Source organism: Desmodus rotundus, chromosome 12 (assembly GCF_022682495.2).
Source record: "Desmodus rotundus isolate HL8 chromosome 12, HLdesRot8A.1, whole genome shotgun sequence".
Classification (NCBI taxonomy): Eukaryota; Metazoa; Chordata; class Mammalia; order Chiroptera; family Phyllostomidae; genus Desmodus; species Desmodus rotundus.
Window position 1 is genome coordinate 86981979 of NC_071398.1, and position 144179 is coordinate 87126157.

Here is a 144179-nt window from a genome sequence, read left to right on the forward strand (position 1 = left end):
GGATGTAATTGTTTCTAAGAGGTGGGTAATAGGGAGGTTTTCCTAAGAAAGTGGCATTTGAACTGGGCTCTGAAGGAGCAGAATTTCAGTGAGAGGAAAGAGCAGAATTTCAGTGGGAGGCAAGGTGCTCACAGTATAAGGAGAGGTTTACATAACGTGGGAAATCTACTGAAGAACGACAGCATTAGAGATCCAATAATGTAACAATTCATTGTTTTGCTTCTGCCTTTAGAAGCTTCTTTCAAGTTGCATAAGGAAATAAAACAAGTGCACAGACACACACAAAACAGTAGTCTTCAGAAAAGGAGAGATCACATTGTTTTGGAGATTCTTCTGGCCACAAACTCCTCCTGTGGAATCCCAGCTAACACGTGTCCCGAATCACTCGTTCGAATTAGATCAATAGGGGTTCTTAGCGACAGCAGAGGGGGCGGGGTTCAAAAAAGGAAAAAAAAGAAAATGATCAATAAAAGGACAGGACTTAAGAGGTCCTGCATGTTCAATATCATGCAGGTTCAATATCATGCAGGTTCAATATCATGTAGGTTCAATATCAAATTACATAGCTTCTATGTGCCCTAGTTAACTTTTAAATAAAATAAGACTTACATGAAATAATCGTTAAGAATGACCCTGGATGAAGAATGCATGGCAAGCATAGCACCAAGTATCTATGCCCTAAATTATATATTTCATAAATAAGTGGAAATGTATGCGCAGTATTAAGTGTTTTCACCAGAGAGCACTCTCCCACTGGCTGCAGGCGCTAGACCACACCCTCCTAATCAGAGGCCCCGCAGCCCCAGTTTTTGCGGAAAAAGTGTTCAAAACTTCCTCCAATAAAAGCACACAGTCTCCGCCCCAGCCCCGCCCCCCCAACAACAACAAAAAATCATTGAAGTTGAGCGTGAGCACCTCGTGGTAAGTGCTTGATTTTTAATTTCATTTGAAATGACCAATCAAAGGCGGCAGCGCGAGTGCGCGGAAACGGATTGGCCCACCGTTGCTTATAGCAACCACCGTAGGTTTGGAAGCGGCGTTCGTGGAGAGCGGAAACCAGCGCGAGGAAAACGGGTGGGGGCCGTGGATAGTTTGAGTTAGTGAAGGGGCTCCAAGTCTCGGAGTCTGCACCGGAGTCCGACCGTTTGAGGGGTGTGTTTCGTTTTGGACTGGCAAGGTGAGCGTTCTGCGTGGGTCCCGCTGCCGCGGCGGGCGTTGGGGAGACGCTGGCTTTGTGCGGGAGGATACTGGCACGGGATGCCTGTGGGATTGCGCTCCTGGACCGCCCCCTCCCACCTGACCCGACTGTGGAATCCGGTCCCGGGAAAGCTGTGCTACAGCCTGTCCCGAGACCGTGCTCGCGCTAGTGTCCCGAGACCCTGCAGGGTCAGGAACTCGCACCTTGGGGGTCCGTTTCCAGGTTGGGAAGGTCAGAGAATTGGAGATCAGCAGCTATTTCCCTCACCAGGAACCAGTGGCTCCTATTGGATTTGTGGACTTGGGTCCTTCTGTCCTTGGAGGAGATGCCAGCTTGGGTTTTGGTCTGGGCGGCGGCGGGATGGTGTGCTTATTATTGTTAGTCACGAGAGCATTTCTCTGTTGCCTTTCCCTTTATTTCTTTGGGCGCACTTGTGCGCCTGTGTCTGCTCTATTAGGAGGACCGCAGGAATAGATGAGCCGAGTCCTATCCGTGAGTGTGTTCTAGAGGAGCGGGCAGTTTTCATTCTCAGGCTCAGCCTTGGCACTGTAGGCGGGAACTCGGGTTTCTTGGTGGAGATGGGGGATTCCGGTGGAGGGAAAGCGTGAAAACGGGCCTGCAGTGCCGGGGGGGTCAGACGAGTCACACGTCACACAAGAGCTTCCTCGGGCACTTGACGGGGTTGGGTGATTCAGGCGTGAAGAGTGTTCTCACTGTATCCGGGATAGAAAGAGCATTTAATGGAAAGGACGGAAGTCCTGTAATTCCTCTTTGCGGGAACCTTAACCTCCAGGGCTTTTCTTCACCACGCCCCCGTGCCCCGCCCCATCCTTTGTCCTTACATCTTACTTTTTAGGTTTATACATTTTTTAACTCTTTTTCCCCAGTGGCTCCATACAGATTCTTGATGCAATAATCAGTCGAAGTCTGCTGTAATCAAAATTAGCTTGGGTCTAGTAATTGCTTTAAACACTTCTTTATAGCTGTGTCCTTGATTTGAAATAGAAAAGCATCCTACTTGCCAGTCTTCCTTGCCAATTTCACAAGCTCATCTCTGCATCTGTCTAAATCGCTCCTTTTTATATTTCCTTGGCTAGAGCGTCTTGATGTAATAATTTCCGTGACTGGCAGAATTGTTGAGGTCAGTTCCAGTGTGTGCCTCTGGGGTGCACACGGTCATCCCGGAAGGAGCAAGCTGCGGGTAGATTGGCATAGACAGAGCAGTCTATTGGGACGGTGCAAATCGCCTCCTGTTGGAGGAGAGGCATGAGGCGCCCTTCAGGAGTTTTTGGGGGCAAATGGGAGTGGAGTTTAAGGTGTTGTGTTCAAAGAACTGCCATCTGGGAGCAAAAAAAATTAAACCAGAGAAAACGCAGCTTTCCAAAGCTTGATAAACAAATTGTTTTCCTAGACCTTTGTTTCTCTCTCTTAATAATTGAAAATCTTTTTTATTATTCTTAGTACTTTCATCTACTATTAGTTGTGCTGATAACAAATTTCACTGATAAAGTTGATTGAAACAAACCGCTAAAAGGTTGTGGACTTCATTCTCACCCCCACTGCCAAAATAACTGGAAAATGAGTGCTCTTTTTGCACTTAAGTGCTAAAGGCTAATGAATGAAGAACAGTTGCTTTGCTTTTTTTCCCAGCTGATAAACGACCTAAGATGTTGCTGAGGAGGAGGTACATCATTTACCTCTTGGTACCATAGGTTGAAATAGAGAAATGGAAAAGCGTTCTGATGCTTTAGGACACAGGTGGCAAATACAAGGCCCGAGGGCCAAATCTGGCCCTCCACCTTGTTTTATCCGGCCCGGCACCTTGTTGCTACCCAGCGCTGATCTCTTGCTTAACTGTTAAAGAGTAGTTACATGTACACAATCCTAAAATTACATTCGGTCCTTTGAAGGCAACTGCGAGGCTGATGTGGCCCCCGGCGAAAATGATTTTGACACCCCTGCTTTAGGAAGTTGCCGCCATAATTGTCCCCCATTGTGAAAATGAGGAAACCAAGGCACAGAGCAGTTGAATCGCAGGCCCAAGGTCCCAGATCCTGTAGGTCCCTGAGCTGGGGTTTCAATCACAGAGGACATGTGCCTGTTTCCTGGTCAAGGTCGGTGTGGAGAGGGACTTTACTGCATTTTGCAGTGATTTTAGTACTAATTATAGTAATAGCTTTCTTCACTCTGGAAATTAATTCAACAAATGAGAGCTACTGGAAGGTGAGGCAGCTCTTGTGTCACGAGAGACTGTGAGCAGGAGATATGACCAGCTTGTGGATGTCCCAGAGGAAGAGCAACAAAAAGGCAGTGGGAATTAAGGACGTGAAGGGGGGAAAGAAGAGGATTTACAAACTAGCTTCTGTATTTTATCTGTTTATAGGGTTTATTTCACCCAAAACCTCATGGCAAAATAGTCATATTTTGTATAATGGACACAAATTGATCAATAGCGAGCAGGTAGCCCCTCTAAAAATGGGGGAAGTAAGAAAAACAGAAAGCAAGAGCATATGATATATGTCACAGTCGGAGTTATTGGTAGTCACCGTTCAGAGGATGGGAAGACAGATGTTATGCATGCTTCGTTATGGTTTGAAATAGGGAGTTTTCAAACTTGATTTTAACAGCGGTTCTGTAGACTGAGACTTTTAAGCGTCCTTGCACTCCAGTAAGACTAACAATTTGGTTATTTTTTTCACTTTATTTACAAATGTTTGAATGACAAATAAAAGAGAGCAAAATGAGCTGGGTGGTGGAAGAATGGAAAGAAGGCCTGCCCACCAGAGCTCTTCAGAAAATTCAAGAGCTCGAAGGACAGCTGGAGAAGCTGAAGAAAGAACGGCAGCAAAGGCAGTTTCAACTGGAGACTCTGGAGGCCGTGCTGCAAAAGCAAAAACAGAAGGTAGCCCTGAAAAGCCGGGGTTCCCAACGGTCCACTCATTCTTTGTGTGAATCGTTTCTCCTTGGCCTGTTCGATTTTGGGAAAAATGGTTTTGCTATCCTTAGGTGGTAACAAGCTGTCTCCTTTTCTGATTCTTTTTTAAAAAGTAGATTTTATTTATTTATTTGTAGAGAGAAGGGAAGGGAGGAAGAAAGAGAGGGAGAAAAACATTGATGTGAGAGATAAACATAGATGGGTTGTCTCTTGTATGTGCCCTGACCAGGGACCGAACCCACAAGCCAGGCACGTACCCTGGCCAGGAATTGAACCTGTGACATTTTGCTTTGCAGGACAATGCCCAACCAACTGAGCCACACTGGTCAGGGTCTTTTTTGAGACATTTAATTTCATTTACCTTGTTTTTTCATCCCTGTCCTCCTTTCTGCTGACCTGCTAGTATTGAAGGGGGACAGTATAGAACACTTGGTGGCTGTCACTTTTTGAGAGTGGGCTTTTCACTTTGATATTCCCAGACCTCATCTCTTCAGCACTAGGAAAGGAAAACTTCAACAGTGCTTCTTTCTCACCTGTTCATGAGCCAGCACAGTAGTGATACAGTCACTGCTTCTGAAAGGTCCTTGCTAGTGGGAGGATTTTCCAGTTCCTTACCCTTACTGGCTCTAGCAGTCCAACTTGAAAATGAGCTGCTAAGGGAGATTTACAGGGCTTACTTTTAGTTTTATTTATTAATTCTTGAAAGCATATTGAAGCCTCTCTTTCTATGATGGGTACGTGTAAGCCTGAGCAAAGATAACAATATCTTTGTAGAATTTTCTCTCTAGAGACTTTAAAGTGAGGTCCTAGAAATATTTGCATTCACCAGGCATTGATATCTGGGTCATTACAGCCCTCTCTCAGAAAATCAGTTGTCCATGTTAAGCTCAGTTTTACAAATAATACCTGGTAAATTCACGAAGTAAGAGAACTCTTTCCTTTTGAACAACCCCCACAAGGCTGAAAATGAAAAAACGGAGGCCGCAAACCTAAAGAAAGAGAATCAAGGCTTGGTGGAAATATGTGAAAACCTGGAGAAGGCTAAGCAGAAGATTTCTCACGACCTTCAAGTCAAGGAGGCACAAGTGAATTTGCAAGAAGGACAACTGAGTTCAACCAGAAAACAAATAGAGAAACTGGAACAGGAACTTAAGAGGTAATTTTGTGAATGGTGTTTATATGGATATGTGGGTGTATATTCATGAGACACATTTATCTTTTCCTTGAATGATATAATTATTATATATTGTGGTATTTTTTTGCAGGGGAAAAAACAATGATCTAAGGAAATTTGCTTCTTATATACTTGAGTCCTATGATTCCTCAGTGCTATACGGATTCGTTGAATGGTTGCTCACTTCATTCATTCATTCTCTCTATGTTTATTAAGTGTCATGAGCCAGCTCTGTGCTACTGTGTGATACAATAGTAAATAATACCGAAACTGTCCTCCACCCAGTTGAGGTTGGAGACAAGGAAGAAAGTTCTAGTGGGACCCGTCTATGGGGCTGTATGATTTCTTTTTTCTTTTTTTCTTTAGCATTCGGGATGTAAACGCTGAAAAGGTAAACAGGAAGATTGATTTAGGATTGTTTTTGGCCAGGGTAATGGGACAGAAGACATGGAATGATTGAGGATATTGGGAAGGGAGTGATTAAAGTCCTGGGCGGTGGCATCTGAACTGAAAAGGGAAGGAGGGAAGCAAAGTCAAGAAGAGGGATTTCCATCTGAGAGGGAGCTTAAGCATTGCTTAGTTAATTTGTCATTTTAAGTGTTATATTTAAGGAATAAAAAAGTGCTTATTACTACTTTTCCATTTACAAAACCCGAGAGGCATTATCAAAATAAATTTATTGAGGCCTAAAGACTGCTAGTTTATGAAGGGTGTCTTCCTGTTCTAATAGTGGAATTTTGTCAAAATAACCAGAATGTTAGAAGTTAAAAGCAAGAAGTACTTTAGGAAATTGTTCCATTGTTGAGTCTGCAAGTGCACACCCATAAATTTGAAAAAGAATACTTTAAATAACAGTAGACTTACAGAAACATCTGTTAACATCTTATATAACCCAAGTACAATGACCAAAACAGAAATAAACATTGATTCAGTGCTGCTAACTACAGACTAGAGTAGGATTTGAATAGTTTTTCCAGTAATGTCTTTTTTCTGTTCCAGGATCTGACCCAGGATTCTACACTGCATTTAGTTGATGCTTTCTTAGGCTCAGAGATCTTTTTCTTACTTTGTTTCCTATCCGTGTAGGAAGGTGGCTATCTGTGAATTGAAAATTAGGAATCAACTTGTATCTCGTTGAGTTTTTTGTTTTCTTGTTAATTGTCTGCCCTGCCAAATTTCATGAGAACAGGGATCTTGTCTCTCTTGTTTGTCACTGAATCCTCAGCAGCTGGCAATTGTAGGTCCTCAAATATTTCTTGAATGAATGAATGAAAGATAAGTCATTCATTTTGAAAAATAGGTGGTAGGGAAGTAGGATGCTCACCTCAGTATACTGGAATATTCATTTCTTTGGAAAGCATGTTTATACACTTCAGAGTGTAACAACTATTAAGAGTATAGTTTTCTTAAGTATAAAAACTCTTAAAGAGTATAAAAACAAAACCACAAAAACTGTTGAGTATAGTTCTCAAATTATCGCTGATAACCTTCCAGTGCAGAGCACGAGCTTCTTTTCTCCATCAATAGCCACTGATTACGTTTCAGGAACATCTCAACCAAATTCAGTTGGACCATTTGAAAGGTTGATCAAAAACTGTTGATTTTGGCAACTTCATGTAGTTAAACCTAGTAGAAAACTGCTTCTTTTAGTCCTTCTTGGTTGTAGTGGTTTGTATCCTTGTCCCTAAGAGAAAGGAGAAACAAATGTTTATAAAAAAAATAATAGCAGTATATACTTTTATTTATCATTTGAAATAATAATAAGCTGTTTAATAATAATTTTAAAATAAAATAATAATTTTATTTTTTTAATGAAAAATAGAGAAAGTGGGGGGTAAGAGCTGAATTTTGAGATGGAAAAGAAACATTGATTATGCAAGACTCTTCAAAATTCATTTGCAAGACTTCTGGCCAAGATGGAGGCGTATGTAGATACACTTTTCCTCCTTGCACAAACAAAAGAAGGACAACAACAAATTTAAAAACAAAAACCAACCCAAACTGCAGAAAATAGAAGTCCAACAACCAAGGAGTTCAAGAAGAAACATTCATCCATACAGGTGGGAGGGACAGAGATGAGCAGCTGGCTGGAGAGGACACATGGCAAGATGGCAGCTAGAGGACGGGACTTGGGGGGTGATGCAGTGGCTGGCAGTCCCACATTTGCATCCAGATAAACTGGGAGGAACAACTGGGGAGCCAGACAACCCAGAGTTCCAGCACAGGAAAAGAAAGCCTCAAAACCTATAGATGTAAAAATCTGTAGAGGTTGTGCTGACAGGAGAAACTTCCAGCCTTACAGGAGAGTTGGGTGTAGAGGCCCTCAGGTTCCTAGAATGTACATAAACCCACCAACCCGGGAAGCAGCACCAGAAAGGCCCAATTTGATTGTGGGTAGCGGGGAAGTGACTGAAAACTGGCAGAGAGCGGAGCAAGCAGCGCTGTTCCCTCTCCGACCCCTCCCCTCCATACAGCATCACAACGCAGCAACAGGGGTTGCCTCACCCTGGGGAACACATAAGGCTCCACTTCTTAACGTAACAGGTGCTCTAAGACAAAAAAATAGGGCCCAGGTGAAAGAACAGATGAAAACTTCAGAAACAGAACTAAGTGATGAATAGATAGCCAACCTATCAGATGCAGAGTTCAAAACACCAGTAATGAGGATGCTCACAGAAATGGTGGAGTATGGTTGCAAAATAGAGGAAGAAGTGAAGGCTATGCAAAGTGAAATAAAGAAAAATATACTGGGAACCAACAGTGAAGGGAAAGAAACTGGGACTCAAATCAACTATTTGGAGCAGAAGGAAGAGATAAACATTCAACCAGAACAGAATGAAGAAACAAGAATTCAAAAAAATAAGGAGAGGCTTAGGAAACTCTGGGACAACTTTAACCATTCCAACATCTGAATCATAGGGGTGCCAGAGGAGAAGAGGAAGAGCAAGAAATTGAAAACTTATTTGAAAATATAATGAAGGAGAACTTCCCCAATCTGGCAAAAGAAATAGTCTTCTAGGAAGTCCAGGAAGCTCAGAGTCCCAAAGAAGTTGGACCCAAGGAAGCACACACCAAGGCACATCATAATTGTATTACCTAAGATTAAAGATAAGGAGAGAATCTTTTTTAAAAAAATATTTTATTTATTTATTTTTAGAGAGGGGGAGGGAGAAAAAGAGGGAGAGAAACATCAGTGTGTGGTTGCCTCTCATGTACCCGCTTCTGGTGGACCTGCCCTGCAACCCAGGCATGTGCCCAAGACTGGGAATTGAACCAGTAACCCTTTGGTTTACAGGCCAGCATTCAATCCACTGAGCTACACCAGCCAGTGAAGAAGAGAATCTTAAAAGCAGCAAGAGAAAAGGACACAGTTACCTACAAAGGAGTGCCTGTAAGACTGTCAGCTGATTTCTCAAAAGAAACATTACAGGAAAGAAGGAGCTGTAAAGAAGTATTCCAAGTCATGAAAGGCAAGGACCTACATCCAAGATTGCTCTATCCAGCAAAACTATCATTTTGAATGGAAGGGAAGATAAAGTGCTTCTCAGATAAGGTCAAGTTAAAGGAGCTTATCATCACCCAACCATTACCATATGGAATATTAAAGGGATTTATCTAAGAAAAAGAAGATCAAAAATACGAACAGTAAAATGACAACAAACTCACAACTATCAACAACTGAACCTAAAAAAGAACAAAAACAAAAATGAACTAAGCAAACAACTAGATCAGGAACAGAATCACAGAAATGGAGATCACATGGAGGGGTATCCATGGGAAGGGGGTGGGGGGAGAATAGGGCGAAAAGTACAGGGAATAAAAAGCGTAAATGGTAGATATGAAATAGACAGCAGGAGGTTAAGAATAGTATAGGAAACATAGAAGTCAAAGAACCTAGATGTATGGCCCATGGACGTGAACTAAGGTGGGGGGATGCAGGTGGGAAGGGGTGCAGGGCGGAGGGGAATAAAGGTGGGAAAAAATGGGACAACTGTTATAGCATAATCAATAAAATATGATTAAAAGAAAAACAAAATCAAATTCACCTGTAGAATGACAGTTTCAGCTGCTGCCCACAGGTGGCTGTTGCGCCCTTGAAATGTGGCCAGTGCAAACTGAGATGTGCACCAAATTCTGAAGAGTTAGTAAGGAGCAAATACAAAACGTTTTATTCATTACAAGTTGAAATGATGGTATTTTGATGACTTTGAATTAAATATTAAGGTGAAATTCACATGTCTCTTGTTACTTTTTTCATGTTAATAGAACATTTTTATTGGATAGTACTGTTATCTACTATGAGCTCGAATATGATGCTTTGGTTTGCTGAGTAGTCATTTTCAGCCCGTGCGTTGCTTCTTCTGAGATTGAATTTGGGGCTGGGGGAGCCGGGGCCCTCAGGCACTGTCTTCTCTCTCTCCTTTGAGGGCTGCGACCCTGCCAAAGAGAATGGTACTCATCAGCCATTCTATTAGGGTGTACTTTATATTTCTGTCCTAAGCTAAAGTCAGACATTAGAGACTTGCAAGAATTGAATCTTCCTCTAGGTTGTTTGACTCTGAAAGGTGTTCAGAACTTAAATGGGAGGGATATTCTATACATACATACAACATATAGCTTACTTCCCCCATTTCTTTGTAACTGTTTTCAGCCATATATTTATGCATTATGTTAACTTGATTTTTATATGTGTTTTTAAAATGTTACCTACACACACACACACACACACAAAATAAATAAATAAGTAAATAAATATCATAAATCACATGGTACAGAGATCAAGTCTGTGCTTTGTTCTGACCCCATAACGTAAGTATTGCCATCCGTTTTTGTGAGTTTTAGCTCATGCTTCAGAGATACCGGTTTTTCCCTATGTTTCTGAAGTTCTGGGTTCTTTTATGTTCCTGTCTCTCTCCTTGGCTTAGAATATAAAATTTAGTTGGAATATATCCCCAACCCCCCAACTCTTTCTTATCCTCTGTGTGGTTATTATAGATGTTTATTGTAGCCCTCAGGATGTTGTGATTAGTGGTTTATTTCTGTTTTCCTGACTAGTCTACGTCCCTTTAGAGACGGGTCACTGAGTTCATGTCTTCACGTGTGTTTGGGTAAAGGAAGTGGTGAGAATTCTGACATGGTGAGTTTTGTAAGCTTATGCCTGTCTGGGAACAGTATGGTGCTGCTCTTCTGTAGCTTTTGCTTTGATTTGGCATCCTCTCGTGTCCTTTTCTAACAGCTATAAATCTGAACTTGAAAGAAGCCAGAAAGCTGCACGGTCTGCAGATGTCTCTGGGAATGCATGTAACACACCACAAAAATTGTTTACAACTCCAATAACACCGAGTCAGTATTATGGCGGTAAGAAGTTTTCTCTTTCATATACATAGTTCTTCTAGTGAGATTTCAGTTCTGCCAAGGAAATGAGTTAATTCAGCTTTGAGCTCACTTTTTAATCGGGGCACTCAAAAAATGCAGCTACTTGCTGTGACATGTACAATGTACATCAGTTGAGCTCTATTGAGCAATCAGCTTAGTAAGACTGTAGTTTTCACTTAAATTTATTTCATTTTATTTTATTTATTTATTTTTAGAGACAGGGGAAGGGAGGGAGAAAGAGAGGGAGAGAAATATCAATGTGAGGTTGCCTCTCACATGCTCGCTGTTGGGGACCTGGCCCACAACCCAGGCATGTGCCCTGACCAGGAATCGAACCAGTGACCCTTTACTTTGCAGGCTGGCACTCAGTCCACTGAGCCACACCAGCCAGGGCTAAATTTCTTTTCTTTTCTTTTTTTTTTTTTTACTAACATTTAGAAATCTCACCTAGTTGTTAGCACCAGTTATAGTGAAGCTTTAAAAACTTAGCTCATGTCTTAGGAAAATGCGTCTCATCATGAAACTTTCTTGTAGCCATTTTCGGGGATCTTAATGACTTCAGTGTCTTTACACTTGCCAGCCTTTTCTGAATTTCTGCAGAAACACATTCAAATAAGCAGACTTATTGGCTGGCTTATCCTTTTCACTTTATCCTTCTGTGGTGTGTTTCAAAAATAATTCAATTTCAGAACATTCAAAACACCTGTGTTTCCATGGATTTTGATATTTGAAGAATTTGACCCATGTCTGTTGATCTAACTGAAATGTTCTTTCTGCTGTACTAAGATACTCATTTCTGAACTACCTTTGTAATGATTGATCTGTGAGTTCACAAAGTCAATGATCAATGTAAATCTGTATCTCCTTGTCTGTGTTTAGGTTCCAAATATGAAGATCTGAAAGAAAAATATAATAAAGAAGTGGAAGAACGGAAAAGATTAGAGGCAGAGGTGAAAGCCTTGCAGGCAAAAGTAAGTGAATTATGGGCCTTACAGCCGTGTGCGCTTGAGAAAGTGCTTTCGTACAGGCTCCAACAGCGGTAGAAGAAAATCTGCTTGACTTGGAGCGGGTGCATCTTTCTCACACTGAAAAAGTAAAGTTCCTCGTCCCTTGGTTATGATATTTCCTCCCTCCCTTCCTTCCTTCCTCCTCTCCTTCCTTCCTTCCCCCTTCCCACCCTCCCTCAGTCCCTCCATGGGCTGCTCGCCTATATACACCCTGATCGGGGATGGAACCTGCAGCCCAGGTATGTGCCCTGACTGGGAATTGAACCCACAGCCTTTTGGTGAATGGGACAACGCTCCAATCAACTGAGCCACTTAGCCAGGGCTGGTTATGATATTTCTTAATTTCCAAAACAGGTAAAGAGTGAATAAAATAGAGTGGGGAGATTCCTTTATCCCAATCATCTCCCCAATTCTCTTAAGTAAGTTGCCAACAAGGTTTTTAAACTCCATTTTGATGTGCATAAATGAGCAGAGAGAGGAGGATAAAGATATTTGCTTAATGTCAACAAAATAAACAAAATGCATGTTTTAGAAGCCCATCCCTCTTGTTTAGGGACTGACTCTGAAAATTCCTAGGATCTATAGAATTTTCCTTTCCATTTTTTTCTCCCATGATATTACTTGTTTAAAAAAATCCATTTGGGCTTTAATGGTGTACATCCACTAAACTAGAACTTGATAAGATAGCATAATTTCACAAAGAGTCAAAGGCCAAGTTTATAAGTAGATACCTTAGATATTGAGGCTCAGAAGCCTGTATTAGAGATTGAACAATTTTAATTCTTTTTGTGCCTTGAACCCTTGTTCTAGAGTCACCAGGGTTTTCATGGATGACAAAGGCATTGCTTATCAAGATGAATAAAAGTTAAACAATAACTTTCTAGTTCTTCCTAAAAATATCTTGTGCTTTGTTATCCAGTTCAGTCATTTGTAATAATTCTGCCCCTGGCCTTGGTTCCCAGAGTTATTTAGTGGAGGAACGTGAGTCCATAAACATTAAATCTCTCCCTGTGGCATGAAAAGCACTTAGGTAAAGAATGAAATGTAGCATCTCAAGCCATGTCTTGTCAGAATGCGGGTGGAAAAAAAAAGAGAAGAATTCAAGGCATTAGAAAATCCACAAATATCTATTATATAACATAAGATACCTTATAGGACATTTTGGCGGGACATGGTATGGTGGAAAGTGAGATTCTTGATAGAGTTCTTTAGGTTAATATTGAAAAAATTTTAAAAAAGATTTTATTCATTTACTTCTGGAGAGAGGATAAGGGGAAGGAGAAAGACAGGGGGAGAAACCTACATGTGTCAGACATCGAGTGATAGGTTGCCTCTCGCATGCCCGCAACCCAGGCATGTGCCCTGACTGGGAATCGAACCAGTGACCTTACGATTCCCAGGCCGGCACTCAAGCCACTGAGCCACACCAGCCAGGGCTGATATTGAATTTTGATTCTCTTTGTGCAAAGCTATGGAGGGTGGGGAGTTAGTGGTGACAAAGGGCGGGCAAAGGAAAATCAAATTTCATGATTCCAATTGGCACTTGCATGTTTAATGGAGTACTTGAGGGTTGTAGAATAAATACAAAACCTGAGCCCACATGGAACAGATTGGGCCTCAGCAGTACTGGCTTAACCCTTCAGTGCTGAGGTCTGACCATAAGAAAATCTCCCTGGGCCTTGGGACTTAACAGTTCCCTTGACTTGGAAGTTCTTTCCTGATAGCCAGTGGGAGTGCTCACCCGGTGACATGGCTTTATGTTCTGCTTGAAAAGAGTCTTGAATACTATGATTTCCAAAGGGCGCTAAAGAGTTTCTGTCTTTACAGAAAGCAAGCCAGGTTATTCCACAAAACACCATGAATCACCGGGACATCGCCAGACACCAGGCCTCGTCCTCTGTGTTCCCATGGCAACAAGAAAAGACGCCAAGTCGTCTGTCTTCCAATGCTCTACAAACTCCAATTAGGAGAGGTTTCTCTGCATCTCACTTTTTTGGGGAACAAGAAGCGACTCCGAGTAGTAGATCAACTTTGCAAGTAGGGCAAAGAGGTGCTGATAGCAGCTTCTGTAGTAATTCTAGCAGTTCTCAACTTTTGGATCAACTAAAAGCCCAGAATCAAGGTAATTTTTTGAGTGAAATCAGGTTTACATTTTCCTGAGATAATTTGAGGTCATTCCAGGCATTTTTAGTCCTAGAAAGTGCTTATGGGTTTTGTTAGCCACATCCGTGGTCAGCATCCCAGGCTGCTGATGTGGATATTCTGTCTTTTTGAGAATGAGAAAAGATACCACAATTTTGGAGGGTACCTTTATTTGTACTGATAAGCTGGGACCTTGAAGCTTTCAAAAGCAGGACGAATGCCTTTGACTTGTCCTTCCAGAAGCAGGGTGAGTAGGTTGGTTACAGTTGGCACTCCTCACACTTCTCTGGCTCCTTCTGTGTCCCATGAAACAAGCCTGTGTCCTGGCCACTTTTGGCCAGAGGTGTGGCATGTGTGCTCAGAACAGCTTTGCTCTCTGCAGCCAGCTTGTCCATATGGGAGCAAACCTGTGACCTTGGCCACTGTGCCACGCTGCAACTGACAGCCAAGGGTACCAGGTGGTGGTTTGCAATCCAGTCTGCAGACTAGGATCATTTCCAGTGCAATGATACATCCAAAATGACCATCGGTTTGCACTGGTGAGAACTGTCACACTGCCGGTGCCATGGTACCAATATTATGTCAGGGGGCGGGGGGCAACATTGAGAAAAAGTGTTGTGAACATTGGCAGTAGAGGAGGTTCACACTGCCTGAATCTTTGCTGGAGGTAAAGCTCCTGGAGGATGTGGGAGGGTGAAGTTTTCCCTGCTCATCACTTATTTCTTTGATGTCCCCAGAAAGCAAGTATCAGTCTGCCAGTGTGAGACCAAGCGCTGATTGAAATAAAGGTTTTATACGTGATGCACTTTTTGCAGCCTCAATCATATAATATTCACAATTTTAGAAAAGCATTTTCTTCCCCAAGTTTCTCTGTGATAACAAGAAAATTTGTTTCTCCTGCTTTCTACAAGACATTTGACTACAAATAACAATGGAGACTAAACATTGAAACTAAATCCAATTAAAGGAGCTTCTGTGTTGAATGTGAATTGACTTCTATTTGTGTGATCAAAGATTTCAGAGCAGAGTAACATAAATAATATATTCTGAATTTAGTTGTAAATTGTGATAAGTAGATGTTAATCGACGTGCGGGTTTTGTTTGTGATTTAAGAGCTAAGGAGCAAGATTGGCGAGTTGGAACTACAACTCCAAGGACACGAAAAAGAAATGAAAGTCCAAGTGAATCAGTCGCAAGAACTCCAGCTCCAACTGGAGAAAGCAAAAATGGAACTCAATGAAAAGGAGAAAGTTTTGCACAAAAGTAGGGCCGAACTGACAGCACAGTATGACCAGGCATCAACCAAGGTACTTGACTTTTCATGAGTTTTAGAAAAATGTCCACTTTTGTCTGTGCAATTTCTGGGAAAGCATACTTGACGCTTACATTTAGGAGATAAATGATGTACTGAACCTTATCCATATGTTCCAGGCAGTACTGGTGCCGTAGAAGCAGTAAGTTCTTTTAGAGTTGGGCAGATCAGAGGTCAGTCCTAGATGCACGTTTCCCAGCCAAGGGCCTTGAGCAGATCCTTCACCTGTGACATGTCAGAGGGTGAGATTAAAGGTCACGGATATGCAGCACCTGGCACATTTTCTGGCCCATAGAAGAGACTTCAAGTCATGGAGCTTTAATAGACGTTTAGGAATTATGATAGAATGTAATTGATCATCTCTTGAGATGCAGTCTCCATTTAGTCATAGAGCTCCAATGTAGGCCTATTATTGAGAAGTTAATTTAGGAGGGTTTGGGGGGGATGGTTGCTGCTTCAGCCCTGAACTATCTCTCTACTCTTCTGTTTTTCCTATTCATTTGTTCACGGACTCATTTGACAAACACGAGTAGACTGCCGACTGTGTCAGGCCCTCTTCTAGACCTAGGGATGGGGCACTGAGGGATCAGACAGCAGTCATTGCCCTTGTGGAACTTCATCCTACTGAGGGTAGGACATTGATGTGGAGGTCACAGACAGCATGGTGCATTGAGGACAAGGGCAGGGAAAAATGAATTATCTTCTCGGACCACCCGTACTTATTTGACGTCTCCTGGACCTAATCTCTCTCTGAGCCCAGGCTCCTTCTGCTCGGCACACTCACCTCCTGCAACGCCCTTGCCCTGCTTCTCTTCCTGTGAGTCCTTCCCTCTGCTCTTGATGCAGTGGGATCTTTGCTGCAGGCAGCCCTGTGTTTGTGTTCCAGCCCCGGGGTTCCCACACTGGGCTCATTGTCAGAATCACAGAGAACCGTGCAAATCTAATCCTGTTAGGCTTCAGGAATTGACCTCTAACAGACTCTAGGAATGTCTAAGACAGAAGGTAAAAACCAATGTGGTATCTACACCTACCTCTATGTCCAATTTATTTCTTATGGGCATATTTCCTCTGTCTTGTAAAAGAAATAATCTTTTAAATTTTAAGATAATTGAAGATTCATCCTTAGTTTTATGGAATAATGCCTTGTCGCTACTGCTTTTTAAATATTGGCATGAGCTTTGCGTCCTTGGAATAAGCCCTGCTTGCCATGGTGTACAATCTTTAGATACAGTTGTGAATTTTCTTTGCTAAGAATTTGTTCAGGATTTTTGTGTCTATATGGATGAGGGATATTGGTCAGCTATTTCCTTTTTCTTCTTTTTTTTTTTTGTCTTTGGTATTTGTATCAGAGATCATTACAATAACATTAACTCCATAAAATGAACTGGGAAGGATTTCTTCCTCTTCTCCCTTTTGATGAGTTTGTGTAGCATTTGTGTTATTTCTTTATAAATTTTGTAGAGGCCTCGAGATCTCTCTTTTGTGAGTTATAAAATTATGAATTTAACTTTAAAATAAAGACATTGCTATTAAAGTGACTTATTTCCTATTGAATGAGTTGGGATAGTTTCTGTTTCTAGAGGGAACTCATTCATTTCACCTAAAGTGTCAAATTCCCGTATGTGGAGATTTCTGCAGTATTTCCTAATTCTCTGATGCCTGTGTGTCAGGTGGTTCTCTGACATTTGTGTCTCCTCTTTTTTCTCATTGTCTATCTTCTTAGAGATTTGCCAGTGTCGTTGTTCTTTTATTGATTTTTCTAACAAACCAACTCTTTGGTTCATTGTTTCTCTTATTTTTCTGTTCTCAGTTTCATTGATTTTCCTTCGATCATTTTCATTTCCTGCTTTGGGTTAGTTTCTTCTTGTTTTCCTAGGTCGTTGAGGTGGGGAATTTAGATGATCAGTCTGAGGCATTTCTTCTTTTCTCAAGGACACATTTAATGCTATGTAGTTCCCTCTCAGTCCTGCTTTAACACTGTTCTACCAGTTTGGATATATTGCATTTTACATTTTATTCTATTCAATGCATTTCATGTTTTTTCCTTTGACCCATGTATTCTTTAGAAATAATTTGTTTAGCTTCCAAGTGTTTGGAGATTTTCCTCTTTCCGTTAATGGTTTCTCGTTTGACTCCATTATGTGCAGAGAACATAGTCTAGGATTGCCAATCTTTAAAACTTGTGCAGGTTTGTTTCATGGCCCAGGCTATGGTCGACCTTGATATGTGTTTCATGGGCACTTGGAAAAAAATGTATATTGTCATTGGGTCACGTGTTCTAAATGGATTATCTCCTGTTGTTTCATGGTATTGTGGAATTCTAAACCCTTGCTGATTTTCTGGCTAGGCCTAGCATTTGTTGAGAAGGGGCTGTTGAAAGCACCCCTTCATTGTTCCTTTGTTTATTGTCCCTTTCAGTGTTATCAGCTTTCCCTTCCCACATTCTGTAGCTCCATGGTGAGGTGCAGATACATTTAGGACTGCTGTGTCCTGTGGGTGGATTGGCCCCTGTAGAGCACCCCTTGTGTCTCCGGTCATTTCCTGCATTCTGAAACCTACCGTGTCTGACAGTCATAGAGCCACTTTGGCTTTCTGTTGGTTAACGTTGCTATGATATGTTTCCTTCTGCTTTTTACTATCAGCTTGTTTATATTATCATACTTGAAGTGCGTTTGATGTAGACAGCATACATTTGGTCTATTTTTTAATCCACTCTTTGGCTATCTTTTAATTAGTGAATTTAGACTATTTACACCTATAATCATTGATAGGCCAAGTCTGCCATCTTATTTTTTGTTTTCTATTTCTTTTCATTTTTTGTCTGTTTTCTTTCTTCCTGCTTTTCTGAGGGTTTGCTGCATGTATTTTGAAATTCCATCATTCTTTAGCTGTAGCGTTTTTGAATGTATTTTTTGGTAAAGCCTTTATAGTGCTTTTCTGGGCATTCTGTAATGAGTACACCCAGCTTATCACAGTCTGTTGGTGTTGTCATTCTATCAGCTGTAATAAATTATACAAAATTAACTTCTCTTCATTTGTTATCTTATTGTATTTCTAATGGGATATTAAGTATTTTCTCTACATATATGTGGAATTATATCCAACAGTATTTTCAATTTGACTGTCAAACACAGTTTAGAAAACTGAACAGGAGAAGGAAAGCCTATTATATTGATATATACTCCCTTCCTCTTCTTTCCCGGTTCCTTTCCAATTTCCTCCTTTCATTATTTCCTGTGTAGAGAACTTCCTTTAACTGCTCTGCCGGCCACAGATTGTCTTAGTTTTCCTTTCTCTGAGAATGTCTTGCTTTCCTGGTCATTCCTGGAAGGTATGGCCTCAGGGTGTTAATAGTACCCCTCAAGTTTTCCCCTTGGGCCCCAAGTCGGCAGTCAATCTGTCTCCTCTCCGTTCAGAGCTTTCCGATGCCTGTTTTGATACAATGTCCAGAATTTCTAGTTGTTCTTGATGGGAGGAATAGGGAAATGTACATCTATTTGTCTTTCTGAATGTGGTAGTCTGGGTTCATTTTGAGACGTTCTCCTAGTGCAGTGCTTTGCACAGAGAGATTCTTGAGAAGGTCCGATGAGATGGAGGAGGGTGCAGTGGAGTGTCAAAGGGACCCTGGCCAGCCTTGATCAGTATATGTATTGTCGTGTACAGTGTGAGTTGGTTTTTCTAGTTAGATAGACTTGGATTTGAGTTCTGGCTCGGCCACATCCCAGTTGTATTGCTTTTGGAGCGATTCACTTCTGAGCCTCAGTTGCCTAATCGATAAAATGCTGTTAATACAGCCTGTGTCATAGGATTGCTGTAGACATTGCAGTAATTTCCATGAAGGCCAAACACAGTGCTTGGAACCGGGGAACTTATATTGATGTTAGTAGTTATTGTGACACTGAACTCTTTGTCTATTCAGCTCATTTTCAGTTGCATTCCCGCCAGCTCAGTCCTTCCCCTGGCTAAGAACCATACTTACCCTCTCACATGCTGTGTTGTTGGTTGGATGTGACAGGAACACTCTCGGTCCTTGTTCTAGCTCACATACCTGCTGAAGTCTCTTCCTGCTGCGTCAGGAATCCTGATATCTGAGCAGGACAGTGCTGAGTGCTGAGAACACAGCTCTGTTCTCTTTCCCTTCGCTGTCCCTGCAGGGTCTTCAGACTTGTTCGCTCACAGCTTTATGGATTTCATTTGTCCCTGAGCTACGATCCATCTAACTGAACATTGGGTCTACCTGTCCCTGTCTTGCCTGCAAGGACACTATGGCCTTGCCAAATATGCTGCCGAAGTCAAGTTATGCACTGTTCACGCTCTTCCCTGAGCTACCCCCAGAATCACCTGTTAAGGGAAATGGAGCTCACTGAACCGAAGCCAATGCCGTGTTCCTCAGTGGACATCTGCTGTGTCCATACGCTTCTTTCCAAGCATTTACGAGCCACGCGGGACACAAAGCTGTTCGACTCACGTAGAAACAAAGTCATAGGGCTTGCAGCCAGCCTGGGGTTCAGCACCCGCAGTGTACAGGTGACAACCTCAGGCCCAGATGCTGAGTGCCAGGGTCCTGTGCTGCCTGTGGTCAGGGACTCGAGCCCTGGACACTCTTTCGGAATGTTATGGCACATCATGACTCCTCATGGTCAGCTCCTCTGTCGTGATTGTGCATCATCAATATCAGGATGTCATTTTTAAAATTGTAAATCAAGTGAAAATAAAACCTCCTGAAAGGTCATGTTTAACCCACTGTTGCTAGGAAGAAAAAAATGTTGATTCAGCCATCCTTTCATGGAATGAGTTGCAGTTGGAAGAGGGGCCAGCAGAGGGGGCCAAGGGCTCATTCATCTAGTACAGCATGTGTGGGTTTTTTCCCGACTTTTGCTGACATCCCAAATTCTGGTCCAGGGGGGCAGTGATTTCCATGTGAATTGTTTACTGCTGTATCCCCAGTACCTAGCACGTTGTTGGACATCTAGCAGCCATACAATCAATGTTTACTGTATTCATACCTATTATAAACAATTTCTTGTAGTACTTTTCCTTGGGGATTGAAAAATTGAAGAAAATGAAGGGTAATGACAAAGGTGTCTTAAAGTCCAAAGCAGTGGACATTAATTTGAACCCCTGGGTCAATATTTTCTGTTTTGAAATTGACATTTTTAAATTTCTGATATTTATAAAACCACATAGTCACTGACGACCAGCTTTGCTCTTTAAATCTTTGCTTAGTTAGTGATTGGTGTTTGACTGGCATTCTCGCAAGGTATTCCATAGTGTTTGCTTTTCCAATGAGTTTTCTGTGAAATTCCTAATATTTGTAATAGTTCTCACTGAGACTATGAGGAGTCTCGGGAGAATACATCAGTAGAGGCATTTGCCCAATTGGGGCGCTTTTCCTTCTGGGCCAGGCAGTTCTCTCCCACCCACAGGACCCGCTCTGACTCCTCCCTGGGTTTTCAGGGTTGTTTTGTGGGTGCAGTTTCAGGATGTGGGCACCACGGGGAAGAGAGAGGAGTGGGTTTCAGCACGTGAAGATTTCAGACCGTTTGGTTCCAATTAGCTTGAGAAGAGCATCCACAGTTTTGATGTAGTTCATGCTTAAAGGACAATTTTAAGGAAGCTTGGCTCTGTGAAAAGGCAAAAGAAGGTTTTTGGTGCCGCTCATGGCAGCTTGGTTAAAAACCCTGTGTGGTATTCTCTGGAGGACTGTGCACCTCCAGAAATTTAAAATGGCAAAGTGGGGGCATGGTGGAAAGAAGCCTTTTACTAATTACAGTTTGTCACAGAATGTATTATCCTCGACCCAGACTACCCCTTGAGAGTAATGGGGTACTACCCCTCTGATTATTTGACGGCCTGTAACGGCCACGACCATCACTGCATTTTAATGTGACCCATGTGGCGAAACGTTGGAAGAACCTGCCTTCAGACACACCAAGTTCTTTTATAGTGGAAATCAGGACGTATTTAAGTGATCTAAGCCTTTACATTGTTGCTCTTATCTCCCAAAGATAAATGCTCTGTGTACTAAAATAATTACTGTGTTTTTCCTGTATGGCTAATAGTTAAACCCAACTTTTTATGAAGTAAAAATGTCAAAACACAATAGTAAACTTGAACCAGAACTTGGGACGAATTTTCCTAATGTCGAAAATATGATTTCTTTCCTTGAACACTTTGTTTTGTATTGTGCCTTTTTATTTGTTGTTAGTGTACTGCATTGGAACAAAAACTGAAAAAATTGACTGAAGATTTGAGCTGTCAGCGACAGAATGCAGAAACTTCCAGATGTTCTCTGGAACAGAAACTCAAGGAAAAAGAAAAAGAATTTCAAGAGGTAAGGTGCAGAGGTCCATGCGGCGTTTGTCTGCGGTGTCCCAGTGTCCTCACGGGAGAGGAGGAGCTGTGGCAGGTCATCGTTTGGGAAGTTCTGCTAGGGCAATGCTGGGTGAGGAAAAGGTCCCTGTGTTTCCCTTCACACTCTGAGTCTTTCAGGTTTGGATTGGAGAAGCAACTAGCACTCAGAATGTTCCTTTTCATCCATGTCTTCTGATTTGTTTGAGATTGTTGTTCACAGTGGAAAGAGGTCCCATCTCTTCCTTTGAACCCTTTTGGTTGTGAAGGAAATTGCATGACATTCTCTGTCTGCTTTGAAAGCCTGAGGGTTGGCAAGTACGTTAGAACTGTAGTCAGTGAAGCAAGTGGGGAAAGACGATGGCAGACGGGTTATGGCTGAGGATGGTCCTCAGGAGGGACAGCTGCCGGTGCCAGGTGAGTTGGCCTGACAGTGTGTCTGGTGGGTGAGGGTCTGTGGACTTCCAGTGAGAGTGAGTGCAGACTGGAGCTCGTCTGGGTCCGACACAGCCTCACATAGGCACCGAGCTGTCCATTCCTCTATGGTGTTTCTCACAGAACGACTTCCACACAGTAGGCAACATGCAGAGAATTACCCAGAAGGAAGTCATTCTGCCTCCTGGAGGAACTATCACCAACTGTGCACTTCAATATGTTTGAATTTAATTAATGTTCTGCTTTCATTCTGGCTGACATTTAGTATTCTATTAGTTTCCGGTGGATAGCCTAGCAGTTAGAGACTTACATCACTTACAGACTGATCCCCTGGGAAAACAAGTATTGAAACATGGCAGCTATTATTTCTGGAACAAATGAGATACCATGCATTCTGCTAGTTCCTGGGTGAAAGAAGGGACTTATGACTGTGGGTTTTATAGTGGTTTTCAACCAGGGTGAATTTGTTTTAACCTCATCTGAGGACACACCCATTGATTTAGAGAGAGGGGAAGGGAGGGAGAGAGAAAGAGAGGAGAGAAACATCCATGTGAGAGAGAAACACAGATAGGTTGCTTCTTGCATGTGCCCTGATCAGGCACCGAAACCATAACCCGAGCACATGCCCCATCCGGGAATTGAACCTGTGACCCTGTAGTTCACAGGATGATGCTCCAACCAACTGAGTTACTCTACCCAGAGCAACTGGGGTAATTTTTTTTTCTTCCCAGAGGATATTTAGCAATATCTGGAGGCATTTTTTACTGTCACAATTGGGATAGGGGCGTGGGGGGCTACCAGCATTTAGTGGCTAGGGGCCAGGATGCTGGTAAACATCCTATAATACAGGACAGTCCTTTAGAGAAAGGCATTGTCCCCAGCCCAAAATATGATTAGTGCCAAGCTGCTAGTACCTGGTGTAGCACTAGGGTGATAGGAAAAAAAAAAAACAGACCCAAGACCCAGTAACAACCAAAAACACACAAGCACACTTACACGTCAAAGGAACAGTGACTGCAAATGTTACTCTGGTGTCCTTATGCGATTATCCAAGTTCGTTGGTGACACATACTTTGCATCATTGTCAATCTGAAGTGCTGTATGGAATTTGTTTTTACAGTCCAGTTTTGAGTGTGTTTGATTTCTCAGCTAAACTGTGACAGTTGCAGCTCAGCTGTACTCCCTTTGCCCCTGGATACTTCAAACAGAGGTGACTGATTTCAGAATGGTGGTGTGGTCAACAGGTGGACTCCTTTCCGGGCCCTCAGAGACCAGGATTGGATGACTGGGACCTGTATTCAGGCTGATGATGTTTTTCACCCAGTGGATGGTCCGCTAGGCTCCCTGTTGTCTCTGGCTCCATCACTGCAAACCCTATGGGACGACTGTGTCACCCTGGAACCTCCCTGTGGACCATCATCAGTACTAAGAGTGTGTCTTTTGCTTTTCAGGAGCTTTCCCGTCAACAGCACGCCTTCCAAATCTTGGACCAAGAGAGCTCGCAGGCGAAAGGCAGACTCACTCAGGAGCTACAGCAGACCAAGAATGCTCGCAACATCCTGCAGGCAGAGCTGGATAAAGTAGGCGCTCCTCACTTCATCCCCTCTCCTTGTCCTTGGACACGTTAGTTCTGTCCCGCAGCAGACCTGGGATGCTTTGGAGGGAATAATGCTCCAGCCTCACACTCCTTACTGCTAAGCAGGAGAACAGACGGAACCTGTCTGGGTCTGGCTTCTCCTTCCTGGAGAAGAGGACAGTGATTGAGTCAGAGAGTGAGGAGTGAGGTTCTCAGATGTCAGGGTCTGTGGAGCTCTCTGACATTCTGGTTCTTGGTCAGATCACTGGGTGGGATGTCACCAGGTGGGAGCTCTCCCAAGTCATGTGTGCCCTGCAAGTGTCAAAGCACTGAAAATTGTCACCTTATTGTTTAGCACTCACTTCAAAACTGATGTCGTCCAGCTGTGTGACTTTAGGTTTTCTCTCTGTGGTGATGGCTCCCGTGCTCATATCTCCGGCCAGGGCATCGGTCCTGAACTTGGGACTCACCAGTGTGTGTCTGACATTTCCGCTCGGCATTTCTAACAGGCGTCTCACACTTCCCATGTTCGTACTGGAACCCCAGCTGTCTGTTCAGACCTGGTCTTCCCTTTGTCTTTGTCATCCCAGGAAATGTCAACTGTGCTCTTCCCATGGCTCAGGCCAAGTGCTCCCTTCAACCTCAACTCTCCTTTTCCCCTCATACCTCAAAGACTTTCATTACAACTCTGCCAAGTCTACCTTCGTGTATTTATATGTGCGCCCATGTGTGTATGGGTATATATGTGTGTGCACATGTAGATTTCTGTGCATGTGTGTATGGGTGTGTGTGTGTACATTATATATATCATGTTTAAACTCTTGTGTTGAAACACCATCTATATAGAATAAGTGGTTAATGGTAAATGATTATTGGGCATGCTCTCTTATATCCGTTATGTGTCGGGGTAGAGTGTCGTCAACTACCCCAGAAACCCTTCCTGTGCTACATACTTCCTTTCTGAGAACACACCTGGTTTTACCTCTGTCTGTCTTTTCTATGAAATGTGACTACTTTCAGCACCTCTATGGCTGTGTCACGTCCCAGATTGTATCGTCTCCTGCCTGGGTTACTGTTCTTGCCTCCTACTTGTCTCCCTGCTTTGCACTTCTTCCTCAGTCTCTTTACAACCAGGGGCCAGATGGATCTTAACGGGGCAAATCACATCATGTCACTCTGCTGAGAAACCTGCGATCGCGCCTGGACTCTGTCAGAGCAAGAGTCTCAAGCCACCTAGAGGGCCTCAGTCTTTTCTTTAGTGACGTTTGTATTATAGAAGGAGACGTGATGATTTACAAAGTAAACAACAGAAAACTAAACTTGGCCTCGTTTTTCTCTCTGTAGGTCACATCAGGAAAGCACCAGCTGGAAAGAGAATTGGAAGAGTTGAAGCAACATTTGGGCCGAACCGAACAAGCCTTACAGGCGAGTCAGACCACGGAAAATGAGCTGAGGAGGAGCAGTGAGGTGAGTGAGGAGCAGAGAGGAGTCTTTTTTTTTTTTTTTTTTAAAGGCACACTTTTTTATTATTGTTTATTCTATTACAGTTGTATCAATTTTTCTACCTTTGCTCTCCTCCACCCAGCCTACCCCTGCTCCCCAATCAATCCCCACACCACTGACCATATCCATGCATCATGCAGACATGTTCTTGACTAGTCCCTTCTCCTTCTTTCCACCATTCCCCCCTCTCCCCTCCCCTCTGGCAGCTGCAGTCTGTTCCATGTTTCCATGTCTATGCTTCTACTTTTCTCATTAGTTTATTTTGTTCATTAGATTCTTCTTTTTTTTTTTTTAATTTTTATTGTTATTCAATTACAGTTGTATGCCTTTTCTCCCCATCCCTCCACCCCACCCCAGCTGAACCCACCTCCCTCCCCCACCTCCATCCTCCCCCTTGGTTTTGTCCATGTGTCCTTTATAGTAGTTCCTGTAATCCCCTCTTCCCACTGTCCCCGGCCCCCCCCACCCCCCCGCCCTGGCTATTGTTAGATTGTTCTTAACTTCAGTGTCTCTGGTTATATTTTGTTTCCTTTTTTCTTTTGTTGATTATGTTCCAGTTAAAGGTGAGATCATATGGTATTTGTCCCTCACCGCCTGGCTTATTTCACTTAGCATAATGCTCTCCAGTTTCATCCATGCTGTTGCAAAGGGTATAAGCTCCTTCTTTCTCTCTGCTGACTAGAATTCCATTGTGGAAATATACCATAGTTTTTGGATCCACTCATTTGCTGATGGGCACTTAGGTTGCTTCCAGTACTTGGCTATTGTAAATTGTGCTGCTATGAACATTGGGGTGCACAGGTTCTTTTGGATTGGTGTTTCAGGGTTCTTAGGGTATAATCCCAGCAGCGGAATTGCTGGGTCAAAGGGCAGTTCCATTTTTAGTTTTCTGAGGAAATTCCATATTGTTTTCCACAGTGGCCTCACCATTGTGCATTCCCACCAACAGTGCACTAGGGTTCCCTTTTCTCCGCATCCTCTCCAACATTTGTTTGTGGATTTGTTTATGTTGGCCACTCTGACTGGTGTGAGATGGTACCTCATTGTGGTTTGAATTTGCATCTCTCTGATGGCTAGTGATGCTGAGCATCTTTTCATATGTCTCTGGGCCCAGAGAGGAGTCTTTATCAGCTTCTGTTCAGGATGCAGTTACAGAGAATGTCTACACCGTTTTTTAGTAGGTTGTCTCGACCACATCATCTTCTATTTTATTTGTCACAATTACTTATGAACTACTTGGAATATAACCTATGACATAGAACATGGTGCTTTTTTTTTTCCACTTTCTGATTTAATTACTCTTTACAGGAATCATAGGACAATATGACATGTATTTAAGAAGATATAGTAGTCTTTTGATAAAAGATTGTTTTAGACCAGCTGGGAGGTGGGAGAATGTAAGAAAGCAAGGTGTTTTCTAAATGGAAAGAAACAAAATTGGTGATGGGAAGGGGGATATAATTTAAATCCTTTTCAGAGGGTTGGCTTTTGAGTCATCAAATATTAAAATCCTGGCGGAAAGTCAGCGATTTAAATGAGCAAAAGTAAATGTCAGATGAAGAGGATTTAGCTTTCAAATTCTTATGAAAACATCAAGTAATTGTAAGTTATGTGACTCTGGCCTCACAAGTCAACATTAGCCTGTGTGTTGAGCACGGTTGCAGTGTCTTTGTAGATTCGCTGTAGGGCGACACTGACGTTGCTCCCACTGAGAGGATTTTATTGGTAACTTTAATGTGGCTTCTCTCTGAGTCTATTTAGTGGCCTAGAGTTTAGTAGAAAGGGCTTAATTAAGAGCCATTTAGGGACACTCAAGAGAGTGAAACCAACTGGGTAGAACCATGAAACAGCGCTGTAATATCAAGAAGCCCAGCAGAAGAGTAGAAGATTCTCGTCCATCTTATGTCACAGGAAGGCCCTGGCCAAGGGGTTCTGCAGGTTGGAGCATGGTCAACACACCAAAAGGTTGTGGGTTCGATCCCCAGTTGGGGCTTGTAGAGGCCGCAAGTGATCGATGTTTTTCTCTCACATTGATGTTTCTCTTTCTCTCTTCCTCTTCCTCTTTCTCTAAAACCAATAAACATCTTCAGGTGAGGATTTAAAAAAAAGTCACAGGAAGGAAAACTTTTCAAGGTGTTCTTGAAATATGTGGCAGTCACTTTCTAGACTGTAATGATTGTCTTTAAAAACTGCTCTACAAAGAACAGTTATTTGTGCAGGTGAGGAGAGTAGAAATGCACTCAAGCCCCGTCTTTGAAGAGCGTAGCATCATTGTAAAGTCAGAGCATCTGACGTAGCAAACAAGTGACTGCCAACAAGCCGGCCTCAGAGGGGTTGTACCGCTGGAGACAGGAGGCTGCAGTCCCAGCAACTCGAGAGGAAGGAAGCTTCCTTTCAGATGATGGTTTATTTCATCAGTGAACGCTTTAAAATGGAAGTGTTTTGTTTCAACAAAACAAATGTTTGCCTTTTGGCCAGTGGGGAGCAACCAACAGATGCTTTGGCTAACATATCCACAAGCAGACTGGCACCGAATTCTTTGCGCTGCGAGCTTCCCTTTCAGCCAGGCAGTCTCCCGCAACTCCGCTGGCTGCCTGGTGGAAGCTTTTGTAAAAGCAGTTGTCTGGTTCAGAGGGTTCAAAGGCTTTTCAAAGGGTCTGTTTGGCCAAGGCCCGGCAGTGGGCTGGGCACGGTCTTGCAGGTGATTCCAAAGGTCGTGCATCCCCACAGAGTCTGGTGGGTCAGTTGTGCTGTCCGTGCTGAACTTGCCTCGACTGACTTCAGTGCCCACCTTGTTGCACTTCCACGACTATTTCACTGACCTTTGTGTCCAATGAGGACCGTCGTGTGCAAGGAAGGGCCTAGCCCAGGGCCAGGGAATTCACTCAGTATGTGTGTGAATTGTGTGTATGTGTCTTCTTTTGAAGAAGATCGAAGACTCAAAGGATTTAGTTGGCTCTCGCTTTTTCAATTGGCATTGGGATCAGACAAGTGATTTGCCCCGTTTGAGCGGTAGTACAACTTCCTGGGAAAATGTTGGTGGCTCTAGAGTGAGCAATATATGAAATTGCATTGTTTTTCTGCCACCTCCCTGCAGAGTGACCTTGGGACAATGACTTTCCCTTGAGTCTGACTCTCCTCATCTGCATATGGGGAAGAATAATACCGCTTCCTTTCCAAAGCTGGATTGCTGTTTAAGTTAAGCACTGGCCAGCTCCCTAGTGCTCAGCAGATCAGTGCCTGTCATGGATGGCCGCCTACACACAGCTCCATTTTCAGATGCTCATTTTCCAGATTCTGGCCTTTCAAAGTTCTTGAGTTGCTCATAGCTGTAGCATTAGAGGTGTGCCGGGTCCCAGGATTGGCTAAACATTTCTTCGTTAGAAACACATCTTTCTGGAGCTAAGGCCAGAATAGCGAAAGACACGTCAACCTTTCCATTTAACTGCCTACTCATGTCAGTGTCTCTAGTTACAGACAGAGGTGGATGGAGACCAACAGACACCTGAACAGGTGCTGTCCCCTCCACTTCCGGGGCGCACACAGCTTTGCATATGATGCCTTCTCAGGTTGCTTGCACCTCCAGATGTAGATGCTAATTGAGCTGATGCTAAGTCAGCCCAGGCAGCTAAATTCTAGTCACTCTCTCTCATGTTGAACCCATTCAGCTGGTCTTAGCACTGGGCTTGTAAATCTGGCTGCTCTGAGGGTTTGGGAAGAAATGCAAATACTGCCTCGCTGCCCTTGTTGGAGTACATTCAGGTGTTGTTCCTCTCACCTCTGCGATTCATTTCATGTCGACTATCCTGAGTTTGAAGAACCAACAGGAGATTGCAGTGTCAACAGTGTAACGATACTGGTGTAAGTCAGTAACATCATGGTACCTTAAAGACCCTCCTTGGCACACTGAACACTGCCGAGTGTGAAGGTCACCCTCTCAGTCTTGGGGTCAGACGGAGCAGCCCTTCCATTCTGATTGGTGTCTTCATTTGCCAACGTGGAAGGGAGGCAGGATTCGGACAAAGACAGGGGTTTAACTACAATGGGCTCTGACTTTTCTTGATGATGAAATGAACATGTACATGAACAGAGCTGCTGCCAGCAGGTTTTCAAGTACTTTCTCCCAGCCACATTCTCCCCCTTGTTGAACTTGGCTTTGCTACCTCAGTACCCATCTGCTGGCAGTAACCAGACTGATCATTGGAGGCAGCTTTCCAACACAGCACTGCCAGGGCCATCTGTTTTCTGTCGGTGCAATAGGGCTTGGGAGGCCGGGTCTTAACTGTTTCTTTAAAAATGTCCCCCTACTCCTCACAGGGTTATTTTTTTTAAGTGCATTTTTTCTATTTTTCTATATTTTTATTGTTGTTCAAGTACAGTTGTCTCCATTTTCACTCCAGCACACCCCGCCTCCAACTTTGCTCATCCCCACTTCCCACCCTCGAAACTACTGGCTTTGTCCATGTGACCTTTATATGTTCCTTTATGGCCCTTCCTCTATTTTCCCCCATTACCCCTTTCTCCCCTCCCCTCTGGTTACTGTCAGTTTGTTCTTTATTTCAATGTCTCTGGTTATATGTTCCTTGCTTGTTTGTTTGTTTGTTTGTTTGTTTTAAGTTAGCCTTATAATTTTCCCCTGAAGGGTGTGAGGCCAGGAGTTCCCTCAGTATGTGCCAATTCCCTATGTTCCTGAGGGATGTATATCATATAAGCTGAGATACTCATCAGCTACAACATCACTGAAGGTTGGGAAACAGGACACAGAGGATTTAGGATAGTTTGTGTCTTCTGTGGTTAATGAGCAATAGCACTCTTACCTGGCACACAAAGATTCCCTGGTTTTAGATTCAGAACATTACACACACCACCCCAGATAACAGAGTGGGGGTGCATCTGCGTCTCTGCTACATTAGTTGCACTTTGGTGCATGGATACTTCATTTGATCCGGTGCCCTAAGAATCTGTTCTCCCTGTGAAAGCTTCCACTCCTCCATGTAGAGGGAATTCCTCCTTCTGTGCTCCAGCCTGGTTTCCCAGAGCACATTCCCCAACTCTAGTCATTAGCCCATGACCGTGTTATAAGTGATTGGTGTCACTTCATCCTGAGGGCAGAGACTGTGTCTTTCTGAGATGACATCTTTTATAACGCCCATTCCAGCTGGTGGCTCAGGGCAGCTTTCTCTTGGTAAACACTTACGCAAGGTAACTTACTCATAAAGACACCCCTGTTACAGCGAACCTTAAGATGGTTCTAGAGTGCGAAGGAACAATTTTTCCTGTGAATATATTTTGTTTCTTGGCACATCGGACGTTGCAAAAATATAGTTGATCATTCAAGTGTGATAAGAACTTGGAGCTTATGTCCTTGGGGATCTTTTCAAGGGGATTTTCCGTCTGAGTGAACTCTTTAACAAGCATAGAGACAACCAGAAAGTTCAAACAAATAGATTTCTTGAAGGAAACAAGGATTTTGTGCTTTTGTTTTAACTTCTGTTCATAAAACCATTTGGTTCAATTCAGAATGTCTAATTGTATAAAGTGTTCAAAGGGAAGGTGTGAATCATCTCCCCCCCCCCCCCCCCCCCCCGTGAGATACCCCACCAGTTCCATTGGGGACTCTTACTGAGGCACAAGTCATATTTGCTACAGCATTTGTCTGGATGATAACCAAGTAAACTTGTGCTTTAGGAAATGAAGAAGCAAACCAGCTTCCTCAAGAGTCAGTCTGAGCAAAGTGCCAGAGAAGTCTGCCACCTGCAGGAAGAAGTGAAGAAGACCAAGCAGCGTTTGAGTCAGAGCCAGAATCTGGCAGAGGAAATGAGGGGTAAGTCAAACTTGGTGATGTGGACTGATTTCCTAAGCTGCTGTATGGAGGAGGGTGGATGGCATTAGAAACTTTGTTTCCATCTAGTCTCCCAGAAAGGTGTCTGCGGTCGATGTGGAGAAAGTTTTCTCTCTTCCACTTTTTGGTTTCTAGAGTGGTAGTTGGACATTTTGTTTTAATTGGACCACGTAGATCCCCCAAATGCCTGGGTTTCAGCTCTTAGAAACCGGAGGCCTCCATGTTTTCCACACAAAAGGAAATGGTCAGCGCTGCCTGTCTCCCCAGAGTGCTCTTGTCTGTCTGCAGTGACGCTGAGAAAGCTCGTCTCCTCCCTCGTCCCTCACAATGGAAACTCCCTCCGTGACGTGCGTGTGTCCCAGCCCTTCATGCCCATCGATTTTTGATGCCTCCCTTCACTGAATGACTTTGTCCTCACTGTAGAGCCACAGAGTCATGCCCTACACACCAAATGAATGTGCCGTTCCTTACCCACTTATCTCTGTACCGTACGTCTTCTTGTTACATTTACTCTTCTCCCCTTGGGTATCTGCACGTCTAGGATTTCTCTAACCTTTTCCATCTCCCCCAGGCAGCTTTCAATGTTTCCAGTGCAGTAGGTAGAAATGTTGGTCTTTCTTGAAAGAAAACCGGAAGAAAAGTGAAAAGTGTGGGCGTTTTCCATTGTCGGCCACTAGGGTCATTGTCTTAGGTCCTCATAAGGAGAGCTGACTGATAGCCCTTGTGGCCTGTGGAGAGCCAATCACTCGGTTGGTGTCCTGAGATTAGCAGGTGAAAACCAGGAGCTGGTTTCCACTTATTGTCACTCCTGCATGCTGGTTAGAATCCATGCTGCGTTTATCATCTGCTGTTGAGATTCTCACCTTCTATTCTCCCTCAACTTATTTGGGGAGTTGGGAGGATGCCTGTCACTGTTGAATGAAAGCATTGAGATGATTCTCAACTGTGTGTGGCCAGGGGGTGCACATGTGTTGCTGGCCAGAAAACAAGGTGGTAACGGAGTTTGGAAAAGCTCCCAGATGATTGTTGGATTCAGAGACACCAGTTTCACTGTGAGAAGGTGGGACGTGGGTGATACTTCCTCAATGGTACTCGTATAGAGGCCTCTAGAGGTGCTGATGTAAAGCACCTTTTCCTCCTTTGTACAAAAGCCATGGATTGTGGTGAAAATGGCCAAGCAGTTACCCATTTATTCTGGGAAATCAGAATCTCTCCCCAGTGAAGGGAGTATTTCCACTGCAGTGCTGCTTTTGTCACAGTTTTCTCTCTCTGAATAATCATTTCATAAGTGGTTTAAACTACGGGCACACCTCGGAGATAGGGCAGGTTCGGTCCCAGCCCGTGCAACACAGCGCGTATGGTGGAGGGTCTCTTGCCTTCCATTTATAAAACACACGACATCTGGGAAGCACAATACAACAGCTATTCCTGTCCACATACACACAAACACAGAAGAGAAAGGTTCAACTGCTTAGGAAAGTAATCTCTTGGCATTTCATACAATAGCACTTTCTTAAGCTGCCTAGAAAGCAAATGAACAAAGCACCCCTAAAAGGACCATGTTGCTCATTGACTTTCTGGGTCTTAGATGATTGTCTGGTGATCTACTTTGCAGGAGGTGGCCGGGCAATAATGCCGATTTTGACAGGGCTCAGGAGTTGTTAGTGTGTTTAGATTTTCTTTTTCAGTGTCACATTCCTAGGAAATCGATATTTAAAACATTGACAATGCTTTTTATTTTTTATTTTTTCATAGCTAAGAATGCTTCTCAAGAAACCATGTTAAGAGATCTCCAAGAAAAAATCAATCGGCAAGAGAATTCCTTGACTTCGGAGAAACTGAAGCTTGCCTTGGCTGATCTGGAAAAGCAGCGTGATTGTTCTCAAGACCTTTTGAGGAAAAGGGAACATCACATTGAACAACTAAGCCAAAAGTTAAGCAAAACCGAGAGAGAGTCTGAAGCTTTATTGAGTGCTTTGGAGTTAACAAAGAAAGAATATGAAGAACTGAATGAAGAGAAAACTCGATTTTCTCACTGGAAAAGTGAAAATGAACAACTCATAAAGCAGATGAAATCAGAAAATGAAATCTTGCAGAGTAAAGTCCATCAATTGGAAACTTGTCTTCAGACACAAGAAATAAGAAGCGATGAATACAGCAAGAGAGTGAGCACACTGGAGATGGAAAGAGAAAGCCTACGTGCGGAGGTGAAGAACCTTCACAGTGTCATCGAGAGCAAGACAGTGCAGGTGGAGACGCAGAAAGAAGCTCAGGCAGAACTCGAGCAGAAGGCCGCGTTGTCAGAGCAGAAACATAAGAAGGAAACAGAAAGCATGTGCTTGAAGGTTTCTGACCTCACTGAGCAAGTTGAAGATCTAAAGCACAAGCTTCAACTACTGTCAAGTGAAATAACGGACAAAGACCAGCGTTACCAAGACCTGCACTCTGAATACGAGAGTCTCAGGGAGCTGCTGACACCTAGTGACTCCCTGGTGACAAACGAGGCTCATCGCAGCAGTCTTCCGGCGTCTGAGCAGCAGTCTGAAGTGAATCATTCCTTGGTCGGTATACTAGGTTTTCAAGAGCATAAAATATATTCTAAAGTTTTTTAAAAATACAAACTAGAACTTTAGGAACCTGAGTAAACCTTTTGGGGGAGCTGAATTTCTACAGTGATTACATTTCAAGACTAATATGGGAAACTACTAAAGAGGTTTTTCCAAGCGTCCTGGAGAAAATCCTATCATGGAGTCAGAAAAGTGGTCTTGAGCATGTCTATGTTGTATGTTTTCATTCTCTGTGCGTTCATCAAGCTCACTTCCATATTCAACTAGAGCTTAGGAAAAGGAATGTGATGTGAATGTTACCACTCTAGCCCTTTCCAGCTATGTTTAATGTAACAGAGTTACAGTCATGAAACAAATGTAAGAGTTTATGGCAGATGACTGAATCATTTTCTAACAATTTACTCTGATAGAAATCTGTGGTTCCATATCAGTGGTGTAAAAAGACATTTCTCTGTGTATTGAATGGGAAAGTGCTTAGTTACTTCTGGCTTTGTCCTTCCAGTCTCCCAGCTAAGCTCCCAATGCTGTAGAGTCCAGGAGTCTCACTTCATTCCCTCTCCTTGCCGTTGTGTGATGGAAACGGCAAGTGCTGAGGAGGCCGCAGGGGTAGTCACAGCAGCTGACCCCTGTTTGACAGATGACAGGAAGGGGGTGTCCTGACATATGGTTTCTCCAAGAATCCAGTCAGTAAGTGCAGGCTTACGTCCTTGGGCTGACAATCTGGTCGTGACACCTCACCGCCTTCTCCTATTGAAGAATATCAGAAATGCTAAAGATGGAAGCTGAGCACTGTCTGTGGTATTGGTTAGCCTCGTGTCTCAGAATCACAAAGGAAAACTTATATTTCGGCTCCCTGGACAATCCCTAGTGAGAAAAACCCCTTGAAAATTCAGTGTGTGCCAGTGTAGACCATCAAACCACTGAAGGGTTTGTCTTCATGACACACGCCTGCGCCAGTGCCTTGTCCAGACAGGATACATCCTGAGTGTTTGCTTCATTGTGTTGACATTGGGATGGAGAGGGGAGAATGTGGCAGGAAATATGCCATTGGAAGACGTGTGTTTAGCACAGGCAAGAAGCCAGTGCCTACAAGGCAATAATGAGGCCTATTGAATCTTTTCTGACTCTTCCTGAAAAGTAAAATGTGTTCTTGTTATATGTTACAGGCACGGGCTCTCCAGGGCAGAAGTGACAGCTGTGACACAGACTGGTCAGAAGAGTGTGCTGTCGAAGGCAAAGACAGAGCACACAAGCAGGACCTGATCAGTGACAGGGATGTCCAGCAGCACCTCAGCCCAGAGATGGACAAAGTCACCAAGACTGCGGCAGTCCTGCTTCCGGGAGAAGGTTGTCAGGAGCAGTCCCCAGAAACCAGTTCTGATTCCCTAGTGGAAGACAAAGCCCAGGACTTGGCAGGGTGCATTTCCGAATTGTCACTTTCTGGTCCTAATGCTTTGGTGCTTATGGATTTTCTAGAGACTCAGGTAACCATCCAGAATCTCCAACTGCAAGTAAAAGAGACATCAGATGAGAATTTGAGATTACCTCATGCCATAGAGGAAGGTGACAAAAATGTTGAAATTTTGCTAAATGAAACAAAAGAGTTAGATTCAAAACTCAATTTACAGGAAGTACAACTACCTACCAAGATTGAAACATGTGGAGAATTGGGGAAGACAGTTGAAGAACTTAAGAAAGAAACACCAGATTTAATGGGAAAATTGGAACCCTTTTCTTGTGATGACCCGGAGTGCCACCAGAGAGGTGAAAGTTCAGCAGGCCTCAACTCTGGTTTAGAAATGGGCACAGCTAAATTGTCACCTGAAGTTACTGAAGATAATGTAGCTGAGGTGAACGATGATTGGAGAGAGAGCTTTCTCGATGGGGAAAATGAGTTGGAGAGGATCAAGTCTGAGAAAGGCAGCATCGAGCACCCTGCCCACTCTGTGGAAGCTGACTTAGTGATAGTTCAAACAGAGAAGCTACTTTTAGAAAAAGACAACGAAAATAAGCAGGGAGTTATAAGCTGTCTTAAGGAAAAACTCTCTGTGGTCACAAGTGAGAGAAACCAGCTTCATGGAGAGTTGGATACTTTGTCAAAAGAAAATAAGGAACTGCATCTGATGTCTAAACACATGAAGGAGAAAATACGAGAGCTGGAGTTGCATCAAGGAGAGTGTCTGTCTCACATCGACGTGGTGGAAGCTGAGGTGAAGGAAAAGACACAGCTCCTTCAGACTTTGTCCTCTGACATGAGCGAGTTGTTAAAAGAGAAAGCCCACCTCCAGGAGCAGCTGCAGAGTTTGGAAAAGGACTCACAGGCACTGTCTTCGGGGAAGAATGAGCTGGAATACCAAATGGGGCAGTTGAAGAATGAGAAAGAATCACTTGTGAGGGAATCCGAAAGCCTGCAGAACAAATTACATGAAGTGGAGCAGGAAAAGCTGACTGTCACTAAAGCCTTGGAGGCTGCAAGGACAGAGAAAGGTGAGGTCGCCTTGAGGCTGAACTCAGCGCAAGACGAGGTGCATCGGCTGAGAAATGGCATAGAGAAACTGAGGGTCCGCATCGAGGCCGACGAGAAGAAACAGCTCCATGTCTTGGAGAAACTGAAAGAAAGTGAGAGTAAGAATCATTCACTTCAGGATAAAGTGGAGAACCTTGAAAGCGAATTGCAGATGGCAGAAGAAAACCAAGAGATGGTGATTCTTGATGCTGAGAGTTCGAAAGCAGAGGTGGAGAACCTAAAAACACAAATAGAATCGATGACCGAATGCTTGAAAGCTTCAGAATTGGACCTCGTCACGATCAGGTCCGAAAAAGAAGATCTGACCCATCAGCTGCAAGAAAAACAGGGTCAAGTGTCTGAGTTGGACACGTTACTCTCTTCACTTAAAAACCTATTAGAAGAAAAGGAGCAAGAAAAAATGCAGATGCAAGAAGAATCAAGAGCTGCAGGGGAAATGCTGGAAAGAGAATTGAAAGAGCTGATGAAGGAGGTGGCAGCCTTGTGTGAGGACCCAGATGCCAGGAAGGTCCCGGAACAGAGCGCCCCAATGCAGAGAGTGCAGCAGCTGAGCAAGAGCATCAAAAAGCTGAAAGACCAACTAGACGAAAATGACAAGAAGCAGATCCAAGTCTTAGGAAAACTACAGGAAAGTAAGCATCAAGCAGATTTGCTTAAGGGGGAAGTTGATCAACTTGAAAAAGAACTGAAGAAGTCCAAAAAAACCCATGAGCGTGCTACTCAGGAGGCAGAGAACTCCAAAGCAGAGGTAGAGAAGCTAAAAGCCAAAATAGAGGAGATGGCCCCAAGTCTGAGAGATCTGGAAGCAGATCTTGGCAACCTAAGGTCAGAAAAAGAAAATCTGACAAAAGAATTACAAAAAGAGCAAGGGCTCGTATCTGAATTAGAAACATTAAAGTCTTCATTTGAAAATCAATTGCAAGAAAAACAGCAGGAAATCCTTCGGCTGAAAGAAGAATCTAGAATTGTGGAGGAGAGGCTTCACACACAACTTACAGAGCTACAGGAGAAACTGTCCACCTTGTGCGATGACCAGGGGACCTGGAAGGCTAGAGAACAGGGTCTGAGCGGTCAAATAGCTAATCTTGAACTTGAGAAGTCTCAGTTGCTGCAGGGCCTTGACCAGGCCAAAAGTAATTTCATTACTTTGCAATCTTCTGTGAATGGCCTCATTCAAGAAGTAGAAGATGGCAAACAGAAGCTCGAGAAGAGGGACCAAGAAATCAGTTTACTAAAACATCAAATTCAAGACCAAGACCAGCTTGTCTCTAAGCTGTCCCAGCTAGAAGGAGAGCCCCAAGTTATGAAGAAGCAAAAAGCAGAACTGGAGAGTCTGACTGTGGAACTGGAGCAGAAGATCCGAAGGCTGCAGTCCAAAAATGACACCTTGCAGGACACGTACCAAGTGTTGCAGAATTCCTACAGGGACCTAGAGGAACAGCTTGAATCGACACAAACGGAAAAGCTGTCGTGTGTTGAAAGAGTAAGTGGCTTTTTCTACAATTGCATATGTTGTCAGGAGGGAGGGAAACCACTGGTGAATTGCATTATCTTCTGGAAGGTGTTTGCAGTATTGGACCAAACTTTGTAACGTTTGCTCGATGGAGTTTATGGGGTCTTGAACTTCTGGGACATTGACTTGCCTGCAGTAGCAGTGACTCTTTCTTTGCTTTGGCACACATTGGCATGGGACTCCTGTATGGACTGGCCCAGGTAGTCAATGTGGCACCTGGACATGGGAGAAGCTCTGGGTTCAGCACAGTTCGTGGTTCTCATCACACTTCCCTTTGCCACAATGCCTCAGAATGGAGGCCTCCCCACGCCCAGGTGAGAAGCAGTGCTGCAGAGGGTATAACAGGTACTAGTTCAGATCAGAAGGCATCCCCTTTGTCCTTGTTCTGCCTTTAGAGCCTATAGGAGAAAGCAGTATTAAAGATGGCGATATAATTGTCACCAACAGAACCCTCATGGCTCCCAGTGTGTGTCTTGGGGATTCTGTGCTTTCAGTCCCCGTCTTGTACCTTGTCCTCGTGGAGCCTCCTGTTTTGATCGCTGACTATAAAAGGGAAGGTCTGCCGTCAAGAGGCTCTTGTACTAATGAAAATTATGATTTTGCCCTCCATGCTTGCTTACTGATCTAGGAAACTGATTTCTTCCAATCCCATTTATACTGCACAAATGTTAAAGGGAAAATAATGTCCAGAAAAATGCAGTCAATCAGAACTCTATTTTCCAAGAATTTCAGGTTTTTGGATGGCTTGCAAGAGATGGCAGTTGTGGTGGAGATGATGAGGAAAACTACACCCCACTGTTTCAATGTGAAGGGGCCACTGCAAGCAGCAGAGTGCAGTTGCATCTAACTCATCATAGCCATGTGTCTTGCCTCTTAGGATGGCATTGGAGGGTTAGTAGAGATCCAAGAGATGATAAAAACCTAACCTGCTGCCTCATCCCATGTTCTCTGATGTTGAAGTTGAATTCAAATTCATGCCTGTATGCAGGGTTTTGATACTTAGTAATGTTTTCTTCCCTTCTTATTCCTTTCCTTATTGCTGTCTCTGCTTCAGCCTTTGCTATAAAGAACAGGGAAGCTCACCAGCGGGACCTGAGCACATTAGTTGAGTGATTAGTGAAGGGAGGGTTAGACACGGTCCTTTTTCTCATTGGAGCCTGCAGAGAAGGGGTTGTGACTGTTGGATCACAGGGGTTAGTTTGGTCAACAAGGACAAGCAAAAGCAGATCCTGAGGAGCGATTCAATTTCAGGTAAAGTCCTTGACTTCGAGGGAAACGGAGCTGCAGAGGAAAGTGCACGAGATGACCCAGAACATCACAGACTTGAAAGAAGAACTCAGCGGAGAGAAAAACAGGCTAACTGAAGAATTAAACGTAATGTCGGAAGAAATAAAGCACACCCAAGTAAGTCCACCTGTGACGGATTAGCACTTCGGTGTGCACACTCTCCTGGTTTCTTCTGTAAGACCTTCTGGACTCTACCAAACGTGGCTGAGCTTTTGAGAGAAACACTCGGAGCGCTCGTGTCAGGGTCAGACAAGCAGTGGTCTTTGCCCACCAGCAGTGCCGGGGGCCCAGGAGGAGGCTCGAGCAGCCTCAGAGCACAGGACCAGACCTGTCCTGGAGCCCAGACATTTCTCCATACATGACCACCCTGTACACTATTAAGTCACATCAGAAGTAGATTCCATGCAGTTTTCAATAGGCTGCTTTCCTCGCCTGCTGCAGATTAGCAGCCAGAATGTTGCTACAGGCCAATGCACTGATCTTGCTGAGAACTAACAAAGTAACACAAAGAAAGTTCCAGTAACATGTGGAGTGAGAGCAGTCTTAGGTGCTGTTTTAGAGCAGGGTTCATGTGGCAGATCGGTAGCATCTGGGCAGCCACTCCCCCTGCTGTTCCCATAGCAGACTCTGCTGATTCCCATTGTCTCCTGTTCTCCTGAATCTCAACACTCAGTCCCAGGAGCTGCCACGTGCATGCAGTGCTGCTAGGGGCAGCGAAACCTGTTTGCAAACCCAGTTAAATGGTGAACGTTCCTACAACCACACAGTCCTCATGCGGCTTCCCTCCTCCAGAATCCTTAGAAAAGGGTAGCACAGAGTTGTGATTTTGACCCTGAATTAGTATAGGGAGGTTGAAATGGTATTTGTAGTAGCCTGTAGAAGGAGCTGTGGAAATTTGGACTTTTCTTCAACTACGGTATGGAAGCTGAGGAACATGTACAAAAGTTGGCATTGTCCTGGCCAGGTAGCTCAGTTGGTGGGAGAGTCATCCCGATATGCCAAGGTCTTAGGTTCCATCCCAGGTCAGGGCACATACGAGAATCACCAATGAATACATGGAGGGCTAAACAGCAAACTGGTGTTTTTCTCTCCCTTTCTCAAATCAATACTTTAAAAACTGTAAAGTTGGGGCACTTAATCTCAGCAATTGACTTGAGTGATTTTTTGGCAATGCTGTGTGGAAGGAGTTGCCACCGATGATACATTTGAATGTTGCATCTGCTGAAAAGTGCCCTGGGACTGAGCCGTTTGGGGCTGTCTCAAATGTGTTGTTATTTGTACTTCATTAGTAGGCTCTACTGAACACAAAAGCTGAGTGTCTAGCCTCAGGTTTATGCATCGGAGTGTGGGAACCTGCAGTGACTTCATTCATTCATTTATTCATTCTGTAAACAATAAGCACTCCTAGGGGTAGGGTGTACGATGTGGAACCATCTGTGTCTTGTGCTGATTGTACTCATAGAGCTTACAGTCTAGGCATGGAGGGGGAGGGTTGAGGGAAGAGCAAGCAAAGACCTTGAGAAGACTGGATGGGGCCACCAAGGGGAGTGCCATGTCCTAGCAGCCAAGGAGGAGGCTCTGTGAATACGGAGGAGTGGTCAGCAGCCTGGGGACCTACTCAGAGGGCAAATGAGTGGTCAAGGACTGCAGTGTGCTCCTCGCATCTGCATCGTGGAGGTGTATGACACCATGGAGCTAGTTGAGGAGGAGCTGGTGCAGGAGGAGCTGCGGTGAAGGCAGGTTGGAGTGGGTTGAGTGAAGGGGACATGAGGAGGTGGACATGGCCAGTGTGTATACAGACACGGGTAGATGCAGCTCTGTGGGATCTGGCGCCAGGAGGAAGATGCCTCCAGGGCCGGGGTTTTGCCTGTCCTGCACAGAGAAGAGAGGGAGGAAAAAGAGTTCAGGGCGCCTGCAGGGAAGTTCTTACAGCGATAGAACGTGGCCTCTGAGCTGTTCAAGGAAGAAAGTGTAACCCTGGAGGGACTCGAGTATGAAGGCTGAATGGTGGTGCTGTTGATGAGGGCATGGAATGATTGCCATGGGAACCCTGAAATAAGCCAGCCCCATAGCCTAGGAGGGTGGAGTCCCAGAGTGGATTAGTTGAAGTCAGGTTTCAGAGGTTTTGTGGTCCCATGGCTGTGACCTTGGGGGTGGCTGGGTAGAACAGAGGAAATTGTCACTGGACATGAAGTTGCCATTGAAAGTGAATCCATTGCGAAGGATCATTGCACTATTCTGTACAGATTTTTGTCTTGCTCGTGAAGTAGTTTTTCCTCCTCAGTACTCAGCTTTTCCGGAACACATCTATCAAGGTTCTTCATTATTTTTCCATGATTGTATTAATTTTCTCATTAGGGTCAATTGCAGGAATTCATGCTAGAAAATACTGACTTGAAAAGGAGCTTGGACTGTATGCACAAACACCAGATGGAAAAGCAAGAGAAAATGAGAGAAGAAATAGCTGACTATCAGAGACAGCTCCAGGAAGCTGAAAAGAGACATCAGACTTTGCTTCTGGACACAAACAAACAGGTGAAAAGTGGAGTTTGGTACCTGGGGGAGCTGGAGACTGTGTGTAGACCACAGTCAGGAGACGTTTGTTTCACAAGAAGGTCAAAGGGCAGCATTATTGTTATGCTCTAAGATTTTGGGAAGGGCTCCGTCCTTTGAGCTGCACGATCTTTCTCCCCGTTCCCTGCACACGTCTCATCAGATAACTTCAGCTGTAAAGCTCCATCTGCATCTCGCAGTAGGGTGGCAGGAGATGGGCAGAGTGCACTTGAAATGGTCCTTGCAACAGCAGGTTTCTTTTGGGGGAGTTTTGCTAAAGTAGCATTTCTCTGCCGTAGCATGAAATGGAAATCCAGACATACAGTGAGAAGCTGACTTCCCAGGAAGAACGCGTCAGCTCGCAGAAGGTGCAGATAGACCTCTTGACGTCCAGTGAAGAACATCTCAGAAATTCTTTGAAAGAAAACACTGAGCTTTTGGGAGAATTGATAAAAACCAAGGTATGTTTCCTTCTCCTTGGTTCATGACTTAGAACAGTTTATACGGGAGAATTGTGGTTTTAAAGGTATTGACTTACGAGATTTCATTTTCATTTTTATGGAAAAGTTCGGAGTAGTTATGAATAATATCACTCAGCAGTTCTGCTGAGCTCTTTTTAAAAATCAGTGCATGGCCTCACAGACTCGTGGCGGGAATGAACTTCATTGCCCAGTAAATCCTCAAAGGAGAGGCTGTGAAACACTTCTGGACATGGACATGAAGATTAAACCAATAACAGACTAGGGCAGGCCTCTCAGCTGTAGATAATAATTTGGTAGGTAACTGCAAAGACTTGCTTCATAGGTCTCCAAGTTCACCACCGGCACCAAACCCACTTTCCTCTGCCTTCCAGGAAGGTCAAGGTGTGGCAAAGCATTTGGTCAGGCACTTGGCACATGCATGTGTCCACTCTCCTCTTCCTCTCCACAGGGGAGCCATAAAGGCTCTTGGCTAGGAACAAGAGGAGGTGAGCCCTAGTCTCAGGAACCTGACACTGGAGATGATGTAATTCTCCTTGGAAAGGGAGGCTGTTTTGATTCCTACAGAGATGTTTTTATAAAGTGACTGCCATCCAGAAGGTACACTAAGGAACCTGGAAAACAAACACCCTCCAGTAAAGGTCTTTACGAAAAGAGGGTTTACATTTTATAAATTATGATACTGTGTGTTGAATATATTCAAACAGAAAACGAGGTATCGACTTCTGAGGTTTATTGCTCTTACACAGTGATCAAGAGGAAGGAAATATGCCGATAAAACAGACACTCATAAAATTCACAGTAACATGAATGATCAGTGATGTTCTGCTCCATGAGAGATATTAGGTTTCATAATGGAAAGATGTAGCTTCGGGTGTACTGTTTTACACACTTTCTGCCCTTTTACTCTTCGACAGTTTTACTGGGGGGAATGTGTGTTTATATTCACACCAGGTACAGAATGGTGCGTTGTTGAGTCTATTCAGACCACATGTAACTTTTCTGACGTATACTTGACCAGCATCCTTGCAGTTGAAATAATCCATCTCTAATCCAACTATGGTTGGAAGCAGAAGTAGAAAATTTCACAAGTGCAGATTTATTGCAACATTGCTCATGATGTCAAGATGAAATCTACAAAAGATGAAATCTGGCAACATGAGTATGGAGCTCTGGTTTTGGTTTTGGTTTTTATAGTTCGGTGTGCTCTTATGTCTCCATGATCTGCTACCAGAATCTCTTAGAGCTAAATGGTTTTGGAATTCTGCATCTTTTGATACTACATAACGCAGTGCATGTGCCATATATTATGGAATATTCTAGCAAGATCTAGGGTCATACTTCATGCCAATTCATATTTCTGTAGCAAAATGTGTGAATATTCCCACAAGGAAGGACACATCCACACTCTAAATACCTTGGTATCAGGTCCAATTGTGCCTCTAAATCATTTGCAGAGCTTTTCTCTTTGGTTAAGTGACCATGTATTCTCCCACCTTTCTACTCACTTTCTAGTTGAGCTACTTATAAAATTTAAATTGGTATTGTGAGCCATAATATTGTTTAGCCTTCACCTGGTGTGACTGGAACACATGCCAGCTTAGGTATTACACTTTTATATCAGCACAAGATTGCAAATGGGGACATATTCTCTCCGAATTTTTGACCCACAGAGAATAAGTCCATGGACTCTGATCCCCACCCCCAGGATGTGATTCCCACGGCATAAACACAGGCAGAGTGAGCCACTGAGGGGAACACTGGCTTAGGAACCATGCTTTGTGTTTGTGGATGCGAAGAAGGGGCATCAGAAATGCAGTGTCGACCGGGGAGGCTTAGGAAACTGAGAGGAAAGGGTGAATTGTTTTATTCTTAATTAGATGTTTTAGTGTGAACATAATAGTTGTTATATTGACAATATATGATTCTTAATTATATCTCAAAGATTGTTTGCTTTGTGTACTTTATATTTCTAAAATTTTTCTGTATTTTTTTAGAGAGAAGAGAAGAGAAGGGAGGGAGAAAGAGAGGGAGAGAAACACTGATTTGGTACCTCTCCCAGGCCCCCAACCAGGGACTTGGCCTGCCACGCAGGCATGTGCCCATCCAGGGGTCTAATTGGCAACCATTTGGTTCACAGATCAGCGTTCAGTACACTGAGCAACACCAGCCAGGGCTCATAATGATCTCTCTATGTGATTATAAAAAAAATTGAAGGCTTTAAACTCAAGTTTTTGTATTGCAGATGGACAATCAAACACAGATAAAGCAGCTGAAGAAGGAAAAGGAGCGTGCGGAGGGGGAGATCGCTTGTGGGCTCAGACAGTATAAGCTGCTGGAAGAGGAGAAGCAGCGGTTGCAGAAGGAGCTGTGTCACCTTGAAGAAGCTGCACAAGAGAAGCAGAAAGCAGGTGGGGTGAGCTGGGCAGGGCCCCGTGCCCAGGCCGGCAAAGCCTGGTGTGGGCACAGGCAGTGTCTCCGTGCTCCACTGTCCTACTGCATGCTGATTCTCGGCGGTTGTCCTTTTTCCAATTTCTGAATTTTATGCTCGGTGTGGGATCATTCATAGGATTCAGAGGGAAGCCTGTATTTTGACCTAGAACAATCACATCTCATGTTCTATAAAACGTACAAAAACCTGGCAGCACTTTTTGCTAATGGGCCATTCCAGGAAGAGTTTTCCAAGTGAGGTGCATTTACCTAGATCAGCGTCACAGGCAGAGTGGTATCTGAGCTGGCACTGCTAGTTTATGGACACCTGATCCTGGTTGTCCTTGGCCCATCCTTGTGTGTCAACTCCACAGAAGGGCTTGGGGACTCTGTGTCAGGGAATGGAGGTAAAATGAAAAAAAAAGACAACTTTTCTCCACTCATGCCTGAGTGGAATGCTTCTCACTGAGTGGAAAGGTGATGATAAGCACTGTGGCAGTGGCTCTTCTGGACCAAGGCTCAGCAGGGTGGTCCAGGGGTCTTTCCTGCTCAGAAGAGATCTTGGAGTTTACGGAGCTCCAGAGAGTTTTTCTAATGGATTTCCTGCCAACCATGGCAGCTAAAAGTTGACCAAGATCCCATCTTTTAGCATCCCCCCAAACTTTTGTCCACTGGACCCTCCATTGCTTACAAATAATTTTTAGAGCTTTTTAGGACCTGTCTTCTCACCAGCCCCTTCTACCTCCCAAAGTCATTACAATGGAGGAGATTTCATAGTCTTGAATGACTTATGTTGTTCATTTAGTGGGTGGGAAGCATGAAAAAGGAATAGAGGAGAGGTGCTAAAGTAATCCATTTGATTTCATATGAACAACTACGAGAACGTTTCATGGGTTAGCTGCAATACAAATTTGAGATTATGGTGGGTTTTATTTAAGCAGCCCTAATAAGACTTATGTAATCTGTTAGAGTAATTACCCTGATACGATCCCTCCCAAACAAGGGTTGTTAGAACTCTAAGAACATGCATGGATATAGCTCCTCCACATCTACCCCCCAAAAAGAATTAAAAAACAAGTTTTGGGTTTTCTGCTTTATGATGTCGAATGTCAAGGAAAGAGTGTCATGCTGTGATTTTTGACAGGTGCTCTTGTGGATGCTCATGTAGATGAACTGATGATGGAGCTGAAAGAACTGAAAGCAGCCCTTGAAGGAAAAAGCAAGGAGGCAGAAGAGTACTTGGATAAGTACTGCTCCCTGCTCATAAGCCACGAGAAGTTGGAGAGAGACAAAGAGATGTTAGAAACACAAGTCGCTCGTCTGAGTTCACCACAGTCTCCACTGAATGTCCAGATTTCCCCTTTGCTAAAATCATTTGACCCAGAGTCACCTCCAGTCCCTCGTGTTACTGAAAAGAAGGGATCATCCAGCCAAACTAAAGCTTCAGGCAAGCGGCAAAGGTCCAGTGGGATTCGGGAGAATGAGGGAGGAACAGCACCTTCCACACCACACACGTTTCCTAAAAGAAGCCAGAAGGCGGCCAGAAGGGGCATTGCTCCTGCAGAGGATGCGGAAGACGCTGCGTTTGAGCCCGAGGGACTTCCAGAAGTTGTAAAGAAAGGTGCGGCAAAATTTTAGAACAGAATTATCTGTGTTCTTTTGAAGTCCACATGGAATTTGACATGCAAAAAGACTTGTGAAGCATGGAGTTTTAGGTTATTGTGCAATTGTACAAATTAATGTCCAAAAAATATATATCTTTTAAGATGTGTATTTTCCTCTCTGTTGGGAGACTGAATAGGATCTAGTTACTCGTGTCACACTACAGAAAGTGCTGGTAAATTTGCAAAATGATTGTTAAAATCCTGTTTTGCATTTGATATTCCTCTGCTGAAAAATCCCCAAATCTAGGACACCCTTTAAGCTTTCTTGTCTGTAGTCACTACCTGGAGTGACTCAGGTAGTACATGAGCTGGAGGAGGGGCCCGATGATGCAGTCCCCTGGCTGAAGCTACATACCACTTTTTTAAAGCCCCATTGGTCCTCCAAGAGAGGTCCAGGGACAGGGAACGGTTGTTACTGGTCCATGACCCCCCTGCCCCCTAAAATATGTACAGAGATCAACACTAAGACTTTAAAATTTTCATAACAATATGACATTGTCTGGACATCCAAGCACATTACCATTTCCCTGTGGATTCGTTCTTACTGTGTTGTACAAAACTATCATTCCATAGCAGATGACAACTTACCCCATCCCTGCCCCTCCAAAAAATGATCAAACTGATCCTTTGCCATAGATGGTTTGAGAAGCACTGTTCTCAGTCACTGTATCCCTTTGGAAATCTAGCCCCCAAACAGTGAGCCTTCCCTTCTCATTGCTGTGTTTTATTTGTACTTCAAGGGTTAAAAACCAAAACAAACCAAACGTTGCTTTAGTTAGCCATTAATGCAGCTCGGGAGTGTGTGTGATACCCTGTCTTCTAAGGCCCTTGGCGTGGCCTTTCTCCTCTTGGTCACCACGAGTCACGTCAGTTCTTTCTTTGGAAGGAGGTGGTGTAGGCGGAGAGTGAAACTGACGTCAGCCTTAGGGAGGTCAGGTCTCTGCCCCTCCAAGTCTCCGTGTGACAGGGGTCACCTGAAGTAGCTCTTGGCATTTTACATTTTCCCCCCTGTAAACAAGAACTGGCCTTTGTTTTCCTTATTCTTTATTTTGATTTTTTTCATCTCCCCCCACAATCCAAAATTTACAGGAGGATTTGCCTTGTGCGTTCTTCGGATCTTAGAAAAATGCAAGTTAAGACATCCTCATAGAAGAAGCAGGAAACATTTTTCTCTTTGATGTTATTTTCCCCTTCTTTTCCCATTGTATGTGTGTTTTTTTTTTTTAATGTTTCTAATAAGGGAAAACCTGTTAGTTATTTATTCAGTTTGACAACTCCCAGGGTGACTGAAGTTAACCCCTGTCTTCTGTGGCTGGGAGAAAGCATTTTTGCAATTCCACTTATCTTGGTTAAAACTTGACCTAATGCATATCATGTTCATTACAGATAGAACTGGACCTCACAGTGTTGACAGGCAGCTTTTTTGTTCCTAGGGCTTGCTGACATCCCAACGGGAAAGACAAGCCCCTACATCATGCGAAGAACCACTATGGCAACCAGGACCAGCCCCCGCCTTGCAGCCCAGAAGTTAACACAGTCCCTCCTAAATATCCACAAAGAAAACCACGCTGGGACCTCCCAACCAAGAGTTGCTGGCAGCAGATCACAAAAGGTACCCCCTGAGAGCAAGTATCTACAGTTGGACGTCAGGAAATGGCAGGGTTCTCTGGGCGAGGGTTTGACACCACGCCCTCTGACTTGGGAGCTCTTGCAAGTCTGTCCTTCCTCTCCATGGGGTACAGAGAAGTCAGTGGTGAGCAGCCCTGAGGATGCACATTCCATGATCCTGCTGCGACCTGGCCCTTCCCCAGCAGGTCCCTCAGACAGTGTGATGGGAAGTGGCCTCGTTAGATAGAATTCAAAGGACTTGGAAGAAAGTTTCAGGCATTAGCACTGAGGGATTGGAAGGGGTGCTTTTCATTTTGGCACAGGCCTTGGTCATGGTAATTTGGTGCTTTTTCCTCTCCTGCCGCTGCCCATTCTTCACTTTTTATTCCTTCTTTACTTTCTGCCAAAAGCACGCATTTCACTGGATGTCTACAGTAAGGAGCTGCTTATGGATTTCGCTATTTTGTTTGTTGAGGACTAGGACCTTAGTGATCTCTGTGTACCTTGCAAACAGCCTGGTAAATATTATTTAAAGCATAGAGAATATCTGCTTAACAAATCTTGTAGCATTTCTATAATCCACCATCTGCTCCTGTCATTTAGGTACATGTAGTACGTGCATTGCGTCGAAAGTTCACATTTTACTTTCTCACTGTATTGAACTCTGGCTGTGAGCACAGTCAGAAAAGGATGAGGAGAGGAAGACCCAAGTATTTAATGCCCAGAGCTGACACCTCCTCTCTCTCAGTGCCACACCCTTGCTTTTCTCCCAGTGTTTTGCAAACTAGGGATCGCAGGAATGTTGTTGGACGTTGCTGGAACAGCATCAAGAATTTAAAAATTCTTGTGATTTTTTTTTTTTTTTTTTTTTTTTTTTTTTTTTTTTTTTTTTGCTTGTTGGAGTTTAAGTGTGCAACCTGATTAACTTGAACCAGCAAACAAAATTTTCAAAGTGTCATAACCCTTATTTGTGTAATGCAAGCATTCTTAAGTGAGCAGGTGTTTAGGATTTTGGATACCAAACTACAGTGAGGTTGGTGATTAGCTCAATCAACACAAGTGCATATTTGCGAACTTGTTTGTTGATGTATAAGACGTTTAAGTATTAAGGAATTTATACCTATTAAGTTTCTCTATAACTTACATTACAAAAAAATATTTCTTATTCCAGAGTGAGGTGGAAAGGTCAAATTTTCTTTCAGTCATTAAAGTTGATAGTCCCTTACTCGTACTAGAAATATTCTACCGTTTTGTGCAACGTTTTTCCTTCCGTCATCAGTTCCCCCTTCCCTTCCATCTAGATTACACTTTTGGATCCGGTAACAACAAAACACTGAGGAGAGTATCCTGGGGTGGCTCCTGACATTCCAGTGACCATTAAAACAGCTTCTTGGCACCGAAGCTATTGACCATAAGATAACCCCTGACCTGCCACCCAGGAGTCCGGTTCAGGTCCCGGAGAGGCTGGGCCATTTCCTTAGGTGGCTGACTGGTGGCTCCTTAATCCGCAGTGCACGCCAAGACCTATCTGCTGGGCTCACACTTACAGGGATCCAGGGAGGTATTTGGCTCTGAAACAGGAAATCATGACATAGGTAGTAAGTACCCTGCACTTCCATTATGTCGTGCTGGTTCACTTGATTGTAACCACTTGCTTAAACGTGTGCCTTCTGAGTTGCAAGATGGGTTCTGTGAGGTTCCCCATTGTTTGTGGCTTCCCTGTGTCCTCCTGTCTAAGGTGACGTCTGGAATTCAACAGATATTTGTTGAATGAATAGAGCTGTTGATGTTGTCCTGAAGTGGCTGCAGAAAGAAATAGATGTTTGGAAAGTGTGTTAGGAAATCATGCCGTGAAATCAGCACACAGGTCTTTTTCCTCTTCTTTTCTTTGGGGGTGATGGGAAGTGGAGTTGCTTGTGGAGTTTGGACTTACTCTCTAAGAAAAAGGGCTCTGCACTCTAGGGGGCCTGCTCTGCACACTGCTATTGAATGCCTTGAGCAGGGAGTCCTAAGCAGTGTTCCTGAATATGTGTGATCCCTGTATGAGCTACGGGAGGCAGGAGGCACCAGCGGTTGTGAATCGCTGAGCAATGTTGTGCACGTGTGCAACTGAACGGGGGTCCTCTGGACAGGAGGTGACAGGAGGCTTCGTGATTAGATGCAAACTTCAAAACCCGGCTTCCTGAAATTTAATTTAATTCAAAATTTCCCGAGTCACCTTATAAAATGCTCATCTTATCTATTAAGCATATTTCATCATTCAGTTTGAAAAATATAGAGCAAGGCATCGTTTTTCTAAAGCAGTTGCTTAGAAACACAGGATTATCACTTTCACCTGAAGTGGCTGGCTTGAGTTTGGAACAAGACAGGGACACGTGACAAGTTCAAGGGGAAAAGAAGTGAAAAGCAGGTTAGATGAGGACCATACTCGGCTATGTCTCTGGGGGGAAGAAACCCTGGAGCTCCTAGTTGCTGCAGACAAGGGAGTGTGATGTGTGTAGACCTGACCTGAACCTGGGGTTGCTCAGTGCCGGTGGATTGGCCACTAGGTTGTAGAGGATGATGGTGATGCCCTCACCACAGCCCCTGTCAGTCAGCAGTTCTGTGGGGCTCTACATTTTTTCCCTAGTTATGAGGTTCATTTTCATGGAGCCATTCACATCCTCACCCTCTCCCCACTGTGAACCAGACATAGTGTGTAAGACAGGGTTTGGGTGAACCTGAGAGTCTAAGTACCTGGTGAATTTCACCTCATGTCGTTATCGACAGGTCTGAGCCTAAGGAGCCTGCCTGAGGATCACATCCTTAGTTTAAACCCAGGTCACTGACTGTAATTCCTTCATTTGTATCAGAGAAATTGAATCTAGAGGCGAGGACAGTCCAGGGATGGACTTTGGCTATTTAATTAGGGTTAAGAAACAGTTTTGCTAGCTCAAATTCTCTTTCCCATTGGGATCTTTCTCTGTCTCTTTTTAACAGTGCACCTAAAGATTTGATTCTCCAGCATCTGATGGGTTCAAGGGAAAAGCCTGTCTTTTGTATCACGTTCTACTTTAAAACAAAAGAAAGAGTACTAGTAAAACTGTTTTTTTCCCATCAACTTACCATGGATGGTAATTTGCCAGTCAGTCCTCATCCTGACCCTTCAAGGCTGCTGCCCCTTTGAAGTGTCCTGCACGTAATCTGAGGTAGAGGCAGGCTTTGCAAGGATGTCACCTGTTGGCCAGATTTGCTGTGTTTTCTCTCATGAAATGTATTTAGCTGCCTTTTAAAACTACATACTTCCTATGGAAAGAATATAAACGGGGAAATAATTTCCATTCTTTCTTCTTGCTGCGTCGCAGGAGGTCATTGGCAGTCACTTGCTCAGGAAGTGACCTGTCACAGCGCTTCCTGTCGGGGCCAGGACTGAACATGCATTGTCCATGGGAGAGCCTGTCCTCTGTTTCTTTGTGTTTGGTTTGCATTGGTTTCAAAGATCTTCCTCCTGGAATCTCCCACTGTTACCTTTAACTTTGGTTAAGTGAAGCGTTTGTGTACTTCATGTGTCTTGTTCCTCTTTCTCTTCTGACCAGTATCTTCTTTCACTGATATGTGAACCTCCAAAAAAGTCTTGACTGTCCTCTGCTTCTTAAAGCCTTACATTTGCTGAGTTCCTGCTTTCTCCTGAAAGGACAGGCCATGAGAATGGGGATGTACTGCCCGCTGGCTTTTGTAGCAGATTGCTGCCCTTCTGCTATCATGCAGACCCAACCTGAAAACCGCACAACAATGACCCAAGAATGGTTAAAGTGTTACTTGAGGAACAGGAGGAAGGACTTTTCAATGTTGGAAAGAAGGCTTACACCTGCGAAGGTGGAGTCACTCACTTGGGTTTTATTCATTTGAATGACAGTGGCGGCTTCAGTAAGAGAAATGGAAGCTGGTTTGGGTTCTCTCTTAGCTGTATGTGGAATGTTTGCTGGGTAGTCAGGGGACACAAAGGTAAAGAGGCCAAGTCTTTGCCCTCAAAGAGCTTCCCTCCGGTCCGACAGTGTCACACTGGCCTTGGGAGCAGGTCTCTGGCCATCAGAGGTGTCAAGGAAGGTTTGCAAGGTGTCTCGTCAGGGGTCGTGTCAGACTTCTTCCTAGCTCTTAGGTGGGGCCTGTCCTTAGGTAAGAAGAAAGGGTAACGCTGTGTCCAGCACCTGGGGAAGAAGAATCTACCTTCAAGCTTGATGACAAAGTATTCTGCATGCTGTAGGAATGTGAATGTGATCGAAGCCTCTAACAAAAATCCTTGTGTTGCAGGTCAAGGTCGCTCAGCAAAGCCCCACGGAATCAGGCACTCTCCTCCAAGACCCCTCAGCAAGACCTCTCTCGGCCAGTAACATCCCTAAGAGACAGTGGGCCAGCAGCCCCCGCGAGGGCCTGAAGTCCAAGCGAGGCTGCCCCTCGCCCAGCTCGGAAGCTGGAGCTGAGTCCCAGGAGGGCTGTAGCATCCAGTAGAAGAGACCTTGTGTGTTCAGGCCCCTGGCAGGTGGCCCTAGTTGAGTGGAAAGCAGTGTGCCCTCAGGGGCTTGTCTTTACTCAGGGACAAAATTATCAGTAGGAAAAAGCAATTTCTCTGAAATATAAATATATTGTACTCATCGGATCTCCCATCGGAAGTATTAGAAGAGTTTGGAAGCCCTGATCACCTATCTATTTCTTACTGATCTGCCTCTTCCGTACTGTGCATAGTAGTGTGGAAAGTGTTTTGGGAACATTACACTTGAGAGGCAAGCACTGTATGATAACTTCTGTTTGTGCGTATGGATTTTAAAAATGCAAAACAATTTATACTTCCAATTAACTGCTCCCAGAAAAACATAAACTTGTCTTATGATATTTCCTATGTACTATTCCTTATACTAGACAAAAAATAGTTTCAGAGAATTTCTTAGAGCTCAGCCAAATGAAAAATGAAGGAAAGCCACATTCTGTGTTTTTAAGGAAAACGAGCTCTCATAGACACTGTGGCGGCCTGGTGGCTGGCTCCTCAAGATGTAGTATTTCAGCTGTTCCGTCGTGGTGATGGGTTCTTTCAAAAGGCTAATTTGGTATGCAGTCCCCCAAATGGTGATGTTGTATTAAAATAAGGCATTTTTTTTCCTAATAAAAAATTACCTTTATTTCTGTCAAAATGATTCCTAAACCTAAATGCATTATGAACTTTGGGACCACTTCTTGCAGGTATGTGGTAGTTTCTAGCTCACGTTGATGACAGGGTTTTGAAAACATGCAGGCGTTATGAGCCATACCAAATGTAACAATTTTGCAGCGAGCCCTTTTGTCCTTGAACCAGGGGATCAACTGTTTCTAGGACATGAGCTAGTAAAAGGTGATTTGCTCTTGGCCTTCAGCTCAGACTGATGTAGAAAGCTTGACCAGTGTTCTCATATATTGTACAAAACTGTCCTTTGCAAGGTGGACTCTATCATTGTCTAATGCTTCAATAATATGAAGCTACTTAGTATTCATCTACTGAAAGTCAGTATCTTGACTTTCCTCCTGTGTCTTCAGTCCCTCCGGGTTCTGGTCTGATGCAATGATACCCGTGTCATCAATCATCCCAAGGCTGCCATGTGTTCAGGGGCATGGCCCGAGCACACAGTGCTGGGACCAGGCCATCAGCTTTATTGGCTGTCCCCAGTTATTAGAAGATTGCACTCAGTAAGTCTGGCTGAGTAGTTCTGTGGGAACTGAAAACCTCTTCTTCTTTTCTGGGGTGGACTGTAGCTGCTGCTCCTTCCTCCTTAAAGGGAATACTCGGCATGCCTTCCATTTTCAAGGTCACAACCTTATAAATGAACAGCCAGGACGTGTTTCTTTTCCTCGAGCTAAGAACACTCCTACACTAGGAGCTGAGCTGCACATAAGGTGAAAAGTAAATATGCTACAATCCCAGCTCCGATATGAGCAGTGGAGTCACAAGTACGAGCACAGCTGACAAGTCGAGGGGGAGCTAGACCCAGTCCATACAGGCCTAGGCATCGAATTCTCCTCTGTACAATGTGGGCTTCGCTGAGACCATTTTTTCATCTTCAACATTCTGTAGGATCTGAGATGTTTCCCTGTTTTGGGCTAATTATCAAGAGTCCAAAAGGGCTGCACCTTCAATAAGAAGGACAGAGAACCCAACACTGCAATGCAGCCCGATTCCCTAAGAGCCACCTCGGCACACACTTACTTCATTTGAGATTACTCTGTGGTCTTTCTCAGTCGATGCCTACCTATTGTGTTGGAACTGTCATTTGCACAGATTTGTTTGGACTTCAGAAGGAGTCAGGGCACATCTTCCCAGGGCTCCCCCCACTCTGGGAGGGGAGAAGTGTTCTGCTTCCCATTGCTTTGAGTCCTCAAAGACGCCTAACTGGTCATAATGTGACAGAATGTTGATCATATACTTTCCACGTTCTTCCCAAGTCATTCAGGCTATTTCAGTATGTCTTGGAAGTTATTTAAATGGGAAATAAAGTATGATCAAATATTTTCAATCAGAAGCTGTACTAGTCATTGTCTCAGAGTTCATATTTCTGTTTTGTGGGGGACGAAGGGAATTCTAAGTCCTGGATTTGGTAGTTGTGGATATCTGAGCTCTGCTCTCCCTGCCCCTTGGTTTCGTGTGAGCGTAGAGGAAGGGCTTTTTGCTAGGTTTCCTGAATAGGGAGAACAACTCGTGGTGCTTCAGGACAACTATCCTAATTAGAAAAGTCTGAGGACCTCGAGCTCACATCCTACCTCTTGGAAGACCTAGGTATCCAATGCCCCCAGTCCCCTGAGCTGGGGATCAACTACTTAAAACATTGTGTGGAAATTATATACATTTTCCAAAGCATCTTTGCATTTTTTCTCAAACCCTTCACTTTGCATCTAAAGGAGACATTAGGATCTGCATGTTATAGGCTGGGATGGAGAGACACAGGTAGAACTGACTCCTATGTCTGGAGAGACCATGATCCCAGATATAATGATGTGTCTCAGCAATCTTGCAAACTGGAGATTATCTTCACTGGATAAAAGATGAGTAGGGTCAGCGAGTTGAACTATTTCAACCTCAGCTTTGTGAATACAGAGCCCACCGTCTTGTGCCTTTCTGGAATGCTGCCAGTTCCAGAAGAGTGAGTCTTCATAGGACGGATACTCGGGTGATAGGAGCATTTCTATTAAAAAAAAAAAATGTTTTTAAACCTTTCAAAATTTATTGATTCTAGAGAGAGAGAGAAAGGGAGAGAAACATCGATTTTGTTCCACTTTTTAAAAAAATTACTTATTTGTATTCTTTAATCCTCTCCCTAGGATATGTGAATGGATTTGAGAGAAGGAGGGGAAGAGAGAGAAGTATTAATCAGTTATCTCCTGTATGTGCCTCAACCAGGGATTGAACCCACAACCTAGGTATGTACCATGAATGGGAATTGAACCCACAACCTTGGTGTATGAGGATGACACTAACCAACTGAGCTACCTGGCCAGGGCTGCATTTCTACTTTTTCTATGCAATGCAGACGTCCTTCACTGTGGGATCATGGCATCTGACTTATACTATTAAATTTTCAAAAACACATGAGATTATAAATTTCAAATTCTAAAATTATTACCAACTTAATGCATAAGCATTATTTACTTTAAATCCATCCTTTTAAGGAGTCTGTCGGAAAACCTTGCAAAATCTAAAAGATTTGTGAGGCTTTGAATCTATAAGTTCAGTATAAATGTAGATATTAAAAGTGAAAGTCAGGTGTTGAAATGCGTGGGCTCCCCACGTGACCTTGCCTCAGATTCCTCTGGTAATGTCGGGAATACTGGTAAGAATCTCTTGAGGCTTTCACGGCGATCAAATTAGTTAATATTGAAGTAGGTGTATGATTTTGCACTCAAAAAAATGTTGGTTAGTTTGTACAGATAATTGAACACAATTAAAAGTATCTCAGCTTAAAATTGTTTGGTAAACCTCTTTGCAACAGAACACATTCATTTCAGATTAGGTTCTGTCCTACAACATTCTCATCATTCTCAATATTATTAATTCTTATTTTATGAGTTTAATCATTATCTATTTGTACATATTATTCGATTGCTGATGTTACAAATGACCTTCCACAGACCTTTGGGGGTTTTTTTTGGTGGTTTGGCTTTTTAAAATTACCTGTGAAAAACAATTATTAGAGCCATTACAAGTGAATTGTATTGCTGAAGTTTGTATATAAATCGGTCATTTGGAACCCAGAATACATTTCCTTATAGAAACAGCATTGTAAATTGTGTCTAAATTCAAGTCCAGAAAACTCAATTTAGCTTATAATATGTTCCAATGGCAGTGAAGTTTGGATCCACTCGACAGAACTTCTACTCATAGCACTGTTTGTCTAGCACAAATACATCCTCAGCATTGGGTTACAGAATACTCATTTCTCTACCCGTCGACCATTTTCCCAGTGTGGGGTCATAAACGTGAACAGATCCTCTTGGCGTTGAAATCGCAGCTGTGTGATGTACCAGAGCACTTCCTGGCTGGGTGCCCACCCCTTCCCGCTAGACCTTGGGCAGTCCACGTGAGGGTGTTGTTTGTCCTGGACGTGACCGCTGGTGGTCTCATGGGTCATCTTCTTGGACTTGGGCCATCAGAAGTTCATGAGGGTGCTCTGAGCTAGCCCACAGTGCTTGTTCTCCTCTGTGCCATTTCCGAGCAGCCTGTATGTCATGCCTACCCAGAGGCTGTTGGTGCTGTCTGTAGAGTCACAGACAAGTGCGGAGGGAAAGAGACACCATGCTGTGATTTCTAAACAGGCACAGGAAGTGCAGACACTGTTTCCTTCTGAAATAGCTATGATTGCAGCAGACGGGTGAGCCACCTAGTGTTTTGAGAAGTTGGACATTCCTATGAGACCATCAGGGCCTCCCTCCACGTGGATCTACCAGATGAGTATAGATGTGCTTTTAACTTCTTGTTTTTAGAAAACTTTTCATCTTTACCCAAGGAGTATGTTTTTTATTGATTTTAGAGAGAGAGGAAGGAGGGAAAGAGAGAGAGAGACATGCATCAGTTGCCTCCCCTATGCACCCCAACAGGGGATCAATCCCTCAACCTAGGTATATGCCCTGACCTGAAATCAAACCCGCTAACTTTTGGTGGACTGGACAATGCTCCAACCAACTGAGCCACATGGCCCTGGCGCACAGAGGATATTTCAGTGGAAGAGCTCTGTCATTCCTAGAATTGAAAACAAGTCCTTTCTGAGATTTACTTCACATTGCACTTACCAGTCTTTTCTCATGAAAACCAGAAGCCCAAGTTAGTCTGCTAAATCTTATCCAACGTATATAACCAAATTGGATGTTTTGCTTCCTTGAGGTGGTCAAAAGCTCTTTGAAGGAGAGAATGAGTTGCTTTTTTAGAATCACACTGGTTTCCCCAATGTGGCATAGATTAAAGTCAATGGATACTTCTTTTTTAATCCAATTCAGTCAAATGTTTTTATTATTATCCCTGACAGAAAATTCTGGTTGCCATGGTAGAGATGACTGATCACCTACCCTAGTGTCACTTCTACTTTGGTGTCATTAGAAGTCCATTTTGGGGGAGATGTTAGCATAAGGCATACGTTCACACCATTCTCTAAGGCCAGGACTGCCTATGATGACCACCTGCAGTAACCGATTCTGAGACCAAAACAGAGAAAGCATTTCCAAACCGTAGGATGCCCCATCAGAAGGATGGGTCTCTCATAACTTTGTTAAGCCTCAGAACCATTCTGGACTTCTTCTCACATCAGAAAATATATCATTATTTATTAAAGCAACTCCCAATTGGAAATTCTGCTACTTCACCCACAACCTTCTTGATGCAATTGTAAAGACTGTTCTCTGCTATTTTTTGTTTAAATGTTTTGTTAGTCAGCAACTATACTCTCTACTCCTACACTTTCTTTAAGTTTGGCCTGCTACCTGAGCAAGAGAGCCATTCTAAATCCATTTGCTTAATGACCTTCCTTTCTCTGCCATGAAAAGTAATTCTGCTTAAATTGGTAACGGGCACCTGTCTGAAACCTAAGTTACACAGGGGGAAGGAGGCAGAAAATACATACTTTTCTAATGCTTCTTGATGAACATCTTCAGTTACTCATTATTCCGCCTATTGTGATTTTCCTAATCATCAGGTACGTTAAATTCTAATAGCTACAAGTCCAAAATCAAATGGCTTTTGGAGTATCCCTATTTTCTATTATAACAATACAATTTAATTATGTAGGTTTTACCACTTTGAAGATGAAAAATTGAGGTTCTGAATAAGAAATCCTTTTCTCTCTGTCTCACACTATATTGTAAAACCTAGATCCCACCTACCCAGAATGGTGTTTTTAAAAAATAGAGCATTGGGCCAGTCAGTATGAATAATTATTGACACATTTTCTATAGAAATGATCATTCACGGAATGAGTAGCAAGTTTGGACCACAAACAGAAAATGGGGTCCCGAGTTCTGTGAGGAGGGACAATCCCTTCTCTCTCTGTCCTGACCTTGAAGATCAGTGACATTACTTGGAAACCCCAGTAGGGAAGCCATGCTGAGGTGGCCAGCCTCGGGAGATGTATCTGCTGTGTGCATGGGAGTGGCACAGCAATGGGGACAGACACACAGAGCATGACACCCAGACAGGCTGGTGGCAGGACCACAGAACTCCATCTCACTCACCACACGTTTCCCTAAGCGAGCGCCCACACTCACGCTGCTGTGTGTACTCTGTTGTAGGTAGCTCTCAAACATGGCCGTCTGTGCCTTTTACACGAATTGGGCTTTAAATTTAAAAAAAAAAAAAAGCCCTCAGCTATAACCTGTCAGAGTTTTAAGGCCTCCTCCTTTTTTCTGCCAGTTTCCTTCCCATCCCACATGCAATCTACTTGAATTCGATTCATTGTGTGAAACCACAAAATTGGAGGATAACAACCTTTCCAAATCCTTCCCAAATATTGTCTTTAAGCAACATCGGATGGGAGCCCTACCATGTTACATTAGAGAAAATTAACCACTTGGCGGAAAGGCTGAGTTTCAGAGAGACATTTAATGGGAAGGTGAGTTAGAGGGTCCCGGGCACTGAAGTGGACATGTAGACGAAGAATCTCTTCAGTGGTCATCGAAAGAGCAAAATATCTTTTAAGTCAATGTAATAATGACAGAGAATTTAGAAAAAAAGAGGGAAATATTGTTTACCAACTCACCCTAACTCAAAAATTATTTTTATCTGTAATAGACATACCAAGAAAACACATTTTTTTCTCATGTAATTGTTCCCGGCCCAGCCACAGGGAAGACTTATCAAGCACATGCTCACTCCATGACAGTGGCTGTTTGCCAGGTTTCCTCTGGACTTTGTGCTTTCTTCCTTGCGTTTTTTTTTATGTTGGAAAACTGAAAAAAAATTATAGTCTTGTTTCTGGCTTCATGTATTCCTTCTTTAATGGGTTTCTAGTGTCCACAATATTTTTTAAAGTTATTGAGGTAAAGGAGCTCGGGACCCTTGAAGATTAGTAGATCTAGCTACCATGGTCACCTCTCAGTAACCGATCAGGAGGGTATTAGGGGTCATGATGGGCAGGAGATGCTGAGAGATGAACTGTGAGGGGAGAAAGAGACTGGGAAATACAAGGCAGGCAAAAGGCACACTGAGCAGATGGGAAGAGCTGAGGGTGGGAAAGGAATGCAAGGTTGGGACCTGAACAGCCCCGACAGGCACTTGCTATCTTGCAGCTCCAGCTCAACTACAGGGAGCTCAGTGGTCCTGTGGAGGATGGCTGACCCAGGCGAGAGGCCCCTGGACCTGGGCCTCACAGCCATTCATGGCAAAGGTCTTGGTTGGAAGACTGTTGGCCCACAGGGCCACTTCCATGCTCTCCTTGCTACTTCACCCTCCCCACCTGTTTCCCAGGCATGGCCACAGAGCCTCAGCTTATTTACAAGAGGCTAGTACTGACCTCCAGTCCGATTATTCCCACCCTTATCGGGAGTTTTAGCTTGTGCCACTTGGGATCAGTTCAGCATTGTCTTAGACTGGTTGGCATTCCTACTCCCTAGTCCTATGTAATCTTGTAAAAGAAGTTCCTCTGTGACCACCCTCTTCATTCATTCTTTGTTCTGTCCAATCTCTCATAGGCTAGGAGGCAATTAGGAGGAAAGTCAAAAGATGTAGCTAATCCCCAATGACAGAGAAAAGTGATCTCGGCCAGCTTCCAATAAAATGTAGCATGTTCTTCTCTACTTCCATTTCCTATTTCCTTATTTGATCAACTGCGTCATCCCTCTGCCACTCTTCCAGGCAGCATTCCTCTCCGTCACCTGGAATCCCACCCTCACTCTCTCACCCTCCAGTCCTGCTTCATGGAGCAGCTCCTCTAAATGGTCAGAGAAATATTTCATGTCAAATTTTATGTCACTGACTACGAGTGGTCCCAGATATTCATTCTTCTTCATTGCTTCCTTTTTTTGTTACTGAACTGCCATTTCTGGTTGGCCATATCACTGTCATATTACAAATATGTTCCCCACATTTCAGTCCGTGAAACCCGGCAGACATCACTGTCTGAACCCCTGATTTCCGGATGACCGCCCACTGCTTTACATTTTGATTGCTGACCTTTTCCAGGGCCACTCTCTCTAAAGAGCACTCATCCTAAAATCCTTTGTAGACTCAGGATTCCCTCACACAGCCCCCTGCATGGAAGCTTCCGGCGGTGCTTACTGATCACTCTAGAGCTGGCAGATTCTACAACAAGCAGAATTAGGATGCTCACAGATCTTTTTTCCAGCTGGAAAAATCAAGACTGCAATGGTGGTATTTCAGATTTTTATAAAAGAAGAAAACCCCAGAGTTCCATGAGTTTTATTTCTAAGGCTGCAGTAACCATGGTCACTTCTCAAAAGATTTCTTTTTCACTCTACCTTAGAGGAAACATTCAATCCATGCAAATTAAGGGGTTCAGGGTGCCTTACTCCACCATTCCTATTCCTGCTCCCACACTTTTTTCACCATCCCTTGTTCTTTGTGATCCCTAGTTCTAGCCTATGCTGCCAGGGTCAGGGTGACCCCGCCTGTGTGCAGTCTTCCCTGACCAGGCTCCTTGGTCACTGGCTCCTCCTGGCAGTGACTTAGTGACTCACCTCGTTAGCACTTCAATCCCAACAATGGAACATATACTGTCTTTTTATGTACATCCCCATTTCCTCCTCTAAATTGTAGGGCTCCCTGGGGACAGAGAGTGCACCAGTGCAGTTTTCTTCTCCCAGGCCCAGCACGGGGCCCAGCCTAGAAGGACTCAGTGATGGCTACCACCTGGAGGCCAGCTGGCTCTCCTGTTTATCAGGACGGGGAAGGGGGAGAAATGGACACAGGTGTATGGACTTCCCAGCCTCCCCCTGGCTGGTAGCAAGAGACATCCTCTTGGGCTGCTTTTTCACAAAACCAGACCAAATGGTTCTTCATCAGCAATCAAATCTTTGCCGAAAGCTCTTGCAGCTGATGGAGTGGGTGAGTGTCCTTTGGGAAGTTCCCACGTGACCAACCTGTCTCAGAATGCACAGAGCTAGCCTGCTATCCAAGACAGTGGTACCCAGAAAGGCACTTTCTTCCCACTGGTTTGCTAACCATGTACTTCCAGCTCCTTTTCCATCTTTCTTGGACGGAAATAATGATGACCTGCAGTTCAAGGATCACATCACAGAAAGGTCAAGAAATCGAAGCCCAGGAAGTTTGCATGTTCTTCATCCTGTCCCTTTGACTGAGGTGATCTTATATGGCACCCCCCAAGTGCAGCACAGTGGACCCCAGTGGATCCTTTCCTCCTACATTTGGAATCGGTGAGAATGGCACACTGCTTTCCATCTGCCTTGTCAGGGAAGAGTAGGATTTCCAAAGGTGTTTGAAAGATATGAAACATCTCAGGATGAAGATTCAGCCTATTTAACTTTTGAAGTTTATTTTTCAACATTCCTTTCTTTGCTTACAAACTTTCCTCCCTTTCCCCAATGGTACATGTTAGAAGGATGCCTTATGAGATAGTTTCCTCTTGCCTTCACACCTGCTTCCCTGTTTACTTTGTCATGGGCCACAGGTGCTCTGGAAGCCAGATTTCTGCTTAGCCACAGGACCCTCTGATGGGTTCAGGTCCTGGGTGCCAGAGGGACCCTGGACACTTGGTGGAGGAAGGGACTCCGTCCTCCCAGTTTACTTGCTCTCAGCAAAACCCTGAGGCCCACTCTTCCTTCTGGCGTGGCGCTGTCACTTCAACAGCACCGTGGGGATTCAGTTGACCACTTCCCCAACACTCACCTGCCTCAGCAGGCTCCCTGAGAGAACCAGCGCCAGCCAGGCCTGCCTCCAGGTGCCATCAGTTCAGTCATTCTCACCCCTTCCCTGTGTGCCTAAGCCTCGGCGTGCCCACTGCTGCTTCTCTGTGAGTGCTCGCATTCCTTTTTTCTCTTTCAGTTCTAGAATAGCTGCTTAACAACTTGTTATTCCATCACTGTGTTTAAACAACTAGTGTCATTTCTGTCCCTTGAGTGGAGCCTGATGACACAGATTATGGAGGCTGCCTTATGTGTTTGGAGCGGACACAACTATTTTAAATACATTCTTTAACAAATATTTTTCACCTTTCAAAATCTCCACCAAATGCATCTGAGTACATGACGTGTTCTAGAACCATTTGTCTCTCTGCCATAACCTATTGACCAGGCTTGATGCTAATACTTCAAGACAAAAAAATAATCTACGAATTTCCATTTCCAGCAAGTGAGAGTTGGTATTGTTCTGTGTTGCCCTGTCACCTCCAAACCCCAGGAAGAGGGGTGTATCCATGTCAGCCCCAATCTTGTGACACTTCATAAATCCCAGGATGGGGATACACAGGCCAGGATAAGAATCAGCACCCCCAGTCAGAGGGAGGAGAAGCCCCAGTGGGAGCAACAGAATTAATTGATAGAAACATTCTCTGCGACCTTGCTTCCCATGAGTGCAAAAGGGTTTTAGGGGCAGCTGCTGTGCCTTGAAGTTGGCTGTTCCGAGGTCCCCATCCCATGTCTCCCTTGAGAGTTTCTGTGCTCGATGTGCCCTTGTTGCCATCCCTCATTGGACAGCTACTTCTGCTTCTCTGTCATATGGTTCTGGTTATGAAATGCTATTGTGCTGAACTTTTTCATTTTAATGAAGTCTAATTTAACACATTTTTCTTCCATGGTTTATGCTTTGGGTGTTGTATCTGAACACTCATCGCCAAGCCCAAAGGTGCTTTCTCCTATGGTTTCTTCTAGAAGTTTCTAACGTTGTGTTTTATCTTTAGGTCCATGATCCACTTTGAGTTGATTTTTGTGAAGGATGTGAGGTGTCTGGATTTTTTTTTTTTTCGGGTGTTTTTTGTGTTTTTTTTGGCATATGAATGTCCATTTCTTCCAGCAGCATTTGTGGAAGAGACTACCCTCTCTATTGAATTACCTTTGCTCCTTTTTCAAGATCAGTTGACTCCGTTTATGGTGGGTCTATTTCTGAGCTCTCCATTCTGTCCTAGGTTCATTCATTTTCCCGAGAGTGTTTAGTAAGCACCTCCACCAGGGGTGGGGAGCATTCTGCTTAGGCACAAAGAGGAAGGACGAAGTCACTGCTCTCAAGCAGCGCTTGCTCCTCATTATCAAAGCAAGCACTCATGGAGCAGTTTGGTAAGTGCCACGTGGGTGTATGCGCAAGGTACGAAGAGTTTCCAGGACATAGACATACACAGCACCCAACCACTTCTTCCCACCTCTGTCTTGACTGTCCCCATCAGGGTCCAAAGCACTATTCTCTTTTACCCGGATCTGCTGTTTAAATCCTCCATTGATTTTAGAAAGAGAGGAAGGGGGAGAGAGAAAGAGAGAGACACTGATGCGAAAGAAACATCAATCAGTTGTTTCCTGTATGCACCCAGAACAGGGATGGAACCCATGTCCTTTCGGTGTTCGGGGCAATGCTTCCACCAATGAAGCAACCCAGCCAGGGCTTACCTGGATTTTTACAGTCAGCTCCTAACTAGGTTCTCTCACTCTGTGCTTGCCTTTCCCTTAAATGAAGTGGAATTATTTCATTCCTCTGCTCAGAATCTCCAGTGGAAGAATCTCCTTCTACCTTCCAGTGGAAGTCGATGTTCTTACAGGAGCCTTCATGCGCTGACCCCATCGTGTTCCAGACTCATCTAATCACTCTACTCAGGCCTCTCTGGCCTCCTTGCTGTTCCTCAGAGGTGCCAGGCCCCTTGATTCAGGCTTTGTGTGTGCTTAGCTCTCTGCCAGGGATAACTTGCCAGGTGATGGCATGTCTTCCTCCTGCAATTCCTTTAGGTCGTGACATTCTATGCTGTCACCATTCATGAGCTGCTCTATATTTTTTTAATCTCTCTCTCTCTCCAGCGAGTTTCTGAGGTTATGGTATTTTGTCTCCTTCTCCCCCTTCCTCTGCCTCCTGCTCTTTTTTCCTCCTAAGCTGCTTAGAAGAATGCTTGGAATGTAGTATGAACTCATCAAATATTTATGAAGTGAACGCATGGAAAAGAAACAGGGACACTTTGGGGGTAATCTTAGTAAACTCTCAGCTTCTCAAGGACAGAAGAACTTATAAAAACCATCATTGACTCCCAGTGCCTGGGCATGATATAAATGCTGAATATATGAATAAATAAAAAAAACAATGAAGTAAAAGCTGAATAAATGAATGAGTAAAAACAATAGACTCAAATACTCATTTTACAGGTGAGAACACCGAGGCACAGAACCTTACATGGTTTCCTACCATCGCGCACCCCGTTAATGGCACACGTGACCTTTGATAGTGTAGAGATATTGTTACTTTTTTTTTCTCATTTCATCCTTAGAAAACTACAATCACTAAAGCAAGATGAACTTATTGGGCCAAGGGGGAGGCTTTGTGGGTCAGACTATTTCTCAGTGGGACTTTGAAGGCAGAGAGGCTCAATTAAAACACAAGGAATAAAAGTTCTCCCTCCCGGTGCTATGACTTGGCCGAGATGTGCGAACGCAGGACTGTGCACTAGAGGCGCCTGATGGCAGCCGCCACAACTAGTCTGCCGACTTTGGCTTACCAGCTAACAGAGGCCGAAGAAGGAAGGAGCTGAATGGGTTTACCATCCCAGCAAGGTCTTTTGTCAAGGCAAAATGCTGGAGATTGGGAACACCTGAGGTATCTCAGAGGCAGACGCACTTTTCTCACACCTGGGCCTGTCTTGGGGTGCACCAGAGACTTCCTGGAGAAAGCTATCCTTACCAGTGTCGTCAGAGCATCTCTTTTGGGCCCCAGCCCAAGATCCCCAGCCCAGCTCAGGTCTTCAGCAAAAACGTGGGAAAGGGGTAGCTGGCGAAGACTCTGCTCTCAGCATCCTCCCATACAGAGGTACATATTGGGGGTGGGAACTGTCTGTGGCAGTAGCTCACTAAGTTCCGTTCAAAAGCAAGGGGCCATGGGCTGCTATAACGGGACCTCTGATGTTCTCGGTGCTGGCTCAGGTGCTGGGCATGGTTGTGTCTGGTCTCTCCATCAAGTGGCGTTTATAGCTTTGCTTGGTTTGTATGACCTGTTTTACTGAAAACTTATACCATTAGAGAGCAAATATCACTGACTTGTATTTCCACGTTTGCATAACGGATTCCATATGGCTCTGACAATTCTATCATATTTTTAGACAGTTACCAAAGATTTTTTTTCCTTCATGGAATGTCAGGATAGTAACTTGGAAAGCTGAGGGCTGTTTTATGAGGAATGTGAAGATTAGGAAGTCAAACAACTAACTTCATATGTTACTTTACCAAAACGGATCTAGGAAGAAATGAGGAGAAATATTACTTTGGGGATACCATTGAGTAAAAAAAATGCTGCTTTTTGTTCAAGACTGCTGTAATTTATTTTTTAGTTATTGTCTATCAGTCAATCATACTGCGTTTTAAGTATGTTCAGAGTTTTCTCTTTAAATTTGCCATGCTACTCATTGTTCAGTGTACTCGATTGGAAGTTGGCCTTTGGAGACCCTGGCCAGGTAGCTCAGTTGGTGTGAGCATCATCCCACTGCACCAAGGTGGTGGGCTCATTCCCCGTCAGGTCACACCAAGAATCAACCAACAAATACATAAATAAGTGGAAAAACAAAGCCATGTTTCTCTCTCTCTTTCTCCATTCCTCTCTCTCTAAAAATCAGTCAATAAAATTTTTTTTTTTTTTTAAAGTTTGCTTTTGGAAATTCAGAAGATTGACCTGGATTCCTCAATCAACAAAGTACAAACAAGAAAGAACAAAACATTTTTCCCCGCACAATCCCCAGTTTCCTGTTCTTTCATTTGTTTTCTCTCTCTCTCTCTCTCTTTACATTTAGTATTATTTTGTGTTAGTTTCGGGTGTACAGCCTACTGTCTATTCATCCGTATAACTTACAAAGTGGCCCATCCCCCAATATTTAAAGTACCCTTCTGCCACTGTAAGAAGGGAACATTTTTAAAATTGATGTGTTGTCTTATAATTTTATAGTTTTATAGCAGTTGTCAGAGAAAAAAGCCTTTTGCTCTTTAAGAAATGCATCACGACCCCAGATCTCCTTCTCATCCAACATTTCCATGCTCAGGGCCATGTCAGTCAGTCGGCTCCTCTTTAAAACCAGCTTCAGGGATGGAAAGAAAGATTTCCCTTTCACTGTTCAGGGTCTGACCGAGAACACTGAATTTTTCTTTGCATGTGGATACGTTTTCTTGTACTCACAAAGAAAAGAAAAATAAGCATGGAACTCTTTTTATCCCCTCTGAGGGTTCTTCTCTCTCTCTCTGCCTCCTCCATTCGGCTGAAGCTGCAAAGATAAATGGGAGTGGTTACGGAAGGGTCACTTGTTGCAAATCACTGATTAGGGTTTGCACCACGTCAGCAGCTGTTGCTTGCCAGCCGCTTAGCAGGACTCTGATCACGTTAGGTTTGGGGTAATGAATTTATTCTAATGCAAACCATATTGAATGATTGAGGTTTTATGCCTCCTTATTTCCTTTAAACAGCCTCTGAAGCAAATGCTTATTATTTTGTAACGCAGCCAAACTCTGGCCACTACGGGAGTCCAGCATTAAGATGGAGAGCCTAGTCCTCTAGATATTTTCTTTGCTTAGGCAGAAAATTGGACAGAAACATTACATTTCAGATTTTATTTTGTATCTGCTGATTATTCACATTTTATTAGGAAAGTGCCGGTAACCTTTTAATCTATGGGATTTTTTCTGTAATAAAGCCTTCCTCCTCTCGCTTTTTTTTTTGCCTAAATTTTAGGTACACAAAGAGTACCCCAAAATCTAGGATTCAAATACGGTACTAAACAGCAGCCGTGGGGTGGGTGGAAGCCCGGAGACTGTGGGCTGAGGGGTTCTCTTGGGAGAAAGGCATCCTGCGGATTGACACCCAGCAATGCAGGGGATTAGAGAAGCTGAGAGCTTGCCATAGAATCTGCTCAGGCCCTTCATGGAAATGGGGCTATAACAAGGCCACATTCTAAAGGTAACATAAGCCAAGTATTTTGAGCTTCAGGTAAGCACTTATGGAGGAGGTGGAGAGGCAGCCAAGGTTTGAGCAGAGGTAGCAAATGCAAATGCCTGCCAGGCATAGGCAGGTGACCTCATGCAGGGATGCTATTAGTAAAATTTTACAACAGATGTGGTACCAGCACTTAACCAATCAGAGCAGATGCTGGCCTTAGAGGTGGAGCAGGGTCCACTAGGCTTCTCTGAGACCTGGCATTTCTCCTTTACTTCCTGGGTCTTAGGGAGATCTGGAGGATCTTTGGGGAAGAGTCTGGGACAGCTGGAGAGGCAGGGATTATTGGGAAGGCACACAATAATGCTGATTTATCAAGCAATATAAAGTTCCTTAATAGTCTAACCAGTTGTTCGGATAAACTGTACTGGTGGGTTACCAGCCCTTCCCACGTGGGTAAAGCGCATTCTATGAGCAGGCAGTAGAGAGTGGTGCAGACTGTGGTAAGCCTGAGTCTCTATGAGTTACAATCCAATGGATTTTATGTACATTGGAAATTTCCTTTATAAAAACTATTCTTTTATCCTGTGGGAGCAAAACAAAACACATCTGCGGGGTGATGGCAGGCATTTGTCAGCCCGTGAGACTTTATACTCGGGTTCTGTCTTAACAGCTGATGTAACACCAATGTTTCAGGTAAGAAACCTCAGCTGTTTTTGAGCTTTTTATTTATTCATTTCTTCACTTATTTATTCAACATTCCTGAAGATTATTTTTGTTCTTCCTGCTCTGTCACTTATTTCCAAATATCTTTCTTAGGCTATCCATCTTCATCTCCCAATGAATGTCTAGGAATAGAGTAATTCACAAGTTTATTTGCTTTTCTGTTTATTTCTTTTAACATTTAACATTTTTTGGACCACATCCACACGCCAGGCACTGCACTGGGTGCTGATATAGGAAGACTTACAAGGCATTCTCTTCTTGTTGCTCTCAAGGAGCTCACCGCCTAACTCAACCCAACTACCCACTGATGAAGTATTACTGAGATTCTGGTTGACATCGTCTACCTCAGCCCTTCAAGATGTTGATCGAATGGCCTTCTCTCTTTTTGTTTCCCCACCCTCTCCCCTTCTCCTCATGCTACCACAGTGGTTTCCTCAGTATCTCATCTCACCGTAGGGCCTCATTCTTGCTCTGCGTTTCAAAGTTCTTAGAGCTACCTTGGCAAACCTCATCTCTCCAGTCCCTTCCCACGCTTCTCCCTTTCCTTTGTGGCTTTCCAACTTGCTTGCTTAATGCCCACCTGCCTCCCCTCCTCCACCCTCACACAGTCTCAGGTCTCCAGCTTCACCAGGAAAACTTGCAGCAGCCCAGTTCATCAAGGCCAGTGGCTTTTTCTGAGCTGTCACTGAGATTGCACTTCATCTGGGGGAGGCTGGTGCCCTTGGCTAGTACGTAACATTAACAAGTCCCCAAGGTCTGTGAAACACCAAGCGCAGGAGTAGAAGGATGCTGCTTGACAAGAAGAACCAGTAGACACTTCAGACTGACTCAGCAGAGGGAAATGGGGGAAAGATAAGAAGAGAGAAGGGCAAGTGCACTATTTTTTTAAAGGAAAGGTTTCCTTCGCCTAAACTACCTTCATCTACACTAGCCGCTGTGAGCAGTGGTCAGCTTTGAAAGCAGCACTGTGCAGGCTGGACCATAGAGGCTGGCCTGCTTCCATTCCGGGGGTTCCATTCAAAGTTCCTTGCCCCTCAGTGTACTGCCAACCCAATCAGAAAAGATACCAGGGAGGGTTAATCATGAGAGGATGAGGCTTCTCCACATCTGCTACCCGGAGTTGTATGGTCAGTGGACCTCTGGCCAATGGTCCTGCTACCTTTTAGGATTAGAATGGGAGAGGGGCCATATCAACTTCCAGAGATCCGCCTACTTCTTCTATATAAGGAAAGTATCGCTACATAGGATGTTATGGGTTGAATTCTGTCCCTCCAAAAAGGGTATGTTGAAGTCACCTAGGAATGTGGCTACATAGAAATTGGTCTTTAGAGAGGTGATCAACTTAAAATGAGGTCATTAGGGCTGACCTAGTCACATGACTAGTATCCTTCTAAAAGGGGGGAATTTGGACGTACAGACAGACACAGAGGACAAACGATGTGGAGACACACACGGGAAGACAGCCATATAACTCCAGTGGTGCAGCTACATGCCAAGAAATTCCAAAGATTGCTGGCAAAAGCCAGAAGCCAGGAGAGGCCAGACAGGGTTCTTCTTGAAAGCTGCCCGAGAGAGTGTGGCCCTGCCGACCTCTTGACTTTGAACTTCTAGCCTCCCAAACTGTGAGGCAATACATTTGCCTTGTTTCAAGCTACCCAAGTTTTGGCTTGGCAGCCCTAGGAAACTAACACGCCTTCTTCCTTCATCAACATTCCCACAGCAGGCCTATCTACGGCCCAGCACGAGCCATATGAAGAAGGTAAGTGTCTTCTGCTAGCAGTGCGGAAAGAACCACTGCACTTTGCAGACACATTTGCACACAAAGGCAGTGTTTGTCTATAGACTAACAATATTCAGTACCTTCTCTGCTTTTCTCCAGCAGCACTGTCGAATGATTCAGTAGCCGCTAGTCACATGTGGCGCTTTGATTTCACTAATATGAGGAATCTAAAAACGAAATAAATGATCCAAGCAGAACAAAGAGACTCATAGATACAGAGAACATTCTGAGAGTCGCCAGATGAGAAGGGGTTGGGGGAATGGGTGAAAAAGGGGAAGGAATTCAGAAGTACAGATTGGTAGTTTCAGAATAGTCCCGAGGATGGAAAGTACAGCATAGGGAAAGTGGTCAATAATTGTGTGTGGTGTCGGGGGGTACTAAACTTATAGGGGTGATCCCTTTGCAAGTTATATATGTGTCGAATGACTAGGTTGTACACCTGAAAGTAACAGAATATTTTATGTGAACTGTAATTGAAAAAGATTATTTAGAGAAACAAATAAATTAGAAAGACCTAAAATAAAATAAAATGAGTTTAAATTAATTAAAATTACTAAATTAAAAATTCAGTTCCTTAGACATGCGAGCCATAGATTAAGTGCCCAATAGCCACACGTGGCTGGTAGCTACTGTATTGGACGACACAGATACAGAACGTGTTCGTCAATACAGAGAGTTCTACTGGACAGCCCCGTTCTGGAGAAGGAGCTATTCTAGTCAGTCGAATGCTCTGGTCAATAGACATAGTACAAATGCCTAAAAAAAGCAAGTAAATAAAACAAGAAAGAAATGAAAAGGAAAAAGAAGTCAGCACAGTTAACACTGAAATGGTACTTGGATAATTTGAAAAGGGTGTTATGATTTGGAAATGTTCTGGAGACGGGAGGAGGGCAATTTGCAGCACCCACTGTCCTGACCGAGGGCCAGGATGCTGGCAAGTTGAGAGGTGGTTGATGGAATGCTAAATAGATCAGCGTTTGCCATCTAAACTGGGGCCCAGATATAAAACCTAACCAAGCCTGGGGAATAATTTTGGAACATTTAAAGTCATTAGGTTCATTAGCTCTGAGTCGAGCAAGACAAGATAAACAACCCTCCCAGCCTGACTTGGAACCAATTCCTCCACTGCCTTCTAGGTCAAAGCTAAACCCTCTGAGTTTAAATATATTACCAACGTTTTCCTTTTTTGACTGTGTGGATTCTCATCTCTATGATTTTTTGGTGTTTGGTCCATTGTTTTCTGTGCCCTAATTACTCACCGTCTCAGAGCTACAGGACGGCTAAGGACGCCATAGTCTAGCTCGTCTCTTTGCCTCCAGTCTGGAATTCAGGTGAACAGACTGTCTTTCCCCGCCCTGGGCTGGGCCCCATCCTTCACAGGAACACCATCAGCCCAGGGACGGACCTAACAGTTTGACCCTTCGCTTTATATAATGGAATTTTTATATTCTTTCCAAACCTTTGGGTCAGGGTGACATTTCATTTGCCCCTCTGACCTCTCGCTGCAATTTTCTGTGTCTGGGCTACAGGGACGGAGTCTACATTTCTCTTTTTATTGCGGTGAGAGGGTTCTCCAAGGAACAATGGCAGGAATGCTACTCTGAATTCTTAAATTATGGATAACTAAATAACACTTTGCAGATAGAGGGGACTCCACAAATATTCTTAATTGACTGGTTGGCTTGAAGAAATTAACACTCTTCTCTAAAAAAAAAAATCATTTTGTCTGTATTTAACAGATATGTGGGGCTCAGATTTGAAAGGCATGGCCAGAAAAGGACTTCACCCCAACTCCTCTGGGACAAAAGGCACTATATTCGGCTTCACTGATAACAGTGATTTGGACATTTCTTTCTTTTTCTCCACCAGAAAAATGTTGCGCCGGTTATGTTGCCAAGAGCTACAGAAGCGCCTGGACTCCAATGAAGGCTTATTAGGGTGGGATGACAGAGAGGCTCTCTTGGTAAAATGGGCTAATTGGCGGCTGGCGCCCTGTGTGCACCATAGGAAGACAGTTGGCCTGTGGGCTGCTTACCTTCCTCCAGCCAGGCATCTGGTTATGGAGTTGACAGAGTACCATGTCAACCAAGAGGAAGGATGGCGAGATGAAACAAGGGAGAGAGGTTTAATGGAGAACATTCTTCTTTTTATGTTGAGGGAAGTGAGGTTCTAACATACTTTCAAGACATCCCTCACTGTCTATCCTTCCCCTGAGTATGGAAGACACGTATTCCTCATAGCAAGAAATTTGACAAACAAAAGTCCAGACAAAAAGACCCAGAACATCTTTTAATAAATAGCTATTATTGAAAAAGTCTTTCTAAATCACCAAAGTGGACTTGTGTGTGTATATACACACAGATGCAATATATATGAAGGATTTCTTTGAATAATGAGATTTGGCAGAAATCTCTAGTCTGGTTTTATGCAAATTTATTAATTTTTTTTCTTATCCACTTAGCTTCTAGCCACCTCATGATTCCTTCACACTGGTTAACAACCGGCTGATTTTTCTCTTCTGTCAGGGCCCTTCTCACAAGGTGTGTAGACAGACAGCTCTTGCTTTCTCCTCCCAAAGTTGTAGCTCCAGCTGGGCGTCCTTCTCGGACTCTAGGTCCATGTGCGGCAGCTTTTCCACTTGACCCCACGGACGGACGTCTCACAGTTAACAGTGTCCAAAGCTGTCCTTCGACCCAAAGTCTGTGCTACCAAAAGTCTTCCCTCGCCAGTGTTCAGTAATTCCAAAAATTCGCCTGCTCAGGCCCCAAACCTTGGATTCAACCTTAACTTCTTTTTCCCACATCCCAGATCCACCAGTTAGAAAATTCTCTTTCCAAACATCTTCAGAATCTGACCCCTTCTCACCTCCCCACTGCTACCATTCTCCAGCATGACGCCCACCTTGGGACGCTGTCACAGGCACAGTCTCATTTGAAGGCTTTACGTGACCCAGGTTTAGGTACTACTAAAATTCAGACCTTCAGTCCGATTTAAAGTGCTCCCCATCCCCATTTTCTTTTCTTTACTCCTGATCCGATGATATATTTATTGATTTGAGAGAAAGAGGAATGGAGAGAGAGAGAGAAATATTGATGTGAGAGAGAAACATTGATCAATTGCCTCCTGCATGTGCCCTGCTGGGGACCGAACTGGCGACCTAGGTATGTGCCCTGACCAGAGATGGAACCCTCAGCCTTTTGGTGTCTAGAATGACACTCCAACCAACGGAGCCACCCAGCCAGGGCCCATCCCCTTTTTGAATACTTCACTAGGGAGGGTGAACGGATGCTTCTGGCCATATCCCCACTTGTTCTACTTTTCCAACCCTTGCCCACTGTCCCAGGCTTCTGACCCCTCCTGAATAGGGAAGAAGAAGTTAAGAAAACATACAATATTCAGAGAATGGTATGTTACGATCTGCCCTTGATGTTCACAAAGCCAGACATAGGCCTTCCCTGGGGATACATGTTGTGGTTTCCAGGACACTCCCCCGCTGGGAACCCCCAGTGGCCAGTCCTATGATGTGGTGTGGACTGCCCACTCAGCAGCACAAACTCTCGGCCCCTGCATGGGGCCTCCACCCCCCAAGACTCTCTGTGGTAAACCTCGTGAGCAAGGTCTCTTTGAAGCCGGCTCCAGCCTGGCTCCCACGAGACCCACGTGTGGTGGATGGGAACCTCTCCTACATCCTTGTCTATGTGAAAGTGAGGTTCATGTCCAATGCCACTGACTTCCTCCAAATGCTGCTCCATGGCACGGCCGAGCCCTGGCCTCTTGCCTTTAGATATTTCAGCTGAGGTGGACTCCAGTCCACTGAGTAGTTGCTGTGAGCCCCATACTAGAGCTCGAAGTGTGGGGGTAAGACACCCCTCTTCTTTCTTTTGTGAAAGAGACAGGGCAAGGGAGTGGATGGAGAGCATAATGACAGCTCTTCCAGAGAAATTGGTGTATCCCCAAGATTGGTGATAGATTGGGCATTGACAAAAGGGTGTCTGGGTCCCCTCCTTGCGGGTCCTGTGTGGGGCCTATTATTTTGTTGTCAGCCTATGGGGAGGACAAACAGATAGAGTGAGCCACAGGGTAGCACGTCCCATAGCTTTAAAGTAAGAAGGAAAGAGCGGGGTTGCCAGCGTGGCCCCTAATTTTCCTTTGCGCCACCTGCTGCCTCTTTCTGGGCTCAGAGCCTCGTGTGCCCATTTCCTTCCTTGTGTGGGGTCTCAGCTTAGACTTAGCTTCCCACGGAGATGTGCTCTGCTGGCCCAGCCCCAAACAGTCCCTGGTGCACTCTCTCAGCTACCTCTTCCTTTCCTTCATATGTTACGACAGTTTGTAATCACATACATGTATTGATGTGATTCATTTCTGTCTCCCACACCAGACCGTTGGCTCCAGGACAGTGGCTCAGTGGCCTTGGTTCATGGTGGCCTCTGTGGGGCCCAGAACAGAATATCCAGCCCGTAACTCCCACTCAGACACGTGGGGACCTCCAGCGCAGTTCAGTGCCCCACTGAATTCTTAGGTGATGTTATCCCAATTAATACAAATAACCTGCTTAGCAAGTACTTAAACATGTTTGTCGTGATTACTAACAGCACATGGGGGATACATTGTCTAAATAGTAAGTGAGGTGTGTTTAGAGAGCAGTCAGTTGAGAAGAAGTTGTCTTTCTACCACAGTCTAGTGAAAACTCACCCGTGTGGTGTGTTTCCGGGAATGTGGAGTCATCTCTAAAGTCCTGGATCAGAGAGGTGTTCCCTTGTCCTTGAAATGCACAGCCTGGGGACAGAACATTGAGAAGAGCGGTCTAGCGCTGGCCAGGTGCTTCAGTTGGTTGGAGCATCGTTCCATACACCAAAGGGTTACAGGTTTTGATCCCTGGTCAGGGAGCATAGGAGAGGCGTATTTCTCTCTCACTTTGATGTTTTTCTCTCCCTTCTTCTTGCTCTAAAATAAAAAACCCCAAAAAATCATTGGGGGAGAATTGAAAATAAATAAATTTTAAAAAGAAGAAGAGCAGTCTAGCTTAGTCCTCAAGCACAGGTTTGGGAGGCTGATTATCAGAATTAGCTCTTGCCTCGTTCACATAAGGACTCTGTGAAGTTGGTATAAAATGTTCAATTTCTCCCAGGCTCAGTTTCTTTATATTTCAAATGATATAATAATAGCAACCTCTCAGGGTGAGGATTCCATGGTTTTGTATACGTGATAGTGTTTGGCATATCACAAATGCTCAAAAGGGGCAGCCATTATTAATATTGTTGCTATCACAGTAACTGAAACCAGAGAGGATCAGAGGACAAGGACTCTGCTTTGGACGTCAACTTTGAGCAATTCCCCAGAGAGAGAACGGTTTTCGCAATCAGTGTTGTGACTAGCGTGCGATTATTGGGTAGAAGTCCCCCCCAGGAGGAAACCAAGCCCTCCCACCCCCATCTCAGTATAAAATTAAAAAATATTTCCATCCCTTGTTCATTTCAAATCACATTCACTGAGAATAATTCTGGTGTGGAGCATAAATCAGACCACAGGCGCGAGGCGCGGTTCGCATCCCAGTAATCTCTGGATTCCCAGGCATGTGAAGGCGCTCTGAACTCTGGGTCTGAAGACAGACTCTAAATCAAAGGGGTGGGTGGCATTTCAACCAAACGCAGCTTCTGGAACACTCTCTCCTTGCACAGATAATCTCGGTTTTAAATCTGTGAAACACGAACAGGATGTTCTCAGTGTCTCGTTTACTGGAAGGAACACGTTTGGATTGGATTACTTCAGAAATGCATATGTCTCATTAGTTCTATGATAACCTGGATGAAAAAGCTCGATTTTCATTAAGAAGTTCTTTCATTTACATTCATTTCTTTGTTTAACTTGGGTACCCATTCATATTCAGCACGGAGCAAATAAAATTGAGAAAAGCCATCCTACCTACCTGCTGCTGTCTCTGTTTAGAACAGGCTGGGCACGCCGTACCCTAGGAGCTCTCTGCAGTTCCCATGATAATCAATCTCACAATCAAACATTATGAGGACGTTCTCTTGGTCCAATTTATAAAGACTGTTACTTTCTTTGACTAAGTACCCTTGATGTGATGTCATTTTCGTGTTTCCTCAAGGTAATTAAATAATGAAGCTCGAGCTTAGTCTTTGTTTGTTTTTGGTTTTTGTTTTTGCCATTGCTCATGGAAATTTAAGTAATATATTTAGCAGGACTCCAAGTCTGTGGTCACCAGCCTGCCCATGACAATCACGTGTTTCTCGTTTCTGCAGCTCAGCAGCAGCCTGGGGTTATTGGGTTTGCTTTGATCTCTGCAAGCTGCGCTTCTGCAATGCTGGCTGTAGAGCGTCAGACAGACTGAGTTCCAAATGTCAGGGAGGCCCCGGGGCCAGGCAGGGCAAGCCCTGCGGCTGCCTTTCTGCTCTGGGTCTGCTTTGTGTCCTGCCTTTCTCTTTTTCTGTGTTCGGTCATTGGGGGTGCTACTTAGATTCAGAGAATAAGAATGCGGGGGTAGAACAAGTGCCTTTCTCTCTCTCTCTCAGTACAGTGAAATGCCTGCCCAGGATGTTGTTTGGAAGGAGGTTCCCTTAGCCACATCCTTTCAACAAGCCCTCCTCGTTGCCTTTCCCAGTAAGGCTCCCTCTGGTCACCCAAATCTTTGCTTCTGTGGCAGAGCCACAGCCTGTAGCGGCCCGTGTTGCAGCTGCAGAGAGAGAATGGGCCCAAGCATGACCCAGCTGACTTCAAAGGGCTGCCACCCAAATTTGTGCAGGGGGTAGTCCATGTTCGCGGTGCCGTCTGGAGTTGGGTGTACCTGCACCCCGGCATGGGCAACCTGAACCAGAATGATGTTGTGGCAGAACTTCGGCTTGAAGATTGACTGGTCTGCTCTTAGGACTGATGACAAACTTCCTTATTAAGTGTTTAGGTTTTGCTTATGAAAACACTTCTAGTATGGGAAAATGAAGTATTTTAATAGCAATTCCCTTTGAGAATGTATAAAATCCATCATCGTTGTCAAATGCGTTGTTTTTGGTATTTAAGAGAGAATATAGATACGCCAGTACTGCCGCTTGTCTCAGAGACTGTAGGTGAAGTGCAAGGTGTTGTGAAAAGGACTTGTGTGCACCTGATGTTTATCCAGAAGCCTGTGGTATGACGCAGAATGAGGAAGCCCATAGATCACTGGACTGTAGAACATCCAAACAGACAGAAATTCTGTCCTTTAAGAATAAAACTCTCCAACTATTAGACAGAGGAAGACATTTTTCTGATCTTGGCAAGGGAAGAGGGGAGCTTTCCCAAGCAGACACAAACACCAGAATTATGAAGAAAAAACTGACTCCAAAAATTAATGTCTCAGTGTTTTTTTTTCTTTTTAAACTTTTTATTTTGAGATACCGTATTTCACCATGTATAACGCACTCCTGTGTATAGTGCGCACCCACGTTTTTGGCCCAAACTTTCAGGGAAAAAAATCTTTTGTTTTAATTTTTCAATCAATCAATTAATTAATTAATAATTAGATACTTGTTTTTTGTATTTTAAAGGAATTTTAGCATTTATTTTTTAACATATTATGGTATGAGAAATTTTATGTAACAAATAATTACAAAACACAAGAACAGATACAAGGTATTTCAGGTATTACCCATGTATAATACGCATCCTTATTTTTCACCTTAAAAATTTGGGCAAAAAGTGTGCATCATACATGGCAAAATACAGTAATTGTAGGCTCACTTGCAGTTGTAACAAGTTATACAGAGAAATATGATACATCTTTTACTCATTTTCTCTCAATAGTAACATCTTGCAAGACTATAGTACGATAATGAAGTAAAATGTGAGTCAGGATAGTGCCACAGTCAAGATACACACTATTTCCATCATCACAGGAAACTCCCAGGTTACCTTTTACGACCACATCTGTGTTCCGTGTACCCTCCTCTCCCTTCTTAACCTCTTACAATGGCTGATCTCTATTGCTATAATTTTATGACTTCAAGGATGTCACAGAAGTGACATCTTACGGCCTGTAATCTTCTGGGACTTAAAAAGAACTCAGCATATTCTCTGCTTATTCACCTAGGTAGTCGTGTGCATTAATAGGTTGTTCTTTTCGATGGCTGAGCAGTATCTCGTGGGATGGATGTGCCCCAGTTTCTCCTTGAAGGACACCCGGGTTCCCCTGGAAGTCAAACATAAGGCAGTGACAATAGAAATGGGACTGGCTAAGACGAGTATATGCAATTGGTTAGCAAGTTCAGTCCGAAGCAACCGGATGACGTGATGGAAGTGCTGCAAATTTTATGGCTCAAAATATAAAGTCTTGATGAAAAGAATTTAGTAAAATACCAGTCAGTTCATGCTTTCCTGTAGTCAGAAGGAACTTCAGAAAAATATACATAACTCTGGAATTTTTTTCATCCTACCGTGATGTCTCTAGTTGTAAAACAAAAAATACTTATAAACCCAATGGCAATGATCAATTTCTGTGACCATCATAGAGCTACTAGAGATTCTTTTAAAAACTAGAGATGGAGAGAATGTTTGCTTTTTTTGTTATTTTTGTGAAACTCACAAAAAAAACCCATAAAATCAAAGCACTGGAAGTACTTAGATAAGCATTCCTTTCACAGGTGTAGAATTCTTGGTAATTTAGGTAAGATAAATGGTCTTGGTGAGAGTTAAGTGATTTTTTTTAGGGTATAGGAGAACCATACTATAATTTACTAAAGGCATCAGATGACTGGGCCCCCCATAAAGAAAGAAATATTGTCGAAATAGGTTTCCTTTTAGGGTAGTGGCTTACTTTCTCTGTTTCCCAAGACGCCTGCAGCCTCTCTGTGCTTTTTATATGTACTATTAATTTTGCAACACAATGCTCTGGAGAGTTCCCGGCATATCTCGTTTCCTCAGGAACGTATTTCAGAGGGCTACATTGCTTGGGTTTGTGTTACTGGCCCCGCATAATCATCACATATGCTTTATTTGACTGGATGAAAATGCTCTTGGAAGGTTTGGGAAATTTTATGGATGATAATGTGGATATCGATTTCACCATTATATCTGCGATTGCCACTCGGTTTTCTCCAAGGAAGGAGACACAGGCCCTGGATTAATCTCTAAACTTCATTTCGACCTTGTTGGTAATAAAAAGGTGCCCAACTGTAAACTATCAGGAACACTAGTTTGACTTATCCCTGCCTCTACCTGTCTGTTTCCTGAGAGAGTTGTTAATGCCGTTTTGGGTGGGAACAATAACAAAATGACTTAGATGGGCCACAGCTGGCTGGGAAATTCTCTTCTCAAATTACAGAGTCTGAAATAGTAACCAAATGTCTTCCTGCCACGGTGCAAGCATAAATAAAAGTAATGCGATGGTATTAATTATTCAATTGTGGAAAAGTGATGGTAATGCAATATTTGACAGCCTGAATAAAGAATATTTCTTGAGCTAACAGTGCATTTTCTGTACTGGAAGGTGGTGTTTGAATAGAGCTTTTAGGTTGGAACCACATGGAATTGCTGTTTTTCTTGGTCGAATTCAGGCCACACATACTGGACCTTTTCAAACAGCAAAATCGCCACGGCTCTCGCGATGCTGGGTGAGTCGGGATGAGGCTGGGGAGAGTGGGTGGAGCACGCTGAATCCCGTGACCAAGGAAACAAGGAGGCCAGCTCCTCTGTAGAGCAGGAGGGCAATTTTTAAAAAGTTGAGCAACTGTCAAACCTTCACCCTCGCCCCACCTTCACCAGCCTCTCTGTGTAGAGGTGCTTATAGGTACACTGAGGTGAGTCTGGTCAGCCTAGCAGGGGTGTCCAACCTGTGGTCCTCGGGCTGCATGCTTCCCAGGATGGCTGTGAATGTGGCCCGACACAAAATCGTAAATTTACTTAAAACATGATGAGATTTTTTTGTGTGTGATTACGCGTTGCAATGTATTTAATGTGTGGCCCAAGACAAATCTTCTTCTTTTAGTGTGGCCCAGAGACGCCCAAAGGTTGGACACCCCTGGTAGAGGAAGAGGAACCAGCCATTCCCAGCATGACAAGGACCTGCCATTGATGCTAAAACAACATAAAAAAAATAACACGATAAACAAACAAAGTAATCATGGAAAGGTACAAAAGTACAGGAAAAGGAGCAGTGCCTCAAATCTCTTTCTAGCCTGGTATGCGACACGTCATATTTATTTCCTGTTTTATAAATTCCCAGAGAGCTCTGCTCTGCCCCCCACCCCTCACCTGATACAGACAGACTGTGGGCTGTCCTTGCTTCATTGGAGAACTGGTTTGGATTTACGAACGGCCAGGCTCCAGGGAGGAGCAAAGCCACGGCTCTCCATCTGAAAGATAGCTGGGTTTTAGAACAAGTTGTTCTAGTTGTTGTCTTACATAAAACAGGCATGTAAGTTTTAAAAATCACACAACTGCCCTGGCAGGGTGGCTCAGTTGGTTGGCGTGTCATCCCATACACCAAAAGGTTGTGGGTTCGAATTCTGGTGAGGGCACATGCCTGGGTTTTGTGGTTCGATACTCAGAGTGCATATAGGAGGCAACTGATCAATATTTCTCCTTTACATCGAGGTCCTCTTTCTCTCTCTCTCCCTCACTCTTCCTCTCTCAAATCAATGAAAATGTACCCTTGGGTGATGATTAAAATACATAAAATAAAACACAATAAAAATGATACAACCTCCTGGATCTAAATTGCTGTTAGCTGTTCTTTGCTCAATATGATGTTTTGGTGTATTAGTAAGTACATCAGAGACTGCAAACTGCCCCTCCATATGGACCGCTGGCTACACACAGCAGGGAGATAAAAGGAAAAGCAGTCATGTTGTTTGCTTTGCAGTGTTCGGTAATTGTCTAGGTTTGCTCTAGTTGAAGAGGGAAAACAAAACAAAGAAGACTCAAAGCGGGACAGGCTTCGGGAGGTATTCGCAGGGAGCTTTATATAGAGAAAAACCTCCGCACAGAGTCAATGAAATAAAAATTTAACGCACAATTGTAAATCCCGAAGACACACGCCACAGTGGCCTGTAGAAAGAGGTTGCGTTTATCTCCTCGTCTGACTCTCTGAGTGACTCTGAGTGTCTGGCGCTGACTTTTAAGGGAAGACTCAGATGGTAACCAGTTGAAAATCAATACTCATGGAAGAGAAGCTATTTAAAAGGAGAAAGCTTCCATGGGAGCAGGGGGTGGGTGAGGCAGAGGAGGGCACAGGGGAAAAATGGGACAACTTTAATAGAATCACAATAACATTATTTTTTAAAATGTGCAAAAAAGGAGAACAATTCTGAAGTGAAACTGGGAGGGGGAAGCACACATCACCGCTGGTGCTCCTTGCTTTCTACAAAGTCTCTTCCTACTGCAAAGACGAGCTGATCTTTCAAAGATTTCAACTTATTTTTCCTTAAGAGGCTATTTAGTGCCTACTATATGTCATTCATATTAAAATGTAAACAACCACCGAGGCATCAATTCTATACTAACTGAGACCTTGTGAAGAATCCAAATTATTTGCGCGGTCAGTGCGCTTTCATCACGTGTAGATTGTATGTGACTCAGTGTTCATGCATTGTGCGTATTTCACTCCCATGCATCTATCGTGTACAAGAATGTAACCTCACGTCAGGCTGCCGACATTGTATGTGCATAAAGAGACAGCACAAGAAAAAAAAGATTGATGATAAATCTTCAAAAAAGTAGAGTTAACCTGATTCTTCCACAATTTGAATCACCTTGAAATGATACCACATTCATTTCGGAGATGTCCTCCGCTTCTGATTGGGTTACCAGAAAATAGTTAAACTCACGTGGGTATTCCAGGAAATTTTGAGGGAGCCACCACTCCTAAGATTTGAATATATTATGATAATTTTACATAACATGAAATTGGTTGCACACACATTTTCTTGAGGACAGATTTCTAGTTTATTTCTTAGGTGTCACATCCTTGTGGTCAAAATAAGCGCAAGACCGGTTGAGCAAATTGCAACATAACCACGTGGTTGGATATCAGTCCCCCACTTAACGTTTTTCTATATAAGATATTTATTTAAAAATATTTTAGGGCTGATGAAACAGCTTCTGCTTTTAAAATGTTTTCAACTAATCTATTTCCATCTCTCGACAAATAACCTTGGCTTTAACTTTATAGACAAGACTGAGCTCTGAATCAATCACATGCATGTTTTAATTTTCCTCTTTGCTGCCCCTAGAATCCCTATGTATAGTGACCAGACCTTAGCTCACTTCTCTAGGTAAAAATGCCCCCTGTCCTTGCTGGTTAGGGATGGTCCTGTAATAACAGTTTTGACAATGAAATTTAAGCTGGAGTCTGGTGTGGGGAGGATTCCTGTGAAAAAATCTTGCTTCCCTGAAAAACAAGAGGGATGCACCTGGCACGACCTTTCTCCTTTCATTCTCTCCCAAATGTGGCTGTAATGCCCGAAGCCACAGCAGCCATCTCGCACCCAGAATGGAAAAGACAGGAGCGCTGCAGAAACAATCTCCACGACGTTACCGCACCCGTGAGTGAATGCACGCAAGCACCCATTTACCTTCAGAGAGTGAGAAAATTAAACTCCTGTTTGTTTACGTTGTTATACATGGAGCTTTCCTGCAATGTGTACCTGAACAATAGCTTTAACTGCTCTATCGCTTATTTCCCAATGTATTTCTTAATTGGATATTGCTGGCATAGGGGACCACTATTAATTTATGTAGATGGGTCTTGTGTCTAATTAACTTGCTGAATTTTCTGATGAGTTCTACTAAATAACTAGCTTTGTCTGTTGGATTGAGTTGCTTGAGTTTTCTGTGTAGAGGATCAAATCATAAAGAAATAATGCTAGTCTGTATTTCTCTTCCCAATCCTATTAAGAACTCTTTTTCCCCCCTTAACTCAGTGTACTGGCCAGGACTTCACAATACCGACAGTTATTCATCATATGAATGTTTTCTGAGCACTTGGTTTATTCCCGACACTGTTCTACTCCCCGGGAGTGCAAAGCCTCCTCCACACGACCGAGGTCATTCTTGTGTTGTTTCTTATCTTAAAGAGAAATCAAATACATTTTCTCTGTACTGTGATATTTACTGACATTTTGGTACATAGCCTTTATAAAGTCAAGGGAATTTTATTCTATTGCCAATTTCCAATAATTATAAGTTAATTTTTTAAATTGTAAACATTTTCTGGGTTCATCATGATAGGTATGTGATTTTTCTTCCAGAGTCTATTAATGTGGTGACTCATATTGATTTTCTGAGATTTAACTATCTTGTGTTTTAGTTTTAAGCTCCATTTGATCATAACGTATTACTATATTTTTAAAGAAAACTTTGGATTCAGTTAATATTTTAATATTCAGTTAATAATGTTTTTCTATAGTCTTAAGTGAAATATATAGGGTCTAGCACAAATAATGCCCCTTTTTTATTGCAAACACTTTTATTACAAAATCATAAGCACGTAATTCTGTAACATAACAATGTCACACTCGAGCACACCATATGCATGTGACATTTCAGGTGAAATGTTCAAATTAAAACGATAAGTTACGACACCCATGTTATCACCCTACCAACCACACTCAGGCAGACAGTACTTCTGCTGGACCCTGTATATCAATATAAGTATCCATATAAAGTATATGTGCATAATATTTTATTTAGGATGTTTTACATTTATATTCTTAAGTGAAATATATATCAATATAAATATCAGCAAAATTATATATACATTTCCTCTTCATGTATTCCTATTGTTAAAATTCCAATTTGGAATTAATATTATTTTAACTTCATAAGGTAAAGTGGACTGTTTCTCTTACTCTGTTTTTTGGAATAACCTTTATAACACAGATGTCATATTTTACTCTAATGTTGGGTAGAATTCACTGGTCCAGTCTTCTAGGTCTGTTCAAGGTTTCTACTTCTTCCAATTTTGGCATTTTATATTTTTCCAAAAATTGTGTCTACTTTTCTAGATTCTCAGACATATTAGTATATATTTTTATGTTATCTTTTTGTTATTTTAAAGTATCTTGAAACTTTCATATATCTTTTGTTATTTCTCCATTTTATTATGTATTTTGTTTATTTAGCTCTTCTTTTTTTCCATCTTGTTGACAGTAGTTTTTTCACCCTATTAAACTTTCCAAAGAATCTATTTTTGTTGTTTCTCACACTTGAGTCTTTTGCCTTGTGATTCATTGACCCCTTGTAGCGGTTCGCTTCTTCCTTCTTGCTCTTTTTGGCATATTCTGTTGCTCTTTCTGTCTTCTTGTGTTGAACATGTAGTGTTCTTTATTTTCAATTTTTCTTATTTTAACTATAAAACTTCTTTTGAACATTGGCTTTAATGGTGTCCCACAAATATTGCCATGCAATGCCTTATTGTCGCTCAGTTCTTGTGTGTGTTGTGAGCCACTGAGGCAACCCTATCAATGGGTGACATCTGCAGTGTCCTGTCCTCAGCAGCCCTGCTCAGCTCCTGCAGACTCCAGCCTATGGCTTCTTTTATGGAGTCACCCCATCTCACACTTGGTCTTCCTCTTTTCCTGCCGCCTTCTATTTTTCCCATCATTATTGTCTTTTCTAAAGAACCCTGCCTTCTCATGGTGTGCCCAAATGAGGACAGTCGCAGTTTTGTCATTTTTGCCTCCAGTGATGTTTCAGGCTTAATTTGCTCTAGGACCCACTGGTTCATCTTTCTGACAGGCTGGGGTATCCACAGAGCTCTCCTCCAACACCATCTTTCAAATCAGTTTTCTTTTTTTTCTATCAGCCTTCTTTACTGTAAAACCTCCCCATCTGTACACAGTAATTGGGAATATGAGGGTGTGGATGATCTTAGCCTTGGTCTCTAATGACACATCTTTGCTCTTGGTGATCTCTCCTAATTCTTCCATTGCTGCCCTTCGGAGTCTCAGCTTTCTGTGGATTTCTCAGCGGCAGTCTCCTTTTGAACTGATGATTGAACCAAAGTAAACAAATCTAACAATTTAGGCGTCTTCATCGTCTGTGTTAATGTTGTGTATTTCTTCTGTAGTCAGAATTTTTGTCTTCTTGGTGTTCTAATGCGGTCCCGCTTTGGCACCTTCTTCTTTCACTTCTCTCCCAAGTTCTTTCAAATCATTGTTACTTTCTGCACATAACAATTTCCCTTGAAGTTTCCTCTTTAACCCAGGTGCTATTTCTTAGAATATCTTTTTGCTTCCAGACATGCCAGCCGTCACACTTCTGTATTATCACCTCTGGCCCAGTCTGTGAGTTCACTGAGACTGACTTTCCTTACAATGTCTACCAAGATATTTTATATCGCTAGGAGGGCTTAATGCACTTTTACGATAGAGCTGGTAGTTCTCACTAGAAAATTACAGAATTGATGTTTACATAGCATCAGTGTCGTGGCTGGCCATAATTATTGATTTTCTTTGTGCCGGACTGTAAAGAATTATCCTCTCAAGAAAGTCACATCCTATAAATCTCTCAGCTGAAGAGGTCCACTGAACAAACAAAAAGCTTAAGAATAGCAAGCTGATGATTATATTCTTACTTTTGATGCAGATCATATATCAAGCTAGTCATTGAGCAACTTTCTCCTTCTTTTATGATGAGGGAAGCGTGCCATAAAGCTGTAAAGGGCTGGAAAAATAATGACACAGTGCTGATTCCAGCTCTGTGTCTGTTTGCCCAACCCAACGAAGCTAAATGACTTATACAGAACTACACACGCTACCACTTCTTATGTTAATATCCCAGAGCTTCACACATATGGCTATTTCACTGTCTGTTGAAGATTTTTCAAACTCCTCTGCACCTTAAATAGATTACGAGGGGCTTATCACTTTGCTAGAAATGATGAACTAAGAGTCACTATTTGTGGGTCCCTGAAAAGCACAGATATGTATAAATTTCCATTTAAAAATTTCTCAGTTAATTTGGGAAAGCAGAGACTAGGCTATAAATAACAGGCACATCTTAAATCACTTACTGGCTCAAGGCATTCATAAATAGTTTGCTCTAACAGCCCCTCCATTGCTGCTTCTGTGCTATTCATTCTCCTGACCCTAACTGTTATTTACGAGGACAGCCTAAAGACAGTGACCCCGGATGAACGACCATTCTGTGGCATCTATTGGCCACATGAAAAAGTCACTATGGAAACTGTGATCTCTTCTCCCCTTCACTTCCCCACCCTCTTCCCATTCACTGTTCAAAAGCTTCTGGATACATTCATGCACACGACTGGGACAATAATAATTGTGGAGCAGATGACCTTAATTTTTAATGCAGATCCAAGAAAGAAGAATGTCTTTGTTTGATGCAGAGAGATGGATTGGAAAAGAGACACATCCTTGGACATATATTTGAAAGAACCTCACCTAGTAAAGGGGTTAGAGGACCCCCGAGCCCCCGCCCAAACAAACATTTATATGCGATACTCACATGTTTGTAAAGCATACATGTTTGTGCTTTACTTTCATTTCTTTGGGTATGGAATGTGTATCGAGACAGGAAAACTCAGTTTGTAATATTGTACCTCTAGGGAATGACAGCTCAGCTTAACACTTCTTAACTTGCAGCGTGTCGGAGGAGCCAACAAGGTCGTAGGCAGGGATCATAGGCATCTGGGTATTTCTGTTTATTTCTCTTTGTGCAGGGACCTGTCTCATCTCAAACCACTTGCTTTTTATCTCACGAGCATTTTCAGTTCATTCATTCACTCAACAGAGGGTGCCCACAGTCTCCCTTGTATTTCTAGCAGAGGTGAGTGCTGCTGCTCCTTTCCCACTGGCTGGGGCACTAGTGGAGTGAATACTTCGGTTTCTTTCTCTTTGGATGAGCCTATTTTATTGGTCAGTGCCATTGCTGGACAAAAGGCAATTTGTCTCTTGGGAAATGCCTGTGGCCTGTGTTCATGTGAATGGGCCTACGAGTCAGTTCTCCACATCACAGACCCCTGGAAGGGGCTTCGTAAGGGTCAAAGGATGGAGGAGGCAAAGTCTGCCACTGGCCTCTAGTCTAGCTTTGTCAGTCTTGGTTCTTCTCTCCCTCCCTCCCTCCATCCTTCCTACGTATCCTCCTTTTTTCTCTCTCTGTTTTTCTCCCTCTCTTTCTTTTGTTACTAGATCATCGTTAAGGAAATTGATTTTTAGATGTCTATATGATTCCCAGTATCTATTTTCTCCTGGGAGAGGCTTAGATGGTAGAAAAAGTGTTTGATACCCCAAATCTCGAATATTAGGGGATATAAAGTGGAAAGCCATAGCCTTCGAGGAGCTTATCATCTAGTTAAGGAGGCCAAGAACGAGCCTATGAAATTCCATTAAAATTGGAAAGTGTGTGAGTTAGTATCAACTTACTGATACAGACAGGGACTCAAAAAAGACAGCAATGAATGAGCACGAGCAGAATTTGTAAAGGAGGAGGTGGAGCTGTGAAGGCTAAGTGGTTTCTAAGAAGTAGGGATGTGGCCCAGAAGGCAGAACTGGAGTCAACAGAGGAATTACAGATTGGAAGATTCTGGCCTAATCCAAGGGAGCTCTTTCTAACATGGAAGAGCTGTATTAGTTTATGGTTATGGATTCTAGGACAAGACCATGTAAAATAATACCATTTGAATAGAAAATATAGTAAATAGTAAGAAAAAGAGTTTTGAGACCCAAAATTAAAGTTATGAATTTTATAATTTACTTTGTCTGGCTGGAAGTTAGCAAAACTCTGGCTTTAGATGCACATATGTACTAATTCTTACAGTAAAGATAAATCAAATAATAAAACCATTTAATCAAATAATACACTATTTTTGTTTCCATTATATGATGGTATGAGGTGATAGTCTTCTCAACAAGTTTGACATTTGCAACCTGGTCAAAAAGATGTGATGCTTTTTCAACTCTTCCTTCCTTCCTTCCTTCCATCCTTCCTTCCTTCCTTCCTTCCTTCCTTCCCTCCTTTTTCTGAATGTGGATGTCCCACGTGCAGTACTGAGTTCGTGCTATATCGAGTTCGTGCTATATCCTTGCTCGCGATATAGTCTAATTATTGGCCTTCGGGTTTATTTGTTTTATGATAAACTGATACCCTTGAATCCACGACGCAGTGCAGGAGCTGTGGTGCAGCCTGCAACTTCGCCTGCGCTCCCCTCCCTTCCTCCATCTGCTTCTATCCTTCCTGTTACTGCTGTCTTGCTTTTCCTGCTTATCATGCCCTTGCCTTATTTTTTTCACATTTGCTTCAATACGTTACTTAGTTTTGTTTGCTTTGGAACTTTGACTCAAAGGTTTTAGATCATATGTTGTCTTTTAGGACTTGCTCATTTCTTTCAACATAATACAAAGATTCAGCTCTGTTGCCAAATGTGACTTTAATTTATTTTCATTGTTGTATATTATTCCATCGTGTGAATATACCGTGGTATCCACTTGTATGTGGTCTCGCTTTCCATGGTCTCAAGTACCCATGGTCAACCCATCATCGCGAGGAAAAGAAGGGTGAGTATAGGATAGTAAGATATTTTGAGAGAGAGACCACATTCACATAACTTTTACTACAGTATATCATTATACTTCTATTTATTTATTTGTTATTGTTGTTATCTCTTAGTGTGCCTAATTGAGAAATTAAACTTTATCATAGGAATGTATGTGTAGGAAAAGACGTAATATATGCAGGGTTTGGTACTATGCACACTTTTAAGCATCCTCTGGGAGACTTGTAGCGTATCCCTCACATACAAGGGGGGACTCCTGTCTGCACAGTTTATTAATTTGCTCTGCGGTCAATATATATTTTAGTTGTTTCCAGTTTTTTCACATTTTTATGGCATGCTGCTATGAAAATTCTTTTTAATGACTTCTTGATCATATATTGAAGGTAATCTCTAAAGGTATTTGTCTAAGAATGGAATTGCTAAGTTGAAATGTACGCACATCTTCAATATTAAAACATAGCACTAAAGTCTTTTTTCCAAGGTGATTATGCCATTTTATACTCTCATTGGTGATGTATAGAGATTCGGTTAATCCACCTCTGCTACAACACTCGATGTGGCCAGGCTTCTTCATTTTTATCAATCAGATAGTTATAAAGTGGGATCGCAAGTGGTCTCGATTTGCATTCCCCGGATGTGTTGTGAACCTGACCTCTTCATATGTATCAGTCATACAGGATTCCTTTGAAATGACTGTTCATGTTGTTTTGTTCTCTGAGCCTCAGTTTTTCTTTTCATCTGAAAATTCAGATAGTAATGTCTCTCTTATGGGATTTAATTGTATAACGTATGCAATGCATCTGGTTCAATTTTGGTCACATGGTAGATCTTTAATAGAACTTGTGTATTTTTTTTTCTTCTGCTTCTGAGGTTATCTTTTGGTCTTCTCACACATTTCGGGATCCTTCTCCTCCTTCCTTCTGTTCTCCCTCTCTCCCTCCTCTCCCCCTCCCTCCCTCCCTTCCTTCTGCCACCGGACCTCACAGCCCTTCCCTTACATTGCAGCTCTGGGTCTGAGGCTCTGTAATCCACATGGGCCATCCAAAGAACCAAAAGGTACTTACTACCTTTTCGGACTTCCAAGAAACCTATCTGAATGGGAATATTTCTATTTGGTCTTCGACCGTATTTTGCTGACAATTCGCTCAGCCTCAGATCACTTAAAAAAAAAAATCAGTATCAGCTGTGGGATCAGTTTCCCCGAAGCCTCTCATTTTTGTCCCGTCCTGCAGTCAGTTACCAGACTTGCCTCTTGGGTCCAGAGATGAGACTTCTTCGTGAGCACCCGAGTCACGTGAGTCGGGACTTGCCGAAGTTACTGGAATGTGAACCACGGGACGGTTTGTTAGATGCAGATTCTGATTCGGTACATCTGGTGGGCCGGGCTCTGAGCGTCTAACACACCCTCCGATGATGCCCATGCTGCTGGTCCGACAGCCTCACTCTGAGAAACACGGTCCGGGAACTTCTTCATGCATTTTTTATCCTCAGCATTGCTTTTAGAGAGAGAGAGAGGAAAGAGAGCGGGGAGAAAGAAGAGAGAGAAACACCGGTTGGCTGCCTTCCCCAGGCACCCCAGCAGGGGATCAAATCTGGGACCTGGGTATGTGCGCTGACCAGGAATCAAACCCACAGCCTTCCTGTGTACTGGACAACGTTCCAACCGACTGAGCCATAAGGGCCGAGGCAATTGCTGAAGGTTTTTTCCAGCTCTAGATTTTAATGATATATAAGTCATAAACTGTCATGTTTTATTCCTGAGAACAGTTCTCTATTTTTTATCTGTATCCTCTGTGGTTTATTAGAGACTCAATCATTTATGTAGCACGTGTGTCTTCAGCAGCTACCATGTAGCTGGCGTTACTCAAGCGAAAGAGACGAACCAGTGAGCAAAACAGACAAACACCCCTGTCTTTAAGGAAATAACATAGTTTAAGTGTAACTGCTAAATAAAAAAAGCCCAATGGCATATATCTTTTATACGACCGTTCTTCTGTTCCTAATTTCACAAAATAACACTTCGAATTATTTTTATATGACAAAGACAAATAGCCCTACTCTTTCTTACCCTTGGCTGTATGTACTGATCCCTATTTAATGTTCTTAAATTTTATTAGGAGTTTTAAGAATACTCAAACAGTTTATGGTATTGCCTTATATCGAATGATCAATTTGTATTTTTTGGTTGACAGTTATTACAGAATAAACCAAAACCAAAAAGAATGCTAAAACTTTTGTAAAATATGCAATTTCTTTTGGTAAAAGAAAACTTGATTTCTACATCTCCGCAAGTTTTCTTTTAGACTGACTTTCCCTCATTTATTATTTTGCTTTTCTTTTTCACCACAGGAAGTAATTCGCAATAAGCCTTAAAATTCAGGATGTCTTGGTGTGCGTTTCTCTCCATAACACACTTCAAGGCAAAGCTTTTGAAGTGGAGGAAACTTCAAAGTTGAACCTCAAGCTTTTGAAGTGGATCTACCCCTGAGACTGGTTTTTAAAACAAGAGAGTAATATGCTTATTCTCCCTTGTGCTTCACACATGACAGAGAAGAAATTTGTAGTGATAAATGGCGCCCAAGGCCGAAAGATTTGAAACCAATATGCACAATTACCCAAATGGCTTAACGTTGGATTTTGGAGGTGAAGTGACAAAATGTGCTGGGACGTATAAAAGCAAGGTTGGAGGCTCTCTTTACTATCTGTGAACCCCGGGTTAAAACAATTGTTTAATTTTCAAGCTTAGTTTGGAAGATGAAGATGACTGTGAGCTGACTGTAAAAATGCATCATGCATATTTAAGATATTTAAATTAACCTGTCTCACGGAGCCAGCCTTATCTATTTTTTAAAGTGTTTGAAATGCTGTCAAATGTCCTTTGAAATGGAATAAAACAATAAGGAGAGATTATCAGAAGAGTACAATAAAACCACAATATCTAGTTCTCTTTAAAAAAGCACAAATATTGATAGGATAATTGTGGCAAAATAGTTATGATAAGTACAAATCATAACTATGTGGCAGGTCCTCTTGTTTTCTAAGTGAAGTTGTAATTTTTTAGAGCTTTCTAAACTCTAAATATTTGCGTTAATCAGTGACATATCATGCTGGAAAAAGTCTAAAACTCAATGTATTTTTTTTAAATCACAGCTGAAGACATTTTTCAATTACTTTTATTTTAGAGAAAGAGGAAGGATGGGGGTGGAGAGAGAGAAAGAGAACCATCAATGTGAGAGAGAAACTGGTCGGTTGCCTTCTCGTACTGGGGATCAGACATGCAACCTGATTATGTGCCCTGAACGGGAATTGAAACTGTGACCTTTCGGTCTCTGGGACATTGCTACCTATTGAGCCACACTGGCCAGGGCTAAAACACAAAGTCTTTTAATTTCTAATTTGTAGTCTCCAACAAGGGCTAAAAGAATTCAATACAAAGAAAATATTCAGTAGAAAAGCATAAATATTACGATGCTAAACTATGATAAAAGAATACCTTTATGAGAGATGAGGATGTTATTATTTTCCTTTGAGCATTGCCTTGGAAGCCAGGCCTCTGCTACGCTTGTTACACATACTAGAACACGCAGTTTCCTAAGTCTGTGTTACCTCATTCCATTGGTGAGGAAACAGGCTTAATGAATTTGAGTACCTTGCCCAGGTCACATGGCTAAAAACGAGGAACTGAATGTGGCCTGAGCTCTGTTGGTCTCCAAAGTCCATTCACTCTCGTGTTCATATTTAAACAATCCTTGTTATAGCAACCGATCTCCCCACCTGTGAAGACAAACTGTGACAATGTAATTTTATAGGTGGGGAAGTTAAGACTCAGAGATGTATTTTTTTCTGACCAGGAGAGAAGTTCAGAGTGAGTGACTTGCAGAAACAGAAAACCAGTGAACAGCGGCGGGGCTCAGATGTGTTCCTCCCGCCGTCTCTTCCCACAACCTGGCAGCTGGTGAGAGTCCATCCCTCTTCTCTGGGTTCTGATCTCTACATTATCAGATGCTCAAATTTATTTATTTCTTCGCTCGTTTGTCCCCAAATATGTGGTTAGTGCCTGGTATTTTATGAGGAGGTTAAAATATTCAAGGGAGTTGAAATATTTAATAGGCTTCTCCCCAATTCTTGTCTCCAGGGATTTAAAAAGAAAATGTCCTGTCTTGTTTGAGATAAACAAGACAACACAATCTCAAGGTAGCACCTGGCTCCGCTTTCTTTCATTTTTATTTTTAATTTTCATTTCAGGTCTGGCGTAAGTGGGATCAAATTGCAGGGAAAACTTTCGACTGCAGTCCCCTGAGATGTGACTTAGTTAATTTTGTTGGCAAATTGCCTCCTTGACCAAGGAAAAGTCAAGGCCTGATCGTGTCTGTGGCCAGAATGATGCCTTTGCATCTGGAGGACATGGCCTTGCCCCCTCTAAAGCAAGCAACAGACTCAAGTCTGAGAAGGACTTTGGGGGGAAAGAGCCTCCTTTTTGTTTGTGTGGCGTGAAGTTGGCATGGGAATGACACGTATGTTATTATAAAGAGTAAAAGTACTTGGGATTGGGGCAGTAATCTTTGTCACTCTCTTCCAATGTCTTTGATTTTTCAGGTCACCTTTAATCTTTCTCTGTAGAACTAAGACAATGGCAACACACGAGCTCGAAGCCCGCGTTACCTTTTGCATCACCGGCGTTTTCTGCAGCTAGGGTCCGATTCCGAGGGGAAGTGTTTGGGATGGGGCACGGGTCAGGGTAGAAGGCTTCTCTTCCATGTTTTATTAATGTCAGATGAACTAAGGCACAGCGAGACAACTGACATGGCATTTTGGAAACAATAATGACATGGAAAATGCTCATGAAATAATGAAAACGAAAAAAAAGCAGAAGACAATATCACACTGCTGATAGAAACCACAGGCGAGTAAAACAGACTGGAAAGCAAGACATAAAATATTAACTGTCATCTCTGGGTGGGGAGGTTTCCTATGATTTTAATTTTTCTAGTGCTTTTGTATATTTCTAAACTCCCTCTGGTGATCATGTATTATTACGTTAGTAGTCTGAGGAAAGATTCACCGGGAGGAATCATTATTTCCTGGTTTGGGGGCTTGAACAAGATTCCCATTATGGGCAGCCCTAGCTAAAATCTGGCTCACAAATCTAGTTTACATCACTGGCTTTCTGCTCTTTTATCCCGTTAACGAATGCTGTGGATTCATACAGTACCACTTGAGACGAGATGGAAACAGACATCCCCAAAGAGGGAAGCAGCAAAGAAACGGAACATCATAGTAAAATCAGAGGAATAACCAGCACAAAGTTTCAGAAATCTTGCGTTAACGTTTCAGAATATACGACCAATGATCCTCTTGAAATCCTTCTCTATCTTTCTTCATGTGTCTCTTTCCTTTTTCTATTTTGCCCTTTCTCCTTTCTTTCTCATACTCTTCCCTTCTCTTCCAAACTTCTGTTTTTTTTGTTGTTGTTGTTGTTTTGATAATGAGACTAATTAGAGCTACCTACTCCGTGTACTGCAGTGTAAGTTTATAAAGGACTGAACCAGGATTCCAGTTTAGATTCTCGGACTCAGAAACCCTACTTGCTTCTCCTTATTGAAATCCAAGGGAAGAAACTAGTGCTTGGGTATTTTTTTTTGTTAAAAATAATGGAAAATGCAGATTGCAAAAATGCCTGTGATGTTTCCATGTCATTTGGATTTGCATTCAAACACAAATAAAACCAAACCCAAAGAAATCATATCTTCCAGCGTTCCCAATATCTAAGAGCATCGCCATATGTGAAACAAAGGTTCAGAGGCCGTCTTCAAAAGCAGAATGTAAATATAAGCTGGAGAAGTCAAACGCATAAACTACTGAAAACAAAGGACTGGACCACAGGCCACAGGCCATTTATATTCATGTTTCTAAGTAGCTCTCATTCATTATTCACTTAGACATCATTCTCATCCTTGGCTAGGATTAGAGTAGGAGAATTTTCCACTTGTTATGGTAGCAATGTTAAATCACAAAGCCATTTGGTTTTTTGTTAAAAGATAAAGGTGCTTCAATGCTTCCCTGTACAAATGTGGCAGAGATTCAGCATCAACAAAATCTTCTCCATTCTCTGGACAATGTGCGTTCTTTCAGTAAATTGCAAACAAATTTGCAATTTTGCTTGTTATGCTAATGACAATAACGCTTGAGCAATGATGACTGTCATCCACTGTGGATCTAATCTTTTGGAAGTCTTTCTGTCAAGATTTCTGGAGAAAATAAATTGTGTTAGTTATCACAAAGCTTAATGACAGCTCAGCTAATTGGCAATTCATATCTACATCTTGATTACATATAACATCTATTGGTTTTTGTTTAAGAAATGTTTAAAAAGTAGCATATTGAAGGGAAATTCACACCATTCAGTGGCACTTAGTACATTCACAGTGTTGTGCAGCCACCATCTCTATGTGGTTCCAAGGCATGCCCATCACTCCTAAGCAGACCCCTATGCGTTCAGCAGTTTCTCCACCTTCCTTCCTCCCTCAGGGCCCTGGCAACCATCACTTTGTGCTCTACCTCTGGACTTACTGAATTGGATAGTTCACATGGATGGAATCATATACCATGTGACCTTTTCTGTCTGGCTTCTCTCACTCAGCATAATGTATTTGAGGTTCTTCCACATCGTAGTATGTATCAGTACTTCATTTCTTTGTTTTTTTTCTAGATTTACCTAGGTGTAACTGACAAGCAAAGTTATATTTAAAGTATATGAGATGATTTCATGTCCTGTATACATTGTAAAGGGATTCCCACAACCGAGTTAATGTATCCATCACCTTCAGCACCTCGTATATTCGCCTGTGTGTGTGTGAACACATAGGATGCACCGACGTAGCGTGTTTCAAGTATTCAATGCAGTTTATCAACTAGAGTCACCACGCTGTCCTTGAACCCATAGAACTTATTTATCCTCTTCTCTTTCCCTCTCCAGCCCATGGCCACCACCATTGTATTCTGTTTCTGTGAGCTCAATTAAAAAAAAGATTGTTTTTTAAACAATCTTTAAAAAACATTGTTTAAAAAACATTGTTTAAACAATCTTTAAAAAACATTGTTAAAAAAAACATTGATTAAAAAATATTGTTTTAGATTTTTACATACAAATGATATCAGGTAGTATTTGTCTTTCCGGTATATTTCACTTAGCTCAAAGACTTCCTAGTTCATCTATGTTATTGCAAATGAGAGAATTTCCTTATTTTTTAAGGCTGAATAATAGTCCATTATAGATGCCACATTGTTTTCATTCATTCGTCTGTTGATGGACACGTAGGTTGTTGTTTCCCTATCTTGGCTACTGTAAATAATGCTGCAATGGACGTGGGAGCACCCGGATCTCTTTGAGATAATAACTTTGTTTTCTTTGGACGTATATCCAGAAGCGGTATTGCTGGATCTCATAGTAGTTCTAGTCTTAATTTCTTGAGGAAACTTCATGCTGTTGTCTACAGTGACTGTAATAGTTTCCACTACCATCAGCTGCGCACAAGGATTCTCCCTCCTTACATCCTCACTAGCATTTGTTATTTCTTGCTTTTTAAATGAAAGCCATTCCAACAGGTGTAAGGTGATATCTCACTGTGGTTTGGGTTTGCATTAACCTGATGACGTGACGTTGAGCACCTTTTCATGTACCTGTTGGTCATTTGTCTTTGGAAAAAATGTCTATTTAAGTCCTTTGTCCATTTTTAATTGGCTTATTTGTTTTTTGCTCCTGAGTTCTATGAGTGCCTCGTATATTTTAGACATTAGCCTCATATCGAATACTTGGTTTGTAAAATCTCTCCCTTTCCATAGGTTGCCTTTTCAGTTTTTGATGGTTTCCTTTGCTGTGCAGAAGCTTTTTAGTTTGATGTAGTCCCACTTATTTATTTTTGCTTTTGCTGCATGTGCTTTTGGTGTCAAATTAAAAAAAAATCATGGCCTTGATATATGTTAAGAGACTTACCTCTTATGTTTTCTTCTAGGAGCTTTAAGGTTTCAGGTCTTATATTCAATTTTTAATCCATTTTGCATTGATTTTGTGTATAGTGTAAGTTTCATTCTTTTGTATGTGGATGTTTGGTTTTCCCAACAATTTATTGAAGAGACAGTCCTTCCCCATTTTATATTCTTGGTGCCTTTGTTGAAAATTAATTGACCATATATACATGGGTTTATTTCTGTGTTCTCTATCCTGTTCCATTGATGTATCTGGTTTTTTGTTTTTTTTTTATCCTGATACCATACTGTTTTGGTTACCGTAGCTTTGTAACAGTTTAAAATCAGGAAGTGTAATGCCTTCTCTTTGTTCTTCTTTCTCAAGATTGCTTTGGCCATTCAGGGCCTTTTGTGATTCCATACAAGTTTAGGATTATTTCTATTTCTGTGAAAAATGCCATTGGAATTTTGGTCGAGATTGAATGGAATCTACCTCACTTTGAATCGCGTGGACATTTAACAACATTAATTCTTCTGATCCGTGAGCACAGAATATCTTTCCATTTATTTGTGTCTTCCTCAATTTCTTTTGTCAATGTTTTGCAGTTTTCAGTGTACAGATCTTTCACCTCCTCGGGTAAATATCTTCCTAAGTATTTTATTCTTTTTGATGCTGTTATAAATGAGACTGTTTGCTTAATTTCTCTTTTCCATAGTTTGTTGTTAGTGTATAGAAAGGCAATTGACTTTTGCATCTTGATTTTGGATTTTGCAACTTTACTGAATTTGTTTATAGTTCAAACAGTTTTTTTGCGGGGGGGAGTATTTAGGATTTTCTGTATATGATATGTCCTCTGCAAACAGATAATTTTACCCCCACCTTTCTGGTTTGGATACCTTTTATTTATTTTTTCTTGCCTAATTGCTCTTTTCGGCTTTTATGAGCATCCCAGTTATACTGGCTACTTAGAAGCCAGACTTCCATCAACAGTTAGGAAGATCTGCAGCCGGGTCCCTTCCAGGGAAAAACTAGGAGAAGGGTGTTGTGGTCTGTTTCCTCCATCCTCAGCCTGGGAGGGATAGCCCCAGGGATCACCCATGCTCATTTAAAAAAACCTCTTCATTTGCTATAGTCCTGTGAGACTTGCAAATGCAAGCTCCATTGGCTCTCAAGGCTAGATGATTTAGGGGCCCTTGGGTGGCTGCGGTAAATAGGGGTGCTGTGTGGATAGTCCAAAACCTTTGCTTCTCAGGGAGAAGCTGGGATTTGGGGGTTTCCTCCCCATTGTAAGCTTTATGTTTGTCACTGAACACTGGAAAGTGATCAGATTTTAGAGCTTTTTAATAACTAAGGTGGATCTTATTTAAGTACTACTATACTTTGTGTAGAATTAAGAAGTGTGCTTCCATCCTTGAACTTGTAGAGGCCAGGAGAACTTGTAAGGGAAAGTTGATAGGAAGAAATAGACTTGCTTGTGCATGTTAAATTATAAGCTGACCATTTATTATCCCATGCAAGAACAAGAGGACTTTGTTCTATGTGATTCTTACTTTACTTTGAAAAGATGATTGTATCAGTCAGCTGAGGCTGCTGTAACATCGTAGTCTGGGCAGTTTGAACAACGGAAATGTATCTCCCATAGTTCTGGAGACTGGAAATCCAAGGTCAAGGTGCTGGCTGATTTGGTTTTTGGTGAGAGCCCTCTTCCTGGCTTGCAGATGGATGCCTTACATGAGAGAGAGAGAGAGAGAGAGAGAGAGAGAGCGTGCTTTATGGTGTCTCCTCTCACACTGACTCTAATCCTATCAGATCAAGGCTCTGCCTATATGACTTGATTTAACCTTACTGACTTCCTTAGAGGCCCCCTCTTCAAATACAGGCACACAGAGGGTTAGGGATTCAACTTATGAATTTGGTGGCCTAGGGGCACCATTCAGTCCATAGCAATGACTGACTATTTTTTTAGTCTAGAGTGTAAGCTCCTTAGAAGAGAGGAATCATGCCTTTTTTTTATTCGTTGCATTCTCTCTGTTTTTCAACACCTCTTCTGCTGCGCAAACCCTTCATCATGCCCTGAGAATCACCTAATCAATAATTCGGTGCTGCGATCTGGGTAATTCCAGGTGTAGCCATTTTAGTTCCTAATTCCTGCTATGAGGTCCTTCAGTGTGCTCTCTGTTTGCAGTGGCCCAAAGACATTGGAGGACCTGCTGAGTCCTTCCTAGGTCCTGTGGGAGGTGATGGAGAGTAATGCTCTCATATATCACAAATATTCTGCATCTCCCAACAAGTCAAATTATCACCTGGGAATAAAATGGAGAACGTATTACCCAGAAGAATACATTAAATGTCGTTCTTCAATGGAAGAGTTTTAAGGAAGCACCTTTTAACATTCTAAAACCCCCTTTTAAATCACCTTATCCCACCCGTGTATGTGCAAGAATCATTACAAGTTAAAATAGAAAAGTATTTCACAAATCATTTTGCAAGACTGGCAATAATAACAGTTTTCCTAATAAAAATTTTTAAATTCTAACTATCCAACTTTCAAATTAATCCATTGCTAACTGAGTGAATTTGAGACTATTTCACTCAAAGAAGCATGCCAAACTATGGGAGGGACACAGTTTTGCATATCAGTTTGTAGAAGCTCAGCTGTTAGCTGACCTTTGTCTAGTTCTGCTCCCTGAATTAAACATAAAGATAAACTCGTGATTCATCTGGATTTTAAATTTTTGGATGTTACTAGGAGGAAAACGTTAAAATAAACATTGCATTTTAATATGCTTATTCTTCTGGAGTGGGTGAATTGAGCATTTCAGATTTTTGAACCCGCAATTCACTTCTCTATGTTTTTCAAACAAAAAAAATGAGCAGAGGAGAAAACCCATTTTATTATTGTAGCTCTCTGTATTATCTGCCTTTGTGTTCAGTGAGATCATTTCGAAAAGGTTAAGTGACTTGGAAATTTACAAGATGTTCTTAGTTCCCTGCCCTACTCGGTTCTTCTCCCAGGAGAGGATGCGGAAGACATTGCCCACGGTAGTCATCGGTCTTCCTGACCTGAGGAAGCCTTTTAGTGAAGCCGTGCTCAAGGAGAAGGAACAGAAGTGATAAAGAATATGTATCCAGAGCTATGGCAGACAGAATAAAATGTGATGTGATTCCTGTACATATGGTGTTTTTAATAAGATACTGTATTTCAGAGTGACACAAAAATTATAGAACAAAGAGGATAGTATATAATTAAGAGATCAATCATGTGGTATAAATTGTAAATGCTAACGAGATTCAAAGAAAGAAGACATCAGTGTGGGTTTAGAGGACGCGAGGTAGACGCAGAACGTTCTGGGACTTTATTATTGAAGGGAAGGTAGGATTTGTTCAGAGCTGGGGGAAGGAGCAAGTGTGCTCCAGGGGGAGCAGCAGCCACCAAAGAGGAAGAGGTGACAAAAAGCACCTTTTTGCCCAGTGAGAACCTACCTGCTGGAGGAAATTCTTATTGGAGAAGAGCCGTCACATGGGAATAAAGTGAAGGGGATGCTTTTTCACGATGATAGAACCACTAACCCGCCCAAACCGCTGTTTGTTCCGGAAATCATTTTTCCCTACCCTGCCAGTCTTGGAATCGGTTCTGAGTACGGGGTTGCGAAGCAACAATGCGCCCTCTCTGGTGGGCTGCTCCCTGGCTCCGGCTCTCGATGGCCGGGTGATTAGGGAAGGTTTCTTCATTTGTTGGGCCTCATTGCCTCTCTTCTTTCCACCTGCCCTGCTTTACTTCCTCCTCTTTTCCAACGTGCACCTTTCACGTGCATCCAGCTGATTTCCGCCTTGGCTCCTGCACTTGCACTTTCGTATCTTGATCCCTAGGTTAAGATTTTTTGCTCAGTTGGCTGGAGCATTGTCCACATTCACCAAGGGCATGGGTTCGATCTCCTCAGGGGCACATAGGAGAAGCAACCAACGAATGCATAAATAAGTGGAACAGCAAACTGATGTTTCTCTCTCTCTCCACCCCCCTTCCTCTCTCTTTCTAAAATCAATTTAAAAAACATCCTGTTTATACAATCTCAATGAAGTCTTGAGACCTTTTCAGGTTATATGGTCCTGTTCGATGTCCCTCTTCTCTAGATTCTTATTACATTTTGAAACTGTAGCATCCCCCATTCCATCTTTACTCACAGTCTCGTATTATGTACTTTTGGGGGGTGTGTTTATGTGTCTCACACGTGATAACAATTTTTTTATAGCAGTGGCCATGATATAATATTGAACCCACAGGGGATACTCATTGTGTGCATGTAAGTTAAGTCGCTGGTTCAATTGTTTCTCAATTTTTGGTGTATTTTTTTGTTATTTACGTTGACATTCTTAAGGACTATTTACTGAAATATGCTTTTAAAAGTTGGAGGTGGGGGAAGAAATTGCCATATCCAACAGAATTTTTATTTCTATTTTTTTGAGATCTTCCAAAGCAAACACTGAAATAAGAAATAGAAGAATAAAGTCCTGGAAATAAGTCTAGTGAAACACTCAACAATAAAATCTATTTGTAGCATATTTTTTAATAAACCTTTCCCATATGACATTTTCATAATTTTAGGTGAATAGTCACACAGCTGTGTTTTTCTTGCTAAGAAATTTTATATTTTCGTTAGTAGATCTCCTGAACATTATCTTAACAGTTTATTATATTTTAATGTTTATTCCTTATATAGTGAGCTTTGAGGATTATCACATATTAAAAGTAATTGCCATTCCATTTCCTTAGTCATTTATATTTAAAAGATCAAATTTTTGCCACTAAAATGACTGTCGCTGTATAGATAATTATGAGCAATTAGAAAATTGTTTGTATCTGAATTGCTAAAACAGATTTACAGGAATTTTTATTAATGAATGTAGATGAATCACACCCCAGTAAATATGGAACATCTTCATTGGAAGTTAGGCAGAATAATATGTATTTCTCTTTTAATGTGTATTTCCTAAAGAACCATAAGATTTAAAAAAAAATCAGCTGAATTAAAATAATTTTTCTCTTTTATGTGGTTTGCTAAATTCTTCTTAACAATCTTATTAGAACAACGGTTGCAAAATTATACTCAAATTACCAATGTGGCTTTAACAACAGAGCAAATGAATTTATTTTCCTTCAGGTAGCATTTTACTTCTCATATTCTGTTCATATTGCTAGTGTTATTTCTAGCACTCCAATTGCCAAAGATAAATCTTTTCCTATATTCAAAAGGGGGGTAACACTTGCACTTTGGGGGGAAAACCACAATCCTCTCACATGGTTCTTCAAATTGTGCAAGTTATTAGGCTGACATTGCAAGGTAAACTTTACTTTTCAGATAGGGTGGCCACTGTGTGTAATACTTTTAAAAATAATTAAGTTTTGAATAATTAATGCATATATTTGGTACATAATTCAAGTGGTTCAAAATGAGATAAGAGGTAAAACAAATTTTCTACTTACCTTTGTCTACCAGCAACCCAATTTTCTGCCTGAGTTAACTGTGATCAGTTTGTTATATGAGGTCTGACCAGAAGGTATCCAGTCATGTAATATGAAAATAGAGGCATTTAATGAAGAAGATACAAGAGACAAGAAACATTGTACATAGGACAATGACGCCTCAGTCCCCTTCAAAGTAGGCACCTTGGGGACTGACACAGTTCTCCAAATCACCATCAGCTGCCCCGTCATATTTTCCTGAATCTCATCGATGGTTTGAAGTCTCTTCCCTTTCAAAGGTGATTTTGGTTTTGGAAAAAGCCAGAAGTCACAGGGCACCAAATCTAGGCTGGAGTAGGGCTGAGTCACCTGTGTGATCTGATGTTTCACCAAAACACTCTGCACAAGACATAATACATAAGCAGGTACATTGTTGTGATGAAGCTGCCAGTCACCAGTTGCCTATAGCTGCGGCCTTCTGAATCACCTGAGTAGTTTCTGCAGAGGAATGTTCAAGCTTAATGCAAAATTTGATGTAGATTTATTGCTCTACTCACTCATTCATTTTGAATGCAACAGCCACACAGTACACATGCTCACTTAATGGTGTCTACTGCCCCCATTGACTAACACAGTGAAGTCATCATTGTTCACACATGCACATTTTAGTCTATTCTCCCTGGCTGCCAGGTTACAGTGATGTCACACAACCATTCTCATTATACAGTGGTTGGACTTTTTCTGGACAGACCTCCTATGTCCTTCCAAATAGTCTATGCATACAGATACTTAAATATGTACATATTCTATTTTTCACTCAACTAGTGTACAGTACAGTTATCCCTCTTTCACTAACCAATACATACTGGGGATTGTTCGGTTTCAGAACATTTAGAGTTGCACTTTTTAGTGGCTGTATGTACCAAGACGTATTTAACCAGTCCCCTACCAGTGGGTTGTCTTCAGCCTCTTCCTTAAAATTTTGCTTGTGCTTAACAAATAGCTTTGCACCTACAATGTTGAGTTTATTTCGGAGTATTTCTAAGGAAACATTCGTAGCTGTAAATTTGCTGGGACAAAGGGACCATGCCTTTCACAATTTGGAAGATGTTGACGAACTACCCCCACAAAGGCTGGACTAGTTTTGCATCAGTGAAGAGGGTAAGGGCTTGTTTATCCCAACCTTCACCCCAAAAGGGTCAGACATTTTGGTTTTGGGAATTCTGATTTAGTTAGGTAATAAAAAGATAATAAATGGTGTCTTATAGTTTTATTTACAATTTTTTATTATTAGTGAAGTTCAATATCTTTTAAATGCTCAAGCCAGTTCTATTATATGATGGTTTATCTGTTCATATCTTCGGTCCATCTTTTTTTTTCTTTCTGTCTGTTGGCCTTGGTAGGCATTATGTTTTATTTTAATGCATAATGACATAATGCTGCAAATATATATTCCTATTTGTTTTGTGCCATGAAGAAATTGATTTTCTTCTACATGTTTGAATATGTTAATGTTTTCTCTTTTGCCTCCTGGGTTTTGTGTCATACTTAGAAAGGACTTTTTTACCCTAAAATTAAAGAAAAAAACTTTTTTCCCTTGGTGTTTGCTAATGGTTTATCATTTTTCTCTTCCAATTCTTTTAAGAAATGTTTGAAAGTTTTGTTCCATGTGATATTTACTTGAATATAAAGATTAAAATAGAAATAAAGTAATTTTTCCTCATTGGCTACCCTATTGAGACAGCATTATTTATTGAATAATAAATTTATCCAGTAACCCATTTTTGTCTTTTGGAATGGAATGACACTTTAATCATATTCTAAAGACTTCAATGTATTTGCCCCTATTTCTGGCTTCTTTCTTCTGATCCAGCAATTAGTATATCTTGACTACTTTATTGCTGTCATACTGTTTTAATTAATGTAACTTTGAAATAGATTTCAATATCTCTTTGGTCTACTCATCATTTCTCTTTATTTTTTCCTGAGGCTTTTCTTACATATTTTTTTCTCCATTGGAACTTTAGAATCACCTTGCCTATTTGAAAAAAGAAACTCCTGCTTCATTTTAGTTGCAATGACAAGAAATGTATATATTTATGTAGGGAAAATGGGCATCTTTGAGACACTGAATTTTCCTATCTAGTAATTGGGCATGTTTTTCCATTTATTAAGGTCTAAAGTTTTCTCTCTTCATAGTGTTTAAAATAGTGGATTCTCTTGGATTTTCAAGGTTTATAAGCAGGTAATTTTCAAAAAGTGGAAATGTCACTGCCCCCTTTCTACTGTACATACGTCATATTTCTTTCTTTTGTTGGACTGCTTTGGTTAGTGGGTTGAGGACAATACTAGACAGTTGTGATGAGAACAGCCCAGTCTTGCCCTTGATTTAATGGACATTATCTTACTGCTTTTTGACTCTTCTAGAAATCAATTTATGTCATCTATATTTTTGTATTTATTTGTGCATAACCAAGAACTCTGTTTGATTTGTATTTTTCTCTACACTTGTGATTACTTTCTTTTATCTTTATTAATTCACTGTTTATATGCAAAGAGCCGCCTATAAAAACGGGAAGTTCATGTTTACCAGAGAGAGGCAGCAGCTGGGTTTGGGTTTTATAATCATGATTTTACTATTTGTGGCATCTGGAGATTTGTCTTATTTTCCTGCCACCTCAGCAATGCATTTCAAAGTGTTCCAACTATTTTGTGTAGCATTTTCAGGTGTTTTATGGCAGACAGCTTTTAGTCTTCTATATGCTGTTAATGGAAATCCTATATATCTTTTTAAGGGATACCAATATTTGTGTTTTAGGAAGTGCTTTTCTTTCTCTCTTCCATTCTTCTTCTCTATTCTTATTTTCATTTTGTAAGCGTTGGCTTTTGTTTGGTAAATACTGAATTTATTGAATTGGAAACATAGAGAAGCACAGAAAGCACAAGTCTTCATTGGCTGCAGGTTGTGAACGAACTAAAATCATATTTTGAAAGAATTCAGAAGAAACCGTAAGTGACAATACCAGGTTCTAAGATGCCCTCAGCCAAGGAATGTGGATGCAGAATTTCAGCTCATTGGACTGAAACTCTTTCTAACACATAGTACTTTCACAAACTCTGAAAAATCTGTGGTCTCTCCCACGGGCATTTTTCAGTGAGATTGCATCCTTTGATAGTTGGGGTGGGGATTTGCAATGCATCACCTCTCTAGTTCCTCCTAATTTGGACATAAACAAATGCTACCAAATATTAGCCCCACTCTGGCTGTTGCCCCAAATGGTGCTGGAATGGCATTGTAACAAACAGCTCTACTTTACTGAATATCTTATAAGTTCAGCAAGACATTTAGGTCTGAATATAATCAGGACTCATTATTCATACAACTGGCTTGCACACTGCGTTGCTCTTTTTGTGGGGCTCCTGGGAAATATTTCTGCAGTTAAGTGAGGATGAAGAGTTAAGCTAAAGCATTTCTTTTGTAGGCTTTTAAAGGCAGCTACCAGTCTTTATTTGTTCTGCGATCTTATCTATTAAGGAAGAAAGTACCACATAAAAACTGGTGCACTGAATTTTTTTTTCATTGGTCAAGTTGAATCTTGAGTCATCTTGAACCAAGTCGGGGGTCAGGGCAGTGTTGGCAGGCGGGGTGCAGGGAATGCTGAGAAATCGCTGATGTAGCCTGGCTGCTGAGACTCTGTAGCTTGTGTAGAGGGGATGGAAGGAAAAAGAGGCTAAGAACCTTCACTGAACACTCTCCATGGCATATAGTTTGGAAGAACACGCTAAAAAGGCACTGTGATGCTTCATAGCCTGAATTTGTGTAGAATATGTGTTTTTAACATATTAATAGCCACTTATTGCATGTCTACTGAATGCAGGGCATATAACACCTATTAGTTCTAAGCCATGTAATGGCTTCCAGAGTAGGACAAGTCATACGCCCCTCCCACTGTTATAGGTAAGAAAAATGAGCACAGAGGGGTTAATAATTGCCATTGTTGCTACTCCTAGAGGTGATGTTTGAAATATTTAACAACTTGACATCCAAGCAATACCAGTCCACTGGACATGGTACAATACTACCACCAGGCCCTATCGATCTTAATTTTCCCCTGATTTCTGATTTCTAATATTGAAGGTCATGACTCCATCCCCCATCCCCTCCCTTTTCACCTCATAGTCAGACTGTGCTGCCTGGTAAGTTTGGACATATGGCTTTCGTCTTTCTCCAATGAACCCTAACTTTACTGCTGATTAAGCTTCTCAAGGCGTTCATTCATTCCTCGCTCATGTCCTGTGTGTTCAAAGGGAACTCCTGTGACTCTTCGCTTCTACTGACTGCTAACCACTGGTATTTCTTGAGCTCATTCGATGCTCCCGTCACCATGTCAAGCTGTTCCCATCCACTTTCTGGTTTAAATATCATAAAACTCCAATGAGATAGATATTCCTACTATTTCTTTTTCACAGATGACAACATGAAGCTTAGAGAGTTCTTTGCACCCCCTCCTGCAACTTCTCTATGGTGGAGTCAGGAATAAGAACTTGCTTCGCTGGTCAAACATTTTGGCTTAGCTTAAAAACATTCTCCAATGTCTGTTCCAAGGGCAGCTTAGGGTCAGACATGTAGGAGTGCTCAATTAATTTGTGTTGATGAATAAGTAAATGTCTTTATTTCTTTATCTCTCTGCTGTAGGAACATAGATGAGTTTATTACTTTTCAAATGTGTATTGTGTTCTCTCAGCTAAGGAATCTTGTCTTTGAGTTTTAGCTAAATATGCCTCCGGCCCTTGTCTCACCTTCTTTGAAAAGTCCGATGTTCTCCTAAAGTTCTTATAAATATCTGGAGGCTCTTATCCCAATAGTCAAGTTTGATTCTGATAGTCATATTCTTCCTCTATTTTTAATTTATGTTAGTATTTGCCACTATTTGCTATTATTTAATTTCTCATTTAAAAATATTATTCAACTAGATGGCAAATTCTTTGAGATAATGCATAGTCTCTGTAATTCCTTGAACTGCTAACACAGTGCCTTGCTCATTCATATTCATAATTATTTAACTAATGTTGGTCTGACCCTTTGGCTTCCATGTTCCATGATGGCAAGAGTCTTGTATATTTTACTGAATACTGAATCCCTAGGGCTGAACACAGGTGGTAAACCCCATAACAAGTTCTCAAAATATTAATATTAATATTCATTCTGCATTGTAAGGTATTAGAAAATGCTCTGACTTTTGAAACAGAAAGACTTTGATTCTGCTCCTTAATAGCAATGGGACCTTGTGCAAATTAATTAACCTCTTTGAACTCAGTTTGCTCATTCGTAAATGAAACAAGAATAGTGCTACCCACACATGATTATTGTAATAATTTAGCACTTACGATGAACTTAATAAGTGGTTTGCTTGAAATAGGTATGGAATACAAGTGAACTGTTCCTGTGAATTACTTCATGATCCAGCAAGTTCTCTGCAGAATCGCATAACAGTGTGTTCCTTCTCGAGAAGGCCTAGAACATCGTAAGTCAACGCATCCCAGTTTGCATCCTGGGAGGACCATGAAATATCACCAACCCAGCTGTCTGCCTTACAGCTCTCTGCTCCAGTATTGCCCACTGGGCAGGCCAAAAACGATTGAAGTTTAGAACGTTTATAGATGTTCTATGTGAAAAGGGTTTTGTAGTAAAGAAACATATACAAGAGTGAAATTACAAACAGTTAAAAGTTCTTTAATCAGTCCTTCTCACACATTTTAATATGCCATGAGTATGGTATAGCTTGTAGCATTTTCCATTCTTATCTGACTACCAAATCGATTTTTCTTTGCTTGCATCCTGTAGAATTGATTAGTGAGTGTTTCTCAGACTATCCTTGGAAAAAAATCTGGGATGGTTAGTTTCTAGTCTTGTGCCAAAGTACTGTAAAAGTGGCCCATTCCAGTGAATAAAATGCTGTTTTTGAGAATATAAAGGAAGGGGTTAGCATAGATGTATGGATAAGTGTGACAGATATCCCTAAAATTCGTGCTTTGTGAGGACAATCGTTACTGAGATAATGACTAACCAATGTGGTGCTTACAGCAAATAAAAGGCAGATTTTATACATTTGCCTTAATCTCCTTCCAACTCTTAAGAGGCTCAGACCACCACCTCCCACTAAGTGTGGAAGTTTTAATTGGTATGCTGGAGAGAAACAGAAAGTTTATTTCATTCTAAAGGTAGGCCTCTTACAAGAGAAGTTTAAGTATAACAGGAGTAGAACCTTGCAGATGGTACCACATATAAATAAATGAGAATATGACATCCTGGCATTGCATAACCAAGAGATTTTATTTTTGACTCTTTATAGGGGCCAGAAAAATGACAAAACTTCTATTCATTAGAGATTATATGTTGCAAGTTGAGGTCTGGTTGCCATTTTTGAAGTTTTGAGGTTCTTATAGGGAGCTGAGAAATCACTTGTTTTTTTCACATGGTTTGTGGCCGTGGAGATCAGTTGGAAGCATTAAATAACACTTTAACGTTGGTTATCCCGAACCAACATCTTTTATTGTTGCACTTTACTGTTCAATGATTTGCAAGAGCTGATGGTGAAAAGTTGAGCTCTCCCCAAAGTGATTTTGCGTGAACTCTCTCTGGGATGATGTGAGATACTGGGAACAATAATCTCAATAATAATATCCCCGTTTTCTTTATATCTTCTCCTTTCTTCTCTTTTTTTAAGTAAAAAAAAAAAAATTGACTTTGCAATGGACTTTTCCTTCCCTAGGCAGAAACCATTAACACTTCTCTTTTCTAAATATTCCTGGGGAGGCAAGAGCTGAGGCTCTTTTGTGACATAGTCCACACACATTTTTAAATTATGCATGTACCTTAGAAAGGCAATATTCTATGTCATAAGGAGGTCTATAGATATTTCTCAATGTTGACATTTACTTATAAAGTAGGCAAAACAAAGAAAACATTCTTTTTCAAGACCTAAGTTTTCTATCATTAAAAACATTAATTGACAATCTACCATTATGTCAGACTTCAAAATAATGATCTCATCATCACAACAATCCCTTTTTACACATGAAAAAACAGAAAAGCCAGGATGTCTCCCGGTGTGGTCCTCAGAGCCCCGTCTCCTTCTACTGCCTGCTACTCCAGCCGAGGCTGAGAGAATTACTGGGGAACAGAAGCTCTGTTTTCCACTCCATTCCCCAGCTCCCTCCTCACTCTGTCCTCAACCCTTTCCTTAATTCTCAGCCCTCGCCTGTGAGGTGAAAGTACCCTGTTACCCTGTTGCAAATAAATACCTGGAGGGGTAAGGTGTGTAACCGAGGATGAGGCAGAGAATTGGTGCCTGTCTGCGTTCTTCATGTTTGGGCCCAGCTCAGCCAGCCATACATGTCTGGTTAATGGTGTGACACAGGTTAGCATCTGGCCCCCTCTCCCAAGGGACCTTTGCCAATGCCCTAGGGGAGGGGCTGAATGAGAAGTTACAAGGAAATACAATGAAAGGAAAAAAAGTAAAATATGCACCATTAAGTACCTGTTTAAAAAACACAGTGACTATGCAGAGCTGGTGAAGAGGATGTAGCATTGAGTGGATTTCCTCCAGGTTAGGCCAGAGACAGGTGAGAAGGGAAGAGGATCACAGCTGGGGCCCTCAGCTTGGCCCCTGAGCTTCTTGAGAAGGGGAAGGTGGCATCAGCCATGGCTGTGGGTGCGCCTGGGAGAGATGCTCCCCAACGCCCATGTGCCTGGAGGAGCTGGTCCAGGGCTAGAATTACAGTGACCCTGGAGGCAGGGCTATGACTGTGACTGTGACCTTTTCATACCCTGTAGGCCAATTTGTTCTGGAGGAGACAGGGATCACTCAACCTGATGTGTATAAATCTGTGAGAAATTTAGATAAGAGGTTCCACACTCTCCATATGCCCGTGCTGTGTTTACTGAGCTATTTGGTCTAACACGGAATTGTTCCTAATTTAGAAATGAGAGAATCCAGCAGGATTCCATTGTTCATTTTCCCACTCTTCCTTCTATTTTCAAAAAATGTCATATTTTCATTTTCTTAATGGTCGTCTTTAAAAACCCAACGAAAGGTTCGCAATATTTGATGTGAACAAGTAGTTAAGTGGGTCAAAGCCTGCATCCACGTATAGGAACCAGAACAAGGACGCAAAATATTTTTTAAAAGGTCTGGTTCCTGAAGCACAAATTCCTTCTTGGCTGAAATTCTCTATTGTCATATTATTTCCTGAAACTCTCAACCAGGAGAACAAATGTTCTCTTTCTACCAGGAAATGAATTAACTGCTATAATTTTTGGAAACACATTTAATAGAGTTCCTGATGGGCAAGTGAAAAATAACTCCCTTTCAAACTATTCCCTTTTTCCTTGAACTATGCCTGGCTACCGTATATCAGGTGACTATGAAATAGATTATTACAAACTTGATTTCTTAATCCATCCATATCTACACAAAGACACAAATTATCATAGTTCAATTCTTGACGATTGCTAGTAAATAAAGGAAATATATATATTTTGACCTATGTTCATTTTTCAGATTTGAATAAGAGAGAGTTAGTTATTCAAATAAATCTTGGTTAACTAAGCTGGATTGGAGTGAATAATTAGAGATAATTTGCAGTTTTGGTTTTCTAATGAAGTGCTTCTCCCTAATTAAAATGTTTACGTCACCGACTTTCTCAGTGTTCAACTCTTCAGCAGCGATGAGTTTTTCCCAAACATTACTATGTAGTCACCATGAAAAAAAGTCCACGTGAATGTTCACTCCTCAACAAACCCTGGCTTCTCCCGTCAGGTTGGTCTCCTGCCTGTTTCTTAACCCCGCTGTGCTCACCTACCTCGGGGCTTTAAAAAAATGTATTTCCATAAACTGCAAGGCCTCCCCCAGTCCTATTTTGCCAACCTCCATGAGGCCTTATTCAGGATATCTACACCCTTGATAATTTCCTTCTTCTAATTCTTCCAACAAGAATCTTTATACACACTGGCTGGTTCCCTAGATGTCTCTACTGTGTACTTTTACACAAGTATCAGTGGATATTTTTTCTGTTCATGACTATGTCATTGTCCATATATTGTTTCTTTAATTGCACTAATAGCCTCTAGAGAGAAGCTCTGTGTCTCAGAGCTTCTGTATCTCAGAGCTCTGTGTCTCAGGGTAAGTAAGTATGCTGTATTCCTTCACTCCTAGAGGAGAGCTAGTATCTGTGAGAGGTGGTTAATCATTTCTTAGGCATAGGTTTGGTGGCCACTGGATATTTTCTGGAATGGATTTAAATTAATCTGTGGGCAGGTCAGTTCACAGGCTAATTTAGGTGATTCGATGAGCTTGTAAAGTTAAAAATGTCACTAGCAAAATATTGCTATGTTAAATTTTTAAAGAGTTTTCTTTAATTCTTTTCTTTTCTTTCTTTCTTTCTTTTTTTTTTTTTAGCTCAGTCACTGAGTGCTTACTGTATGTGAGGCATTTTTCTTAGGTGTCCAGCCTGTGAGAGTGTATGCAGTGGTGATTATTTTTTTTAATTATGCTTTACATTCAGCCTAAGGGGTTGGTTAAGTGTAGCATGTATTGTTGTTAATATGTAAAAAACTTTGTAATTCTCTAAACATTTTTAAATAATTTTTTATTGTTGTTCAAGTATAGTTGTCTCAATTTCCCCCCCAACATGCCCCCACACCCCACGCATCCCCGTCTCCCACCCTTGAACCTACCCCCTTTGGCTTTGCCCATGTGTCCTTTATACATGTTCCTTTATGGCCCCTCTTCCCTACTCCTCTCTGGTTACTGTCAGTTTGCGCTTTCACCAAAATGAACAAGCAAGCAAAATATAAGCAGAGGCATTGAAATAAACATTTTTTTATCATACATTTAAAAAAATTGTAAAGTAACACATGCCAAGTGTAGAAAACTTGGAAAACGTGGGAAATCGGGACAAAACAAAACCAGAATTCCTCATGATCTCACTGGTTTCCTCATCACTAATATCATGGTGTATCTTGATTCTTAGAAGACTTTTTCTATGTGAGGGATGAATCTAGAAATTTTTGAGGCCCAACCTTTTACATTTTGGAGGACTTGCTTTAAGAAAAAAATATACAAAATTATATATACAAAATTGAATTCAAAAAAGAATATATATGTACAAAGGTAAAGAAAAATCACAAAATTACAAGTTTTGTAAAGTTAAAAACTACCTCAAAATGTCACAAAATCCAGAAAAAATAACTATTGTTTTTAGTGTTTTACTATATGATACTCTCTCACTTACATTTTAGGCTGAATACTCAAGGATTGCTTCTTTGTAAGATGATTTTGTAATACCATTTTCTATAGAGAAGCTAGAAAGGTATTTCCATCTTCCTTCTCCTAGAGTTGATCAAAATCATTTGTTATTATGGATTATTTAGAAGTCTTCTTCTTTTTTTTTTTAAGCTTCACACACCTCATTGGTCTTGCCTCATCTCTAACTCCCTCTGTTACAGATTAAGGGAAGGTTCTGGCCAAGGGGCCAGCCCTGCTCTCACAAAGGCTGTCTAGTTTGGAGGGGACACCAGTATCCATGAGACCAGGTCACAGTGGTCTCTGAACTGGAGACCAGGCAGTAACTCCTTCAGCTTCTTCTCCTTGGGACAAAGATAAGATCTGAATGTTGTAGATGATTCTCCAAGGTGGATGTGAGGGTAGATGTGGCTGTCTGTAGGCTCTTGAACCCCCAGATGACCACTGGGGGCGAGAGGATGACTTCTAGTCTGGAGCAGGGGCTGAAGCTTCTTTTTAATTGGAAGCAGACATGCTTGACCTTGGAGGGAGGGGTTGGTGCAAAGGGGTGTGGGGAGCTGAAGTGTGGTGGCTTTATAACCCACCCCTCTTCTTGATATATACTTAAACAAAATAGTGCTTAAGTGACCACATAGCAATGTATGGTGACTTTTCCCCATGCTAACAAATATTTTTCTAGAACACGATATTTCATAGACGCTCAGTAACCATCACATAACAAAACATACCATAGTTTTCTTAGCCAATCTTGTATTGCCAGACATTTAGTTTCATTCTAATTTGTTAAGATTGCAAACAATGTTGCATCAACATTTTTATGCACATGTGTGACACCAGGGTAATTTTTTCTTAGAATGAATTTTTGGAAGTGGCAATTTGGGTAAAAGGGTGTATTGAAATTTGAAAGCCTTTCATATTTCTATTAAACCTTGACATACTGTCATTCTATAGAAATATTGTAACAAGGTTAGTTTAAGAAAGGAAAGAACAGTGGGCGAGGAAAGGACTTTGCATTTCTTGAATGAAAAGCACTATTAGTCAAGACTGTTAGTCCCTAGAGAGAGCCATTAAGGACACGCGGACTGTTTTGAGAGAAGCACAGGCGCAGAGGCGCGCCCGCCCGACACATTTGTCAGAGTAAGCCCCCCAAGCCGGAGCCCGTGTGAGCGACTCTCCAGAAGCTCTTTACTGATACCAAGAGTCTGGGAGCTGTCATTAAATCTTGCTCGGTAGGCAGTGTGGGTGATGTACGATCTGACACTGAAATAAATTTAAGATGGAAAATCTTAAAGGTTTCGGTGTCTTTCGGGAAGCTGAGAGAATTTGTGCAATAGGAGTTCAAGCCCCTTTCATATTCCGTGTCTGCAATGTGGTACCTAATGTCTTCTGGTTTGGACAGATGGTAATAGCCAGGAGTTGCTAGGCAGGCATAAATGTATTACCATGGTTTTGTGCCAGTAAATCTGATGGTGTGAATATTTCCTATCCCACTGTATTTACTATAAAATATGAGGGAACAAGGGCATAGAGCATAATAAAAACTATAGAATACTGGCCCTGGCTGGTGTGGCTCAGTGAATTGAGTGCTGGCCTGCAAATCAAAGGGTCGCTGGTAGGATTCCCAGTCAGGGCACATGCCTGGGTTGCGGGCCAGGTCCCCAGTAGGTGTGTGAGAAGCAACCACACATTGATGTTTCTCTCCATCTCTTTCTCCCTCCCTTACCTTCTCTCTCTTAAAAACAAACAAACAAACAAACAAACAGACAAACAAAATACTATAGAATACTACTATTGAAAGATTAAGATTAAGGAAAAATAAAGAACAAAAGAGCTATTCCATATTGTTAAGCAATTAAACCAGTTAGTCTTTAATAATGATTAGAATTTCTACATGGTATACAGAAAGGATTTAATTTATTAAAAAATTAATGGTTGTGGATATTTAACATCTCTTATGAAGTCCACAGCTTAAAATTTATTAAAGTCTTAGTGTCTAGAGAAGATACTTTAGTGTGACATGTTATAAATAAATCAAAAAATGTAATCAAAATTTTCATTTCAGATTCCATGAAAACAAGAAATGATTTCTTTTAGTAACTTGTGTCTTTGTGGCTCATGTGTCTTTTCTAGGAAGTGCAAAGTGAAAAATTGTGAACAGAAGGTCCTAGCCCAAGGTAGACGGTGTAACATTGAACCGGAAGAAAGGAAAGGAGAAAGCAGCACACTTGCCACATTTGGGGTCTTATAGCCTTGGGTGTACACGAGACATTGTTATGATAAGCAGACAAACATGTCTCTGGCCAACTTCCCTGAGGGAGGGGCCATCTCCATTGGTCATGTCCACTTCCAGCTATAACGTGGTTGTGTTTGTTTTCTTGGCGTTCAAATCACACAAGGAGCCCTAGCTATCACGGACTCTGGGAAGCACAACACTCTGGTGAATTGTTGTCCCCAGAGGCCAGTTTCCCAGCCTCTGTAGTACAAGCGGCCACTTGAGAAGGCAGTGGAGTTGGTTTCGAGTAAACCCTTTTGCCAGATCGGGCACAAGGTGATTTAACTTTTCTTTGTATAGAATATGCATCAGCTTCTGGGTTAGAGGTTGACGTGTAATGTGTTGAATTTGTGAACCAACCTAATTCAATCATATTTGGGAGTATCCACCAGGAGCTTCAGGATTCACAAAGAAAAATAAACTACTTTTTTATAAAATGAGAAGAAAAGTCCACAAATTAGTGTTGACCGTTATGATTTATGTAAGAGAGGAAGCATGAAGTACTCTGAAAAATTCAAAGGATGGAAACATTATATTTTTTGGTAAAGATTTGAAAGGTATCATGTAGGAGGTGGCATTTCAGATGTGCCTTAACAGATGGATATAATTTTGGAAGATGAAGAAGCAACAGAGTGGATGGAGAGAACAAGGTGAGCAAAGGTACAGTACCACAAAATCATGGTCTGTGTTTGGAGAACAGCCTGTCATGAAGTTCTATAGAGACACAGAGAAGTGGGAGCATAAATGCCAGAAAATTCATCCATGACAACAGGATAGCCCTTAATCTGTTATGGGAGTGACAGAGGTGGTGGTGGAGTGAAGAGTGATGGGAGGTGGTCATCAAGATTTTGAGCAGTGAAATGACGATCAGAATCTAAATATAGTTAGAATACTCTGGTTTGATTATCTTGGATTGCTTAGAGTAGAGGGAGGCAAAACCAGAAGCACGCAAGCAAGGGGGCGTGGATTCCTTCTGGATTCCATTGTAAGCAAGAAACATCTCTCATCAGCCTAGGCTAAAGGGCAATGTATTCGAAAGATTGATGGGGTGGCTGGAGAGAAAAGCACAGAGAAAAGAATCCAGAGGAGGGAGGGGAGCTGGAACCATCACCAAGATGAATGCGCACGAACAGCCTGGTTAGTTAGATTCCTGCTGCTGGCCCTTGGTAGTGGGTATGTTATTGGCACATTGATGATTTTGCTGTTGTGTATACTTTCTAAAGTGTTCCTACATGTTCATACCACTGTGAGTTTCATGGGCCCAGGTAGGAGGATCTGACTGGCTGAGATTGTGGCCTCAGGTGCTGGGCCTAGAAGGAAGAGGTGCCTCTACCGTGGCTTCCAGAATGGGAGGTTGGGTCCACTGCACCACGTCAGTCCTACACACACTGAGGAAGGGGGTTGATTACGGGGAGGCCAAAAAGAGAAAAACTTAATGTTCACTGGATTCTACTTCTCTGGCCACTTAAGGAACAGATCCTTTCCCTGCACTTACACTGAAAAAGAAAAATAAGTAATATTGCTCCAAACAACCAAGAAGCTATTTACTTTCTCTTCAGTGGGAAGTAACTCAGAGGCTTGTCATATTTTACACCTGGTTCAATATTTCTGAGAAATGCCCGTTTGTCTTCTGGATGAATGTCCCATCTCTGAACTAATTGTTTAAGTTGACCATCACCAGTAAAACTTGTATATGACAACGGGAAAAAGGGAGAAGAAAAAAGAGGGGGAAATTTGTGCATCTGTTTCAGTGGCTGCAGTTTAAATTTATGACTTGTTTTTCCCACAATCCTTTTGATAATGCTTTGCCTCAGGTGTTTGGGCGTCAAGATGACCCTAATCTCATCTTTTTAAAAAAAGTTCTATATTCAAAATGCCTATTACCGGCCCTGGCGCAGGGTCAGCTAATTAGTTAACATTTCACCTGGATCTGACTGCACAAGGGGATTCCCCAAATGGTGAGCTAAGGTCCGTCCATACCGCTTCCTGCCCCCCCAGGGAGCGTCTGCCTGTCTATTCTTTTCCGTGGTCAGAAATAATCACAAGTACCGCAACATCCTTTTCATCATTTTTACCCATTTTCAGGAGATGCCCGAAACTGTTGGCTCCCATTCAGTGGAATCCTTCAGGATGCTGCACAGATTTGCTTGTTTCAGAGCGTGACCGCATCCGGTGCGGCAGCACTCCAACTCTGCCACATCGAGTCCTCGTGTGCCCTGTACCCAGGGCTCCGAGGCTCATTCCAGAACGTCTGCTGCCTGCAGGTGTGGAATATAATAAAACCAGTGCACTTCCTGGGCGCCGGCTTACAGCCTCGCTCCTTTTACTGAGATGGGGACTGAGTGTTCAGAAGAAATGTTTGGTATATTCTTGCCACGAGGATTATTTAGGTGGTTCTCAAGGGTGGTGGTTCTGTACTTCAGCTGTGAAGTTGATGAGGTTGCGGGAGGAGACGAGCACAGCGTTCAGCTACTTACTCTGCCGTCCTGACCAGAAGTTATCACGAGGGTTGAAAAGTGCTGGCAGAGCCCCAGGAGTAAGCCGGTTGGGAGGCATACGTTACCTGTTCAGGCAACTTCCTATGTCTCCCAGACTCACCGGGGCCAAGTTCCCTGTATATCTTTTGCACTTGAAGGTGGATAGGCCAGAATTTGTGCCACCCAGGTCATGTGTACCACTCAGATCCTGTGGTCACCTGTGTCCTACTGAAAGCCATTCACTCTGAACTGGGCTTAATAGCAGGCCATGCGCTTCTACAGGGGGCCTTCTGTTAGAACCCAAGGGGCCTCCTCTCTGATTTTCCTTGAGGGGTTTGTTACAGTCTCCATACAACATCCTGATTACCTGAGACCCCTCGAGTTCTCCAGCATCTTTGGGTCATACGGTTGAAGGCAGAACTCCTGGCCCTACCGCCTACCCAGCTGGGCAACATTATCTTGCCCTTGGCCTCACTCAAGGCCAGCGGCTGTCAGGTCGCTTGGTAAATGTATCAGACCATCTCCCCAAACGTGACTTATTTTGCCTTCTGTATATGAAGAGACACACTGTATACTGTGCCTATTTTCCTATTGGTGAGGTGAGGAACCTGCCTTCTCCTTTAGAGGGGATTTCTGACACACCTAAAGCCACTGATCCCTGATTTATCTTCTTCACTGACTTACTAGGCCTCCTTAATCCGGTAGGATCCACTCCTGCTCTCTAGCACCTGTATCTCTTTCTAAGGCATGGAGAGCACCGGCTACTTCCTGCTCTCCAGGTCCTGCCAGTGTGGGATGATGTCATCCCAGCTGCCACCCAGCGTAATGGTAAGGTGGCCAGTGTTCTGTAGACTCAACCATGGCACAGATCAGAGGGGCATCTAACCCTGGGACAAGAATGTTAAGGTGCACTGCTCTCTTGCCAAGTGACAGACATTGACTTCTGCCATCGTCTCTACCTTGGCATACAGCAGAAGCCCTTGCCAGGTTAAGATCTGCCTTCCTGATGCCAGACCTCTGTTGCTTTGCTCCCATAGGAGGACAACTTCCAAAACAAGTCCTCTGTTTTGTCTTGAGATTTAGCTTTTCAGACACCACTTCCGTTTGCAAGACTTGTCTATGTGCTGCACTGGCCACACTGTCAGAGTTAAATGGGGTGTATTGGGTCACCACGCCTGCTTCTTTTAGGTTGTTGATGATGGCACTTTCTCTACAGCATCCCCCAGGGAAGTGGTTAGCTCCCGGCTCTTTAAGTTTTGGATTTACCATTTTGTTTTGGGGAGGAGTACGGAGAGGAACAGACTTCTACTCCTCTTTCTTCCATCTTATCCCTTATTGTCATGGCTAGTGAGCCAGTATAGGAAGTCTACCCGTTCCTGAAGATATCCATTTCAGCTCCTGGCTCAGAAATTGGGGGAAAAAACCTTAAAATATGTTGGAAGCTTTGCTGAGATTACCATGTCTGGACTCTGTTACGATGTCTGGATACCATTCATTGTTTGGTTGACGCATCAGGCCTCTGTTGGGACATTTTTCCTTAAAAATATCAAGTAGTATCTCAGTGAGCTACCTATATAATCTGTCTTTTGGACCCCTTGGTCACTGCTAAAGAGCTGTATCATTCGATTGCTTGCTACCTACTAGGAAGGCCACCCTACTTGGTAGCTGGAGGTAAAGGCATTTGCTACTCCAAGACCCTTCAAATCCAAATAAAGTCAGAAAGCCCATTTCAGTATAGTGTCTTGCAATGGAATCTCTAACTTAAATGCAGGTCAGTTTTTCATAGACCCTGTCACTGTCCTCAAGGGACTTCCTGAAGGGGGTGCCTTCTGGATCATTTTGGGGCACACAGTCTGGGAGAGAGTGAACACAGGTCATATGATAAGTACCCTTCGACATTCCTGTCTTCCACAGTCTTTGAGTCCATTCACTACATTACCGTGAGGAATTCCTGGTGTTGTTCAGTGTGGTCAGACACTGAAGCGAGATTTCTGTGAACCAGCTGAGCCCGCTGTTACAACCACTCCCGGCTATTGATTGAGCAAGGACATCCTACCCAGAATTCCCGCTAAGTGTGCTTGTGCTGATACATTCAGCCCCAATATAAAGCTGCATTCTTTCCTTCCTTGGCCAAATATCTCAAAATACATTCTTGCACAGATTCCCTAGAGTTTGGCCAACGTAAACAAGCAACATTCTGAATTGTTGTTGGTGTATTATAATTATTTGGGGGCTTGATTTTTTTGTTGACCCCTTGGGGCATGTTTGGATCTGGCTATAGTTACAGGACTGATGATAATATGGTGTGTGCTTGTGTGTGTGCGTGTGTGCGTGCCTGCCTGTATACTCACATGCTTGTTGGGGGTGGGGCATGAAGAGAGTTAACCTCACCTTTACAGGTAATTCTCGGAAGCAAGGAAGATACTGTAAAAATTTATTCCACATATGAAGATCCAATTTGAGTTTGCAGATAAATATGTAAACTGTAGAGACATAATAACCATTCAGAAAGCATTGCCAAATTGTTGAAATCTAATTTCCCAAAGGATTCATTATCATAACATCCCTTTTCCAGACTAAAATGGATTTCCCCAGGTCAAAGGGATTAGATTTGACTGAGATAGAATTGGTCTCTTACTTTCAAAATCAAAATCAAGACCCAAATAATTCCACTGAGACCTTGCCTTGAATTGGATAGTCCTTGGGATGAAAAATATTCCCTTCTGCTCTCTATAACCTTGGTGTTTTTCTTCCTTCCTGTCCTCCTTCCTGATGATGATCGATGTTTCTCTCTCACATCGATGTTTGTCTCCCTTTTTTTTTTAATCACTCCTTCCCCCTTTCTCTAAAAAGAAAATAAGTAAAAAAAATCTTTAAAAAAATTCAGACCCTGAGTAGTATTCCATTGTGTAAATATACCAGAGATGTTTTATCCACTTAGCTGCTGATGGACACTTGGGCTGTTTCCAGACCTTGGCTATTGTAAATTACACTGCAATGAACATAGGGGTGCATATATTCTTTTGAATTAGTGTTTTGGGTACCTTGAGATGTTATTCCCAGAAGTGAGATCACTGGGTCAAGAGGTAATTTCATTTTTTTAATTTATTTTTTTATCCTTACCTGAGGTCATTGTTTTTCATTGCTTTTGGAGAGAGAGAAAAGGGGAAAGATAGGGAAAGAGAGAAACATTGATGCAAGAGAAAAGCATTCACTAGTTGCTTCCTGCCCGTGCCTGGACCAGGGATTGTATATACGTGGGCCAGGAATTGAACTCGGAACCCGGGTATGTGCCCTGACTGGGAATCAAACCTGCAACCTTTTGTTTATGGGGCAACACTCCAACCAACACCAGCCAGAGTAGTAGTTCCATTTTCAATATTTTGAGGAAACTCCCCATCCTGTTTTCCACAGTGGCTATATGATATTTTATTAAGCTATACACTGAAAACCTGCATGGATTTATTAACAATGTCACCCCAATAAATTCAATAAAAATAAACAACAACAAAAAAAGAAAATTAAAAGATTTCTTCCAAGATATGACTGGGTGGGTAACATAAGATGCAACATACAGATGACATATTATAGAATCATACACTTGAAACCTATATCATTTTATTAACCAATGTCACCCCAATACATTTAATTAAAAAAGATTCCTTCCGAAAGAAAAATTCAGACATGAATGCATCCTATCCAAGTTTTACCAAACAGAGTTTCTTTCCCCGAACATAATTTGCACTCACTTGCCTGCGGATCTGTGGAAATTTGCAGCAAAGCCAAGTTCTTTTGATTCCTGTTGAGATTCTCACTGTGCCAAGTGACTGCTCCCACTTCTGACCTTGGACTGATTCTGCTCGGGAGAATGTTATTGACTTAAGAAAGAACAAAGTAGCCATGAGAGTTTACATTTTTACATATCATTTCTTTGTTCTCATAAGACGTTATTAAAACAATTGTAAAACACTGTGGAAGGAAATAAAACTCTGATTTCACCTTGAATTTTACCTCCTTGCCAGAGCAGAGAAGGAACAATGTTTCCATTCTCTCTTGTGTCCCTGTCATTTCTAAGTCGGTCAGGACAGGCTTAGGGTCTTTGGCTCTGGGGCAGCACACCTTTCTTGGGTCCTTAGTAAGCTTTTCATCTATTCGATTCCAATCAAGTTCATATGTCAATAACCATACCACAGCTTCTTGCTAGACTTCTGTACTTTTTATCCCTCTCTCTGCATGTGTATCTCTATATCTGTATCATCTATGTCTAACCTTTCTGCTCCCCTTGCTTTTCCCTCTTGACTAGCTTGCTAATCTTCAAACACTTGCTATTTTTTTTAGTGCTACATTCCAAGGAGGGTTAGCAGTAGGCTCTGCCCAACCTTTCATCTCTCTCTCTCTCCCTTATGAAAAGGCCCTGAGTTAACCTTGACTCCCAGGTACTCTAATCCATTCAGAGATTTAAGCAATGGGTATGATCCTTTGGACTTGATCCTTGCTTCAAGGCTGGGTTTTAATCAGCTTTGTTACTCAAGGCATTTCTAAGTTTTACATGTTCCTGATAGGGGGCTCTGAATTCATGGACTCTGTTACCTTTCTTGCTTTCACTCTGGGCCAATTCGTTTCTGAGCTCATCTTCCTCTTACAAACCTGGCCAAATGCAACACCAGCCCAGGCACACAGGTTCAACGGTGTGTTTCCTCACTGCTTGCGACCTGCTCCCCAAGTGACCACGTGTGACAGTTTTTTACTAGTGTTTGCCACTGTATAACACCAACCACCACCTCTCCAGCCTCCATTAGCAGTGTTCTGGCTGTCTGCCAGCTGACCACGAAGTCCGAGTTTTTATTACCGCAGCACTCCAATGGTAGGTACCAGTTTTTACATCCGTCTGAACAACTCGGTTCTGGTGCAGCAACAAACAACTTTCAAATCTTTGATGACTTAACCCGGGAAAAATTGACCTCTCGTTCACGGTGTTCAGAGAGGGTTGGCTCATCACAGTGACTCAGCGTCAGAGCGATGGAGAGTCAGCTGAGCACTGCCTGGGATGGTTGCCGAGGCAGGAAAAAGGGGATGTGCAGGGTCACGTGCTAAAATGAGACACATTCGCGCCGCTCACATTTCACCAGTTACGTATCAGGCCTGAGTCCAATGTGCGAGTCCTTCCTCGTGGGAGTCCCAGAACACCCCGTCCCTGTGAATGCCACCTTCTTTGGAAGTAGGGTCTTTACCAAGACAATCAAATACAAATGCAGTCCTCAGGGTGGGCCCTCACCCACTATGTCTGGTGTCCTTCTACACAGGGAAAATGTGGGCAGACAAATGTGCAAGGAAGGGAGAGGATGTGAAAATACAGGAAGAAGGCGATCTACCAGCCACGGGCTGCCTGAGGCTGGCAGAAGCTAGGACAGAGGCCTGGGACACAGCTGCCTCGGGCCCTCAGAAGGCACCAACCTGGCTGACACCTGGAGTTTGGACTTTCAGCCTCCAGAACTGTGGGGAAAGAACTACCTGTTTCTGAAGTCACTCTGTTTTTGGTACAGTAGCCCTGGCAACAGCACACCGACTATGTACCCAGAAGAAGGAGATAGTTGGCATGTTTATGAACAACGTTAATCCCTGTTGCAATGTCTTTATTGATGTAAAATACACATAATTTTACTAGTTTCTCATCCCAGTTTATAGAAAAATCTCTTCACTTGACGTTATGTAATATATCTTTGTGTTTTTATACTGATATCTATTTTCATGATTAAAATCCTGCATTCTATAAAGTCTTTAATTTACAATTTTCCTGCTGCTAGCAAGTATTATGAATTGCACAATCAAAAATTAAAGAGACTATAAAAATTTCAGTTAACATCAATTTTTAATAAATCAATAAATATGAGGTGCCGAAAGTGTAAACACATTACACAGTATTGCCAGAAATGTACCCGATGCCAAGTCTTTACCAAGTCAGCGATTATTGCCAGAATATGACTGAGTTTATTACTATCTGGATGGCATGTGCCAATCTGTTCTGTTACTAGGCCTTCTCAGAGATGCTAAAACAAATTAGAGATAAAAAATTCCATCTCTAAGTATTCCAAAGAACATTTATTTTTTATCCCGTAATTTAGAGCTAAATAAAGCAAGCCCTGGTTTTCTAGGGAACAGTCAATGAAAAAAAAAATCCAAATGACATTTGTTCTTGTTCTCAGTACCTGGTGTTGCTCAAGAAGAAAATCGTTTGATCTTGAACTCCTGCTTTCGAATGTGTATCCTTGTAAGGGATGTTGTACTACATGCCGGAACACTTTCTTCTCTCCCACTCCAGCGTTAAATTATGTACGACTCACTGGTGTATATAAATATTTCCTTCTAGTTGGAACCTCACTTGCAGATGGTAGAATGTCATAAATATAAGTTAAAAAAACAGTAACAGGCTCAGAATACTCAAGGTGTATGAATGTCACACGTGCATGAAAAATGCATGAGATTCCTTCACAGAGCGAGGAGGCCACTTTCACTTTTTCTCTGCATCTCATCCCAAGAAAAGTGAACAAACTGACAGAATAAAATAACATTTTCTTTAGGCTACATGGTATGTTTTCAGGGTCGCATTAAAGAAATTCTTACTAGGTGCCCTGAAATCTGGCTAGTAGTCTGTACTGAGCCCAATTTAATAAACTTAAAAAAATGTCAGTAGGTGCCAAATGAGGCTCTTAACTCTTGTTTTTGCAATGTGTGTGCAATTCGGACTCTATTTCCTAAAGCTCCAGACGCGGGAAAGTCAGAGTTTGGGAACTGCCCTGCGAAATCAGCTTTGTGATTTGAGGCTTTTCGTCAGCATCAGCCAACACCTTTGTCACCCCAACCATCACGACATGATTGTTTACTGAGCAATTAGCACCCGCTGGGCACCTCGCCAAGGGCTTTACGAGTGTCAGGTCATACAGTCTGCAAAGGAGCTGGATACAGTAGGGGTCATTATCCCCATTTTCCAGATAAAAGACTACATTTCAGAAGGATGTTATGCAAGAGTACCTACAGCTAGTGTGTCCCTGAATGTGGATGTGAATCAGCTTGCTGTCACAATCTCTTGACCGTTATCCCAGTAATTTCCAGAAATTATTCATGCAATTAGACGACATTTTTATGAAGACTGGGAAAACTCAATGGGGATTTGGGAGGATACAAACTGGAGCTTGGTGAAAAACAAATTATTATATTTTCCCTATGTTATGTGTTACTATTATAAAAATAAAAACAAAGCATGAAGGAAAAATATGAAACTTCTACTTTTTTATAGAAGTTATAAATAAAATCTTGTCACAGTTTAAATAAGAGACATGAACTCACTTTCACGACCACGAATTTTTGGTATCAGCTTTGCTTGTTTCTTTTTTTTTTTGCTTCAGATTCTTAATAGCTATCATCCCATAGCAGCTTTTTACAAACAGGTGAAAAAGATTTGAATTCCTTTTCATGGCCATTTAGAATAGATGAATTATATTTAATAAATCTAAGGAGTCCTTTTATAATGTGGGAATAATCAATGGTAAATTTCATGTGAAAATGGATAGGTTGTAAATCCAGTCTTTTTCCGGTCAGGTCCTTCGGAGTAATGATAAAGCTTTGCTTTGTCCCAGAGCTGTGTCTACAGCAGGCTCAGCCCCACACCCCCACTTGGGGTAACGGTGCAGCTGGGGGCTTTGAGTCGGACATCTTTCATTCTGAAGGGGTCATCGGGTTCTGTGTTGAGAATATACTGTATGGAGGCAAAAGTGGAAGGAGGGAGAATGAGTATAGTGTTTTAATGAGATTAAAAAGAAGAGAGATTAAAGACAATAGATTTCAGCTTAGAGAATTGAAGTCACTTGTGCAAGTTCAGAGAAAACAAACTTGGATTTGAACGCAACTCCTGGCTCATATTCACCCATCAGATAACACCGTATGTCCCAGTGCTCCTGTCAGCGTCTTTCACGGGTGACTGACATTTAACATAAAGCAAAGGGCAATTTCTAGATGCCTTTCAACGTCTTGGTTAATCTTTTAAGCCACGAGATTTACTTCTTTGCCATGTTTCTTTCCTTATACTTCTCTAGATACAAATAGGTGACAGGGGCCATCCTGTTGCTTGTCCATCAGCGGTGCATTTCCAGTAGTGAGTGAGTGTGCATGCACGATTACTGACTATCCAATGTGTGCCGAATGCTGTGCTCCATGGTGGGTGAGTGTAACACCAATCGAGTGGGGGGAAAGGAAGCCCTGCCAATAGACAACGGTGGCTTCATCCCATCTCTATGGAAGATGGGCCATGAGCTCTACTTATGGCACAATGAAAGGCTTCCCAGAAAGGTGAGAGTCGAGCTGGGTTTTGAAGTGTGAATAGGAGTTTGACGAACAAAACCTGTATGTACATGTGCATCACGATAATGGGAGTTTTAGCCATGCGGTGAGGTGATAGCGTGAGACGGTGGGAAGAACTCCGGGCAGGAAATCAAGAAACACGCATTCTTGTCCTGATTTGGACACTCTGACTTCTGGATAAGTCATTTAGCATCTCTAGCCTGCAGACTGTTGGGTGAAAGTGCTTTGAAAAAGAAAAATACTCGATAAATGCAAGGAGATTATTCTCTCCGGGCATCCGCACTTTCACACAAGAGTTCATGACTACGCCTGTTTGAAATTCACATTTCCCTTCTTGCCCTTCACTGATCCCCAAAGTCATCTTTTTTCTTTTGATGAAGCATCTCAGAGTTGATTCTCATGCAACACCGCATGCTCATTGAGGAATCAATTTTAACATTTAAATCCGTACCTGAGCTCCCAATACAGATTCAACGTTGTGCTTTGTGCTGTGAGTTCTACCCATTCCCTGGGGAATTCCTGATCCAGCAGAGGAGACTGTCACGAGTAGAAATAACTCTGACCCAGGCAGACAGGGACAAAGGGAGGAAACCTGTGACATAGTGATCGGGGGACAGATGTACCGCACACCGGCAACTCCTGTATAAATCTAACGGTAAATGAAAAGCAGGGGCCTCCAACGTGTGGCAAGAACCTCACACCCACAGAGTGTTATTCTATTTACACCTCACTTTCCTTTACATGATCTCATTTGATCCTCACCATGAACTTGGGATGTAGGAAGATGTCATTGTAGTTTCTGGGTGAGAAATACAGACCTGGGGAAGTTAACTCTCCTGCTCAGAGTTTATAGCAGTGGTTGGGGAAACGGGATTGATTTTTAAAGTCAGTAACTTTTTTTATGGCACCAACTGGCTGGACACAGATTTTGGAGGCTGGAGGTGGGATCCAGGTGGGACCGAGTGATAAGTTCTTGATATGCCTTCTGCTTTAAAAAAAATTCTTGGTTGATTGATTTTCCCTGTGGGGATGTGGGGGTGAAACTAACCACATCACCAGTTTCATGGATTAACCGACAGGTGGCACCAGGCCCCAATGCAAACCTCCCTCCCTGAAGCTTCAGCCCACAGACCATTGACCTTCCCTGGGGCTTTACCAATTCAATCAGGCAGATTACAGTAGGGCTCATAACCCTGCTTGCTGACATAGTCAGGGTCTGCTTACTTACACACTTCAAATCCATAAGCAAGGACTACAAGACAGGCACGAGGAAGTGGAAGGCATCCAGGCTTTGGGCCAAACTGACTTTAGAATATCCACTGGGCCAATCATTAAGGTTGAACGCTTTGGACAAGCAACCCAATCCCTCTCAACTCTAGCTCCTCACCTCTCAAGGGGAGTGACCAGAGCCAACCTTTCCCACTGGGTTTTGTGAATATTAGTCATGTACATACAGTGGCTGGCACATGCTAGCTGTTCTGCAAATGGTAGAGGTAAGGAAACCATGAATATATCTTCTTCTAACTCCCCACCCATTTGTTCTCTGAAAGCCATGTCCAAGTAATTAGTCTGGTGTCTACTATTGGTGGGGTATTATTCTTGCAACTGGACTGTTTGGAAGAGGATTCTTCTGTGAAGTATTCTTCTGTTTCAGCAAAGTGAAAAACATTAAGTGGTAGAAAGAGAGGAAAATTATAGCCTTTATACTATGAGGGTTTTGGTCATCTTTCTCAAAACCAACATTATTTTGTCAAATGTCCCCAAATGTAATGGACCAATGCATACTTATTAATTAGGTACAAAGCTAAGTACTCTACATCAGTGGTCCCCAACCTTTTTGGCACTAGGGACCAGTTTCATGGAAGACAATTTTTCCATGGATCGGGCTGGGCGATGGTTCTGGGATGATTAAAGAGCATTGCATTCAAGCCCACCTCCTGCTGTGCGGCCCGGTTCCTAACAGGCCCGGACCAGTACTGGTCCTCGGCCTGGAGCTTGGGGACCCCTGCTCTACATTATTGAAATATAAGATATAGGCTCTTTCTTCTCAAAATTTATAGTTTAATAAGGAAGAAAGGACTAATACATGAAATGATGAAAATACCTGATTATGATTATGTATATAGTTAATTATTTAATGAGATGTGTAGGTTTAGGATAGTTTTTGATTCCCTGCTCATGTAATCTGCTCATTTCTGTGATGTTTGGAATGGCTGGGTACCAGAGTAACTTCTGGGGAATCATAGCCAGCCTCTCAATAAACAACCTGAAGGACAACAGTGAACGAAATCCGCAGAGGCCCTAAGTGAAGAGCCCCCTTACAGCAAATATCTTTTATTCAGTGGGGTCACCCTCAGCAAGTGCCCAGTCTTGTGAGCCTCTGAGCTGGTCTGGCTCTCGCAGGTTGCAAGATAAAGGAGACGTTAGGTTACGTAAGGAGCAGAAGGTTTTATAAGAATATGAAAATAGCAAATAAACAATGGGATGGTTTCTTAGAAGGCTTCACACAGCCTGGAAGTTCATTCCATTCAGGCTCTTCAACAGCAGACGTTTTTTGCTTCCTTCTGATGCACCAGTGTGGACACCCCGCTTTACTGTTCCTACTATTCTCAAGTGACTGCCTAGGTCCCCCTCTTTTGTTTCCTCTTAATATCAGGGTTTCTGCTAACTTGTGGCTTGGGCTTATGCCTTCTGTTAACTTCTGAATAGCTTCTTTTTGCCACTTTTCTCTGTGTCTCCTTCTGTCCAGCAACCAACTGTCTGGTGACTCTTCTGAGGTTGAATAGAGGATTCCATTGCATTGTCCATTCACCGTGGATCACTGCGTTCTCCTGGGTCACCCAATGAGCTTCTGATGAACTGTTCTGATTGCCTTGGGTTTGGTGTCCTTCCCTAATTCATTTAATTGTGTCCACGGTTTGGGGGCTACATAGTTCGGAGCCCGGAGACCTGCATGTCAGGAAACCTTCAGCAGTGGGTTATGGCCATGACAGCCAGGACGAGGACCCTCAGCAGGGACAATAACTGCAGCCACATTTAATGGTGCTCCCAGTGGGCTGCGTTGAAAACCACTGTACAAGAAATAAGAAATGAATACTTTAATGGAAGCTTCCTGTGCATGCCATGGGACCTATTCCCATGTGGATCAGGTTCCTATTTTTGCTGTACAAACTCCCACAAATTCAGTGGCTTAAAGCCTACAGGTTTGGTAGGTCACAAGTTCTGTGTGGGTATCACTGGACTGAAATCTGGGTGTGGACAGGGCTGTATTCCTTTCTGAAGGCTCTAGTGGAGCTGAAATCAGTTCCTTGCCATCATAGGATTGAAGACCCTTTTCCTTGCTGGCTGTCAGCTGAGGACCCACTTTCCAGAAGCTGCCTGCTTTCCTTGGCCAGTGGCCCCTTCCTCTGCCTTTCAAGCCAACAACAGCAGATCAAGTCACTCTCAAGCTTCAAATCTTTCCCACTTCTTCTTCTCTTTCCCCCAATCCTTCTGCCTCCTTCTTCCACTTTTAAAGACTCATGTGATTAGACTGGGCCTACCAGAATGATCTAGGATGATCCCACCCCCGCACCCCATGCTCAAAGTCTGTAATGTTTATCATATCTGCAAAGTTCCTTTTACCATGTAAGGTAACATATTCATAGGTTCTAGAGATTGGGGTACGGACACTTTGGGGGGCCATTTTTCTGCCCATCACACCATTTTTTGACTTGTACTTGGCTTGGCCATGACAAATATAAATCCTTCAGAACCTATCTCTGTTTCATGTCCCTCTGCAGCTTTCCTAAAATATCCTGTACTTGGCAACGCTGATCCGCTTTTCCTTTGACTTCCTATGGCATGTATTTGTTCTACCACATTTTGCAACATGATTTATAGTACTCTTGATGGTTCCTGCTCCCCCGTGCATGTATTTTGTGCTTCTGTCATTTCCTCAGTGAGACTGCGAATTCTTGAGGAAAGGCACGCATCTTTTGTATTCCTAATAGCGTTCACTCAGTGCTGGGTAAACACAAGCCATTCAAGAAATATTTAAAATAATATACAATATACTTTGGGGCAGCAATAAAGCCTAGTGAAGGATCTCTCCTGCAAGCGATGACTACTTCAATGAGCTACCTATCCCTATGACAAAGAATTCTCCGAATATGCTTTCTAATTCCCTTCTCTCACTCTGGCAGGCAGAAATTATTCGTGTTTAAATCAACCCAGCAAGGTCTTTCAGACATAGTAGAGTCCCTGCCCTTGGACTGTACTATTTTCGTCATGAAATAGGCATGGTTAGAGTTCAGGAATCCTTTGTAGAGAAAGATCGTATAGCATCATAATTACACCAAATTCAAGTCTCCCGTAATGATAAAATAATCAAATGATGGGAACTTCAAAGTTAGGCCTGCATTCTATCATTCTTCTTTGCTTCCAAAGTCCATTGAATGTGTCCATAAAGACAAGACCAGTGTTGTTCAAGGACCAGACAACAGACCATTAATCTGTTATTAAAAACAGTGCTTTTTTTAGTATGGTCCAGACTGAGAAGGCCCATTGAGAAATGATCTCGGGACCCATGCTATCCTGGCTTGCCCACTCACCTTCAGACAGAAGGCTGTAGGAGGGCCAGCATGTGGGGGCAGCTCTCTCTTTGTTTACCACAGAGAGGAGAAAGCAGGGTTCTTGTTTTTGTTCTTTTCCACTCCCCTCCACCCCAGTTATCTGAGGCAGGCAGCCTCAGTGAGTGGGAAATGGGGTCTGTCTTGATTCTGAGCAGCTTACTGGTTACATGGTCCAGTCTCATTAATCGCTGTGTGACTTCAACACTCCGAGAAGCTATTCTTCCTCCTAAGGAAGAAGAGGAGATGAGAGGTTGGGAATTTTATTCCTGCTGCCCTGCCCTGCAGAGTGGAACAGAGTCCTCTCTCTTCTGTGGATATGTGAGGGCAGGGATAAACACTGACCTAGCTCTTCCTTTTTGGATACTTTTATGAAGCTCCCTTTATTTAGCAGTCAGCCGATTGGGTCTTTTGTATGCATTTCTCATTAACCCTTACACTAACCTGGTGGTGGTCAGATATTAATGGCGCACGATTTGATCTTTAGAAGTCATTATTTCTCCCCTCCCTGTCACCCCCCAGAAGAGGTGCTCTGATAAGGAGTAAGAGTGTGGGTGGGCCATTGGGTTAGGGGTAGGAGGGTGTTTTTTGTTGTTTTTTTAGAAAACATAGGGGTTAGTTAAACTATGTCTTCATAGTGCAATTTTTTGCTTTTGTAATTCCTTTTGCTTCGTTATTTTGGAACCTCTTTATCTGCAGAATTCTCTTTTGAATCCTGTTTCTTGTGTAGCTGGGTATGGTAAGTGATGCTCTTCCCTCCCCACTGTCTCTTTAAAACGCTTTTCTATTTTATATTTACAGAAAAGTTGCAAAGATAGTATCTGGTTTCCATGTGCCTTTCACCAATCTTTGCCTGGTGTTAACCTGTATAACCATAGTATAATATAATGATCGCAATCAATGATTAAAATGTTAAGAAATTAACACTGGTACAGTTCCACTCACTCAACTGCAGGTCTGGCTGAAATATCACGCGTCCTCCCCTCCACCACCTGCCCATGTCCTTTTCTGTTCCAGGATCCTACCCAGAACCTCACTTGTACATGTTAATCTGTCTCTTTAGTCTCTTCCAACCTGTGACACTTGCACATTATTTCTATGTCTTTCATAACCTTGACATTTTGATGAGTACTGGGGAGTGATTTTGCAGAGTATCTCTCCATGTGGGTTTGTCTGATGTTTTGTCACGATTAGATGAGGCTCTGCATTGTTGGCAGGAATACCACAGGGGACGTTTGTCTTAGCAATCTCAGGAAGTAGATATACCTTGCTACCAGTGATGTTAATTTTGATTACTTGGTTAAGGTGGTGGCTACTGGGTTTCCACCATAAAGTTATTATGTTTACATTTGAAATTGATACATATAGTGAGAAACATTACTTTGAGAGTATGATAATATTCTCTTTTTCCTCAGACTTTTGCCCAGGAATATTAGCATCCATTGGTGGATCTTGTCTGTAACAGATAAATGTTTCTTTGCAAACTGCACTCTTGAGACAGACTTTTTAAGACCACTTTGAACACCTCTGAGCCTTGATATTGCTGTTGCTGAATCAGTTAACACATAAGTAGCATGATGGGTATTTTCAAGCCACGTCCTCAGAGGAGCTAGAAATTGGACTTCGTTTTTCTGTAACTCAACCCGCTCTCTACCTTGAACCTCATTTCTTCCTGGTAGTAGAACATTTACCCAGTTAATTCCAGTTTTGATGAAGTGTTTCATATTAGGCATATTTTAGGGCTTTTTCTGCCCAAATGCTTCTCAGTGATTGGTTCGAAAAGATGCGGTAATCACTTTCTGCAGCAGGCCAGCTTCGTAATGCATCCTCTCATGCCCTTCCCCGACTCTGTCCCCGTACCCTCACTCACGCTTCTTTGTACTCCCGAGAAAACAGTGGCAAATAAGCCCTCTTAAGGCTCTACTTTTTCTTTTGCAGGCTAAAACAAGGACTTTTCTTATCTCCATGGACCCCACTTGGAAATGAGCCCAGTCCGCCTTTGCTCTGTAAATGCCAAAATTACCTGGAGAGAAGCATTTTCCCATTTGTCGCTCCCCTTAGTCTAAGATCTGAGCTTAGAGAGGAGATTAAGGCTTGAAGTTCCTTCTTTAAAGATGGAGATTCCCCCATCCCTCCCCTTCATCACATAGGAACTTCCCCGTTCTTTCCAATGTCACATTTTTGCTCTATAGTCCATCATTTATTTGCCTGGCATCCCACTGATAACATCCTTCGCTATTGCAGACAACATGGCAGTGAATATCATTGTACATTTGCACATTTGACGGACGTTTCCCAGCTGATCTGTACGGTCTGAACTGCCTCCACTGTCTCAATTTTCTTATCAGCAACGTGCGAGATTAGTGTTTCCCTACAATTTCACCAACGCTGACACCTCTCAGACTTGATGTTTGAACCATCTGACAGATAAAAAATTGTACCTTATTTTAGTTTGATTGTTTTCTTTCTTTCTTTCTTTCTTTTTTTTTTGACTGATATGGGGCATCTTTTCATGTATTTAGAGCTACTCAAAGTTTTTGTTACTAATATGTTCCTGTTTTTTCCCCCTTCTTCTATTGGCTTGTTGGTGTTACTGATTTTCCTGTGGTCACTGTGAAGGAAATTATCCTTTTGTCTATGGTATGAGTTTCAGATGTTTTCCTTTGGTTATTCATTTGTATTTTGACCTTGCTCATGCTGACTTTTGCCATGCAGAATTTTAAATTTTGTTATTAGAGACTGGGCTCATTATTGTCAATAAAATTGACTTAACGTCACTAACAAAAGCTGGAACTATAGTCTTGGTTAGGAATATCTCCAAATGTAAATGTAATGCTCCTCTCAACAGAATATAGCAAAATAACAGAGGAAAAAAACCATTTGGCATTGCAACTCATTAATAAGAAGTTTGTAACATTGTCTTTCAAAATGCTTGGCCACACACTGACCTGCGTTTGCTGTGTTAGAAATTCTCAGGCCTTTCTGAACAACACGTGGCTTTCTGGAAAAAGGTGCAGGGGCTGCCTGGCTTAGAGGTCAGCAGGGGGTTAATCAGAACTTCCGATTTATTTTATGTGCCTTTAAAGTTATTTGGCTCCCACAGAAGATTTTGTTTTCTGTTCCTTGGGGCATTTGGAAAATTACTGTTCAGTGGCACAGACCTATGGAGTTGTGGCTGTGTCCAGGTGCGTAAGCCCATTAATGCTTCAAAAGAAAAGTCTTGGTCTTCCATCTCAGCGTTTCTTTTACAGCAGAAGTAAACACACAGGCACCTAACTTCTTTAAAAATTTGCTAAACTTTTTTTCAAATTTTTTAATTGAGGTATAGTGTACATACAATAAGATGCATAGGTTTTAAGAGTTTACTTTCATGAAATTCGATAGCTGTATACATCCAGGTAACCACCACCCACAGAAACCATATAGAACATTTCCACTTCCTCTGGAATGTTCCCTTGTGCCCATTTTTAGTCATCCCACCCTCCGTCCAACAAGAGGCAGCCTGTTGATGGGCATTTGGGTTGTTTCCGGATTTTTGCTGTAATGAGTAAGTTTGCTATGAACGTTGTTATACATATCTTTTGTGTGTATATACGTTTTCAGTTCTCTTGGATAAATGTGTGTAAATGTAATTGCTGACTACTGGGCAGGTGAATGTTTGTAGAAACTGCCAAACAGTTCTCCAAAGCTGTGTGCTACCGGCACTCTCAGCAATGCAGGAGAGTTCCAGCTGTCCCACATCATCACCGACATTCGGTATTGTCCGTTTTTGATATTAAGTATTCTAGGGAGTATGAATGGCATCTCATTTTGATTTTACTTTGAATTTTCCTTTGAATAAAAATGAGCTTCCTTTTCTATCCTATTGGTCACTTGTGAAGTGTTTGTTCCAATGTATCGTCCATTTGCCCTGGCTGGTGTGGCTCAGTGGATTGAGTACCAGCCAATGTATCGTCCATTAAAAAATTAAGTTGTCAGGTATTTTTTATACTCCTGATTTGTAGGAGTTCTTTCTATATCTTGGATAGCAGATTTTTAAAAACAGAAGTTTAGCAAATATTATTTTCCCTAGTCTGACTATTAATAGTAAAGGTTTTCAATGAGCAGAAGTTTTCAATATTTTTCTTTTTTTTTATTATTGTTCAAGTACAGTTGTCCCCATTCCCCCCCTTCCACTCCCCTTGCCCCACCCCTCCCTGCCTCCCACCCTCCATCCTACCCTCTTTGGTTTTGTCCATGTGTCCTTCATACATGTTTCTTGATGACCCTTCCCCTATTTTCCTCCATTATCCCTCTCCCCTCCCCTCTGGTTACTGTCAGCTTGTTCTTTATTTCAATGTCTCTCTGGTTATATTTTGTCTGCTTGTTTGTTTTGTTGATTAGGTTCTGCTTATAAGTGAGATCATATGGTATTTGTCTTTCACCGCCTGGCTTATTTCACTTAGCATAATGCTCTCCAGATCCATCCATGCTGTCACGAAGGGTAGGAGCTCCTTCTTTCAAAAACTATGGTGCAATTGCACAATGGAATACTATGCAGCAGAAAGAAAGCAGGAAACGTTTTTAATTTTGATATATCTAATTTATCCATTTTTTTCCTGTGGCTAGTGCTTCCATGACCTAAGAAAGCTTCATCTACTGCAGAGCCTTATTGCTGTAGTTTTCAAGTTCAGGTCTATGATCCTTAAATTAATTTTTATATATGGAATGAGATAACAGTTGAGGTTTATGTATGTGTTAATTTTTATCTATGTAGATTCCAGTTTTTCTGCCACCTTTGCACAAAAGATGTTTCTGCGTGTGCGTGTTTGCCTCATTGAATTTCCTTGGCATGTTGAGGGGAAACCAACTGACCATACATATGTGCTTCTGTTTCTGGAATCTCCACTTTGTCCCACTGGTCTATTTGTTTATTTCTGTGGCAATAGCACACTGTCTTAATTAATATTACTTTATGGTAGTTTTGAAATCAGACAGTGTACATCTTCAATTTTTTTCTTTTTCAAAGAAGAAAACTACTTCAGATTCTTTGCATTTCTATAAAATTTTAGAATCATCCTGTCAATTTCTTCAGAAGAGCCTGCTGGAATTTTAAGATTGTATTAAAAAGATCAAGTTCGGTTAAACAGACATCTTAATTGCATTGAGTTCTTTAAATTATGAATATAGTATATCTTTCCTTTAATTTCACTTAGAAACTTTTGTAGTTCTTAGTTTTGGGGTCTTGTGAGTCTTTGGCTAGAGTTATTCCTATATTTGATGTTTTGTGTTGTTATTATAAATAGTATTGTTTTAAAATTGTACTTTATAATCATTTTTTGTTAGTAGGTAGAGATAGAATTGATTTTTGCATATTTCCCTATTGTCTCTAACCAAATTCACTTGTCAGTTTTAATAGGATTTGGTTTTGCATATTCCTTGAGGATTCCTGGATACACAATCATATTATCTGCAAACATGACAGTTCTACTTCTTCCTATCAGAGCCACATGCCTTGTTTTTCTTTCCTTTGCCTTATTATCTTATTGCTTCTGGTACAATGTTTCTAGGGTACTAGCAGAGTACAATCCATATAAATGGTAAAAGTAAACAGCTTGCCTTGTTCTCAATCTTAGGCAGAAAGCTTTTAATGCTTCACATTGTAAGTATTATATTACCTGTTAGTCTTTTTTATATTCCCTTTATTAGGTTGAGGGTTTCTTTTATTCCTTATTTGCTGGCTGTTCTTTTTTTTAAAATCATGAATAAAATGTTGAATTTTGTCAAATGAATTTTTTGGTCATGTCTTAGTTATTACATCTCTTAAAGAGACATTAATGTTTAATAAATACTAGGAATCAAAACAAACTTGTGGTTAGATCTCACCAATCAGTACAAACCTCATATTCACTGATTTTAAATAATACATTTTTTTTCCCAAAAGTGAAATTACAAAGAAAAGATTTTAAAAATTTCCATGGAGGCTATTCCTGCTTTCTTTTCTTCTCCCCACCAAGTCTGATGATCATAAAAAGAACTTAAAGAAGTTAAGGTGTTTGGTTTACTTAATTAACTTTTCTGATTGCCACTTTTACTTTTTAAATTGTGTTTTCCTATTTTATATTTTCTAACATTATGAACGGCTTAATTTTTTTTTTGCTAGAAAGGTTATAAAATAAATATATAACAATCTAAAACATTGAACAGATTGTTGTAAGTCCATTTTATAGTTCTGCCTACAAGAAGGATGTAGAACTGCCAGAGTCAGGGGCAGGGGCACCCTTCCTGCACCGTCAAGTTATGTAGTATTTCTGCAGGGAAACAACAAGCATTGTGGAGAAATGTAACGAATACGGAGACATGTGATTCCATCTCAATTCCAACAACTTGTAAATTTGGGTCTCCTGCCAGACTTCTCCTTAGCTCCATCTTGTATACTCAGCTGCTATGCAATGTTCTCACATATATCTCAATGGCATCTCAAGGTTAACATGTTCCAGAATGATTCCTGACCTTCTCCAACATGTCTTCCTTTCCCACGGCCTCCTCCTTTCAATAAATGGCAAGTCCATTTCTCTGGCGAAGCACTGTGGAGCCATTTTTAATTCCTCTCTTTTACTCGTGTCTCACGTAAGTCTCATCTACCAAATCTACAAATTATATCCTGAGACTGACCCTATGCAGTCAATTTCACTGCTACCACCATGGTTTAAGTCACTGTCACTTCCCACCTAGATTATTGCAATAGTTTTCTCCCTGGTTTACCTACTTCTGTCCTATTCTTTTTAGAATCATCTCAGTAACTAAAGATCTTGTTAAAATTTTGGTCAGATCTTGTCACTCTGCTTCAGTCCCCTGTTCCAAACTTGCTGAGAGCTTTGCTTCTGCCTGATTCGGAGTAAAAGCCAGAGACTTTATAACAGCCTGTAACGTTTGCAGGATCTGCCTGCCCATCACCTCTCTGAGATCATTCTCTTCTCCTGTTCTTATCTCTCATTCTACTCCGTGCCAGTGGCCTGAGAGGTAAGCAATAAACAGTGGCCTGCTTACTGTTTTCCAAACGTGCACACATGCTTTCTGGGCCTTGGCACATGTGCTTCCTCCTGCCTGGAACACTTTTGCCAGGTATCATCATGTGTTGCTTCCTCACCTCCTTTGGACTTTAATCAATGTTACCTTCACATTGAGGATTTTTCTGGGCAATGTAACATTGCAATCTCTCCTTAGGACTCTCTATCCCATTTCACTACTTTTTCCCCTTAACTGTTATCATTGCTCACAAATTGTGTTAGTTTCCTTGGGCTTCTATAGCAAAGAACCACAAACTAAGTACCTCAAAACAGTAGATGTTTATTCTCCCATGGTTCTGGAGGCTAGAAGTCCAATGTCAAGGAGTTGGCAGGGTGAGTTCCCTTTTGAGGCTTTGAGGGAGTATCTGATCATGCATCTCTCTTAACTTTTGGGGGTTACTGGCAATCTTTGACTTTTTTTTTGACTTGAAGGCATATCACTCCAATCTTTACCTCACGTCATCTCATGGTGCTCTCTCTGTATTTCCCTGTGTCCAAATTTCCCTCTTCTTAGAAGTACATCAGTTGTATTGAATGCGGGGTCCACCCTAATCCAGTATCATCTCATCTTACCTTGACTGCATCTATAAAAACTACACTTTTAAATAAGGTCATATTCGCAAGTTCCTGGTAGACATAAGTTTTAGGGGGAAGGGACACTATTCAACTCAGTGTGCTAATATATGAGGTCATTGTTTATATAATGAGAATGGTTTGTGCAACATCGATATAACCTGGCAGGCAAGGAGAGCGGACTGGAATACACATGTGTGAACAATGATGACTTCACCGCAGTTGTCAGTGGGGGCAGTAGAGACCATTAAGTGAGCATGTGCACTGTGTGGCTGTCGCATTCAAGATGACTGAGTAGAGAAACAAATCTACATCAGATTTGGCATTAAGCTTGAACATTCCTCCATGGAAACTATTTGGATGATCCAGAAGGCCGCAGCAATGGGCAACTGGTGATTGGCAACTTCACCACAACATGCCCTCTCGTGTATCATGTCTTGTGCAGAATTTTTTGTCAAAACATCAAATCACTCGGGTGACTCAGCCCCCCTACAGCCCAGATTTGGTGCCCTGCAACCTCTGGCTTTTCTCAAAACTAAAATCACCTTTGAAAAGGAAGAGATTTCAGACCATCGATGAGATTCAGGAAAATACAGATGGGGCAAATGATGGCAACTGGGAGAAGTGGGTGAGGTCCCAAGGTGCCTACTTTGAAGTGGACTGAGGTGTCAATTGTCCTATGTACAATGTTTCTTGTGTCTTCTTCAATAAGTGTCTCTATTTTTCATAGTCCATGGCTGGATACCTCCAGGACAGACCTCATATTTATCTTGTTTGTTATCTCTTTTCCTCACTAAAATGTAAATTCATGAGAATTTTGCTCATCACTGCATTCCTCATCCAAGGGATAGTCTGAGACACATAGTAGAGCTTAGTAAAGTAAATAATACCTTTGGTTGGTCAAGTTAGATTTCATTTAGATGGCAGACACCCAGATATATTAGAGCAGGTGATACTATGTTGCAGATTGAGTTCATTTTTCTAATAAGTGGAGTCTATGGGCTAGGAATTCAATCATAATATTTTATTCTTTGAGTCCCCCCACCCTCAGTCCCCAGATCTACTTACAGGCTGTGAACTAGCCTCCCACAACCTCTAATACTACAAAATAGAAAATAATACCTGTTGTAAAAGACTCTAAGATTCTGAATAAAATTACCACATGCACTCAAGGACCATTCTTTTAAGACCGTTCTAATGTCATTTGATGATAGAGGGCACTAAAGAAACCTCTGCCTTCCCTAAATTCCCTGGATGAATAATAGAAAATCAAATAAGACAGTCCAAGAAAAATATTTCCAAACAAAACAAATAAAAGCCCCTGAAATCCTTTTGACTTCAAAGCAAAACTCTACTCACATTTAATCCTAGTGTGTAAGCTCTTGGGTACAGATGAGTCAACAGCAGCTAAAGTAACAGATAAAACATGAAACCTCCTATCTCAATACAAGCCTCCATATCCCGTTCAAAGAACTCATCTGTAAGGCATACATTCTTTTTTCTCAACTAATGGCAATTACATGTGGTTAGCAAAGGTTGGCACAGAGGGCATGCCTTGTGAAAATACAGGCAGAGGTTGGAGAACAACTTCTACAAGCTGGGAAATGCCAAAGACTGCCAGCCAACTAGGAGCAGCTAGAAGAGGGTCAGGGAACAGGTTTCTTCCTCACAGTGTTCAGAAGGAACCGACCCTGCAGACATCTTGATTTGGAGCTTCCGGCCTCCAGAACTGTGAGACAATAAATTCATGTAGCTTCTAGCCACTGGTCTGTGGCACTTTGCTGAGGAAGCTCTAGCAGACCGACTCAGAGACCTTGCCAGCTACGTCATATGTACGGTGAGATAGAGCATCATCTTGGAATTCATGCATATGGTCTCCATTTGAAAGGTGCCTATAGGATAAGTGAACTTGGGATTATCCTAGAGAAAGGGTACACAAGACCTTCCTGTGGATTTGGAAGCTGGAATCAGGCCTGAACATGTGCTTTGGGGTCTGGTACATCCATGAGATGTAATTAGGGAAAATCAGACAGTGGATCATAGAGAATGGGAAGGACTTAGACTCAAGGCCACCGGGGAACAAAGGCCTTGTGAGTGGCTACTGGGAAATTATCTTTCCTGGCAGAACTCTGTGAAAAGACTGGGAAGTGAAGGACTTATTCCTAATTACTGAGTAATGCCCTTGATTTTTTGAGGACAATTTTGATGGTGCAGGCCATGCCTCCCCTCCCAGAAAGCTCTGGTTTCTTCAAGAGAGTCTGATTTGACACTTTTCCAAAGCAGGCTTGTGTCTCCTGCTGGAGAAACCCCATTGTCTTCACATTTCTGACCTTCCTTGCTCCCCAGCAGCCCTGGTACACAGCAGGCCAATTCAGAAATCCAGCTTTCATCTCTCATGCAATCCGACCTTTTCTCTTTTCCTTAGATTGGGTGTGACCCACAGCTCTGCACCCCACAGGCAGAGAGGCCAGTGGTTTGTACTTTCACTCTCGTCCCTTCACATTATCCTCACCCTCCAGGGTCGGTGTTTGAAAGCTCGGGAGAGAAAATGGAGGAGAAGGGAACAGGCCCTCTTGATTATTATAGTTCTCTTGGCGGATAATGTCAGGGGTCCAATCAAAAGTTCTTCTGTCATGAGGCTCTTCTTGTGGGTTCCTCAGGGCCTGATTTGGTGACGTTCTTTCCTGCAGGCATCACTATGCTCCCAGACCCTGTGTTCTGGAAGGATATGCCACACAGATTCTTTCTGCCTGGAATTCCCAGGCCTGGGCTGGAGATGAGCTGAACTGTGTCATTCCAAAATTCACGTGTTGCCCTCCCAACTCCCAGCACCTCCGAAAGTGACTGTATTTGGAGACTGGGTCTTTAAAGAGGTAATTGAGTTAAAATGAGGTCATTGAGATGGGCTGCAATCCAATATAACTGATGTCCTTATGAGAAGAGAAAGTTAGGATACAGACAAACACAGAGGGGAGACCATGGGAAGATACAGGGAGAAGATGACCACATACACATCAAAGACAGAGGCCCAGAAAAGCCAACTCCACCAACATCTTGGTCTTGAATTCAGCCTCCAAGAATGAGAAAAGAATTCCTATTGTTTAGGTCACCCTCTCTGTGGCACTTATATAAAGATTATGGCAGCCCTAGCAAGCTAATACACCTTGGAAGGCACGTGGGTGGAACTCTCTCAATATGGCCCCACCTTGGCAGCCATCATGCTGTCTGTCTACTTGGCAGACAGGAAGATTCACGCCTCCCTTTTCTTCTGAATTCCTAATCTCCCCCTCTATTTCCATCCCCTGCCATATTGGGGAACCCCAGGTCACTCCTGTCCTCAGAATTTTCTATTGCAGCGAATATGCAGACAGGGGTGAGATGTTGGGCTCTCCTTTGTAATGTTCCAAGCTCTCTTGGGGTCCTCCTCATCTACCTGGGAAGTGGAGACAAAAGAAACTGCAGTAAGGGAAGAGGAAATGCCACACCACTCTCTCTTCTGTGAGTTTCCTGCAACTCCATTCATTCATTGACATTTATTCGCCCTCCTGTCTCCATTCATTCCATTGGCAAATATTGGTTGAATGCCAGGCCCCATTCCAGACATAGAAGTGACGAGAAAAGTTTCTTGCTCCTTTGTGGTGTCTAGAGGTGAAGACATAAAACTATTAACAAGTAAACAAGCTATATGCTATATCAGGTGATGTTAGGGGCAAAGAACAATAAAACAGAATGTGGGATGGGGTGGTAGTTCTAGTGTACCTAAGATGATTTTATATGAGAGGAAAGGCCTTTATGATACAGGAACATTTATGCATGCACTTGTGGGAATCGAGAGTAAAGCAGTCAGGCTATTTGAAGGAAGATCTCTCTATGCTGAAGGAGTAGGAAGTACAAAGGCCCAGAGGTGAGAGCGTGCTTGGTTTGTTCACGGAGAAGGAAGGAGAGTGGTACAGCTGCAGCATAGCGATCAGGGGAAAATCGGTAGGAGATGAGTTTGAAAGGTGGGGTGGTTGCAGATCAGGAAAGGGCTGATCAACAATTGAAGGGACCTTTGATTTTACTCGGAGGGCGATGGGAAGCACTGAGTTATTCTGAGCACAGAGAGGCATGATCTGATGAATTTTAATGAGACTCACTCTGGCTGCAGGTGAAAAATAGACAGTTTGGAGACAATAGAGAGAAGAGGGGAGATCTGTGTGAGAGGGGTCTGTGAGCTGCCAACTCCAAGTCCATGTCCTTTTTCTTACTTAAAAAATTGCTAATTTCACTGCAGTGGTAATACACTCAGACAAAAAAAGAAAATAAAAGAAAAGAAATAATACAAATAAAAAACTCAACTCATTTCTCAATCTTCCTTGAACATAGGAGAGGCCTTGGGACTAGTTCTGGTCAGTGATATGGAATCAGACGTTATTGGGTGGGGCTTCCAGGAACGCCACTTAAAAAGGGTGCCACCTCTGCTGGCACATGCTTTTTGCCTGGTATTTGTCCCTTCTTCCTGCCTAAAGTATGGCTATGAGGATGGAACTGAAGGGGCCATCATTAAAAAAAGGCAATTTAAAAGCACAATCAGCCCTGGCTGGTGTAGCTCAGTGGCCCCAGCCTGTGAACCAAAGGGTCGCTGGTTCGATTCCTAGTCAGAACACATGCCTGGGTTGCAGGCCAGGTAAGAGGCAACTACGCACTGATGTTTCTGTTCCTCTCTTTCTCCCTCCCTTCTCCTCTTTATTCATTTTTTTTACTAAAAATAAATAAATAAATATTTTTAAAAAGGCACAATCATATACCTCCTCCCACCTACCAGAATGGCTAAAATTTAAGAAAAATGATAGAAGGCTGATGAGGATATGAAACTGAAACTCTCATACCTTGCAGATGGGAAATATAAAATACACAATTCCATTAAAAAAGTTAAAAGTTTTTTAGAAATTTTAACCTATCCTTCCTATATGATCTAGCTACCTCATTCCTAGGTATCTACCCAAGAGAAGTAAAAACTTAAGTTCTTATACAAATCTGTACACAAATATTTGTAGAAGCTTTAAATGTGATCTCCCAAACTGAAGTCAGCCCAAACATCCTTCCGAGTGTGAATGGATAAACAAGCTGCGGTATGTCCACACACTGCTGTGCCCCCCAAAACCCACACACACAAATGAACTGAGACATGCAACGGGCGGCATGAACCTCAAATGCATTTTGCTAAGTGAAGAAGTCAGACCCAAGAGGCTACATGTTGTATGATTTCATTTGTGTGACCTTCTAAAAATGGCACAATAGTAGCGATAGGAGGAGAATGGAGGTGAAGGTGGGGCACGGGTGGTTTACAGAGGAAGAGCCCGAGAAAACTTTAGAAGGCCGCGGAACTGTGCTGCACCACGATTGTGGCGGGCACACAACTGCACACATTTGTCAGAACTTGTAGAGCTGTACATCGCAGAGTAGACTTTACAGTATGCAAATTAAGAAATGCATTTATTAAAAATGGGTAAAATAGTCTGGAAAATTACCGGTATAAATCCGTCCCTTCTATTAGAAAAACAGGCAAACGTGGGAAAATAAAATCATCATGAGTCCTGAAATTCAGTGCAGTGGATCAAATAACATAATTTCCCTTCATAGAGTAGTCTGGTTCCCATTTTTTAATTAATTAGTTAATGTTTGAACTTTCTGTTTTATTTAAACAATTTTTTTATTGTGTTTTTTCCATTACCATTTATGTCCCTTATGCCCTCTTCCACCTCCACCCGCCCTCTTACCCTCCCTGCAATCACCACACTGCTGTCCGTGTCCATGAGTCCTTTTTCTTTTTTGCTTCATCTCTCAGCCTCCTAACCACCACCACCCGGAGCAACCAGCCTGCTCTCCATCTATGAGTCTGCCTCTGTTTTGCTTGTTGGTTCAGTGTGTTCATTAGATTCCACATATGAGTGAAATCATCTGGTATTTGTCCTTCTCTGACTGGCGTATTTCACTTAGCATAATGTTCTCCAGGACCATCCATGCTATTGCAAAGGGTAAAATTTTCTTTTTTTTCCCAGCTGAGTAGTGTTCCATTTGTATAAATGTCCCATAGTTGTTTTATCCACTTGGTTCCCATTTTTTTTAAAGAAATACTTGTGTTAGGAAGGCAACATGGGGAACAGAATAGCCTGAGAAGTTGGATTTTGTTATATTTTTTCCCATCTCAATATCTACTGTTAACAACATTTGGAAAGAGTCAGAACTGACAGAAAGATACACAATCTCCTTAGCTTCTTTTCTTCCTGGTACAGAAAGTTAGTATGCCAGGCGGATTTCACTGTAACAGTTGTGAGGATGACAAGAGATATAAACGTGTTTTTTTTTCCTTCCCAGAAATCTCTCTCAACTGAGAAACATAATGTAAAAAGTTTTTATATGTAAATGGCTTAGAAATACTGGGCTATTTTTATTATTAGAAATGCAAATGGTTGGGGAGGACTATTTAGTCCCGGGGAGCCATCTGATGAGACAGCTGAAATCCTACAGAAGGGTGAGGAGAAGCAGCATCTGAATGAATAAAGCCACAGTCTGCTCGGATCACCGGATGGCGATGGCTGCGTGTCTCTTTCTCTGTCACTAATGGCTCCCCATCAGTTTTCTTTCCACGGGCACACTAGGAAAGCTCTACCCATGAATACACACACTGAAAGTCTGCAAGTAACTCCCTTCCTTGCCCGAAGCTGCTCTGGTCTCTCTCCAGGAGGGAGGGGAGACCAGTTCTGGTTTAACCAGCAGGGAACACTGAAAGTATGAGTGATACCCATCAGACACTGCGCCCTCACGTGGTACAGATTTTACAGGGAATAAACGTAGGCCCATATGGGGAGGGAGAGGAGGAGGGGCTCATCACTGAGGCTTTACTGAGAGAGCTCTCTCAGAGGCTCAGATAGACACTGTGTTTTATCCACTCAGATGAGCCTATAAAATTTGTGACGATGCTCTCACGTAAGGACGACTTCATAGTGTTCAAAGTTAGTGTCCAGCAGGCCAAGAGGAACCAGCTGTCTTCACCGGTGGAACCTGAGCTGGAGATGAAGGAGGAA

The 144179-nt window shown here is 42.3% G+C and overlaps 1 protein-coding gene and 1 pseudogene across 2 annotated transcripts; one reads left to right on the plus strand and one right to left on the minus strand.

Moving 5' to 3' along the window:
- Positions 1-1042: 1042 nt before the first annotated feature.
- CENPF (centromere protein F) lies at positions 1043-53964 on the plus strand. Of its 2 annotated transcripts, XM_053915924.1 has the most exons (20): positions 1043-1177; positions 3931-4100; positions 5093-5289; positions 10544-10665; positions 11563-11654; positions 13518-13812; positions 14946-15139; positions 21353-21478; positions 23382-23510; positions 24851-24973; positions 30698-30833; positions 32607-33412; positions 34585-37428; positions 38710-38862; positions 41104-41280; positions 41598-41759; positions 44023-44188; positions 45352-45828; positions 47305-47483; positions 51770-53963. In XM_053915924.1, the coding sequence occupies exons 2-20, from the start codon at positions 3939-3941 to the stop codon at positions 51965-51967; spliced, it is 6738 nt and encodes a 2245-aa protein (XP_053771899.1). In that variant the 5' UTR covers positions 1043-1177; positions 3931-3938; the 3' UTR covers positions 51968-53963. The 2 variants fall into 2 exon arrangements, with proteins under 2 accessions (XP_053771899.1, XP_053771900.1); XM_053915925.1 differs by lacking the exon at positions 38710-38862 and having other exon boundaries at positions 51770-53964.
- LOC112299215 (small nucleolar RNA SNORA33) lies at positions 11210-11319 on the minus strand (annotated as a pseudogene).
- Positions 53965-144179: the final 90215 nt, after the last annotated feature.

Bases quoted from the DNA above. Each gene is read 5' to 3' on its own strand.
- CENPF (XM_053915924.1), top strand. From the start codon at position 3,939: ATGAGCTGGGTGGTGGAAGAATGGAAAGAAGGCCTGCCCACCAGAGCT. The intron at 33,413-34,584 runs GTCGGTATACTA...TATATGTTACAG, and splicing joins CTGAAGTGAATCATTCCTTG to GCACGGGCTCTCCAGGGCAG. The intron at 41,281-41,597 runs GTGAAAAGTGGA...TCTCTGCCGTAG, and splicing joins TTCTGGACACAAACAAACAG to CATGAAATGGAAATCCAGAC.